The sequence below is a fragment of the Podarcis erhardii genome, assembly GCF_964252035.2.
Source record: "Podarcis erhardii genome assembly, chromosome: 8".
Classification (NCBI taxonomy): Eukaryota; Metazoa; Chordata; class Lepidosauria; order Squamata; family Lacertidae; genus Podarcis; species Podarcis erhardii.
Genome location: NC_138499.1, coordinates 80975716 through 81117621, shown reverse-complemented (window position 1 = coordinate 81117621; position 141906 = coordinate 80975716).

Here is a 141906-nt window from a genome sequence, read left to right as displayed (position 1 = left end):
GCAACCATTTGGCACCATTTTTGAGTCAATTGCCGAAAGTCAGAGTTTTGATGAAATTGTGACCCCGGGGCTTAGGGATTTTTTCAAAAAAATATTTTTCTGCCGGTTAAGTTGTCGAGGGCTGATTTTCTGTCCTGTGATAAAAAGGCTACTGTTTTGACCGCCAAACCTTTCAGGGGAGGATTCGCAACCGTTTGGCACCCTTTTTGAGTGAATTGCCGAAAGTCACATTTTTGATGAAATTGTGACCCCCCGCGGGGCTTAGGGATTTTTTTTAAAAAAGTTTTTTCTGCCGGTTAAGTTGTCGAGGGCTGATTTCTTGTCCTGTGATAAAAAGCCTTCTGTTTTGACCACCAAACCTTTCAGGGGAGCATTTGCAACCATTTGGCACCATTTTTGAGTCAATTGCCGAAAGTCAGAGTTTTGATGAAATTGTGACCCCCGGGGCTTAGGGATTTTTTCAAAAAAATATTTTTCTGCCGGTTAAGTTGTCGAGGGCTGATTTCTTTTCGTGTGATAAAAAGCCTTCTCTTTCGACTGCCAAACCTTTCAGGGGAGCATTTGCAACCGTTTGGCACCATTTCTGAGTCAATTGCCGAAAGTCAGAGTTTTGATGAAATTGTGACCCCGGGGCTTAGGGATTTTTTCAAAAACATATTTTTCTGCCGGTTAAGTTGTCGAGGGCTGATTTTGTCCTGTGATAAAAAGGCTTCTGTTTTGACTGCCAAACCTTTCAGGGGAGCATTAGCAACCGTTTGGCACCATTTTTTAGTCAATTGCCGAAAGTCAGATTTTTGATGAAATTGTGACCCCGGGGCTTAGGGATTTTTTCAAAAAAATATTTTTCTGCCGGTTAAGATATCGAGGGCTGATTTCTTGTCCTGTGATAAAAAGCCTTCTCTTTCGATCGCCAAACCTTTCAGGGGAGCATTTGCAACTGTTTGGAACCATTTTTGAGTGAATTGCCTAAAGTCAGATTTTTTGATGAAATTGTGACCCCGGGGCTTAGGGATTTTTTCAAAAAAATATTTTTCTGCCGGTTAAGTTGTCGAGGGCTGATTTCTTCCCTGTGATAAAAAGCCTTCTCTTTCGACCGCCAAACCTTTCAGGGGAGCATTTAGAACCGTTTGGCACCATTTTTGAATCAATTGCCGAAAGTCAGATTTTTGATGAAATTGTGACCCCAGGGCTTAGGGATTTTTTCAAAAAAAGATTTTTCTGCCGGTTAAGTTGTCGAGGGCTGATTTCTTTTCCTGTGATAAAAAGCCTTCTCTTTCGACTGCCAAACCTTTCAGGGGAGCATTTGCAACCGTTTGGCACCATTTCTGAGTCAATTGCCGAAAGTCAGAGTTTTGATGAAATTGTGACCCCGGGGCTTAGGGATTTTTTCAAAAAAATATTTTTCTGCCAGTTAAGTTGTAGAGGGCTGATTTCTTGTCCTGTGATAAAAAGCCTTATGTTTTGACCACCAAACCTTTCAGGGGAGCATTTGCAACCATTTGGCACCATTTTTGAGTCAATTGCCGAAAGTCAGAGTTTTGATGAAATTGTGACCCCGGGGCTTAGGGATTTTTTCAAAAAAATATTTTTCTGCCGGTTAAGTTGTCGAGGGCTGATTTCTTTTCCTGTGATAAAAAGCCTTCTCTTTCGACTGCCAAACCTTTCAGGGGAGCATTTGCAACCGTTTGGAACCATTTCTGAGTCAATTGCCGAAAGTCAGAGTTTTGATAAAATTGTGACCCCGGGGCTTAGGGATTTTTTCAAAAAAATATTTTTCTGATAAAAAGCCTTCCGTTTTGACCGCCAAACCTTTCAGGGTAGCATTTGCAACCGTTTGGCACCATTTTTGAGTCAATTGCCGAAAGTCAGAGTTTTGATGAAATTGTGACCCCGGAGCTTAGGGAATTTTTCAAAAAAATATTTTTCTGCCGGTTAAGTTGTCGAGGGCTGATTTCTTTTCGTGTGATAAAAAGCCTTCTCTTTCGACTGCCAAACCTTTCAGGGGAGCATTTGCAACCGATTGGCAGCATTTCTGAGTCAATTGCCGAAAGTCAGAGTTTTGATGAAATTGTGACCCCGGGGCTTAGGGATTTTTTCAAAAAGATATTTTTCTGCCGGTTAAGTTGTAGAGGGCTGATTTTCTGTCCTGTGATAAAAAGGCTTATGTTTTGACCACCAAACCTTTCAGGGGAGCATTTGCAACCATTTGGCACCATTTTTGAGTCAATTGCCGAAAGTCAGAGTTTTGATGAAATTGTGACCCCGGGGCTTAGGGATTTTTTCAAAAAAATATTTTTCTGCCGGTTAAGTTGTCGAGGGCTGATTTCTTTTCCTGTGATAAAAAGCCTTCTCTTTCGACTGCCAAACCTTTCAGGGGAGCATTTGCAACCGTTTGGAACCATTTCTGAGTCAATTGCCGAAAGTCAGAGTTTTGATAAAATTGTGACCCCGGGGCTTAGGGATTTTTTCAAAAAAATATTTTTCTGATAAAAAGCCTTCCGTTTTGACCGCCAAACCTTTCAGGGGAGCATTTGCAACCGTTTGGCACCATTTTTGAGTCAATTGCCGAAAGTCAGAGTTTTGATGAAATTGTGACCCCGGGGCTTAGGGATTTTTTCATAAAAATATCTTTTTGCCGGTTAAGTTGTCAAGAGCTGATTTCTTTCCTGTGATAAAAAGCCTTCTCTTTCGACCGCCAAACCTTTCAGGGGTAGGATTCGCAACCATTTAGCACCATTTTTGAGTGAATTGCCGAAAGTCAGATTTTTGATGAAATTGTGACCCCCCGCGGGGCTTAGGGATTTTTTTAAAAAAAATTTTTTCTGCCGGTTAAGTTGTCGAGGGCTGATTTCTTGTCCTGTGATAAAAAGCCTTCTGTTTTGACCACCAAACCTTTCAGGGGAGCATTTGCAACCATTTGGCACCATTTTTGAGTCAATTGCCGAAAGTCAGAGTTTTGATGAAATTGTGACCCCCGGGCTTAGGGATTTTTTCAAAAAAATATTTTTCTGCCGGTTAAGTTGTCGAGGGCTGATTTCTTTTCGTGTGATAAAAAGCCTTCTCTTTCGACTGCCAAACCTTTCAGGGGAGCATTTGCAACCGTTTGGCACCATTTCTGAGTCAATTGCCGAAAGTTAGAGTTTTGATGAAATTGTGACCCCGGGGCTTAGGGATTTTTTCAAAAAAATATTTTTCTGCCGGTTAAGTTGTCGAGGGCTGATTTTCTGTCCTGTGATAAAAAGGCTTCTGTTTTGACTGCCAAACCTTTCAGGGGAGCATTAGAAACCGTTGGGCACCATTTTTGAGTGAATTGCCGAAAGTCAGAGTTTTGATGAAATTGTGACCCCGGGGCTTAGGGATTTTTTCAAAAAAATATTTTTCTGATAAAAAGCCTTCCGTTTTGACCGCCAAACCTTTCAGGGTAGCATTTGCAACCGTTTGGCACCATTTTTGAGTCAATTGCCGAAAGTCAGAGTTTTGATGAAATTGTGACCCCGGAGCTTAGGGATTTTTTCAAAAAAATATTTTTCTGCCGGTTAAGTTGTCGAGGGCTGATTTCTTTTCGTGTGATAAAAAGCCTTCTCTTTCGACTGCCAAACCTTTCAGGGGAGCATTTGCAACCGATTGGCAGCATTTCTGAGTCAATTGCCGAAAGTCAGAGTTTTGATGAAATTGTGACCCCGGGGCTTAGGGATTTTTTCAAAAAGATATTTTTCTGTCGGTTAAGTTGTCGAGGGCTGATTTTCTGTCCTGTGATAAAAAGGCTTCTGTTTTGACTGCCAAACCTTTCAGGGGAGCATTAGCAACCGTTTGGCACCATTTTTGAGTGAATTGCCGAAAGTCAGAGTTTTGATGAAATTGTGACCCCGGGGCTTAGGGATTTTTTCAAAAAAAAAATTTTCTGCCAGTTAAGTTGTCGAGGGCTGATTTCTTGTCCTGTGATGAAAAGCCTTCTGTTTTGACCACCAAACCTTTCAGGGGAGCATTTGCAACCATTTGGCACCATTTTTGAGTCAATTGCCGAAAGTCAGAGTTTTGATGAAATTGTGACCCCGGGGCTTAGGGATTTTTTCAAAAAAATATTTTTCTGCCGGTTAAGTTGTCGAGGGCTGATTTTCTGTCCTGTGATAAAAAGCCTTCTCTTTCGACTGCCAAACCTTTCAGGGGAGCATTTGCAACCGTTTGGCACCCTTTTTGAGTGAATTGCCGAAAGTCAGATTTTTGATGAAATTGTGACCCCCCGCGGGGCTTAGGGATTTTTTTAAAAAAATTTTTTTCTGCCGGTTAAGTTGTCGAGGGCTGATTTCTTGTCCTGTGATAAAAAGCCTTCTGTTTTGACCACCAAACCTTTCAGGGGAGCATTTGCAACCATTTGGCACCATTTTTGAGTCAATTGCCGAAAGTCAGAGTTTTGATGAAATTGTGACCCCCGGGGCTTAGGGATTTTTTCAAAAAAATATTTTTCTGCCGGTTAAGTTGTCGAGGGCTGATTTCTTTTCGTGTGATAAAAAGCCTTCTCTTTCGACTGCCAAACCTTTCAGGGGAGCATTTGCAACCGTTTGGCACCATTTCTGAGTCAATTGCCGAAAGTTAGAGTTTTGATGAAATTGTGACCCCGGGGCTTAGTGATTTTTTCAAAAAAATATTTTTCTGCCGGTTAAGTTGTCGAGGGCTGATTTTCTGTCCTGTGATAAAAAGGCTTCTGTTTTGACTGCCAAACCTTTCAGGGGAGCATTAGAAACCGTTGGGCACCATTTTTGAGTGAATTGCCGAAAGTCAGAGTTTTGATGAAATTGTGACCCCGGGGCTTAGGGATTTTTTCAAAAAAATATTTTTCTGATAAAAAGCCTTCCGTTTTGACCGCCAAACCTTTCAGGGTAGCATTTGCAACCGTTTGGCACCATTTTTGAGTCAATTGCCGAAAGTCAGAGTTTTGATGAAATTGTGACCCCGGAGCTTAGGGAATTTTTCAAAAAAATATTTTTCTACCGGTTAAGTTGTCGAGGGCTGATTTCTTTTCGTGTGATAAAAAGCCTTCTCTTTCGACTGCCAAACCTTTCAGGGGAGCATTTGCAACCGATTGGCAGCATTTCTGAGTCAATTGCCGAAAGTCAGAGTTTTGATGAAATTGTGACCCCGGGGCTTAGGGATTTTTTCAAAAAGATATTTTTCTGTCGGTTAAGTTGTCGAGGGCTGATTTTCTGTCCTGTGATAAAAAGGCTTCTGTTTTGACTGCCAAACCTTTCAGGGGAGCATTAGCAACCGTTTGGCACCATTTTTGAGTGAATTGCCGAAAGTCAGAGTTTTGATGAAATTGTGACCCCGGGGCTTAGGGATTTTTTCAAAAAAAAATTTTTCTGCCAGTTAAGTTGTCGAGGGCTGATTTCTTGTCCTGTGATGAAAAGCCTTCTGTTTTGACCACCAAACCTTTCAGGGGAGCATTTGCAACCATTTGGCACGATTTTTGAGTCAATTGCCGAAAGTCAGAGTTTTGATGAAATTGTGACCCCGGGGCTTAGGGATTTTTTCAAAAAAATATTTTTCTGCCGGTTAAGTTGTCGAGGGCTGATTTTCTGTCCTGTGATAAAAAGGCTACTGTTTTGACCGCCAAACCTTTCAGGGGAGGATTCGCAACCGTTTGGCACCCTTTTTGAGTGAATTGCCGAAAGTCACATTTTTGATGAAATTGTGACCCCCCGCGGGGCTTAGGGATTTTTTTTAAAAAAGTTTTTTCTGCCGGTTAAGTTGTCGAGGGCTGATTTCTTGTCCTGTGATAAAAAGCCTTCTGTTTTGACCACCAAACCTTTCAGGGGAGCATTTGCAACCATTTGGCACCATTTTTGAGTCAATTGCCGAAAGTCAGAGTTTTGATGAAATTGTGACCCCCGGGGCTTAGGGATTTTTTCAAAAAAATATTTTTCTGCCGGTTAAGTTGTCGAGGGCTGATTTTCTGTCCTGTGATAAAAAGGCTACTGTTTTGACCGCCAAACCTTTCAGGGGAGGATTCGCAACCGTTTGGCACCCTTTTTGAGTGAATTGCCGAAAGTCAGATTTTTGATGAAATTGTGACCCCCCGCGGGGCTTAGGGATTTTTTTAAAAAAATTTTTTTCTGCCGGTTAAGTTGTCGAGGGCTGATTTCTTGTCCTGTGATAAAAAGCCTTCTGTTTTGACCACCAAACCTTTCAGGGGAGCATTTGCAACCATTTGGCACCATTTTTGAGTCAACTGCCGAAAGTCAGAGTTTTGATGAAATTGTGACCCCCGGGGCTTAGGGATTTTTTCAAAAAAATATTTTTCTGCCGGTTAAGTTGTCGAGGGCTGATTTCTTTTCGTGTGATAAAAAGCCTTCTCTTTCGACTGCCAAACCTTTCAGGGGAGCATTTGCAACCGTTTGGCACCATTTCTGAGTCAATTGCCGAAAGTCAGAGTTTTGATGAAATTGTGACCCCGGGGCTTAGGGATTTTTTTAAAAAAAATTTTTTCTGCCGGTTAGGTTGTCGAGGGCTGATTTTCTGTCCTGTGATAAAAAGGCTACTGTTTTGACCGCCAAACCTTTCAGGGGAGGATTCGCAACCGTTTGGCACCATTTTTGAGTCAATTGCCGAAAGTCAGATTTTTGATGAAATTGTGACCCCCCGCGGGGCTTGGGGATTTTTTTTAAATTTTTTTTTCTGCCGGTTAAGTTGTCGAGGGCTGATTTCTTGTCCTGTGATAAAAAGCCTTCTGTTTTGACCACCAAACCTTTCAGGTGAGCATTTGCAACCATTTGGCACCATTTTTGAGTCAATTGCCGAAAGTCAGAGTTTTGATGAAATTGTGACCCCCGGGGCTTAGGGATTTTTTCAAAAAAATATTTTTCTGCCGGTTAAGTTGTCGAGGGCTGATTTCTTTTCCTGTGATAAAAAGCCTTCTCTTTCGACTGCCAAACCTTTCAGGGGAGCATTTGCAACCGTTTGGCACCATTTCTGAGTCAATTGCCGAAAGTTAGAGTTTTGATGAAATTGTGACCCCGGGGCTTAGGGATTTTTTCAAAAAAATATTTTTCTGCCGGTTAAGTTGTCGAGGGCTGATTTTCTGTCCTGTGATAAAAAGGCTTCTGTTTTGACTGCCAAACCTTTCAGGGGAGCATTAGAAACCGTTGGGCACCATTTTTGAGTGAATTGCCGAAAGTCAGAGTTTTGATGAAATTGTGACCCCGGGGCTTAGGGATTTTTTCAAAAAAATATTTTTCTGCCGGTTAAGTTGTCGAGGGCTGATTTCTTGTCCTGTGATAAAAAGCCTTCTGTTTTGACCACCAAACCTTTCAGGGGAGCATTTGCAACCATTTGGCACCATTTTTGAGTCAATTGCCGAAAGTCAGAGTTTTGATGAAATTGTGACCCCAGGGCTTAGGGATTTTTTCAAAAAAATATCTTTCTGCCTTAGAAGTTGTCAAGAGCTGATTTCTTTCCTGTGATAAAAAGCCTTCTCTTTCGACCGCCAAACCTTTCAGGGGAGCATTAGAAACCGTTTGGCACCATTTTTGAGTGAATTGCCGAAAGTCAGATTTTTGATGAAATTGTGACCCCGGGGCTTAGGGATTTTTTCAAAAAAATATTTTTCTGCCGGTTAAGTTGTCGAGGGCTGATTTCTTTTCCTGTGATAAAAAGCCTTCTCTTTCGACTGCCAAACCTTTCAGGGGAGCATTTGCAACCGTTTGGCACCATTTCTGAGTCAATTGCCGAAAGTTAGAGTTTTGATGAAATTGTGACCCCGGGGCTTAGGGATTTTTTCAAAAAAATATTTTTCTGCCGGTTAAGTTGTCGAGGGCTGATTTTCTGTCCTGTGATAAAAAGGCTTCTGTTTTGACTGCCAAACCTTTCAGGGGAGCATTAGAAACCGTTGGGCACCATTTTTGAGTGAATTGCCGAAAGTCAGAGTTTTGATGAAATTGTGACCCCGGGGCTTAGGGATTTTTTCAAAAAAATATTTTTCTGCCGGTTAAGTTGTCGAGGGCTGATTTCTTGTCCTGTGATAAAAAGCCTTCTGTTTTGACCACCAAACCTTTCAGGGGAGCATTTGCAACCATTTGGCACCATTTTTGAGTCAATTGCCGAAAGTCAGAGTTTTGATGAAATTGTGACCCCGGGGCTTAGGGATTTTTTCAAAAAAATATCTTTCTGCCTTAGAAGTTGTCAAGAGCTGATTTCTTTCCTGTGATAAAAAGCCTTCTCTTTCGACCGCCAAACCTTTCAGGGGAGCATTAGAAACCGTTTGGCACCATTTTTGAGTGAATTGCCGAAAGTCAGATTTTTGATGAAATTGTGACCCCGGGGCTTAGGGATTTTTTCAAAAAAATATTTTTCTGCCGGTTAAGTTGTCGAGGGCTGATTTCTTGTCCTGTGATAAAAAGCCTTCTGTTTTGACCACCAAACCTTTCAGGGGAGCATTTGCAACCATTTGGCACCATTTTTGAGTCAATTGCCGAAAGTCAGAGTTTTGATGAAATTGTGACCCCCGGGGCTTAGGGATTTTTTCAAAAAAATATTTTTCTGCCGGTTAAGTTGTCGAGGGCTGATTTTCTGTCCTGTGATAAAAAGGCTACTGTTTTGACCGCCAAACCTTTCAGGGGAGGATTCGCAACCGTTTGGCACCCTTTTTGAGTGAATTGCCGAAAGTCAGATTTTTGATGAAATTGTGACCCCCCGCGGGGCTTAGGGATTTTTTTTAAAAAAGTTTTTTCTGCCGGTTAAGTTGTCGAGGGCTGATTTCTTGTCCTGTGATAAAAAGCCTTCTGTTTTGACCACCAAACCTTTCAGGGGAGCATTTGCAACCATTTGGCACCATTTTTGAGTCAATTGCCGAAAGTCAGAGTTTTGATGAAATTGTGACCCCCGGGGCTTAGGGATTTTTTCAAAAAAATATTTTTCTGCCGGTTAAGTTGTCGAGGGCTGATTTTCTGTCCTGTGATAAAAAGGCTACTGTTTTGACCGCTAAACCTTTCAGGGGAGGATTCGCAACCGTTTGGCACCCTTTTTGAGTGAATTGCCGAAAGTCAGATTTTTGATGAAATTGTGACCCCCCGCGGGGCTTAGGGATTTTTTTTAAAAAATTTTTTTCTGCCGGTTAAGTTGTCGAGGGCTGATTTCTTGTCCTGTGATAAAAAGCCTTCTGTTTTGACCACCAAACCTTTCAGGGGAGCATTTGCAACCATTTGGCACCATTTTTGAGTCAACTGCCGAAAGTCAGAGTTTTGATGAAATTGTGACCCCCGGGGCTTAGGGATTTTTTCAAAAAAATATTTTTCTGCCGGTTAAGTTGTCGAGGGCTGATTTCTTTTCGTGTGATAAAAAGCCTTCTCTTTCGACTGCCAAACCTTTCAGGGGAGCATTTGCAACCGTTTGGCACCATTTCTGAGTCAATTGCCGAAAGTCAGAGTTTTGATGAAATTGTGACCCCGGGGCTTAGGGATTTTTTCAAAAAGATATTTTTCTGTCGGTTAAGTTGTCGAGGGCTGATTTTCTGTCCTGTGATAAAAAGGCTTCTGTTTTGACTGCCAAACCTTTCAGGGGAGCATTAGCAACCGTTTGGCACCATTTTTGAGTGAATTGCCGAAAGTCAGAGTTTTGATGAAATTGTGACCCCGGGGCTTAGGGATTTTTTCAAAAAAAAATTTTTCTGCCAGTTAAGTTGTCGAGGGCTGATTTCTTGTCCTGTGATGAAAAGCCTTCTGTTTTGACCACCAAACCTTTCAGGGGAGCATTTGCAACCATTTGGCACGATTTTTGAGTCAATTGCCGAAAGTCAGAGTTTTGATGAAATTGTGACCCCGGGGCTTAGGGATTTTTTCAAAAAAATATTTTTCTGCCGGTTAAGTTGTCGAGGGCTGATTTTCTGTCCTGTGATAAAAAGGCTACTGTTTTGACCGCCAAACCTTTCAGGGGAGGATTCGCAACCGTTTGGCACCCTTTTTGAGTGAATTGCCGAAAGTCACATTTTTGATGAAATTGTGACCCCCCGCGGGGCTTAGGGATTTTTTTTAAAAAAGTTTTTTCTGCCGGTTAAGTTGTCGAGGGCTGATTTCTTGTCCTGTGATAAAAAGCCTTCTGTTTTGACCACCAAACCTTTCAGGGGAGCATTTGCAACCATTTGGCACCATTTTTGAGTCAATTGCCGAAAGTCAGAGTTTTGATGAAATTGTGACCCCCGGGGCTTAGGGATTTTTTCAAAAAAATATTTTTCTGCCGGTTAAGTTGTCGAGGGCTGATTTTCTGTCCTGTGATAAAAAGGCTACTGTTTTGACCGCCAAACCTTTCAGGGGAGGATTCGCAACCGTTTGGCACCCTTTTTGAGTGAATTGCCGAAAGTCAGATTTTTGATGAAATTGTGACCCCCCGCGGGGCTTAGGGATTTTTTTAAAAAAATTTTTTTCTGCCGGTTAAGTTGTCGAGGGCTGATTTCTTGTCCTGTGATAAAAAGCCTTCTGTTTTGACCACCAAACCTTTCAGGGGAGCATTTGCAACCATTTGGCACCATTTTTGAGTCAACTGCCGAAAGTCAGAGTTTTGATGAAATTGTGACCCCCGGGGCTTAGGGATTTTTTCAAAAAAATATTTTTCTGCCGGTTAAGTTGTCGAGGGCTGATTTCTTTTCGTGTGATAAAAAGCCTTCTCTTTCGACTGCCAAACCTTTCAGGGGAGCATTTGCAACCGTTTGGCACCATTTCTGAGTCAATTGCCGAAAGTCAGAGTTTTGATGAAATTGTGACCCCGGGGCTTAGGGATTTTTTTAAAAAAAATTTTTTCTGCCGGTTAGGTTGTCGAGGGCTGATTTTCTGTCCTGTGATAAAAAGGCTACTGTTTTGACCGCCAAACCTTTCAGGGGAGGATTCGCAACCGTTTGGCACCATTTTTGAGTCAATTGCCGAAAGTCAGATTTTTGATGAAATTGTGACCCCCCGCGGGGCTTGGGGATTTTTTTTAAATTTTTTTTTCTGCCGGTTAAGTTGTCGAGGGCTGATTTCTTGTCCTGTGATAAAAAGCCTTCTGTTTTGACCACCAAACCTTTCAGGTGAGCATTTGCAACCATTTGGCACCATTTTTGAGTCAATTGCCGAAAGTCAGAGTTTTGATGAAATTGTGACCCCCGGGGCTTAGGGATTTTTTCAAAAAAATATTTTTCTGCCGGTTAAGTTGTCGAGGGCTGATTTCTTTTCCTGTGATAAAAAGCCTTCTCTTTCGACTGCCAAACCTTTCAGGGGAGCATTTGCAACCGTTTGGCACCATTTCTGAGTCAATTGCCGAAAGTTAGAGTTTTGATGAAATTGTGACCCCGGGGCTTAGGGATTTTTTCAAAAAAATATTTTTCTGCCGGTTAAGTTGTCGAGGGCTGATTTTCTGTCCTGTGATAAAAAGGCTTCTGTTTTGACTGCCAAACCTTTCAGGGGAGCATTAGAAACCGTTGGGCACCATTTTTGAGTGAATTGCCGAAAGTCAGAGTTTTGATGAAATTGTGACCCCGGGGCTTAGGGATTTTTTCAAAAAAATATTTTTCTGCCGGTTAAGTTGTCGAGGGCTGATTTCTTGTCCTGTGATAAAAAGCCTTCTGTTTTGACCACCAAACCTTTCAGGGGAGCATTTGCAACCATTTGGCACCATTTTTGAGTCAATTGCCGAAAGTCAGAGTTTTGATGAAATTGTGACCCCAGGGCTTAGGGATTTTTTCAAAAAAATATCTTTCTGCCTTAGAAGTTGTCAAGAGCTGATTTCTTTCCTGTGATAAAAAGCCTTCTCTTTCGACCGCCAAACCTTTCAGGGGAGCATTAGAAACCGTTTGGCACCATTTTTGAGTGAATTGCCGAAAGTCAGATTTTTGATGAAATTGTGACCCCGGGGCTTAGGGATTTTTTCAAAAAAATATTTTTCTGCCGGTTAAGTTGTCGAGGGCTGATTTCTTTTCCTGTGATAAAAAGCCTTCTCTTTCGACTGCCAAACCTTTCAGGGGAGCATTTGCAACCGTTTGGCACCATTTCTGAGTCAATTGCCGAAAGTTAGAGTTTTGATGAAATTGTGACCCCGGGGCTTAGGGATTTTTTCAAAAAAATATTTTTCTGCCGGTTAAGTTGTCGAGGGCTGATTTTCTGTCCTGTGATAAAAAGGCTTCTGTTTTGACTGCCAAACCTTTCAGGGGAGCATTAGAAACCGTTGGGCACCATTTTTGAGTGAATTGCCGAAAGTCAGAGTTTTGATGAAATTGTGACCCCGGGGCTTAGGGATTTTTTCAAAAAAATATTTTTCTGCCGGTTAAGTTGTCGAGGGCTGATTTCTTGTCCTGTGATAAAAAGCCTTCTGTTTTGACCACCAAACCTTTCAGGGGAGCATTTGCAACCATTTGGCACCATTTTTGAGTCAATTGCCGAAAGTCAGAGTTTTGATGAAATTGTGACCCCGGGGCTTAGGGATTTTTTCAAAAAAATATCTTTCTGCCTTAGAAGTTGTCAAGAGCTGATTTCTTTCCTGTGATAAAAAGCCTTCTCTTTCGACCGCCAAACCTTTCAGGGGAGCATTAGAAACCGTTTGGCACCATTTTTGAGTGAATTGCCGAAAGTCAGATTTTTGATGAAATTGTGACCCCGGGGCTTAGGGATTTTTTCAAAAAAATATTTTTCTGCCGGTTAAGTTGTCGAGGGCTGATTTCTTGTCCTGTGATAAAAAGCCTTCTGTTTTGACCACCAAACCTTTCAGGGGAGCATTTGCAACCATTTGGCACCATTTTTGAGTCAATTGCCGAAAGTCAGAGTTTTGATGAAATTGTGACCCCCGGGGCTTAGGGATTTTTTCAAAAAAATATTTTTCTGCCGGTTAAGTTGTCGAGGGCTGATTTTCTGTCCTGTGATAAAAAGGCTACTGTTTTGACCGCCAAACCTTTCAGGGGAGGATTCGCAACCGTTTGGCACCCTTTTTGAGTGAATTGCCGAAAGTCAGATTTTTGATGAAATTGTGACCCCCCGCGGGGCTTAGGGATTTTTTTTAAAAAAGTTTTTTCTGCCGGTTAAGTTGTCGAGGGCTGATTTCTTGTCCTGTGATAAAAAGCCTTCTGTTTTGACCACCAAACCTTTCAGGGGAGCATTTGCAACCATTTGGCACCATTTTTGAGTCAATTGCCGAAAGTCAGAGTTTTGATGAAATTGTGACCCCCGGGGCTTAGGGATTTTTTCAAAAAAATATTTTTCTGCCGGTTAAGTTGTCGAGGGCTGATTTTCTGTCCTGTGATAAAAAGGCTACTGTTTTGACCGCTAAACCTTTCAGGGGAGGATTCGCAACCGTTTGGCACCCTTTTTGAGTGAATTGCCGAAAGTCAGATTTTTGATGAAATTGTGACCCCCCGCGGGGCTTAGGGATTTTTTTTAAAAAATTTTTTTCTGCCGGTTAAGTTGTCGAGGGCTGATTTCTTGTCCTGTGATAAAAAGCCTTCTGTTTTGACCACCAAACCTTTCAGGGGAGCATTTGCAACCATTTGGCACCATTTTTGAGTCAACTGCCGAAAGTCAGAGTTTTGATGAAATTGTGACCCCCGGGGCTTAGGGATTTTTTCAAAAAAATATTTTTCTGCCGGTTAAGTTGTCGAGGGCTGATTTCTTTTCGTGTGATAAAAAGCCTTCTCTTTCGACTGCCAAACCTTTCAGGGGAGCATTTGCAACCGTTTGGCACCATTTCTGAGTCAATTGCCGAAAGTCAGAGTTTTGATGAAATTGTGACCCCGGGGCTTAGGGATTTTTTTAAAAAAATTTTTTTCTGCCGGTTAGGTTGTCGAGGGCTGATTTTCTGTCCTGTGATAAAAAGGCTACTGTTTTGACCGCCAAACCTTTCAGGGGAGGATTCGCAACTGTTTGGCACCATTTTTGAGTCAATTGCCGAAAGTCAGATTTTTGATGAAATTGTGACCCCCCGCGGGGCTTGGGGATTTTTTTTAAATTTTTTTTTCTGCCGGTTAAGTTGTCGAGGGCTGATTTCTTGTCCTGTGATAAAAAGCCTTCTGTTTTGACCACCAAACCTTTCAGGTGAGCATTTGCAACCATTTGGCACCATTTTTGAGTCAATTGCCGAAAGTCAGAGTTTTGATGAAATTGTGACCCCCGGGGCTTAGGGATTTTTTCAAAAAAATATTTTTCTGCCGGTTAAGTTGTCGAGGGCTGATTTCTTTTCCTGTGATAAAAAGCCTTCTCTTTCGACTGCCAAACCTTTCAGGGGAGCATTTGCAACCGTTTGGCACCATTTCTGAGTCAATTGCCGAAAGTCAGATTTTTTGATGAAATTGTGACCCCGGGGCTTAGGGATTTTTTCAAAAAAATATTTTTCTGCCGGTTAAGTTGTCGAGGGCTGATTTTCTGTCCTGTGATAAAAAGGCTTCTGTTTTGACTGCCAAACCTTTCAGGGGAGCATTAGAAACCGTTGGGCACCATTTTTGAGTGAATTGCCGAAAGTCAGAGTTTTGATGAAATTGTGACCCCGGGGCTTAGGGATTTTTTCAAAAAAATATTTTTCTGCCGGTTAAGTTGTCGAGGGCTGATTTCTTGTCCTGTGATAAAAAGCCTTCTGTTTTGACCACCAAACCTTTCAGGGGAGCATTTGCAACCATTTGGCACCATTTTTGAGTCAATTGTCGAAAGTCAGAGTTTTGATGAAATTGTGACCCCAGGGCTTAGGGATTTTTTCAAAAAAATATCTTTCTGCCTTAGAAGTTGTCAAGAGCTGATTTCTTTCCTGTGATAAAAAGCCTTCTCTTTCGACCGCCAAACCTTTCAGGGGAGCATTAGAAACCGTTTGGCACCATTTTTGAGTGAATTGCCGAAAGTCAGATTTTTGATGAAATTGTGACCCCGGGGCTTAGGGATTTTTTCAAAAAAATATTTTTCTGCCGGTTAAGTTGTCGAGGGCTGATTTCTTTTCCTGTGATAAAAAGCCTTCTCTTTCGACTGCCAAACCTTTCAGGGGAGCATTTGCAACCGTTTGGCACCATTTCTGAGTCAATTGCCGAAAGTTAGAGTTTTGATGAAATTGTGACCCCGGGGCTTAGGGATTTTTTCAAAAAAATATTTTTCTGCCGGTTAAGTTGTCGAGGGCTGATTTTCTGTCCTGTGATAAAAAGGCTTCTGTTTTGACTGCCAAACCTTTCAGGGGAGCATTAGAAACCGTTGGGCACCATTTTTGAGTGAATTGCCGAAAGTCAGAGTTTTGATGAAATTGTGACCCCGGGGCTTAGGGATTTTTTCAAAAAAATATTTTTCTGCCGGTTAAGTTGTCGAGGGCTGATTTCTTGTCCTGTGATAAAAAGCCTTCTGTTTTGACCACCAAACCTTTCAGGGGAGCATTTGCAACCATTTGGCACCATTTTTGAGTCAATTGCCGAAAGTCAGAGTTTTGATGAAATTGTGACCCCGGGGCTTAGGGATTTTTTCAAAAAAATATCTTTCTGCCTTAGAAGTTGTCAAGAGCTGATTTCTTTCCTGTGATAAAAAGCCTTCTCTTTCGACCGCCAAACCTTTCAGGGGAGCATTAGAAACCGTTTGGCACCATTTTTGAGTGAATTGCCGAAAGTCAGATTTTTGATGAAATTGTGACCCCGGGGCTTAGGGATTTTTTCAAAAAAATATTTTTCTGCCGGTTAAGTTGTCGAGGGCTGATTTCTTGTCCTGTGATAAAAAGCCTTCTGTTTTGACCACCAAACCTTTCAGGGGAGCATTTGCAACCATTTGGCACCATTTTTGAGTCAATTGCCGAAAGTCAGAGTTTTGATGAAATTGTGACCCCAGGGCTTAGGGTTTTTTTCAAAAAAATATTTTTCTGCCGGTTAAGTTGTCGAGGGCTGATTTCTTTTCGTGTGATAAAAAGCCTTCTCTTTCGACTGCCAAACCTTTCAGGGGAACATTTGCAACCGTTTGGCAGCATTTCTGAGTCAATTGCCGAAAGTCAGAGTTTTGATGAAATTGTGACCCCGGGGCTTAGGGATTTTTTCAAAAAAATATTTTTCTGCCGGTTAAGTTGTCGAGGGCTGATTTTCTGTCCTGTGATAAAAAGGCTTCTGTTTTGACTGCCAAACCTTTCAGGGGAGCATTAGCAACCGTTTGGCACCATTTTTTAGTCAATTGCCGAAAGTCAGATTTTTGATGAAATTGTGACCCCGGGGCTTAGGGATTTTTTCAAAAAAATATTTTTCTGCCGGTTAAGATATCGAGGGCTGATTTCTTGTCCTGTGATAAAAAGCCTTCTCTTTCGATCGCCAAACCTTTCAGGGGAGCATTTGCAACTGTTTGGAACCATTTTTGAGTGAATTGCCTAAAGTCAGATTTTTTGATGAAATTGTGACCCCGGGGCTTAGGGATTTTTTGAAAAAAATATTTTTCTGCCGGTTAAGTTGTCGAGGGCTGATTTCTTCCCTGTGATAAAAAGCCTTCTCTTTCGACCGCCAAACCTTTCAGGGGAGCATTTAGAACCGTTTGGCACCATTTTTGAATCAATTGCCGAAAGTCAGATTTTTGATGAAATTGTGACCCCAGGGCTTAGGGATTTTTTCAAAAAAAGATTTTTCTGCCGGTTAAGTTGTCGAGGGCTGATTTCTTTTCCTGTGATAAAAAGCCTTCTCTTTCGACTGCCAAACCTTTCAGGGGAGCATTTGCAACCGTTTGGCACCATTTCTGAGTCAATTGCCGAAAGTCAGAGTTTTGATGAAATTGTGACCCCGGGGCTTAGGGATTTTTTCAAAAAAATATTTTTCTGCCAGTTAAGTTGTAGAGGGCTGATTTCTTGTCCTGTGATAAAAAGCCTTATGTTTTGACCACCAAACCTTTCAGGGGAGCATTTGCAACCATTTGGCACCATTTTTGAGTCAATTGCCGAAAGTCAGAGTTTTGATGAAATTGTGACCCCCGGGGCTTAGGGATTTTTTCAAAAAAATATTTTTCTGCCGGTTAAGTTGTCGAGGGCTGATTTTCTGTCCTGTGATAAAAAGGCTTCTGTTTTGACTGCCAAACCTTTCAGGGGAGCATTAGAAACCGTTGGGCACCATTTTTGAGTGAATTGCCGAAAGTCAGAGTTTTGATGAAATTGTGACCCCGGGGCTTAGGGATTTTTTCAAAAAAATATTTTTCTGATAAAAAGCCTTCCGTTTTGACCGCCAAACCTTTCAGGGTAGCATTTGCAACCGTTTGGCACCATTTTTGAGTCAATTGCCGAAAGTCAGAGTTTTGATGAAATTGTGACCCCGGAGCTTAGGGAATTTTTCAAAAAAATATTTTTCTGCCGGTTAAGTTGTCGAGGGCTGATTTCTTTTCGTGTGATAAAAAGCCTTCTCTTTCGACTGCCAAACCTTTCAGGGGAGCATTTGCAACCGATTGGCAGCATTTCTGAGTCAATTGCCGAAAGTCAGAGTTTTGATGAAATTGTGACCCCGGGGCTTAGGGATTTTTTCAAAAAGATATTTTTCTGTCGGTTAAGTTGTCGAGGGCTGATTTTCTGTCCAGTGATAAAAAGGCTTCTGTTTTGACTGCCAAACCTTTCAGGGGAGCATTAGCAACCGTTTGGCACCATTTTTGAGTGAATTGCCGAAAGTCAGAGTTTTGATGAAATTGTGACCCCGGGGCTTAGGGATTTTTTCAAAAAAAAAATTTTCTGCCAGTTAAGTTGTCGAGGGCTGATTTCTTGTCCTGTGATGAAAAGCCTTCTGTTTTGACCACCAAACCTTTCAGGGGAGCATTTGCAACCATTTGGCACCATTTTTGAGTCAATTGCCGAAAGTCAGAGTTTTGATGAAATTGTGACCCCGGGGCTTAGGGATTTTTTCAAAAAAATATTTTTCTGCCGGTTAAGTTGTCGAGGGCTGATTTTCTGTCCTGTGATAAAAAGGCTACTGTTTTGACCGCCAAACCTTTCAGGGGAGGATTCGCAACCGTTTGGCACCCTTTTTGAGTGAATTGCCGAAAGTCAGATTTTTGATGAAATTGTGACCCCCCGCGGGGCTTAGGGATTTTTTTAAAAAAAATTTTTTCTGCCGGTTAAGTTGTCGAGGGCTGATTTCTTGTCCTGTGATAAAAAGCCTTCTGTTTTGACCACCGAACCTTTCAGGGGAGCATTTGCAACCATTTGGCACCATTTTTGAGTCAATTGCCGAAAGTCAGAGTTTTGATGAAATTGTGACCCCCGGGGCTTAGGGATTTTTTCAAAAAAATATTTTTCTGCCGGTTAAGTTGTCGAGGGCTGATTTCTTTTCGTGTGATAAAAAGCCTTCTCTTTCGACTGCCAAACCTTTCAGGGGAGCATTTGCAACCGTTTGGCACCATTTCTGAGTCAATTGCCGAAAGTCAGAGTTTTGATGAAATTGTGACCCCGGGGCTTAGGGATTTTTTCAAAAAAATTTTTTTCTGCCGGTTAGGTTGTCGAGGGCTGATTTTCTGTCCTGTGATAAAAAGGCTACTGTTTTGACCGCCAAACCTTTCAGGGGAGGATTCGCAACCGTTTGGCACCCTTTTTGAGTGAATTGCCGAAAGTCAGATTTTTGATGAAATTGTGACCCCCCGCGGGGCTTAGGGATTTTTTTTAAAAAATTTTTTTCTGCCGGTTAAGTTGTCGAGGGCTGATTTCTTGTCCTGTGATAAAAAGCCTTCTGTTTTGACCACCAAACCTTTCAGGGGAGCATTTGCAACCATTTGGCACCATTTTTGAGTCAACTGCCGAAAGTCAGAGTTTTGATGAAATTGTGACCCCGGGGCTTAGGGATTTTTTCAAAAAAATATTTTTCTGCCGGTTAAGATATCGAGGGCTGATTTCTTGTCCTGTGATAAAAAGCCTTCTCTTTCGATCGCCAAACCTTTCAAGGTTGCATTTGCAACTGTTTGGAACCATTTTTGAGTGAATTGCCTAAAGTCAGATTTTTTGATGAAATTGAGACCCCGGGGCTTAGGGATTTTTTCAAAAAAATATTTTTCTGCCGGTTAAGTTGTCGACGGCTGATATCTTTCCTGTGATAAAAAGCCTTCTCTTTCGACCGCCAAACCTTTCAGGGGAGCATTTAGAACCGTTTGGCACCATTTTTGAATCAATTGCCGAAAGTCAGATTTTTGATGAAATTGAGACCCCAGGGCTTAGGGATTTTTTCAAAAAAAGATTTTTCTGCCGGTTAAGTTGTCGAGGGCTGATTTTCTGTCCTGTGATAAAAAGGCTTCTGTTTTGACTGCCAAACCTTTCAGGGGAGCATTAGCAACCGTTTGGCACCATTTTTGAATCAATTGCCGAAAGTCAGATTTTTGATGAAATTGTGACCCCAGGGCTTAGGGATTTTTTCAAAAAAATATTTTTCTGCCGGTTAAGTTGTCGAGGGCTGATTTCTTTTCGTGTGATAAAAAGCCTTCTCTTTCGACTGCCAAACCTTTCAGGGGAGCATTTGCAACCGTTTGGCACCATTTCTGAGTCAATTGCCGAAAGTCAGAGTTTTGATGAAATTGTGACCCCGGGGCTTAGGGATTTTTTCAAAAAGATATTTTTCTGTCGGTTAAGTTGTCGAGGGCTGATTTCTTGTCCTGTGATGAAAAGCCTTCTGTTTTGACCACCAAACCTTTCAGGGGAGCATTTGCAACCATTTGGCACCATTTTTGAGTCAATTGCCGAAAGTCAGAGTTTTGATGAAATTGTGACCCTGGGGCTTAGGGATTTTTTCAAAAAGATATTTTTCTGCTGGTTAAGTTGTCGAGGGCTGATTTTCTGTCCTGTGATAAAAAGGCTACTGTTTTGACCGCCAAACCTTTCAGGGGAGGATTCACAACCGTTTGGCACCCTTTTTGAGTGAATTGCCGAAAGTCAGATTTTTGATGAAATTGTGACCCCCCGCGGGGCTTAGGGATTTTTTTTTAAAAAAAATTTTCTGCCGGTTAAGTTGTCGAGGGCTGATTTCTTGTCCTGTGATAAAAAGCCTTCTGTTTTGACCACCAAACCTTTCAGGGGAGCATTTGCAACCATTTGGCACCATTTTTGAGTCAATTGCCGAAAGTCAGAGTTTTGATGAAATTGTGACCCCCGGGGCTTAGGGATTTTTTCAAAAAAATATTTTTCTGCCGGTTAAGTTGTCGAGGGCTGATTTCTTTTCGTGTGATAAAAAGCCTTCTCTTTCGACTGCCAAACCTTTCAGGGGAGCATTTGCAACCGTTTGGCACCATTTCTGAGTCAATTGCCGAAAGTTAGAGTTTTGATGAAATTGTGACCCCGGGGCTTAGGGATTTTTTAAAAAAAATATTTTTCTGATAAAAAGCCTTCCGTTTTGACCGCCAAACCTTTCAGGGGAGCATTAGCAACCGTTTGGCACCATTTTTGAGTGAATTGCCGAAAGTCAGAGTTTTGATGAAATTGTGACCCCGGGGCTTAGGGATTTTTTCAAAAAAAAAATTTTCTGCCAGTTAAGTTGTCGAGGGCTGATTTCTTGTCCTGTGATGAAAAGCCTTCTGTTTTGACCACCAAACCTTTCAGGGGAGCATTTGCAACCATTTGGCACCATTTTTGAGTCAATTGCCGAAAGTCAGAGTTTTGATGAAATTGTGACCCCGGGGCTTAGGGATTTTTTCAAAAAAATTTTTTTCTGCCGGTTAGGTTGTCGAGGGCTGATTTTCTGTCCTGTGATAAAAAGGCTACTGTTTTGACCGCCAAACCTTTCAGGGGAGGATTCGCAACCGTTTGGCACCCTTTTTGAGTGAATTGCCGAAAGTCAGATTTTTGATGAAATTGTGACCCCCCGCGGGGCTTAGGGATTTTTTTTAAAAAAAATTTTTCTGCCGGTTAAGTTGTCGAGGGCTGATTTCTTGTCCTGTGATAAAAAGCCTTCTGTTTTGACCACCAAACCTTTCAGGGGAGCATTTGCAACCATTTGGCACCATTTTTGAGTCAACTGCCGAAAGTCAGAGTTTTGATGAAATTGTGACCCCCGGGGCTTAGGGATTTTTTCAAAAAAAATTTTTTCTGCCGGTTAAGTTGTCGAGGGCTGATTTCTTTTCGTGTGATAAAAAGCCTTCTCTTTCGACTGCCAAACCTTTCAGGGGAGCATTTGCAACCGTTTCGCACCATTTCTGAGTCAATTGCCGAAAGTCAGAGTTTTGATGAAATTGTGACCCCGGGGCTTAGGGATTTTTTCAAAAAAATTTTTTTCTGCCGGTTAGGTTGTCGAGGGCTGATTTTCTGTCCTGTGATAAAAAGGCTACTGTTTTGACCGCCAAACCTTTCAGGGGAGGATTCGCAACCGTTTGGCACCATTTTTGAGTCAATTGCCGAAAGTCAGATTTTTGATGAAATTGTGACCCCGGGGCTTAGGGATTTTTTCAAAAAAATATTTTTCTGCCGGTTAAGATATCGAGGGCTGATTTCTTGTCCTGTGATAAAAAGCCTTCTCTTTCGATCGCCAAACCTTTCAAGGTTGCATTTGCAACTGTTTGGAACCATTTTTGAGTGAATTGCCTAAAGTCAGATTTTTTGATGAAATTGAGACCCCGGGGCTTAGGGATTTTTTCAAAAAAATATTTTTCTGCCGGTTAAGTTGTCGACGGCTGATATCTTTCCTGTGATAAAAAGCCTTCTCTTTCGACCGCCAAACCTTTCAGGGGAGCATTTAGAACCGTTTGGCACCATTTTTGAATCAATTGCCGAAAGTCAGATTTTTGATGAAATTGAGACCCCAGGGCTTAGGGATTTTTTCAAAAAAAGATTTTTCTGCCGGTTAAGTTGTCGAGGGCTGATTTTCTGTCCTGTGATAAAAAGGCTTCTGTTTTGACTGCCAAACCTTTCAGGGGAGCATTAGCAACCGTTTGGCACCATTTTTGAATCAATTGCCGAAAGTCAGATTTTTGATGAAATTGTGACCCCAGGGCTTAGGGATTTTTTCAAAAAAATATTTTTCTGCCGGTTAAGTTGTCGAGGGCTGATTTCTTTTCGTGTGATAAAAAGCCTTCTCTTTCGACTGCCAAACCTTTCAGGGGAGCATTTGCAACCGTTTGGCACCATTTCTGAGTCAATTGCCGAAAGTCAGAGTTTTGATGAAATTGTGACCCCGGGGCTTAGGGATTTTTTCAAAAAGATATTTTTCTGTCGGTTAAGTTGTCGAGGGCTGATTTCTTGTCCTGTGATGAAAAGCCTTCTGTTTTGACCACCAAACCTTTCAGGGGAGCATTTGCAACCATTTGGCACCATTTTTGAGTCAATTGCCGAAAGTCAGAGTTTTGATGAAATTGTGACCCTGGGGCTTAGGGATTTTTTCAAAAAGATATTTTTCTGCTGGTTAAGTTGTCGAGGGCTGATTTTCTGTCCTGTGATAAAAAGGCTACTGTTTAGACCGCCAAACCTTTCAGGGGAGGATTCACAACCGTTTGGCACCCTTTTTGAGTGAATTGCCGAAAGTCAGAGTTTTGATGAAATTGTGACCCCGGGGCTTAGGGATTTTTTCAAAAAAATATTTTTCTGCCGGTTAAGTTGTCGAGGGCTGATTTTCTGTCCTGTGATAAAAAGGCTACTGTTTAGACCGCCAAACCTTTCAGGGGAGGATTCACAACCGTTTGGCACCCTTTTTGAGTGAATTGCCGAAAGTCAGATTTTTGATGAAATTGTGACCCCCCGCGGGGCTTAGGGATTATTTTTAAAAAAAATTTTTCTGCCGGTTAAGTTGTCGAGGGCTGATTTCTTGTCCTGTGATAAAAAGCCTTCTGTTTTGACCACCAAACCTTTCAGGGGAGCATTTGCAACCATTTGGCACCATTTTTGAGTCAATTGCCGAAAGTCAGAGTTTTGATGAAATTGTGACCCCCGGGGCTTAGGGATTTTTTCAAAAAAATATTTTTCTGCCGGTTAAGTTGTCGAGGGCTGATTTCTTTTCGTGTGATAAAAAGCCTTCTCTTTCGACTGCCAAACCTTTCAGGGGAGCATTTGCAACCGTTTGGCACCATTTCTGAGTCAATTGCCGAAAGTTAGAGTTTTGATGAAATTGTGACCCCGGGGCTTAGGGATTTTTTTAAAAAAAATATTTTTCTGATAAAAAGCCTTCCGTTTTGACCGCCAAACCTTTCAGGGGAGCATTAGCAACCGTTTGGCACCATTTTTGAGTGAATTGCCGAAAGTCAGATTTTTGATGAAATTGTGACCCCGGGGCTTAGGGATTTTTTCAAAAAAATATTTTTCTGCCGGTTAAGATATCGAGGGCTGATTTCTTGTCCTGTGATAAAAAGCCTTCTCTTTCGATCGCCAAACCTTTCAAGGGAGCATTTGCAACTGTTTGGAACCATTTTTGAGTGAATTGCCTAAAGTCAGATTTTTTGATGAAATTAAGACCCCGGGGCTTAGGGATTTTTTCAAAAAAATATTTTTCTGCCGGTTAAGTTGTCGACGGCTGATATCTTTCCTGTGATAAAAAGCCTTCTCTTTCGACCGCCAAACCTTTCAGGGGAGCATTTAGAACCGTTTGGCACCATTTTTGAATCAATTGCCGAAAGTCAGATTTTTGATGAAATTGAGACCCCAGGGCTTAGGGATTTTTTCAAAAAAAGATTTTTCTGCCGGTTAAGTTGTCGAGGGCTGATTTTCTGTCCTGTGATAAAAAGGCTTCTGTTTTGACTGCCAAACCTTTCAGGGGAGCATTAGCAACCGTTTGGCACCATTTTTGAATCAATTGCCGAAAGTCAGATTTTTGATGAAATTGTGACCCCAGGGCTTAGGGATTTTTTCAAAAAAATATTTTTCTGTCGGTTAAGTTGTCGAGGGCTGATTTTCTGTCCTGTGATAAAAAGGCTTCTGTTTTGACTGCCAAACCTTTCAGGGGAGCATTAGCAACCGTTTGGCACCATTTTTGAGTGAATTGCCGAAAGTCAGAGTTTTGATGAAATTGTGACCCCGGGGCTTAGGGATTTTTTCAAAAAAAAATTTTCTGCCAGTTAAGTTGTCGAGGGCTGATTTCTTGTCCTGTGATAAAAAGCCTTCTGTTTTGACCACCAAACCTTTCAGGGGAGCATTTGCAACCATTTGGAACCATTTTTGAGTGAATTGCCGAAAGTCAGAGATTTGATGAAATTGTGACCCCCGGGCCTTAGGGATTTTTTCAAAAAAATATTTTTCTGCCGGTTAAGATATCGAGGGCTGATTTCTTGTGCTGTGATAAAAAGCCTTCTCTTTCGATCGCCAAACCTTTCAGGGGAGCATTTGCAACTGTTTGGAACCATTTTTGAGTGAATTGCCTAAAGTCAGAATTTTTGATGAAATTGATACCCCGGGGCTTAGGGATTTTTTCAATAAAATATTTTTCTGCCGGTTAAGTTGTCGACGGCTGATATCTTTCCTGTGATAAAAAGCCTTCTCTTTCGACCGCTAAACCTTTCAGGGGAGCATTTAGAACCGTTTGGCACCATTTTTGAATCAATTGCCGAAAGTCAGATTTTTGATGAAATTGTGACCCCGGGGCTTAGGGATTTTTTCAAAAAAATATTTTTCTGCCGGTTAAGTTGTCGAGGGCTGATTTTCTGTCCTGTGATAAAAAGGCTTCTGTTTTGACTCCCAAACCTTTCAGGGGAGCATTTGCAACCGTTTGGCACCATTTTTGAATCAATTGCCGAAAGTCAGATTTTTGATGAAATTGTGACCCCAGGGCTTAGGGATTTTTTCAAAAAAATATTTTTCTGCCGGTTAAGATATCGAGGGCTGATTTCTTGTCCTGTGATAAAAAGCCTTCTCTTTCGATCGCCAAACCTTTCAGGGGAGCATTTGCAACCGTTTGGAACCATTTCTGAGTCAATTGCCGAAAGTCAGAGTTTTGATGAAATTGTGACCCCGGGGCTTAGGGATTTTTTCAAAAAAATATTTTTCTGCCGGTTAAGTTGTCGAGGGCTGATTTCTTGTCCTGTGATAAAAAGCCTTCTGTTTCGACCGCCAAACCTTTCAGGGGAGCATTAGAAACCGTTTGGAAACATTTCTGAGTCAATTGCCGAAAGTCAGAGTTTTGATGAAATTGTGACGCCGGGGCTTAGGGATTTTTTCCAAAAAATATTTTTCTGATAAAAAGCCTTCCGTTTTGACCGCCAAACCTTTCAGGGGAGCATTTGCAACCGTTTGGCACCATTTTTGAGTCAATTGCCGAAAGTCAGATTTTTGATGAAATTGTGAGCCCGGGGCTTAGGGATTTTTTTTAAAAAATATTTTTCTGCCAGTTAAGTTGTAGAGGGCTGATTTCTTGTCCTGTGATAAAAAGCCTTCTGTTTTCACCACCAAACCTTTCAGGGGAGCATTTGCAACCATTTGGCACCATTTTTGAGTCAATTGCCGAAAGTCAGAGTTTTGATGAAATTGTGACCCCGGGGCTTAGGGATTTTTTCAAAAAAATATTTTTCTGCCGGTTAAGTTGTGAAGGGCTGATTTCTTTTCGTGTGATAAAAGCCTTCTCTTTCGACTGCCAAACCTTTCAGGGGAGCATTTGCAACCGCTTGGCACCATTTCTGAGTCAATTGCCGAAAGTCAGAGTTTTGATGAAATTGTGACCCCGGGGCTTAGGGATTTTTTCAAAAAAATATTTTTCTGCCGGTTAAGATATCGAGGGCTGATTTCTTGTCCTGTGATAAAAAGCCTTCTCTTTCGATCGCCAAACCTTTCAAGGGAGCATTTGCAACTGTTTGGAACCATTTTTGAGTGAATTGCCTAAAGTCAGATTTTTTGATGAAATTGAGACCCCGGGGCTTAGGGATTTTTTCAAAAAAATATTTTTCTGCCGGTTAAGTTGTCGACGGCTGATATCTTTCCTGTGATAAAAAGCCTTCTCTTTCGACCGCCAAACCTTTCAGGGGAGCATTTAGAACCGTTTGGCACCATTTTTGAATCAATTGCCGAAAGTCAGATTTTTGATGAAATTGAGACCCCAGGGCTTAGGGATTTTTTCAAAAAAAGATTTTTCTGCCGGTTAAGTTGTCGAGGGCTGATTTTCTGTCCTGTGATAAAAAGGCTTCTGTTTTGACTGCCAAACCTTTCAGGGGAGCATTAGCAACCGTTTGGCACCATTTTTGAATCAATTGCCGAAAGTCAGATTTTTGATGAAATTGTGACCCCAGGGCTTAGGGATTTTTTCAAAAAAAAATTTTCTGCCAGTTAAGTTGTCGAGGGCTGATTTCTTGTCCTGTGATAAAAAGCCTTCTGTTTTGACCACCAAACCTTTCAGGGGAGCATTTGCAACCATTTGGCACCATTTTTGAGTGAATTGCCGAAAGTCAGAGTTTTGATGAAATTGTGACCCCCGGGCCTTAGGGATTTTTTCAAAAAAATATTTTTCTGCCGGTTAAGATATCGAGGGCTGATTTCTTGTCCTGTGATAAAAAGCCTTCTCTTTCGATCGCCAAACCTTTCAGGGGAGCATTTGCAACTGTTTGGCACCATTTTTGAGTGAATTGCCTAAAGTCAGATTTTTTGATGAAATTGATACCCCGGGGCTTAGGGATTTTTTCAAAAAAATATTTTTCTGCCGGTTAAGTTGTCGAGGGCTGATTTCTTGTCCTGTGATAAAAAGCCTTCTGTTTCGACCGCCAAACCTTTCAGGGGAGCATTAGAAACCGTTTGGAAACATTTCTGAGTCAATTGCCGAAAGTCAGAGTTTTGATGAAATTGTGACGCCGGGGCTTAGGGATTTTTTCCAAAAAATATTTTTCTGATAAAAAGCCTTCCGTTTTGACCGCCAAACCTTTCAGGGGAGCATTTGCAACCGTTTGGCACCATTTTTGAGTCAATTGCCGAAAGTCAGATTTTTGATGAAATTGTGAGCCCGGGGCTTAGGGATTTTTTTTAAAAAATATTTTTCTGCCAGTTAAGTTGTAGAGGGCTGATTTCTTGTCCTGTGATAAAAAGCCTTCTGTTTTCACCACCAAACCTTTCAGGGGAGCATTTGCAACCATTTGGCACCATTTTTGAGTCAATTGCCGAAAGTCAGAGTTTTGATGAAATTGTGATCCCGGGGCTTAGGGATTTTTTCAAAAAAATATTTTTCTGCCGGTTAAGTTGTGAAGGGCTGATTTCTTTTCGTGTGATAAAAGCCTTCTCTTTCGACTGCCAAACCTTTCAGGGGAGCATTTGCAACCGCTTGGCACCATTTCTGAGTCAATTGCCGAAAGTCAGAGTTTTGATGAAATTGTGACCCCGGGGCTTAGGGATTTTTTCAAAAAAATATTTTTCTGCCGGTTAAGATATCGAGGGCTGATTTCTTGTCCTGTGATAAAAAGCCTTCTCTTTCGATCGCCAAACCTTTCAAGGGAGCATTTGCAACTGTTTGGAACCATTTTTGAGTGAATTGCCTAAAGTCAGATTTTTTGATGAAATTGAGACCCCGGGGCTTAGGGATTTTTTCAAAAAAATATTTTTCTGCCGGTTAAGTTGTCGATGGCTGATATCTTTCCTGTGATAAAAAGCCTTCTCTTTCGACCGCCAAACCTTTCAGGGGAGCATTTAGAACCGTTTGGCACCATTTTTGAATCAATTGCCGAAAGTCAGATTTTTGATGAAATTGAGACCCCAGGGCTTAGGGATTTTTTCAAAAAAAGATTTTTCTGCCGGTTAAGTTGTCGAGGGCTGATTTTCTGTCGTGTGATAAAAAGGCTTCTGTTTTGACTGCCAAACCTTTCAGGGGAGCATTAGCAACCGTTTGGCACCATTTTTGAATCAATTGCCGAAAGTCAGATTTTTGATGAAATTGTGACCCCAGGGCTTAGGGATTTTTTCAAAAAAATATTTTTCTGCCGGTTAAGTTGTCGAGGGCTGATTTCTTTTCGTGTGATAAAAAGCCTTCTCTTTCGACTGCCAAACCTTTCAGGGGAGCATTTGCAACCGTTTGGTAGCATTTCTGAGTCAATTGCTGAAAGTCAGAGTTTTGATGAAATTGTGACCCCGGGGCTTAGGGATTTTTTCAAAAAAATATTTTTCTGCCGCTTAAGTTGTCGAGGGCTGATTTCTTGTCCTGTGATAAAAAGCCTTCTCTTTCGACCACCAAACCTGTCAGAGGAGCATTTACAACCGTTTGGCACCATTTTTGAGTGAATTGCCAAAAGTCAGAGTTTTGATGAAATTGTGACCCCGGGGCTTAGGGATTTTTTCAAAAAAAATTTTTTCTGCCAGTTAAGTTGTCGAGGGCTGATTTCTTGTCCTGTGATAAAAAGCCTTCTGTTTTGACCACCAAACCTTTCAGGGGAGCATTTGCAACTGTTTGGAACCATTTTTGAGTGAATTGCCTAAAGTCAGATTTTTTGATGAAATTGTGACCCCGGGGCTTAGGGATTTTTTCAATAAAATATTTTTCTGCCGGTTAAGTTGTCGACGGCTGATATCTTTCCTGTGATAAAAAGCCTTCTCTTTCGACCACCAAACCTTTCAGGGGAGCATTTGCAACCATTTGGCACCATTTTTGAGTGAATTGCCGAAAGTCAGAGTTTTGATGAAATTGTGACCCCCGGGGCTTAGGGATTTTTTCAAAAAAATATTTTTCTGCCGGTTAAGTTGTCGAGGGCTGATTTCTTTTCCTGTGATAAAAAGCCTTCTCTTTCGACTGCCAAACCTTTCAGGGGAGCATTTGCAACCGTTTGGAACCATTTATGAGTCAATTGCCGAAAGTCAGATTTTTGATGAAATTGTGACCCCGGGGCTTAGGGATTTTTTCAAAAAAAAAATTTTCTGCCGGTTAAGTTGTCGAGGGCTGATTTCTTGTCCTGTGATGAAAAGTCTTCTGTTTTGACCGCCAAACCTTTCAGGGGAGGATACGCAACCGTTTGGCACCATTTTTGAGTGAATTGCCGAAAGTCAGATTTTTGATGAAATTGTGACCCCGGGGCTTAGGGATTTTTTCAAAAAAATATTTTTCTGCCGGTTAGGTTGTCGAGGGCTGATTTTCTGTCCTGTGATAAAAAGGCTACTGTTTTGACCGCCAAACCTTTCAGGGGAGGATTCGCAACCGTTTGGCACCATTTTTGAGTGAATTGCCGAAAGTCAGAGTTTTGATGAAATTGTGACCCCGGGGCTTAGGGATTTTTTCAAAAAAATATTTTTCTGCCGGTTAAGTTGTCGAGGGCTGATTTTCTGTCCTGTGATAAAAAGGCTTCTGTTTTGACTGCCAAACCTTTCAGGGGAGCATTAGCAACCGTTTGGCACCATTTTTGAATCAATTGCCGAAAGTCAGATTTTTGATGAAATTGTGACCCCAGGGCTTAGGGATTTTTTCAAAAAAATATTTTTCTGCCGGTTAAGTTGTCGAGGGCTGATTTCTTTTCGTGTGATAAAAAGCCTTCTCTTTCGACTGCCAAACCTTTCAGGGGAGCATTTGCAACCGTTTGGCACCATTTCTGAGTCAATTGCCGAAAGTCAGAGTTTTGATGAAATTGTGACCCCGGGGCTTAGGGATTTTTTCAAAAAAATATTTTTCTGCCGGTTAAGTTGTCGAGGGCTGATTTCTTGTCCTGTGATAAAAAGCCTTCTGTTTCGACCGCCAAACCTTTCAGGGGAGCATTTGCAACCGTTTGGAAACATTTCTGAGTCAATTGCCGAAAGTCAGAGTTTTGATGAAATTGTGACGCCGGGGCTTAGGGATTTTTTCCAAAAAATATTTTTCTGATATAAAGCCTTCCGTTTTGACCGCCAAACCTTTCAGGGGAGCATTTGCAACCGTTTGGCACCATTTTTGAGTCAATTGCCGAAAGTCAGAGTTTTGATGAAATTGTGACCCCGGGGCTTAGGGATTTTTTCAAAAAAATATTTTTCTGCCGGTTAAGTTGTGAAGGGCTGATTTCTTTTCGTGTGATAAAAAGCCTTCTCTTTCGACTGCCAAACCTTTCAGGGGAGCATTTGCAACCGTTTGGCACCATTTCTGAGTCAATTGCCGAAAGTCAGAGTTTTGATGAAATTGTGACCCCGGGGCTTAGGGATTTTTTCAAAAAAATATTTTTCTGCCGGTTAAGATATCGAGGGCTGATTTCTTGTCCTGTGATAAAAAGCCTTCTCTTTCGATCGCCAAACCTTTCAAGGGAGCATTTGCAACTGTTTGGAACCATTTTTGAGTGAATTGCCTAAAGTCAGATTTTTCGATGAAATTGAGACCCCGGGGCTTAGGGATTTTTTCAAAAAAATATTTTTCTGCCGGTTAAGTTGTCGAGGGCTGATTTCTTTTCGTGTGATAAAAAGCCTTCTCTTTCGACTGCCAAACCTTTCAGGGGAGCATTTGCAACCGTTTGGTAGCATTTCTGAGTCAATTGCTGAAAGTCAGAGTTTTGATGAAATTGTGACCCCGGGGCTTAGGGATTTTTTCAAAAAAATATTTTTCTGCCGCTTAAGTTGTCGAGGGCTGATTTCTTGTCCTGTGATAAAAAGCCTTCTCTTTCGACCACCAAACCTGTCAGAGGAGCATTTACAACCGTTTGGCACCATTTTTGAGTGAATTGCCAAAAGTCAGAGTTTTGATGAAATTGTGACCCCGGGGCTTAGGGATTTTTTCAAAAAAAAAATTTTCTGCCAGTTAAGTTGTCGAGGGCTGATTTCTTGTCCTGTGATAAAAAGCCTTCTGTTTTGACCACCAAACCTTTCAGGGGAGCATTTGCAACTGTTTGGAACCATTTTTGAGTGAATTGCCTAAAGTCAGATTTTTTGATGAAATTGAGACCCCGGAGCTTAGGGATTTTTTCAATAAAATATTTTTCTGCCGGTTAAGTTGTCGAGGGCTGATATCTTTCCTGTGATAAAAAGCCTTCTCTTTCGACCACCAAACCTTTCAGGGGAGCATTTGCAACCATTTGGCACCATTTTTGAGTGAATTGCCGAAAGTCAGAGTTTTGATGAAATTGTGACCCCCGGGGCTTAGGGATTTTTTCAAAAAAATATTTTTCTGCCGGTTAAGTTGTCGAGGGCTGATTTCTTTTCCTGTGATAAAAAGCCTTCTCTTTCGACTGCCAAACCTTTCAGGGGAGCATTTGCAACCGTTTGGAACCATTTCTGAGTCAATTGCCGAAAGTCAGATTTTTGATGAAATTGTGACCCCGGGGCTTAGGGATTTTTTCAAAAAAAAAATTTTCTGCCGGTTAAGTTGTCGAGGGCTGATTTCTTGTCCTGTGATGAAAAGTCTTCTGTTTTGACCGCCAAACCTTTCAGGGGAGGATACGCAACCGTTTGGCACCATTTTTGAGTGAATTGCCGAAAGTCAGATTTTTGATGAAATTGTGACCCCGGGGCTTAGGGATTTTTTCAAAAAAATATTTTTCTGCCGGTTAAGTTGTCGAGGGCTGATTTCTTTTCCTGTGATAAAAAGCCTTCTCTTTCGACTGCCAAACCTTTCAGGGGAGCATTTGCAACCGTTTGGAACCATTTCTGAGTCAATTTCCGAAAGTCAGAGTTTTGATGAAATTGTGACCCCGGGGCTTAGGGATTTTTTCAAAAAATTTTTTTTCTGCCGGTTAGGTTGTCGAGGGCTGATTTTCTGTCCTGTGATAAAAAGGCTACTGTTTTGACCGCCAAAGCTTTCAGGGGAGGATTCGCAACCGTTTGGCACCATTTTTGAGTGAATTGCCGAAAGTCAGAGTTTTGATGAAATTGTGACCCCGGGGCTTAGGGATTTTTTCAAAAAAATATTTTTCTGCCGGTTAAGTTGTCGAGGGCTGATTTTCTGTCCTGTGATAAAAAGGCTTCTGTTTTGACTGCCAAACCTTTCAGGGGAGCATTAGCAACCGTTTGGCACCATTTTTGAATCAATTGCCGAAAGTCAGATTTTTGATGAAATTGTGACCCCAGGGCTTAGGGATTTTTTCAAAAAAATATTTTTCTGCCGGTTAAGTTGTCGAGGGCTGATTTCTTTTCGTGTGATAAAAAGCCTTCTCTTTCGACTGCCAAACCTTTCAGGGGAGCATTTGCAACCGTTTGGCACCATTTCTGAGTCAATTGCCGAAAGTCAGAGTTTTGATGAAATTGTGACCCCGGGGCTTAGGGATTTTTTCAAAAAAATATTTTTCTGCCGGTTAAGTTGTCGAGGGCTGATTTCTTGTCCTGTGATAAAAAGCCTTCTGTTTCGACCGCCAAACCTTTCAGGGGAGCATTTGCAACCGTTTGGAAACATTTCTGAGTCAATTGCCGAAAGTCAGAGTTTTGATGAAATTGTGACGCCGGGGCTTAGGGATTTTTTCCAAAAAATATTTTTCTGATAAAAAGCCTTCCGTTTTGACCGCCAAACCTTTCAGGGGAGCATTTGCAACCGTTTGGCACCATTTTTGAGTCAATTGCCGAAAGTCAGAGTTTTGATGAAATTGTGACCCCGGGGCTTAGGGATTTTTTCAAAAAAATATTTTTCTGCCGGTTAAGTTGTGAAGGGCTGATTTCTTTTCGTGTGATAAAAAGCCTTCTCTTTCGACTGCCAAACCTTTCAGGGGAGCATTTGCAACCGTTTGGCACCATTTCTGAGTCAATTGCCGAAAGTCAGAGTTTTGATGAAATTGTGACCCCGGGGCTTAGGGATTTTTTCAAAAAAATATTTTTCTGCAGGTTAAGATATCGAGGGCTGATTTCTTGTCCTGTGATAAAAAGCCTTCTCTTTCGATCGCCAAACCTTTCAAGGGAGCATTTGCAACTGTTTGGAACCATTTTTGAGTGAATTGCCTAAAGTCAGATTTTTCGATGAAATTGAGACCCCGGGGCTTAGGGATTTTTTCAAAAAAATATTTTTCTGCCGGTTAAGTTGTCGACGGCTGATATCTTTCCTGTGATAAAAAGCCTTCTCTTTCGACCGCCAAACCTTTCAGGGGAGCATTTAGAACCGTTTGGCACCATTTTTGAATCAATTGCCGAAAGTCAGATTTTTGATGAAATTGTGACCCCAGGGCTTAGGGATTTTTTCAAAAAAATATTTTTCTGCCGGTTAAGTTGTCGAGGGCTGATTTCTTTTCGTGTGATAAAAAGCCTTCTCTTTCGACTGCCAAACCTTTCAGGGGAGCATTTGCAACCGTTTGGTAGCATTTCTGAGTCAATTGCTGAAAGTCAGAGTTTTGATGAAATTGTGACCCCGGGGCTTAGGGATTTTTTCAAAAAAATATTTTTCTGCCGCTTAAGTTGTCGAGGGCTGATTTCTTGTCCTGTGATAAAAAGCCTTCTCTTTCGACCACCAAACCTGTCAGAGGAGCATTTACAACCGTTTGGCACCATTTTTGAGTGAATTGCCAAAAGTCAGAGTTTTGATGAAATTGTGACCCCGGGGCTTAGGGATTTTTTCAAAAAAAATTTTTTCTGCCAGTTAAGTTGTCGAGGGCTGATTTCTTGTCCTGTGATAAAAAGCCTTCTGTTTTGACCACCAAACCTTTCAGGGGAGCATTTGCAACTGTTTGGAACCATTTTTGAGTGAATTGCCTAAAGTCAGATTTTTTGATGAAATTGAGACCCCGGAGCTTAGGGATTTTTTCAATAAAATATTTTTCTGCCGGTTAAGTTGTCGAGGGCTGATATCTTTCCTGTGATAAAAAGCCTTCTCTTTCGACCACCAAACCTTTCAGGGGAGCATTTGCAACCATTTGGCACCATTTTTGAGTGAATTGCCGAAAGTCAGAGTTTTGATGAAATTGTGACCCCCGGGGCTTAGGGATTTTTTCAAAAAAATATTTTTCTGCCGGTTAAGTTGTCGAGGGCTGATTTCTTTTCCTGTGATAAAAAGCCTTCTCTTTCGACTGCCAAACCTTTCAGGGGAGCATTTGCAACCGTTTGGAACCATTTCTGAGTCAATTGCCGAAAGTCAGATTTTTGATGAAATTGTGACCCCGGGGCTTAGGGATTTTTTCAAAAAAAATTTTTTCTGCCGGTTAAGTTGTCGAGGGCTGATTTCTTGTCCTGTGATGAAAAGTCTTCTGTTTTGACCGCCAAACCTTTCAGGGGAGGATACGCAACCGTTTGGCACCATTTTTGAGTGAATTGCCGAAAGTCAGATTTTTGATGAAATTGTGACCCCGGGGCTTAGGGATTTTTTCAAAAAAATATTTTTCTGCCGGTTAAGTTGTCGAGGGCTGATTTCTTTTCCTGTGATAAAAAGCCTTCTCTTTCGACTGCCAAACCTTTCAGGGGAGCATTTGCAACCGTTTGGAACCATTTCTGAGTCAATTTCCGAAAGTCAGAGTTTTGATGAAATTGTGACCCCGGGGCTTAGGGATTTTTTCAAAAAAAATTTTTTCTGCCGGTTAGGTTGTCGAGGGCTGATTTTCTGTCCTGTGATAAAAAGGCTACTGTTTTGACCGCCAAAGCTTTCAGGGGAGGATTCGCAACCGTTTGGCACCATTTTTGAGTGAATTGCCGAAAGTCAGAGTTTTGATGAAATTGTGACCCCGGGGCTTAGGGATTTTTTCAAAAAAATATTTTTCTGCCGGTTAAGTTGTCGAGGGCTGATTTTCTGTCCTGTGATAAAAAGGCTTCTGTTTTGACTGCCAAACCTTTCAGGGGAGCATTAGCAACCGTTTGGCACCATTTTTGAATCAATTGCCGAAAGTCAGATTTTTGATGAAATTGTGACCCCAGGGCTTAGGGATTTTTTCAAAAAAATATTTTTCTGCCGGTTAAGTTGTCGAGGGCTGATTTCTTTTCGTGTGATAAAAAGCCTTCTCTTTCGACTGCCAAACCTTTCAGGGGAGCATTTGCAACCGTTTGGCACCATTTCTGAGTCAATTGCCGAAAGTCAGAGTTTTGATGAAATTGTGACCCCGGGGCTTAGGGATTTTTTCAAAAAAATATTTTTCTGCCGGTTAAGTTGTCGAGGGCTGATTTCTTGTCCTGTGATAAAAAGCCTTCTGTTTCGACCGCCAAACCTTTCAGGGGAGCATTTGCAACCGTTTGGAAACATTTCTGAGTCAATTGCCGAAAGTCAGAGTTTTGATGAAATTGTGACGCCGGGGCTTAGGGATTTTTTCCAAAAAATATTTTTCTGATAAAAAGCCTTCCGTTTTGACCGCCAAACCTTTCAGGGGAGCATTTGCAACCGTTTGGCACCATTTTTGAGTCAATTGCCGAAAGTCAGAGTTTTGATGAAATTGTGACCCCGGGGCTTAGGGATTTTTTCAAAAAAATATTTTTCTGCCGGTTAAGTTGTGAAGGGCTGATTTCTTTTCGTGTGATAAAAAGCCTTCTCTTTCGACTGCCAAACCTTTCAGGGGAGCATTTGCAACCGTTTGGCACCATTTCTGAGTCAATTGCCGAAAGTCAGATTTTTGATGAAATTGAGACCCCAGGGCTTAGGGATTTTTTCAAAAAAAGATTTTTCTGCCGGTTAAGTTGTCGAGGGCTGATTTTCTGTCCTGTGATAAAAAGGCTTCTGTTTTGACTGCCAAACCTTTCAGGGGAGCATTAGCAACCGTTTGGCACCATTTTTGAATCAATTGCCCAAATTTAGATTTTTGATGAAATTGTGACCCCAGGGCTTAGGGATTTTTTTCAAAAAAATATTTTTCTGCCGGTTAAGTTGTCGAGGGCTGATTTCTTTTCGTGTGATAAAAAGCCTTCTCTTTCGACTGCCAAACCTTTCAGGGGAGCATTTGCAACCGTTTGGTAGCATTTCTGAGTCAATTGCTGAAAGTCAGAGTTTTGATGAAATTGTGACCCCGGGGCTTAGGGATTTTTTCAAAAAAATATTTTTCTGCCGCTTAAGTTGTCGAGGGCTGATTTCTTGTCCTGTGATAAAAAGCCTTCTCTTTCGACCACCAAACCTGTCAGAGGAGCATTTACAACCGTTTGGCACCATTTTTGAGTGAATTGCCAAAAGTCAGAGTTTTGATGAAATTGTGACCCCGGGGCTTAGGGATTTTTTCAAAAAAAAAATTTTCTGCCAGTTAAGTTGTCGAGGGCTGATTTCTTGTCCTGTGATAAAAAGCCTTCTGTTTTGACCACCAAACCTTTCAGGGGAGCATTTGCAACTGTTTGGAACCATTTTTGAGTGAATTGCCTAAAGTCAGATTTTTTGATGAAATTGAGACCCCGGAGCTTAGGGATTTTTTCAATAAAATATTTTTCTGCCGGTTAAGTTGTCGACGGCTGATATCTTTCCTGTGATAAAAAGCCTTCTCTTTCGACCACCAAACCTTTCAGGGGAGCATTTGCAACCATTTGGCACCATTTTTGAGTGAATTGCCGAAAGTCAGAGTTTTGATGAAATTGTGACCCCCGGGGCTTAGGGATTTTTTCAAAAAAATATTTTTCTGCCGGTTAAGTTGTCGAGGGCTGATTTCTTTTCCTGTGATAAAAAGCCTTCTCTTTCGACTGCCAAACCTTTCAGGGGAGCATTTGCAACCGTTTGGAACCATTTCTGAGTCAATTGCCGAAAGTCAGATTTTTGATGAAATTGTGACCCCGGGGCTTAGGGATTTTTTCAAAAAAAAATTTTCTGCCGGTTAAGTTGTCGAGGGCTGATTTCTTGTCCTGTGATGAAAAGTCTTCTGTTTTGACCGCCAAACCTTTCAGGGGAGGATACGCAACCGTTTGGCACCATTTTTGAGTGAATTGCCGAAAGTCAGATTTTTGATGAAATTGTGACCCCGGGGCTTAGGGATTTTTTCAAAAAAATATTTTTCTGCCGGTTAAGTTGTCGAGGGCTGATTTCTTTTCCTGTGATAAAAAGCCTTCTCTTTCGACTGCCAAACCTTTCAGGGGAGCATTTGCAACCGTTTGGAACCATTTCTGAGTCAATTTCCGAAAGTCAGAGTTTTGATGAAATTGTGACCCCGGGGCTTAGGGATTTTTTCAAAAAATTTTTTTTCTGCCGGTTAGGTTGTCGAGGGCTGATTTTCTGTCCTGTGATAAAAAGGCTACTGTTTTGACCGCCAAACCTTTCAGGGGAGGATTCGCAACCGTTTGGCACCATTTTTGAGTGAATTGCCGAAAGTCAGAGTTTTGATGAAATTGTGACCCCCGGGGCTTAGGGATTTTTTCAAAAAAATATTTTTCTGCCGGTTAAGTTGTCGAGGGCTGATTTCTTTTCCTGTGATAAAAAGCCTTCTCTTTCGACTGCCAAACCTTTCAGGGGAGCATTTGCAACCGTTTGGCACCATTTCTGAGTCAATTGCCGAAAGTCAGAGTTTTGATGAAATTGTGACCCCGGGGCTTAGGGATTTTTTCAAAAAAATATTTTTCTGCCGGTTAAGTTGTGAAGGGCTGATTTCTTTTCGTGTGATAAAAAGCCTTCTCTTTCGACTGCCAAACCTTTCAGGGGAGCATTTGCAACCGTTTGGCACCATTTCTGAGTCAATTGCCGAAAGTCAGAGTTTTGATGAAATTGTGACCCCGGGGCTTAGGGATTTTTTCAAAAAAATATTTTTCTGCCGGTTAAGATATCGAGGGCTGATTTCTTGTCCTGTGATAAAAAGCCTTCTCTTTCGATCGCCAAACCTTTCAAGGGAGCATTTGCAACTGTTTGGAACCATTTTTGAGTGAATTGCCTAAAGTCAGATTTTTCGATGGAATTGAGACCCCGGGGCTTAGGGATTTTTTCAAAAAAATATTTTTCTGCCGGTTAAGTTGTCGACGGCTGATATCTTTCCTGTGATAAAAAGCCTTCTCTTTCGACCGCCAAACCTTTCAGGGGAGCATTTAGAACCGTTTGGCACCATTTTTGAATCAATTGCCGAAAGTCAGATTTTTGATGAAATTGAGACCCCAGGGCTTAGGGATTTTTTCAAAAAAAGATTTTTCTGCCGGTTAAGTTGTCGAGGGCTGATTTTCTGTCCTGTGATAAAAAGGCTTCTGTTTTGACTGCCAAACCTTTCAGGGGAGCATTAGCAACCGTTTGGCACCATTTTTGAATCAATTGCCCAAATTTAGATTTTTGATGAAATTGTGACCCCAGGGCTTAGGGATTTTTTCAAAAAAATATTTTTCTGCCGGTTAAGTTGTCGAGGGCTGATTTCTTTTCGTGTGATAAAAAGCCTTCTCTTTCGACTGCCAAACCTTTCAGGGGAGCATTTGCAACCGTTTGGTAGCATTTCTGAGTCAATTGCTGAAAGTCAGAGTTTTGATGAAATTGTGACCCCGGGGCTTAGGGATTTTTTCAAAAAAATATTTTTCTGCCGCTTAAGTTGTCGAGGGCTGATTTCTTGTCCTGTGATAAAAAGCCTTCTCTTTCGACCACCAAACCTGTCAGAGGAGCATTTACAACCGTTTGGCACCATTTTTGAGTGAATTGCCAAAAGTCAGAGTTTTGATGAAATTGTGACCCCGGGGCTTAGGGATTTTTTCAAAAAAAAAATTTTCTGCCAGTTAAGTTGTCGAGGGCTGATTTCTTGTCCTGTGATAAAAAGCCTTCTGTTTTGACCACCAAACCTTTCAGGGGAGCATTTGCAACTGTTTGGAACCATTTTTGAGTGAATTGCCTAAAGTCAGATTTTTTGATGAAATTGAGACCCCGGAGCTTAGGGATTTTTTCAATAAAATATTTTTCTGCCGGTTAAGTTGTCGACGGCTGATATCTTTCCTGTGATAAAAAGCCTTCTCTTTCGACCACCAAACCTTTCAGGGGAGCATTTGCAACCATTTGGCACCATTTTTGAGTGAATTGCCGAAAGTCAGAGTTTTGATGAAATTGTGACCCCCGGGGCTTAGGGATTTTTTCAAAAAAATATTTTTCTGCCGGTTAAGTTGTCGAGGGCTGATTTCTTTTCCTGTGATAAAAAGCCTTCTCTTTCGACTGCCAAACCTTTCAGGGGAGCATTTGCAACCGTTTGGAACCATTTCTGAGTCAATTGCCGAAAGTCAGATTTTTGATGAAATTGTGACCCCGGGGCTTAGGGATTTTTTCAAAAAAAAATTTTTCTGCCGGTTAAGTTGTCGAGGGCTGATTTCTTGTCCTGTGATGAAAAGTCTTCTGTTTTGACCGCCAAACCTTTCAGGGGAGGATACGCAACCGTTTGGCACCATTTTTGAGTGAATTGCCGAAAGTCAGATTTTTGATGAAATTGTGACCCCGGGGCTTAGGGATTTTTTCAAAAAAATATTTTTCTGCCGGTTAAGTTGTCGAGGGCTGATTTCTTTTCCTGTGATAAAAAGCCTTCTCTTTCGACTGCCAAACCTTTCAGGGGAGCATTTGCAACCGTTTGGAACCATTTCTGAGTCAATTTCCGAAAGTCAGAGTTTTGATGAAATTGTGACCCCGGGGCTTAGGGATTTTTTCAAAAAATTTTTTTTCTGCCGGTTAGGTTGTCGAGGGCTGATTTTCTGTCCTGTGATAAAAAGGCTACTGTTTTGACCGCCAAACCTTTCAGGGGAGGATTCGCAACCGTTTGGCACCATTTTTGAGTGAATTGCCGAAAGTCAGAGTTTTGATGAAATTGTGACCCCCGGGGCTTAGGGATTTTTTCAAAAAAATATTTTTCTGCCGGTTAAGTTGTCGAGGGCTGATTTCTTTTCCTGTGATAAAAAGCCTTCTCTTTCGACTGCCAAACCTTTCAGGGGAGCATTTGCAACCGTTTGGAACCATTTCTGAGTCAATTGCCGAAAGTCAGATTTTTGATGAAATTGTGACCCCGGGGCTTAGGGATTTTTTCAAAAAAAATTTTTTCTGCCGGTTAAGTTGTCGAGGGCTGATTTCTTGTCCTGTGATGAAAAGTCTTCTGTTTTGACCGCCAAACCTTTCAGGGGAGGATACGCAACCGTTTGGCACCATTTTTGAGTGAATTGCCGAAAGTCAGATTTTTGATGAAATTGTGACCCCGGGGCTTAGGGATTTTTTCAAAAAAATATTTTTCTGCCGGTTAAGTTGTCGAGGGCTGATTTCTTTTCCTGTGATAAAAAGCCTTCTCTTTCGACTGCCAAACCTTTCAGGGGAGCATTTGCAACCGTTTGGAACCATTTCTGAGTCAATTTCCAAAAGTCAGAGTTTTGATGAAATTGTGACCCCGGGGCTTAGGGATTTTTTCAAAAATTTTTTTTTCTGCCGGTTAGGTTGTCGAGGGCTGATTTTCTGTCCTGTGATAAAAAGGCTACTGTTTTGACCGCCAAACCTTTCAGGGGAGGATTCGCAACCGTTTGGCACCATTTTTGAGTGAATTGCCGAAAGTCAGAGTTTTGATGAAATTGTGACCCCGGGGCTTAGGGATTTTTTCAAAAAAATATTTTTCTGCCGGTTAAGTTGTCGAGGGCTGATTTTCTGTCCTGTGATAAAAAGGCTTCTGTTTTGACTGCCAAACCTTTCAGGGGAGCATTAGCAACCGTTTGGCACCATTTTTGAATCAATTGCCGAAAGTCAGATTTTTGATGAAATTGTGACCCCAGGGCTTAGGGATTTTTTCAAAAAAATATTTTTCTGCCGGTTAAGTTGTCGAGGGCTGATTTCTTTTCGTGTGATAAAAAGCCTTCTCTTTCGACTGCCAAACCTTTCAGGGGAGCATTTGCAACCGTTTGGCACCATTTCTGAGTCAATTGCCGAAAGTCAGAGTTTTGATGAAATTGTGACCCCGGGGCTTAGGGATTTTTTCAAAAAAATATTTTTCTGCCGGTTAAGTTGTCAAGGGCTGATTTCTTGTCCTGTGATAAAAAGCCTTCTGTTTCGACCGCCAAACCTTTCAGGGGAGCATTTGCAACCGTTTGGAAACATTTCTGAGTCAATTGCCGAAAGTCAGAGTTTTGATGAAATTGTGACGCCGGGGCTTAGGGATTTTTTCCAAAAAATATTTTTCTGATAAAAAGCCTTCCGTTTTGACCGCCAAACCTTTCAGGGGAGCATTTGCAACCGTTTGGCACCATTTTTGAGTCAATTGCCGAAAGTCAGAGTTTTGATGAAATTGTGACCCCGGGGCTTAGGGATTTTTTCAAAAAAATATTTTTCTGCCGGTTAAGTTGTGAAGGGCTGATTTCTTTTCGTGTGATAAAAAGCCTTCTCTTTCGACTGCCAAACCTTTCAGGGGAGCATTTGCAACCGTTTGGCACCATTTCTGAGTCAATTGCCGAAAGTCAGAGTTTTGATGAAATTGTGACCCCGGGGCTTAGGGATTTTTTCAAAAAAATATTTTTCTGCCGGTTAAGATATCGAGGGCTGATTTCTTGTCCTGTGATAAAAAGCCTTCTCTTTCGATCGCCAAACCTTTCAAGGGAGCATTTGCAACTGTTTGGAACCATTTTTGAGTGAATTGCCAAAAGTCAGATTTTTCGATGAAATTGAGACCCCGGGGCTTAGGGATTTTTTCAAAAAAATATTTTTCTGCCGGTTAAGTTGTCGACGGCTGATATCTTTCCTGTGATAAAAAGCCTTCTCTTTTGACCGCCAAACCTTTCAGGGGAGCATTAGCAACCGTTTGGCACCATTTTTGAATCAATTGCCGAAAGTCAGATTTTTGATGAAATTGTGACCCCAGGGCTTAGGGATTTTTTCAAAAAAATATTTTTCTGCCGGTTAAGTTGTCGAGGGCTGATTTCTTTTCGTGTGATAAAAAGCCTTCTCTTTCGACTGCCAAACCTTTCAGGGGAGCATTTGCAACCGTTTGGTAGCATTTCTGAGTCAATTGCTGAAAGTCAGAGTTTTGATGAAATTGTGACCCCGGGGCTTAGGGATTTTTTTTAAAAAAAATTTTTCTGCCAGTTAAGTTGTCGAGGGCTGATTTCTTGTCCTGTGATAAAAAGCCTTCTGTTTTGACCACCAAACCTTTCAGGGGAGCATTTGCAACTGTTTGGAACCATTTTTGAGTGAATTGCCTAAAGTCAGATTTTTTGATGAAATTGAGACCCCGGAGCTTAGGGATTTTTTCAATAAAATATTTTTCTGCCGGTTAAGTTGTCGACGGCTGATATCTTTCCTGTGATAAAAAGCCTTCTCTTTCGACCACCAAACCTTTCAGGGGAGCATTTGCAACCATTTGGCACCATTTTTGAGTGAATTGCCGAAAGTCAGAGTTTTGATGAAATTGTGACCCCCGGGGCTTAGGGATTTTTTCAAAAAAATATTTTTCTGCCGGTTAAGTTGTCGAGGGCTGATTTCTTTTCGTGTGATAAAAAGCCTTCTCTTTCGACTGCCAAACCTTTCAGGGGAGCATTTGCAACCGTTTGGAACCATTTCTGAGTCAATTGCCGAAAGTCAGATTTTTGATGAAATTGTGACCCCGGGGCTTAGGGATTTTTTCAAAAAAATTTTTTCTGCCGGTTAAGTTGTCGAGGGCTGATTTCTTGTCCTGTGATGAAAAGTCTTCTGTTTTGACCGCCAAACCTTTCAGGGGAGGATACGCAACCGTTTGGCACCATTTTTGAGTGAATTGCCGAAAGTCAGACTTTTGATGAAATTGTGACCCCGGGGCTTAGGGATTTTTTCAAAAAAATATTTTTCTGCCGGTTAAGTTGTCGAGGGCTGATTTCTTTTCCTGTGATAAAAAGCCTTCTCTTTCGACTGCCAAACCTTTCAGGGGAGCATTTGCAAACCGTTTGGAACCATTTCTGAGTCAATTGCCGAAAGTCAGAGTTTTGATGAAATTGTGACCCCGGGGCTTAGGGATTTTTTCAAAAAAATTTTTTTCTGCCGGTTAGGTTGTCGAGGGCTGATTTTCTGTCCTGTGATAAAAAGGCTACTGTTTTGACCGCCAAACCTTTAAGGGGAGGATTCACAACCGTTTGGCACCATTTTTGAGTGAATTTCCGAAAGTCAGAGTTTTGATGAAATTGTGACCCCGGGGCTTAGGGATTTTTTCAAAAAAATATTTTTCTGCCGGTTAAGTTGTCGAGGGCTGATTTTCTGTCCTGTGATAAAAAGGCTTCTGTTTTGACTGCCAAACCTTTCAGGGGAGCATTAGCAACCGTTTGGCACCATTTTTGAATCAATTGCCGAAAGTCAGATTTTTGATGAAATTGTGACCCCAGGGCTTAGGGATTTTTTCAAAAAAATATTTTTCTGCCGGTTAAGTTGTCGAGGGCTGATTTCTTTTCGTGTGATAAAAAGCCTTCTCTTTCGACTGCCAAACCTTTCAGGGGAGCATTTGCAACCGTTTGGCACCATTTCTGAGTCAATTGCCGAAAGTCAGAGTTTTGATGAAATTGTGACCCCGGGGCTTAGGGATTTTTTCAAAAAAATATTTTTCTGCCGGTTAAGTTGTCGAGGGCTGATTTCTTGTCCTGTGATAAAAAGCCTTCTGTTTCGACCGCCAAACCTTTCAGGGGAGCATTTGCAACCGTTTGGAAACATTTCTGAGTCAATTGCCGAAAGTCAGAGTTTTGATGAAATTGTGACGCCGGGGCTTAGGGATTTTTTCCCAAAAATATTTTTCTGATAAAAAGCCTTCCGTTTTGACCGCCAAACCTTTCAGGGGAGCATTTGCAACCGTTTGGCACCATTTTTGAGTCAATTGCCGAAAGTCAGATTTTTGATGAAATTGTGACCCCGGGGCTTAGGGATTTTTTCAAAAAAATATTTTTCTGCCGGTTAAGTTGTGAAGGGCTGATTTCTTTTCGTGTGATAAAAAGCCTTCTCTTTCGACTGCCAAACCTTTCAGGGGAGCATTTGCAACCGTTTGGCACCATTTCTGAGTCAATTGCCGAAAGTCATAGTTTTGATGAAATTGTGACCCCGGGGCTTAGGGATTTTTCCCAAAAAATTTTTTTCTACCAGTTAAGTTGTCGAGGGCTGATTTCTTGTCCTGTGATAAAAAGCCTTCTGTTTTGACCACCAAACCTTTCAGGGGAGCATTTGCAACCATTAGGCACCATTTTTGAGTCAATTGCCGAAAGTCAGAGTTTTGATGAAATTGTGACCCCCGGGGCTTAGGGATTTTTTCAAAAAAATATTTTTCTGCCGGTTAAGATATCGAGGGCTGATTTCTTGTCCTGTGATAAAAAGCCTTCTCTTTCGATCGCCAAACCTTTCAGGGGAGCATTTGCAACTGTTTGGAACCATTTTTGAGTGAATTGCCTAAAGTCAGATTTTTTGATGAAATTGAGACCCCGGGGCTTAGGGATTTTTTCAAAAAAATATTTTTCTGCCGGTTAAGTTGTCGACGGCTGATATCTTTCCTGTGATAAAAAGCCTTCTCTTTCGACCGCCAAACCTTTCAGGGGAGCATTTAGAACCGTTTGGCACCATTTTTGAATCAATTGCCGAAAGTCAGATTTTTGATGAAATTGAGACCCCAGGGCTTAGGGATTTTTTCAAAAAAAGATTTTTCTGCCGGTTAAGTTGTCGAGGGCTGATTTTCTGTCCTGTGATAAAAAGGCTTCTGTTTTGACTGCCAAACCTTTCAGGGGAGCATTAGCAACCGTTTGGCACCATTTTTGAGTGAATTGCCGAAAGTCAGAGTTTTGATGAAATTGTGACCCCGGGGCTTAGGGATTTTTTCAAAAAAATATTTTTCTGCCGGTTAAGTTGTCGAGGGCTGATTTCTTTTCGTGTGATAAAAAGCCTTCTCTTTCGACTGCCAAACCTTTCAGGGGAGCATTTGCAACCGTTTGGTAGCATTTCTGAGTCAATTGCTGAAAGTCAGAGTTTTGATGAAATTGTGACCCCGGGGCTTAGGGATTTTTTCAAAAAAAAATATTTTTCTGCCGCTTAAGTTGTCGAGGGCTGATTTCTTGTCCTGTGATAAAAAGCCTTCTCTTTCGACCACCAAACCTGTCAGAGGAGCATTTACAACCGTTTGGCACCATTTTTGAGTGAATTGCCAAAAGTCAGAGTTTTGATGAAATTGTGACCCCGGGGCTTAGGGATTTTTTCAAAAAAAAATTTTTCTGCGAGTTAAGTTGTCGAGGGTTGATTTCTTGTCCTGTGATAAAAAGCCTTCTGTTTTGACCACCAAACCTTTCAGGGGAGCATTTGCAACCATTTGGCACCATTTTTGAGTGAATTGCCGAAAGTCAGAGTTTTGATGAAATTGTGACCCCCGGGGCTTAGGGATTTTTTCAAAAAAATATTTTTCTGCCGGTTAAGTTGTCGAGGGCTGATTTCTTTTCCTGTGATAAAAAGCCTTCTCTTTCGACTGCCAAACCTTTCAGGGGAGCATTAGCAACCGTTTGGCACCATTTTTGAATCAATTGCCGAAAGTCAGATTTTTGATGAAATTGTGACCCCAGGGCTTAGGGATTTTTTCAAAAAAATATTTTTCTGCCGGTTAAGTTGTCGAGGGCTGATTTCTTTTCGTGTGATAAAAAGCCTTCTCTTTCGACTGCCAAACCTTTCAGGGGAGCATTTGCAACCGTTTGGAACCATTTCTGAGTCAATTGCCGAAAGTCAGAGTTTTGATGAAATTGTGACCCCGGGGCTTAGGGATTTTTTTCAAAAAAATATTTTTCTGATAAAAAGCCTTCCGTTTTGACCGCCAAACCTTTCAGGGGAGTATTTGCAACCGTTTGGCACCATTTTTGAGTCAATTGCCGAAAGTCAGATTTTTGATGAAATTGTGACCCCGGGGCTTAGGGATTTTTTCAAAAAAATATTTTTCTGCCAGTTAAGTTGTAGAGGGCTGATTTCTTGTCCTTTGATAAAAAGCCTTCTGTTTTCACCACCAAACCTTTCAGGGGAGCATTTGCAACCATTTGGCACCATTTTTGAGTCAATTGCCGAAAGTCAGAGTTCTGATGAAATTGTGACCCCGGGGCTTAGGGATTTTTTCCAAAAAATTTTTTTCTGCCGGTTAGGTTGTCGAGGGCTGATTTTCTGTCCTGTGATAAAAAGGCTACTGTTTTGACCGCCAAACCTTTCAGGGGAGGATTCGCAACCGTTTGGCACCATTTTTGAGTGAATTGCCGAAAGTCAGAGTTTTGATGAAATTGTGACCCCGGGGCTTAGGGATTTTTTCAAAAAAATATTTTTCTGCCGGTTAAGTTGTTGAGGGCTGATTTTCTGTCCTGTGATAAAAAGGCTTCTGTTTTGACTGCCAAACCTTTCAGGGGAGCATTAGCAACCGTTTGGCACCATTTTTGAGTGAATTGCCGAAATTCAGATTTTTGATGAAATTGTGACCCCGGGGCTTAGGGATTTTTTCAAAAAAATATTTTTCTGCCGGTTAAGATATCGAGGGCTGATTTCTTGTCCTGTGATAAAAAGCCTTCTCTTTCGATCGCCAAACCTTTCAGGGGAGCATTTGCAACTGTTTGGAACCATTTTTGAGTGAATTGCCTAAAGTCAGATTTTTTGATGAAATTGAGACCCCGGGGCTTAGGGATTTTTTCAATAAAATATTTTTCTGCCGGTTAAGTTGTCGACGGCTGATATCTTTCCTGTGATAAAAAGCCTTTTCTTTCGACCGCCAAACCTTTCAGGGGAGCATTAGCAACCGTTTGGCACCATTTTTGAATCAATTGCCGAAAGTCAGATTTTTGATGAAATTGTGACCCCAGGGCTTAGGGATTTTTTCAAAAAAATATTTTTCTGCCGGTTAAGTTGTCGAGGGCTGATTTCTTTTCGTGTGATAAAAAGCCTTCTGTTTTGACCGCCAAACCTTTCAGGGGAGCATTTGCAACCGTTTGGAACCATTTCTGAGTCAATTGCCGAAAGTCAGAGTTTTGATGAAATTGTGACCCCGGGGCTTAGGGATTTTTTCCCAAAAATATTTTTCTGATAAAAAGCCTTCCGTTTTGACCGCCAAACCTTTCAGGGGAGTATTTGCAACCGTTTGGCACCATTTTTGAGTCAATTGCCGAAAGTCAGATTTTTGATGAAATTGTGACCCCGGGGCTTAGGGATTTTTTCAAAAAAATATTTTTCTGCCAGTTAAGTTGTAGAGGGCTGATTTCTTGTCCTGTGATAAAAAGCCTTCTGTTTTCACCACCAAACCTTTCAGGGGAGCATTTGCAACCATTTGGCACCATTTTTGAGTCAATTGCCGAAAGTCAGAGTTTTGATGAAATTGTGACCCCGGGGCTTAGGGATTTTTTCAAAAAAATATTTTTCTGCCGGTTAAGTTGTCGAGGGCTGATTTCTTTTCGTGTGATAAAAAGCCTTCTCTTTCGACTGCCAAACCTTTCAGGGGAGCATTTGCAACCGTTTGGCACCATTTCTGAGTCAATTACCGAAAGTCAGAGTTTTGATGAAATTGTGACCCCGGGGCTTAGGGATTTTTTCAAAAAAATATTTTTCTGTCGGTTAAGTTGTCGAGGGCTGATTTTCTGTCCTGTGATAAAAAGGCTTCTGTTTTGACTGCCAAACCTTTCAGGGGAGCATTAGCAACCGTTTGGCACCATTTTTGAGTGAATTGCCGAAAGTCAGAGTTTTGATGAAATTGTGACCCCGGGGCTTAGGGATTTTTTCAAAAAAATTTTTTTCTACCAGTTAAGTTGTCGAGGGCTGATTTCTTGTCCTGTGATAAAAAGCCTTCTGTTTTGACCACCAAACCTTTCAGGGGAGCATTTGCAACCATTTGGCACCATTTTTGAGTCAATTGCCGAAAGTCAGAGTTTTGATGAAATTGTGACCCCCGGGGCTTAGGGATTTTTTCAAAAAAATATTTTTCTGCCGGTTAAGTTTTCGAGGACTGATTTCTTTTCCTGTGATAAAAAGCCTTCTCTTTCGACTGCCAAACCTTTCAGGGGAGCATTTGCAACCGTTTGGCACCATTTTTGAGTGAATTGCCGAAAGTCAGATTTTTGATGAAATTGTGACCCCGGGGCTTAGGGATTTTTTCAAAAAAATATTTTTCTGCCGGTTAAGATATTGAGGGCTGATTTCTTGTCCTGTGATAAAAAGCCTTCTCTTTCGATCGCCAAACCTTTCAGGGGAGCATTTGCAACTGTTTGGAACCATTTTTGAGTGAATTGCCTAAAGTCAGATTTTTTGATGAAATTGAGACCCCGGGGCTTAGGGATTTTTTCAATAAAATATTTTTCTGCCGGTTAAGTTGTCGACGGCTGATATCTTTCCTGTGATAAAAAGCCTTCTCTTTCGACCGCCAAACCTTTCAGGGGAGCATTTAGAACCGTTTGGCACCATTTTTGAATCAATTGCCGAAAGTCAGATTTTTGATGAAATTGTGACCCCAGGGCTTAGGGATTTTTTCAAAAAAATATTTTTCTGCCGGTTAAGATATCGAGGGCTGATTTCTTGTCCTGTGATAAAAAGCCTTCTCTTTCGACTGCCAAACCTTTCAGGGGAGCATTTGCAACCGTTTGGCACCATTTTTGAGTGAATTGCCGAAAGTCAGATTTTTGATGAAATTGTGACCCCGGGGCTTAGGGATTTTTTCAAAAAAATATTTTTCTGCCGGTTAAGATATCGAGGGCTGATTTCTTGTCCTGTGATAAAAAGCCTTCTCTTTCGATCGCCAAACCTTTCAGGGGAGCATTTGCAACTGTTTGGAACCATTTTTGAGTGAATTGCCTAAAGTCAGATTTTTTGATGAAATTGAGACCCCGGGGCTTAGGGATTTTTTCAATAAAATATTTTTCTGCCGGTTAAGTTGTCGACGGCTGATATCTTTCCTGTGATAAAAAGCCTTCTCTTTCGACCGCCAAACCTTTCAGGGGAGCATTTAGAACCGTTTGGCACCATTTTTGAATCAATTGCCGAAAGTCAGATTTTTGATGAAATTGTGACCCCAGGGCTTAGGGATTTTTTCAAAAAAATATTTTTCTGCCGGTTAAGTTGTCGAGGGCTGATTTTCTGTCCTGTGATAAAAAGGCTTCTGTTTTGACTGCCAAACCTTTCAGGGGAGCATTAGCAACCGTTTGGCACCATTTTTGAATCAATTGCCGAAAGTCAGAGTTTTGATGAAATTGTGACCCCGGGGCTTAGGGTTTTTTTTCAAAAAAATATTTTTCTGTCGGTTAAGTTGTCGAGGGCTGATTTTCTGTCCTGTGATAAAAAGGCTTCTGTTTTGACTGCCAAACCTTTCAGGGGAGCATTTGCAACCGTTTGGCACCATTTTTGAGTGAATTGCCGAAAGTCAGATTTTTGATGAAATTGTGACCCCGGGGCTTAGGGATTTTTTCAAAAAAATATTTTTCTGCCGGTTAAGATATCGAGGGCTGATTTCTTGTCCTGTGATAAAAAGCCTTCTCTTTCGATCGCCAAACCTTTCAGGGCAGCATTTGCATCTGTTTGGAACCATTTTTGAGTGAATTGCCTAAAGTCAGATTTTTTGAAGAAATTGAGACCCCGGGGCTTAGGGATTTTTTCAAAAAAAAAATTTTCTACCAGTTAAGTTGTCGAGGGCTGATTTCTTGTCCTGTGATAAAAAGCCTTCTGTTTTGACCACCAAACCTTTCAGGGGAGCATTTGCATCCATTTGGCACCATTTTTGAGTCAATTGCCGAAAGTCAGAGTTTTGATGAAATTGTGACCCCCGGGGCTTAGGGATTTTTTCAAAAAAATATTTTTCTGCTGGTTAAGTTTTCGAGGACTGATTTCTTTTCCTGTGATAAAAAGCCTTCTCTTTCGACTGCCAAACCTTTCAGGGGAGCATTTGCAACCGTTTGGAACCATTTCTGAGTCAATTGCCGAAAGTCAGATTTTTGATGAAATTGTGACCCCGGGGCTTAGGGATTTTTTCAAAAAAATATTTTTCTGCCAGTTAAGTTGTCGAGGGTTGATTTCTTGTCCTGTGATAAAAAGCCTTCTGTTTTGACCACCAAACCTTTCAGGGGAGCATTTGCAACCGTTTGGCACCATTTTTGAGTGAATTGCCGAAAGTCAGATTTTTGATGAAATTGTGACCCCGGGGCTTAGCGATTTTTTCAAAAAAATATTTTTCTGCCGGTTAAGATATCGAGGGCTGATTTCTTGTCCTGTGATAAAAAGCCTTCTGTTTTGACCACCAAACCTTTCAGGGGAGCATTTGCAACCGTTTGGAACCATTTTTGAGTGAATTGCCTAAAGTCAGATTTTTTGATGAAATTGAGACCCCGGGGCTTAGGGATTTTTTCAAAAAAATATCTTTCTGCCGGTTAAGTTGTTAAGAGCTGATGTCTTTTCCTGTGATAAAAAGCCTTCTCTTTCGACCGCCAAACCTTTCAGGGGAGCATTTAGAACCGTTTGGCACCATTTTTGAATCAATTGCCGAAAGTCAGATTTTTGATGAAATTGTGACCCCAGGGCTTAGGGATTTTTTCAAAAAAATATTTTTCTGCCGGTTAAGTTGTCGAGGGCTGATTTTCTGTCCTGTGATAAAAAGGCTTCTGTTTTGACTGCCAAACCTTTCAGGGGAGCATTAGCAACCGTTTGGAACCATTTCTGAGTCAATTGCCGAAAGTCAGAGTTTTGATGAAATTGTGACCCCGGGGCTTAGGGATTTTTTCAAAAAAATATCTTTCTGCCGGTTAAGTTGTTAAGAGCTGATGTCTTTTCCTGTGATAAAAAGCCTTCTGTTTCGACCACCAAACCTTTCAAGGGATCATTTGCAACCGTTTGGCACCATTTTTGAGTCAATTGCCTAAAGTCAGATTTTTGATGAAATTGTGACCCCAGGGCTTAGGGGTTTCTTCAAAAAAATATCTTTTTGCCTGTTAAGTTGTTAAGAGCTGATTTCTTTTCCTGTGATAAAAAGCCTTCTGTTTCGACCGCCAAACCTTTCAGGGGATCATTTGCAACCGTTTGGCACCATTTTTGAGTCATTTGCCTAAAGTCAGATTTTTGATGAAATTGTGAACCCAGGGCTTAGGGATTTTTTCAAAAAAAGATTTTTCTGCCGGTTAAGTTGTCGAGGGCTGATTTTCTGTCCTGTGATAAAAAGGCTTCTCTTTTGACTACCAAACCTTTCAGGGGAGCATTAGCAACCTTTTGGCACCATTTTTGAATCAATTGCCGAAAGTCAGAGTTTTGATGAAATTGTGACCCCAGGGCTTAGGGATTTTTTCAAAAAAATATTTTTCTGCCGGTTAAGTTGTCGAGGGCTGATTTCTTTTCGTGTGATAAAAAGCCTTCTCTTTTGACTGCCAAACCTTTCAGGGGAGCATTTGCAACCGTTTGGAACCATTTCTGAGTCAATTGCCGAAAGTCAGAGTTTTGATGAAATTGTGACCCCGGGGCTTAGGGATTTTTTCAAAAAAATATCTTTCTGCCGGTTAAGTTGTTAAGAGCTGATGTCTTTTCCTGTGATAAAAAGCCTTCTGTTTCGACCGCCAAACCTTTCAGGGGAGCATTTGCAACCGTTTGGCACCATTTTTGAGTCAATTGCCTAAAGTCAGATTTTTGATGAAATTGTGACCCCAGGGCTTAGGGGTTTCTTCAAAAAAATATCTTTCTGCCGGTTAAGTTATCGAGGGCTGATTTCTTTCCCGTGATAAAAAGCCTTCTGTTTCGACCGCCAAACCTTTCAGAGGAGCATTTGCAACCGTTTGGCACCATTTTTGAGTCAATTGCCGAAAGTCAGAGTTTTGATGAAATTGTGACCCCGGGGCTTAGGGATTTTTTCAAAAAAAGATTTTTCTGCCGGTTAAGTTGTCGAGGGCTGATTTTCTTTCCCGTGATAAAAAGCCTTCTGTTTCGACCGCCAAACCGTTCAGAGGAGCATTTGGAACCCTTTGGCACCATTTTTGAGTCAATTGCCGAAAGTCAGAGTTTTGATGAAATTGTGACCCCGGGGCTTAGGGATTTTTTCAAAAAAATATCTTTCTGCCGGTTAAGTTGTTAAGAGCTGATGTCTTTTCCTGTGATAAAAAGCCTTCTGTTTCGACCGCCAAACCTTTCAGGGGATCATTTGCAACCGTTTGGCACCATTTTTGAGTCAATTGCCTAAAGTCAGATTTTTGATGAAATTGTGACCCCAGGGCTTAGGGATTTCTTCAAAAAAATATCTTTCTGCCGGTTAAGTTATCGAGGGCTGATTTCTTTCCCGTGACAAAAAACCTTCTGTTTCGACCGCCAAACCTTTCAGGGGAGCATTTGCAACCGTTTGGCACCATTTTTGAGTCAATTGCCGAAAGTCAGAGTTTTGATGAAATTGTGACCCCGGGGCTTAGGGATTTTTTCAAAAAAATATCTTTCTGCCGGTTAAGTTGTTAAGAGCTGATGTCTTTTCCTGTGATAAAAAGCCTTCTGTTTCGACCGCCAAACCTTTCAGAGGAGCATTTGCAACCGTTTGGCACCATTTTTGAGTGAATTGCCTAAAGTCAGATTTTTGATGAAATTGTGACCCCGAGGCTTAGGGATTTTTTCAAAAAAATATTTTTCTGATAAAAAGCCTTTCGTTTTGACCGCCAAACCTTTCAGGGGAGCATTTGCAACCGTTTGGCACCATTTTTGAGTCAATTGCCGAAAGTCAGAGTTTTGATGAAATTGTGACCCCCGGGGCTTAGGGATTTTTTCAAAAAAATATTTTTCTGCCGGTAAAGTTGTCGAGGGCTGATTTCTTTTCCTGTGATAAAAAGCCTTCTCTTTTGACCGCCAAACCTTTCAGGGGACCATTTGCAACTGTTTGGAACCATTTTTGAGTAAATTGCCGAAAGTCAGATTTTTGATGAAATTGTGACCCCGGGGCTTAGGGATTTTTTCAAAAAAATATATTTCTGCCGGTTAAGATATCGAGGGCTGATTTCTTTCCTGTGATAAAAAGGCTTCTGTTTCGATCGCCAAACCTTTCAGGGGAGCATTTGCAACCGTTTGGCACCATTTTTGAGTCAATTGCCGAAAGTCAGAGTTTTGATGAAATTGTGACCCCGGGGCTTAGGGATTTTTTCAAAAAAATATTTTTCTGCCGGTTAAGTTGTCGAGGGCTGATTTCTTGTCCTGTGATAAAAAGTCTTCTCTTTCGATCGCCAAACCTTTCAGGGGAGCATTTGCAACTGTTTGGAACCATTTTTGAGTGAATTGCCTAAAGTCAGATTTTTTGATGAAATTGTGACCCCGGGGCTTAGGGATTTTTTCAAAAAAATATCTTTCTGCCGGTTAAGTTGTTAAGAGCTGATTTCTTTTCCTGTGATAAAAAGCCTTCTGTTTCGACCGCCTAACCTTTCAGGGGATCATTTGCAAACGTTTGGCACCATTTTTGAGTCATTTGCCTAAAGTCAGATTCTTGATGAAATTGTGACCCCGGGGCTTAGGGATTTTTTCAAAAAAAGATTTTTCTGCCGGTTAAGTTGTCGAGGGCTGATTTTCTGTCCTGTGATAAAAAGGCTTCTGTTTTGACTGCCAAACCTTTCAGGGGAGCATTAGCAACCGTTTGGCACCATTTTTGAATCAATTGCCGAAAGTCAGATTTTTGATGAAATTGTGACCCCAGGGCTTAGGGATTTTTTCAAAAAAATATTTTTCTGCCGGTTAAGTTGTCGAGGGCTGATTTCTTTTCGTGTGATAAAAAGCCTTCTCTTTTGACTGCCAAACCTTTCAGGGGAGCATTTGCAACCGTTTGGAACCATTTCTGAGTCAATTGCTGAAAGTCAGAGTTTTGATGAAATTGTGACCCCGGGGCTTAGGGATTTTTTCAAAAAAATATCTTTCTGCCGGTTAAGTTGTTAAGAGCTGATGTCTTTTCCTGTGATAAAAAGCCTTCTGTTTCGACCGCCAAACCTTTCAGGGGATCATTTGCAACCGTTTGGCACCATTTTTGAGTCAATTGCCTAAAGTCAGATTTTTGATGAAATTGTGACCCCCGGGGCTTAGGGATTTTTTCAAAAAAATATTTTTCTGCCGGTAAAGTTGTCGAGGGCTGATTTCTTTTCCTGTGATAAAAAGCCTTCTCTTTTGACCGCCAAACCTTTCATGGGAGCATTTGCAACTGTTTGGAACCATTTTTGAGTAAATTGCCGAAAGTCAGATTTTTGATGAAATTGTGACCCCGGGGCTTAGGGATTTTTTCAAAAAAATATCTTTCTGCCGGTTAAGTTGTTAAGAGCTGATGTCTTTTCCTGTGATAAAAAGCCTTCTGTTTCGACCGCCAAACCTTTCAGAGGAGCATTTGCCACCGTTTGGCACCATTTTTGAGTGAATTGCCTAAAGTCAGATTTTTGATGAAATTGTGACCCCGGGGCTTAGGGATTTTTTCAAAAAAATATTTTTCTGATAAAAAGCCTTCCGTTTTGACCGCCAAACCTTTCAGGGGAGCATTTGCAACCGTTTGGCACCATTTTTGAGTCAATTGCCGAAAGTCAGAGTTTTGATGAAATTGTGACCCCCGGGGCTTAGGGATTTTTTCAAAAAAATATTTTTCTGCCGGTAAAGTTGTCGAGGGCTGATTTCTTTTCCTGTGATAAAAAGCCTTCTCTTTTGACCGCCAAACCTTTCAGGGGACCATTTGCAACTGTTTGGAACCATTTTTGAGTAAATTGCCGAAAGTCAGATTTTTGATGAAATTGTGACCCCGGGGCTTAGGGATTTTTTCAAAAAAATATATTTCTGCCGGTTATGATATCGAGGGCTGATTTCTTTCCTGTGATAAAAAGGCTTCTGTTTCGATCGCCAAACCTTTCAGGGGAGCATTTGCAACCGTTTGGCACCATTTTTGAGTCAATTGCCGAAAGTCAGAGTTTTGATGAAATTGTGACCCCGGGGCTTAGGGATTTTTTCAAAAAAATATTTTTCTGCCGGTTAAGTTGTCGAGGGCTGATTTCTTGTCCTGTGATAAAAAGCCTTCTCTTTCGATCGCCAAACCTTTCAGGGGAGCATTTGCAACTGTTTGGAACCATTTTTGAGTGAATTGCCTAAAGTCAGATTTTTTGATGAAATTGTGACCCCGGGGCTTAGGGATTTTTTCAAAAAAATATCTTTCTGCCGGTTAAGTTGTTAAGAGCTGATTTCTTTTCCTGTGATAAAAAGCCTTCTGTTTCGACCGCCTAACCTTTCAGGGGATCATTTGCAAACGTTTGGCACCATTTTTGAGTCATTTGCCTAAAGTCAGATTCTTGATGAAATTGTGACCCCGGGGCTTAGGGATTTTTTCAAAAAAAGATTTTTCTGCCGGTTAAGTTGTCGAGGGCTGATTTTCTGTCTTGTGATAAAAAGGCTTCTGTTTTGACTGCCAAACCTTTCAGGGGAGCATTAGCAACCGTTTGGCACCATTTTTGAATCAATTGCCGAAAGTCAGATTTTTGATGAAATTGTGACCCCAGGGCTTAGGGATTTTTTCAAAAAAATATTTTTCTGCCGGTTAAGTTGTCGAGGGCTGATTTCTTTTCGTGTGATAAAAAGCCTTCTCTTTTGACTGCCAAACCTTTCAGGGGAGCATTTGCAACCGTTTGGAACCATTTCTGAGTCAATTGCTGAAAGTCAGAGTTTTGATGAAATTGTGACCCCGGGGCTTAGGGATTTTTTCAAAAAAATATCTTTCTGCCGGTTAAGTTGTTAAGAGCTGATGTCTTTTCCTGTGATAAAAAGCCTTCTGTTTCGACCGCCAAACCTTTCAGGGGATCATTTGCAACCGTTTGGCACCATTTTTGAGTCAATTGCCTAAAGTCAGATTTTTGATGAAATTGTGACCCCCCGGGGCTTAGGGATTTTTTCAAAAAAATATTTTTCTGCCGGTAAAGTTGTCGAGGGCTGATTTCTTTTCCTGTGATAAAAAGCCTTCTCTTTTGACCGCCAAACCTTTCAGGGGAGCATTTGCAACTGTTTGGAACCATTTTTGAGTAAATTGCCGAAAGTCAGATTTTTGATGAAATTGTGACCCCGGGGCTTAGGGATTTTTTCAAAAAAATATTTTTCTGCCGGTTAAGATATCGAGGGCTGATTTCTTTCCTGTGATAAAAAGGCTTCTGTTTTGATCGCCAAACCTTTCAGGGGAGCATTTGCAACCGTTTGGCACCATTTTTGAGTCAATTGCCGAAAGTCAGAGTTTTGATGAAATTGTGACCCCGGGGCTTAGGGATTTTTTCAAAAAAATATTTTTCTGCCGGTTAAGTTGTCGAGGGCTGATTTCTTGTCCTGTGATAAAAAGCCTTCTCTTTCGATCGCCAAACCTTTCAGGGGAGCATTTACAACTGTTTGGAACCATTTTTGAGTGAATTGCCTAAAGTCAGATTTTTTGATGAAATTGTGACCCCGGGGCTTAGGGATTTTTTCAAAAAAAATTTTTTCTACCAGTTAAGTTGTCGAGGGCTGATTTCTTGTCCTGTGATAAAAAGCCTTCTGTTTTGACCACCAAACCTTTCAGGGGAGCATTTGCATCCATTTGGCACCATTTTTGAGTCAATTGCCGAAAGTCAGAGTTTTGATGAAATTGTGACCCCAGGGCTTAGGGATTTTTTCAAAAAAATATTTTTCTGCCGGTTAAGTTGTCGAGGGCTGATTTTCTGTCCTGTGATAAAAAGGCTTCTGTTTCGACCGCCAAACCTTTCAGGGGATCATTTGCAACCGTTTGGCACCATTTTTGAGTCAATTGCCTAAAGTCAGATTTTTGATGAAATTGTGACCCCAGGGCTTAGCGGTTTCTTCAAAAAAATATCTTTTTGCCTGTTAAGTTATCGAGGGCTGATTTCTTTCCCGTGATAAAAAGCCTTCTGTTTCGACCGCCAAACCTTTCAGAGGAGCATTTGCAACCGTTTGGCACCATTTTTGAGTGAATTGCCGAAAGTCAGAGTTTTGATGAAATTGTGACCCCGGGGCTTAGGGATTTTTTCAAAAAAATATTTTTCTGATAAAAAGCCTTCCGTTTTGACCGCCAAACCTTTCAGGGGAGCATTTGCAACCGTTTGGCACCATTTTTGAGTCAATTGCCGAAAGTCAGAGTTTTGATGAAATTGTGTCCCCCGGGGCTTAGGGATTTTTTCAAAAAAATATTTTTCTGCCGGTAAAGTTGTCGAGGGCTGATTTCTTTTCCTGTGATAAAAAGCCTTCTCTTTTGACCGCCAAACTTTTCAGGGGAGCATTTGCAACTGTTTGGAACCATTTTTGAGTAAATTGCCGAAAGTCAGATTTTTGATGAAATTGTGACCCCGGGGCTTAGGGATTTTTTCAAAAAAATATTTTTCTGCCGGTTAAGATATCGAGGGCTGATTTCTTTCCTGTGATAAAAAGGCTTCTGTTTCGATCGCCAAACCTTTCAGGGGAGCATTTGCAACTGTTTGGAACCATTTTTGAGTCAATTGCCTAAAGTCAGATTTTTTGATGAAATTGTGACCCCGGGGCTTAGGGATTTTTTCAAAAAAATATCTTTCTGCCAGTTAAGTTGTTAAGAGCTGATTTCTTTTCCTGTGATAAAAAGCCTTCTGTTTCGACCGCCAAACCTTTCAGGGGATCATTTGCAACCGTTTGGCACCATTTTTGAGTCATTTGCCTAAAGTCAGATTTTTGATGAAATTGTGAACCCAGGGCTTAGGGATTTTTTCAAAAAAAGATTTTTCTGCCGGTTAAGTTGTCGAGGGCTGATTTTCTGTCCTGTGATAAAAAGGCTTCTCTTTTGACTACCAAACCTTTCAGGGGAGCATTAGCAACCGTTTGGCACCATTTTTGAATCAATTGCCGAAAGTCAGATTTTTGATGAAATTGTGACCCCAGGGCTTAGGGATTTTTTCAAAAAAATATTTTTCTGCCGGTTAAGTTGTCGAGGGCTGATTTCTTTTCGTGTGATAAAAAGCCTTCTCTTTCGACTGCCAAACCTTTCAGGGGAGCATTTGCAACCGTTTGGAACCATTTCTGAGTCAATTGCCGAAAGTCAGAGTTTTGATGAAATTGTGACCCCGGGGCTTAGGGATTTTTTCAAAAAAAAATCTTTCTGCCGGTTAAGTTGTTAAGAGCTGATGTCTTTTCCTGTGATAAAAAGCCTTCTGTTTCGACCGCCAAACCTTTCAGGGGAGCATTTGCAACCGTTTGGAAACATTTTTGAGTCAATTGCCTAAAGTCAGATTTTTGATGAAATTGTGACCCCAGGGCTTAGGGGTTTCTTCAAAAAAATATCTTTCTGCCGGTTAAGTTATCGAGGGCTGATTTCTTTCCCGTGATAAAAAGCCTTCTGTTTCGACCGCCAAACCTTTCAGAGGAGCATTTGCAACCGTTTGGCACCATTTTTGAGTCAATTGCCGAAAGTCAGAGTTTTGATGAAATTGTGACCCCGGGGCTTAGGGATTTTTTCAAAAAAAGATTTTTCTGCCGGTTAAGTTGTCGAGGGCTGATTTTCTTTCCCGTAATAAAAAGCCTTCTGTTTCGACCGCCAAACCGTTCAGAGGAGCATTTGCAACCGTTTGGCACCATTTTTGAGTCAATTGCCGAAAGTCAGAGTTTTGATGAAATTGTGACCCCGGGGCTTAGGGATTTTTTCAAAAAAATATCTTTCTGCCGGTTAAGTTGTTAAGAGCTGATGTCTTTTCCTGTGATAAAAAGCCTTCTGTTTCGACCGCCAAACCTTTCAGAGGAGCATTTGCAACCGTTTGGCACCATTTTTGAGTGAATTGCCTAAAGTCAGATTTTTGATGAAATTGTGACCCCGGGGCTTAGGGATTTTTTCAAAAAAATATTTTTCTGATAAAAAGCCTTCCGTTTTGACCGCCAAACCTTTCAGGGGAGCATTTGCAACCGTTTGGCACCATTTTTGAGTCAATTGCCGAAAGTCAGAGTTTTGATGAAATTGTGACCCCCGGGGCTTAGGGATTTTTTCAAAAAAATATTTTTCTGCCGGTAAAGTTGTCGAGGGCTGATTTCTTTTCCTGTGATAAAAAGCCTTCTCTTTTGACCGCCAAACCTTTCAGGGGAGCATTTGCAACTGTTTGGAACCATTTTTGAGTAAATTGCCGAAAGTCAGATTTTTGATGAAATTGTGACCCCGGGGCTTAGGGATTTTTTCAAAAAAATATATTTCTGCCGGTTATGATATCGAGGGCTGATTTCTTTCCTGTGATAAAAAGGCTTCTGTTTCGATCGCCAAACCTTTCAGGGGAGCATTTGCAACCGTTTGGCACCATTTTTGAGTCAATTGCCGAAAGTCAGAGTTTTGATGAAATTGTGACCCCGGGGCTTAGGGATTTTTTCAAAAAAATATTTTTCTGCCGGTTAAGTTGTCGAGGGCTGATTTCTTGTCCTGTGATAAAAAGCCTTCTCTTTCGATCGCCAAACCTTTCAGGGGAGCATTTGCAACTGTTTGGAACCATTTTTGAGTGAATTGCCTAAAGTCAGATTTTTTGATGAAATTGTGACCCCGGGGCTTAGGGATTTTTTCAAAAAAATATCTTTCTGCCGGTTAAGTTGTTAAGAGCTGATGTCTTTTCCTGTGATAAAAAGCCTTCTGTTTCGACCGCCAAACCTTTCAGGGGATCATTTGCAACCGTTTGGCACCATTTTTGAGTCAATTGCCTAAAGTCAGATTTTTGATGAAATTGTGACCCCCCGGGGCTTAGGGATTTTTTCAAAAAAATATTTTTCTGCCGGTAAAGTTGTCGAGGGCTGATTTCTTTTCCTGTGATAAAAAGCCTTCTCTTTTGACCGCCAAACCTTTCAGGGGAGCATTTGCAACTGTTTGGAACCATTTTTGAGTAAATTGCCGAAAGTCAGATTTTTGATGAAATTGTGACCCCGGGGCTTAGGGATTTTTTCAAAAAAATATTTTTCTGCCGGTTAAGATATCGAGGGCTGATTTCTTTCCTGTGATAAAAAGGCTTCTGTTTTGATCGCCAAACCTTTCAGGGGAGCATTTGCAACCGTTTGGCACCATTTTTGAGTCAATTGCCGAAAGTCAGAGTTTTGATGAAATTGTGACCCCGGGGCTTAGGGATTTTTTCAAAAAAATATTTTTCTGCCGGTTAAGTTGTCGAGGGCTGATTTCTTGTCCTGTGATAAAAAGCCTTCTCTTTCGATCGCCAAACCTTTCAGGGGAGCATTTACAACTGTTTGGAACCATTTTTGAGTGAATTGCCTAAAGTCAGATTTTTTGATGAAATTGTGACCCCGGGGCTTAGGGATTTTTTCAAAAAAAATTTTTTCTACCAGTTAAGTTGTCGAGGGCTGATTTCTTGTCCTGTGATAAAAAGCCTTCTGTTTTGACCACCAAACCTTTCAGGGGAGCATTTGCATCCATTTGGCACCATTTTTGAGTCAATTGCCGAAAGTCAGAGTTTTGATGAAATTGTGACCCCAGGGCTTAGGGATTTTTTCAAAAAAATATTTTTCTGCCGGTTAAGTTGTCGAGGGCTGATTTTCTGTCCTGTGATAAAAAGGCTTCTGTTTCGACCGCCAAACCTTTCAGGGGATCATTTGCAACCGTTTGGCACCATTTTTGAGTCAATTGCCTAAAGTCAGATTTTTGATGAAATTGTGACCCCAGGGCTTAGCGGTTTCTTCAAAAAAATATCTTTTTGCCTGTTAAGTTATCGAGGGCTGATTTCTTTCCCGTGATAAAAAGCCTTCTGTTTCGACCGCCAAACCTTTCAGAGGAGCATTTGCAACCGTTTGGCACCATTTTTGAGTGAATTGCCGAAAGTCAGAGTTTTGATGAAATTGTGACCCCGGGGCTTAGGGATTTTTTCAAAAAAATATTTTTCTGATAAAAAGCCTTCCGTTTTGACCGCCAAACCTTTCAGGGGAGCATTTGCAACCGTTTGGCACCATTTTTGAGTCAATTGCCGAAAGTCAGAGTTTTGATGAAATTGTGTCCCCCGGGGCTTAGGGATTTTTTCAAAAAAATATTTTTCTGCCGGTAAAGTTGTCGAGGGCTGATTTCTTTTCCTGTGATAAAAAGCCTTCTCTTTTGACCGCCAAACTTTTCAGGGGAGCATTTGCAACTGTTTGGAACCATTTTTGAGTAAATTGCCGAAAGTCAGATTTTTGATGAAATTGTGACCCCGGGGCTTAGGGATTTTTTCAAAAAAATATTTTTCTGCCGGTTAAGATATCGAGGGCTGATTTCTTTCCTGTGATAAAAAGGCTTCTGTTTCGATCGCCAAACCTTTCAGGGGAGCATTTGCAACTGTTTGGAACCATTTTTGAGTCAATTGCCTAAAGTCAGATTTTTTGATGAAATTGTGACCCCGGGGCTTAGGGATTTTTTCAAAAAAATATCTTTCTGCCAGTTAAGTTGTTAAGAGCTGATTTCTTTTCCTGTGATAAAAAGCCTTCTGTTTCGACCGCCAAACCTTTCAGGGGATCATTTGCAACCGTTTGGCACCATTTTTGAGTCATTTGCCTAAAGTCAGATTTTTGATGAAATTGTGAACCCAGGGCTTAGGGATTTTTTCAAAAAAAGATTTTTCTGCCGGTTAAGTTGTCGAGGGCTGATTTTCTGTCCTGTGATAAAAAGGCTTCTCTTTTGACTACCAAACCTTTCAGGGGAGCATTAGCAACCGTTTGGCACCATTTTTGAATCAATTGCCGAAAGTCAGATTTTTGATGAAATTGTGACCCCAGGGCTTAGGGATTTTTTCAAAAAAATATTTTTCTGCCGGTTAAGTTGTCGAGGGCTGATTTCTTTTCGTGTGATAAAAAGCCTTCTCTTTCGACTGCCAAACCTTTCAGGGGAGCATTTGCAACCGTTTGGAACCATTTCTGAGTCAATTGCCGAAAGTCAGAGTTTTGATGAAATTGTGACCCCGGGGCTTAGGGATTTTTTCAAAAAAAAATCTTTCTGCCGGTTAAGTTGTTAAGAGCTGATGTCTTTTCCTGTGATAAAAAGCCTTCTGTTTCGACCGCCAAACCTTTCAGGGGAGCATTTGCAACCGTTTGGAAACATTTTTGAGTCAATTGCCTAAAGTCAGATTTTTGATGAAATTGTGACCCCAGGGCTTAGGGGTTTCTTCAAAAAAATATCTTTCTGCCGGTTAAGTTATCGAGGGCTGATTTCTTTCCCGTGATAAAAAGCCTTCTGTTTCGACCGCCAAACCTTTCAGAGGAGCATTTGCAACCGTTTGGCACCATTTTTGAGTCAATTGCCGAAAGTCAGAGTTTTGATGAAATTGTGACCCCGGGGCTTAGGGATTTTTTCAAAAAAAGATTTTTCTGCCGGTTAAGTTGTCGAGGGCTGATTTTCTTTCCCGTAATAAAAAGCCTTCTGTTTCGACCGCCAAACCGTTCAGAGGAGCATTTGCAACCGTTTGGCACCATTTTTGAGTCAATTGCCGAAAGTCAGAGTTTTGATGAAATTGTGACCCCGGGGCTTAGGGATTTTTTCAAAAAAATATCTTTCTGCCGGTTAAGTTGTTAAGAGCTGATGTCTTTTCCTGTGATAAAAAGCCTTCTGTTTCGACCGCCAAACCTTTCAGAGGAGCATTTGCAACCGTTTGGCACCATTTTTGAGTGAATTGCCTAAAGTCAGATTTTTGATGAAATTGTGACCCCGGGGCTTAGGGATTTTTTCAAAAAAATATTTTTCTGATAAAAAGCCTTCCGTTTTGACCGCCAAACCTTTCAGGGGAGCATTTGCAACCGTTTGGCACCATTTTTGAGTCAATTGCCGAAAGTCAGAGTTTTGATGAAATTGTGACCCCCGGGGCTTAGGGATTTTTTCAAAAAAATATTTTTCTGCCGGTAAAGTTGTCGAGGGCTGATTTCTTTTCCTGTGATAAAAAGCCTTCTCTTTTGACCGCCAAACCTTTCAGGGGAGCATTTGCAACTGTTTGGAACCATTTTTGAGTAAATTGCCGAAAGTCAGATTTTTGATGAAATTGTGACCCCGGGGCTTAGGGATTTTTTCAAAAAAATATATTTCTGCCGGTTATGATATCGAGGGCTGATTTCTTTCCTGTGATAAAAAGGCTTCTGTTTCGATCGCCAAACCTTTCAGGGGAGCATTTGCAACCGTTTGGCACCATTTTTGAGTCAATTGCCGAAAGTCAGAGTTTTGATGAAATTGTGACCCCGGGGCTTAGGGATTTTTTCAAAAAAATATTTTTCTGCCGGTTAAGTTGTCGAGGGCTGATTTCTTGTCCTGTGATAAAAAGCCTTCTCTTTCGATCGCCAAACCTTTCAGGGGAGCATTTGCAACTGTTTGGAACCATTTTTGAGTGAATTGCCTAAAGTCAGATTTTTTGATGAAATTGTGACCCCGGGGCTTAGGGATTTTTTCAAAAAAATATCTTTCTGCCGGTTAAGTTGTTAAGAGCTGATTTCTTTTCCTGTGATAAAAAGCCTTCTGTTTCGACCGCCTAACCTTTCAGGGGATCATTTGCAAACGTTTGGCACCATTTTTGAGTCATTTGCCTAAAGTCAGATTCTTGATGAAATTGTGACCCCGGGGCTTAGGGATTTTTTCAAAAAAAGATTTTTCTGCCGGTTAAGTTGTCGAGGGCTGATTTTCTGTCCTGTGATAAAAAGGCTTCTGTTTTGACTGCCAAACCTTTCAGGGGAGCATTAGCAACCGTTTGGCACCATTTTTGAATCAATTGCCGAAAGTCAGATTTTTGATGAAATTGTGACCCCAGGGCTTAGGGATTTTTTCAAAAAAATATTTTTCTGCCGTTTAAGTTGTCGAGGGCTGATTTCTTTTCGTGTGATAAAAAGCCTTCTCTTTTGACTGCCAAACCTTTCAGGGGAGCATTTGCAACCGTTTGGAACCATTTCTGAGTCAATTGCTGAAAGTCAGAGTTTTGATGAAATTGTGACCCCGGGGCTTAGGGATTTTTTCAAAAAAATATCTTTCTGCCGGTTAAGTTGTTAAGAGCTGATGTCTTTTCCTGTGATAAAAAGCCTTCTGTTTCGACCGCCAAACCTTTCAGGGGATCATTTGCAACCGTTTGGCACCATTTTTGAGTCAATTGCCGAAAGTCAGAGTTTTGATGAAATTGTGACCCCGGGGCTTAGGGATTTTTTCAAAAAAATATTTTTCTGCCGGTAAAGTTGTCGAGGGCTGATTTCTTTTCCTGTGATAAAAAGCCTTCTCTTTTGACCGCCAAACCTTTCAGGGGAGCATTTGCAACTGTTTGGAACCATTTTTGAGTAAATTGCCGAAAGTCAGATTTTTGATGAAATTGTGACCCCGGGGCTTAGGGATTTTTTCAAAAAAATATTTTTCTGCCGGTTAAGATATCGAGGGCTGATTTCTTTCCTGTGATAAAAAGGCTTCTGTTTTGATCGCCAAACCTTTCAGGGGAGCATTTGCAACCGTTTGGCACCATTTTTGAGTCAATTGCCGAAAGTCAGAGTTTTGATGAAATTGTGACCCCGGGGCTTAGGGATTTTTTCAAAAAAATATTTTTCTGCCGGTTAAGTTGTCGAGGGCTGATTTCTTGTCCTGTGATAAAAAGCCTTCTCTTTCGATCGCCAAACCTTTCAGGGGAGCATTTGCAACTGTTTGGAACCATTTTTGAGTGAATTGCCTAAAGTCAGATTTTTTGATGAAATTGTGACCCCGGGGCTTAGGGATTTTTTCAAAAAAATTTTTTTCTACCAGTTAAGTTGTCGAGGGTTGATTTCTTGTCCTGTGATAAAAAGCCTTCTGTTTTGACCACCAAACCTTTCAGGGGAGCATTTGCATCCATTTGGCACCATTTTTGAGTCAATTGCCGAAAGTCAGAGTTTTGATGAAATTGTGACCCCAGGGCTTAGGGATTTTTTCAAAAAAATATTTTTCTGCCCGTTAAGTTGTCGAGGGCTGATTTTCTGTCCTGTGATAAAAAGGCTTCTGTTTTGACTGCCAAACCTTTCAGGGGAGCATTAGCAACCGATTGGCACCATTTTTGAATCAATTGCCGAAAGTCAGATTTTTGATGAAATTGTGACCCCAGGGCTTAGGGATTTTTTCAAAAAAATATCTTTCTGCCGGTTAAGTTGTTAAGAGCTGATGTCTTTTCCTGTGATAAAAAGCCTTCTGTTTCGACCGCCAAACCTTTCAGGGGATCATTTGCAACCGTTTGGCACCATTTTTGAGTCAATTGCCTAAAGTCAGATTTTTGATGAAATTGTGACCCCAGGGCTTAGGGGTTTCTTCAAAAAAATATCTTTTTGCCTGTTAAGTTATCGAGGGCTGATTTCTTTCCCGTGATAAAAAGCCTTCTGTTTCGACCGCCAAACCTTTCAGAGGAGCATTTGCAACCGTTTGGCACCATTTTTGAGTGAATTGCCGAAAGTCAGAGTTTTGATGAAATTGTGACCCCGGGGCTTAGGGATTTTTTCAAAAAAATATTTTTCTGATAAAAAGCCTTCCGTTTTGACCGCCAAACCTTTCAGGGGAGCATTTGCAACCGTTTGGCACCATTTTTGAGTCAATTGCCGAAAGTCAGAGTTTTGATGAAATTGTGTCCCCCGGGGCTTAGGGATTTTTTCAAAAAAATATTTTTCTGCCGGTAAAGTTGTTGAGGGCTGATTTCTTTTCCTGTGATAAAAAGCCTTCTCTTTTGACCGCCAAACCTTTCAGGGGACCATTTGCAACTGTTTGGAACCATTTTTGAGTAAATTGCCGAAAGTCAGATTTTTGATGAAATTGTGACCCCGGGGCTTAGGGATTTTTTCAAAAAAATATATTTCTGCCGGTTAAGATATCGAGGGCTGATTTCTTTCCTGTGATAAAAAGGCTTCTGTTTCGATCGCCAAACCTTTCAGGGGAGCATTTGCAACCGTTTGGCACCATTTTTGAGTGAATTGCCGAAAGTCAGAGTTTTGATGAAATTGTGACCCCGGGGCTTAGGGATTTTTTCAAAAAAATATTTTTCTGCCGGTTAAGTTGTCGAGGGCTGATTTCTTGTCCTGTGATAAAAAGCCTTCTCTTTCGATCGCCAAACCTTTCACGGGAGCATTTGCAACTGTTTGGAACCATTTTTGAGTGAATTGCCTAAAGTCAGATTTTTTGATGAAATTGTGACCCCGGGGCTTAGGGATTTTTTCAAAAAAATATCTTTCTGCCGGTTAAGTTGTTAAGAGCTGATTTCTTTTCCTGTGATAAAAAGCCTTCTGTTTCGACCGCCTAACCTTTCAGGGGATCATTTGCAACCGTTTGGCACCATTTTTGAGTCATTTGCCTAAAGTCAGATTTTTGATGAAATTGTGAACCCAGGGCTTAGGGATTTTTTCAAAAAAAGATTTTTCTGCCGGTTAAGTTGTCGAGGGCTGATTTTCTGTCCTGTGATAAAAAGGCTTCTCTTTTGACTACCAAACCTTTCAGGGGAGCATTAGCAACCGTTTGGCACCATTTTTGAATCTATTGCCGAAAGTCAGATTTTTGATGAAATTGTGACCCCAGGGCTTAGGGATTTTTTCAAAAAAATATTTTTCTGCCGGTTAAGTTGTCGAGGGCTGATTTCTTTTCGTGTGATAAAAAGCCTTCTCTTTCGACTGCCAAACCTTTCAGGGGAGCATTTGCAACCGTTTGGAACCATTTCTGAGTCAATTGCCGAAAGTCAGAGTTTTGATGAAATTGTGACCCCGGGGCTTAGGGATTTTTTCAAAAAAAAATCTTTCTGCCGGTTAAGTTGTTAAGAGCTGATGTCTTTTCCTGTGATAAAAAGCCTTCTGTTTCGACCGCCAAACCTTTCAGGCGAGCATTTGCAACCGTTTGGCACCATTTTTGAGTCAATTGCCTAAAGTCAGATTTTTGATGAAATTGTGACCCCAGGGCTTAGGGGTTTCTTCAAAAAAATATCTTTCTGCCGGTTAAGTTATCGAGGGCTGATTTCTTTCCCGTGATAAAAAGCCTTCTGTTTCGACCGCCAAACCTTTCAGAGGAGCATTTGCAACCGTTTGGCACCATTTTTGAGTCAATTGCCGAAAGTCAGAGTTTTGATGAAATTGTGACCCCGGGGCTTAGGGATTTTTTCAAAAAAAGATTTTTCTGCCGGTTAAGTTGTCGAGGGCTGATTTTCTTTCCCGTGATAAAAAGCCTTCTGTTTCGACCGCCAAACCGTTCAGAGGAGCATTTGCAACCGTTTGGCACCATTTTTGAGTCAATTGCCGAAAGTCAGAGTTTTGATGAAATTGTGACCCCGGGGCTTAGGGATTTTTTCAAAAAAATATCTTTCTGCCGGTTAAGTTGTTAAGAGCTGATGTCTTTTCCTGTGATAAAAAGCCTTCTGTTTCGACCGCCAAACCTTTCAGAGGAGCATTTGCAACCGTTTGGCACCATTTTTGAGTCAATTGCCTAAAGTCAGATTTTTGATGAAATTGTGACCCCAGGGCTTAGGGATTTCTTCAAAAAAATATCTTTCTGCCGGTTAAGTTGTCGAGGGCTGATTTCTTTCCCGTGACAAAAAACCTTCTGTTTCGACCGCCAAACCTTTCAGAGGAGCATTTGCAACCGTTTGGCACCATTTTTGAGTGAATTGCCGAAAGTCAGAGTTTTGATGAAATTGTGACCCCGGGGCTTAGGGATTTTTTCAAAAAAATATTTTTCTGATAAAAAGCCTTCCGTTTTGACCGCCAAACCTTTCAGGGGAGCATTTGCAACCGTTTGGCACCATTTTTGAATCATTTGCCGAAAGTCAGATTTTTGATGAAATTGTGAACCCAGGGCTTAGGAATTTTTTCAAAAAAAGATTTTTCTGCCGGTTAAGTTGTCGAGGGCTTGTTTTCTGTCCTGTGATAAAAAAGCTTCTGTTTTGCCTGCCAAACCTTTGAGGGGAGCATTAGCAGACGTTTGGCACCATTTATGAGTGAATTGCCGAAAGTCAGATTTTTGATGAAATTGTGACCCCCGGGGCTTAGGGATTTTTTCAAAAAAATATTTTTCTGCCGGTTAAGTTGTCGACGGCTGATTTCTTGTCCTGTGATAAAAAGCCTTCTCTTTCGATCGCCAAACCTTTCAGGGGAGCATTTGCAACTGTTTGGAACCATTTTTGAGTGAATTGCCGAAAGTCAGATTTTTGATGAAATTCTGACCCCGGGGCTTAGGGATTTTTTCAAAAAAATATTTTTCTGCCGTTTAAGATATCGAGGGCTGATTTCTTTCCTGTGATAAAAAGCCTTCTGTTTCGATCGCCAAACTTTTCAGGGGAGCATTTGCAACCGTTTGGAACCATTTCTGAGTCAATTGCTGAAAGTCAGAGTTTTGATGAAATTGTGACCCCGGGGCTTAGGGATTTTTTCAAAAAAATATCTTTCTGCCGGTTAAGTTGTTAAGAGCTGATGTCTTTTCCTGTGATAAAAAGCCTTCTGTTTCGACCGCCAAACCTTTCAGGGGATCATTTGCAACCGTTTGGCACCATTTTTGAGTCATTTGCCTAAAGTCAGATTTTTGATGAAATTGTGACCCCGGGGCTTAGGGATTTTTTCAAAAAAAGATTTTTCTGCCGGTTAAGTTGTCGAGGGCTGATTTTCTGTCCTGTGATAAAAAGGCTTCTGTTTTGACTGCCAAACCTTTCAGGGGAGCATTAGCAACCATTTGGCACCATTTTTGAATCAATTGCCGAAAGTCAGATTTTTGATGAAATTGTGACCCCGGGGCTTAGGGATTTTTTCAAAAAAATATTTTTCTGCCGGTTAAGTTGTCGAGGGCTGATTTCTTTTCGTGTGATAAAAAGCCTTCTGTTTCGACCGCCAAACCTTTCAGGGGATCATTTGCAACCGTTTGGCACCATTTTTGAGTCAATTGCCGAAAGTCAGAGTTTTGATGAAATTGTGACCCCGGGGGCTTAGGGATTTTTTCAAAAAAATATTTATCTGATAAAAAGCCTTCCGTTTTGACCGCCAAACCTTTCAGGGGAGCATTTGCAACCGTTTGGCACCATTTTTGAGTCAATTGCCGAAAGTCAGAGTTTTGATGAAATTGTGACCCCCGGGGCTTAGGGATTTTTTCAAAAAAATATTTTTCTGCCGGTAAAGTTGTCGAGGGCTGATTTATTTTCCTGTGATAAAAAGCCTCTTTTGACCGCCAAACCTTTCAGGGGAGCATTTGCAACTGTTTGGAACCATTTTTGAGTAAATTGCCGAAAGTCAGATTTTTGATGAAATTGTGACCCCGGGCTTAGGGATTTTTTCAAAAAAATATTTTTCTGCCGGTTAAGATATCGAGGGCTGATTTCTTTCCTGTGATAAAAAGGCTTCTGTTTCGATCGCCAAACCTTTCAGGGGAGCATTTGCAACCGTTTGGCACCATTTTTGAGTCAATTGCCGAAAGTCAGAGTTTTGATGAAATTGTGACCCCGGGGCTTAGGGATTTTTTCAAAAAAATATTTTTCTGCCGGTTATGTTGTCGAGGGCTGATTTCTTGTCCTGTGATAAAAAGCCTTCTCTTTCGATCGCCAAACCTTTCAGGGGAGCATTTGCAACTGTTTGGAACCATTTTTGAGTGAATTGCCTAAAGTCAGATTTTTTGATGAAATTGTGACCCCGGGGCTTAGGGATTTTTTCAAAAAAATATCTTTCTGCCGGTTAAGTTGTTAAGAGCTGATTTCTTTTCCTGTGATAAAAAGCCTTCTGTTTCGACCGCCAAACATCTCAGGGGATCATTTGCAACTGTTTGGCACCATTTTTGAGTCATTTGCCTAAAGTCAGATTTTTGATGAAATTGTGAACCCAGGGCTTAGGAATTTTTTCAAAAAAAGATTTTTCTGCCGGTTAAGTTGTCGAGGGCTTGTTTTCTGTCCTGTGATAAAAAAGCTTCTGTTTTGCCTGCCAAACCTTTGAGGGGAGCATTAGCAGACGTTTGGCACCATTTATGAGTGAATTGCCGAAAGTCAGATTTTTGATGAAATTGTGACCCCCGGGGCTTCGGGATTTTTTCAAAAAAATATTTTTCTGCCGGTTAAGTTGTCGACGGCTGATTTCTTGTCCTGTGATAAAAAGCCTTCTCTTTCGATCGCCAAACCTTTCAGGGGAGCATTTGCAACTGTTTGGAACCATTTTTGAGTGAATTGCCGAAAGTCAGATTTTTGATGAAATTCTGACCCCGGGGCTTAGGGATTTTTTCAAAAAAATATTTTTCTGCCGTTTAAGATATCGAGGGCTGATTTCTTTCCTGTGATAAAAAGCCTTCTGTTTCGACCGCCAAACCTTTCAGGGGAGCATTTGCAACCGTTTGGCACCATTTTTGAGTCAATTGCCTAAAGTCAGATTTTTGATGAAATTGTGACCCCAGGGCTTAGGGGTTTCTTCAAAAAAATATCTTTCTGCCGGTTAAGTTATCGAGGGCTGATTTCTTTCCCGTGATAAAAAGCCTTCTGTTTCGACCGCCAAACCTTTCAGAGGAGCATTTGCAACCGTTTGGCACCATTTTTGAGTCAATTGCCGAAAGTCAGAGTTTTGATGAAATTGTGACCCCGGGGCTTAGGGATTTTTTCAAAAAAAGATTTTTCTGCCGGTTAAGTTGTTAAGAGCTGATGTCTTTTCCTGTGATAAAAAGCCTTCTGTTTCGACCGCCAAACCTTTCAGAGGAGCATTTGCAACCGTTTGGCACCATTTTTGAGTCAATTGCCTAAAGTCAGATTTTTGATGAAATTGTGACCCCAGGGCTTAGGGATTTCTTCAAAAAAATATCTTTCTGCCGGTTAAGTTGTCGAGGGCTGATTTCTTTCCCGTGACAAAAAACCTTCTGTTTCGACCGCCAAACCTTTCAGAGGAGCATTTGCAACCGTTTGGCACCATTTTTGAGTGAATTGCCGAAAGTCAGAGTTTTGATGAAATTGTGACCCCGGGGCTTAGGGATTTTTTCAAAAAAATATTTTTCTGATAAAAAGCCTTCCGTTTTGACCGCCAAACCTTTCAGGGGAGCATTTGCAACCGTTTGGCACCATTTTTGAATCATTTGCCGAAAGTCAGATTTTTGATGAAATTGTGAACCCAGGGCTTAGGAATTTTTTCAAAAAAAGATTTTTCTGCCGGTTAAGTTGTCGAGGGCTTGTTTTCTGTCCTGTGATAAAAAAGCTTCTGTTTTGCCTGCCAAACCTTTGAGGGGAGCATTAGCAGACGTTTGGCACCATTTATGAGTGAATTGCCGAAAGTCAGATTTTTGATGAAATTGTGACCCCCGGGGCTTAGGGATTTTTTCAAAAAAATATTTTTCTGCCGGTTAAGTTGTCGACGGCTGATTTCTTGTCCTGTGATAAAAAGCCTTCTCTTTCGATCGCCAAACCTTTCAGGGGAGCATTTGCAACTGTTTGGAACCATTTTTGAGTGAATTGCCGAAAGTCAGATTTTTGATGAAATTCTGACCCCGGGGCTTAGGGATTTTTTCAAAAAAATATTTTTCTGCCGTTTAAGATATCGAGGGCTGATTTCTTTCCTGTGATAAAAAGCCTTCTGTTTCGATCGCCAAACTTTTCAGGGGAGCATTTGCAACCGTTTGGAACCATTTCTGAGTCAATTGCTGAAAGTCAGAGTTTTGATGAAATTGTGACCCCGGGGCTTAGGGATTTTTTCAAAAAAATATCTTTCTGCCGGTTAAGTTGTTAAGAGCTGATGTCTTTTCCTGTGATAAAAAGCCTTCTGTTTCGACCGCCAAACCTTTCAGGGGATCATTTGCAACCGTTTGGCACCATTTTTGAGTCATTTGCCTAAAGTCAGATTTTTGATGAAATTGTGACCCCGGGGCTTAGGGATTTTTTCAAAAAAAGATTTTTCTGCCGGTTAAGTTGTCGAGGGCTGATTTTCTGTCCTGTGATAAAAAGGCTTCTGTTTTGACTGCCAAACCTTTCAGGGGAGCATTAGCAACCATTTGGCACCATTTTTGAATCAATTGCCGAAAGTCAGATTTTTGATGAAATTGTGACCCCAGGGCTTAGGGATTTTTTCAAAAAAATATTTTTCTGCCGGTTAAGTTGTCGAGGGCTGATTTCTTTTCGTGTGATAAAAAGCCTTCTGTTTCGACCGCCAAACCTTTCAGGGGATCATTTGCAACCGTTTGGCACCATTTTTGAGTCAATTGCCGAAAGTCAGAGTTTTGATGAAATTGTGACCCCGGGGGCTTAGGGATTTTTTCAAAAAAATATTTTTCTGATAAAAAGCCTTCCGTTTTGACCGCCAAACCTTTCAGGGGAGCATTTGCAACCGTTTGGCACCATTTTTGAGTCAATTGCCGAAAGTCAGAGTTTTGATGAAATTGTGACCCCGGGGGCTTAGGGATTTTTTCAAAAAAATATTTTTCTGATAAAAAGCCTTCCGTTTTGACCGCCAAACCTTTCAGGGGAGCATTTGCAACCGTTTGGCACCATTTTTGAGTCAATTGCCGAAAGTCAGAGTTTTGATGAAATTGTGACCCCCGGGGCTTAGGGATTTTTTCAAAAAAATATTTTTCTGCCGGTAAAGTTGTCGAGGGCTGATTTATTTTCCTGTGATAAAAAGCCTTCTCTTTTGACCGCCAAACCTTTCAGGGGAGCATTTGCAACTGTTTGGAACCATTTTTGAGTAAATTGCCGAAAGTCAGATTTTTGATGAAATTGTGACCCCGGGGCTTAGGGATTTTTTCAAAAAAATATTTTTCTGCCGGTTAAGATATCGAGGGCTGATTTCTTTCCTGTGATAAAAAGGCTTCTGTTTCGATCGCCAAACCTTTCAGGGGAGCATTTGCAACCGTTTGGCACCATTTTTGAGTCAATTGCCGAAAGTCAGAGTTTTGATGAAATTGTGACCCCGGGGCTTAGGGATTTTTTCAAAAAAATATTTTTCTGCCGGTTATGTTGTCGAGGGCTGATTTCTTGTCCTGTGATAAAAAGCCTTCTCTTTCGATCGCCAAACCTTTCAGGGGAGCATTTGCAACTGTTTGGAACCATTTTTGAGTGAATTGCCTAAAGTCAGATTTTTTGATGAAATTGTGACCCCGGGGCTTAGGGATTTTTTCAAAAAAATATCTTTCTGCCGGTTAAGTTGTTAAGAGCTGATTTCTTTTCCTGTGATAAAAAGCCTTCTGTTTCGACCGCCAAACATCTCAGGGGATCATTTGCAACTGTTTGGCACCATTTTTGAGTCATTTGCCTAAAGTCAGATTTTTGATGAAATTGTGAACCCAGGGCTTAGGAATTTTTTCAAAAAAAGATTTTTCTGCCGGTTAAGTTGTCGAGGGCTTGTTTTCTGTCCTGTGATAAAAAAGCTTCTGTTTTGCCTGCCAAACCTTTGAGGGGAGCATTAGCAGACGTTTGGCACCATTTATGAGTGAATTGCCGAAAGTCAGATTTTTGATGAAATTGTGACCCCCGGGGCTTCGGGATTTTTTCAAAAAAATATTTTTCTGCCGGTTAAGTTGTCGACGGCTGATTTCTTGTCCTGTGATAAAAAGCCTTCTCTTTCGATCGCCAAACCTTTCAGGGGAGCATTTGCAACTGTTTGGAACCATTTTTGAGTGAATTGCCGAAAGTCAGATTTTTGATGAAATTCTGACCCCGGGGCTTAGGGATTTTTTCAAAAAAATATTTTTCTGCCGTTTAAGATATCGAGGGCTGATTTCTTTCCTGTGATAAAAAGCCTTCTGTTTCGACCGCCAAACCTTTCAGGGGAGCATTTGCAACCGTTTGGCACCATTTTTGAGTCAATTGCCTAAAGTCAGATTTTTGATGAAATTGTGACCCCAGGGCTTAGGGGTTTCTTCAAAAAAATATCTTTCTGCCGGTTAAGTTATCGAGGGCTGATTTCTTTCCCGTGATAAAAAGCCTTCTGTTTCGACCGCCAAACCTTTCAGAGGAGCATTTGCAACCGTTTGGCACCATTTTTGAGTCAATTGCCGAAAGTCAGAGTTTTGATGAAATTGTGACCCCGGGGCTTAGGGATTTTTTCAAAAAAAGATTTTTCTGCCGGTTAAGTTGTTAAGAGCTGATGTCTTTTCCTGTGATAAAAAGCCTTCTGTTTCGACCGCCAAACCTTTCAGAGGAGCATTTGCAACCGTTTGGCACCATTTTTGAGTCAATTGCCTAAAGTCAGATTTTTGATGAAATTGTGACCCCAGGGCTTAGGGATTTCTTCAAAAAAATATCTTTCTGCCGGTTAAGTTGTCGAGGGCTGATTTCTTTCCCGTGACAAAAAACCTTCTGTTTCGACCGCCAAACCTTTCAGAGGAGCATTTGCAACCGTTTGGCACCATTTTTGAGTGAATTGCCGAAAGTCAGAGTTTTGATGAAATTGTGACCCCGGGGCTTAGGGATTTTTTCAAAAAAATATTTTTCTGATAAAAAGCCTTCCGTTTTGACCGCCAAACCTTTCAGGGGAGCATTTGCAACCGTTTGGCACCATTTTTGAATCATTTGCCGAAAGTCAGATTTTTGATGAAATTGTGAACCCAGGGCTTAGGAATTTTTTCAAAAAAAGATTTTTCTGCCGGTTAAGTTGTCGAGGGCTTGTTTTCTGTCCTGTGATAAAAAAGCTTCTGTTTTGCCTGCCAAACCTTTGAGGGGAGCATTAGCAGACGTTTGGCACCATTTATGAGTGAATTGCCGAAAGTCAGATTTTTGATGAAATTGTGACCCCCGGGGCTTAGGGATTTTTTCAAAAAAATATTTTTCTGCCGGTTAAGTTGTCGACGGCTGATTTCTTGTCCTGTGATAAAAAGCCTTCTCTTTCGATCGCCAAACCTTTCAGGGGAGCATTTGCAACTGTTTGGAACCATTTTTGAGTGAATTGCCGAAAGTCAGATTTTTGATGAAATTCTGACCCCGGGGCTTAGGGATTTTTTCAAAAAAATATTTTTCTGCCGTTTAAGATATCGAGGGCTGATTTCTTTCCTGTGATAAAAAGCCTTCTGTTTCGATCGCCAAACTTTTCAGGGGAGCATTTGCAACCGTTTGGAACCATTTCTGAGTCAATTGCTGAAAGTCAGAGTTTTGATGAAATTGTGACCCCGGGGCTTAGGGATTTTTTCAAAAAAATATCTTTCTGCCGGTTAAGTTGTTAAGAGCTGATGTCTTTTCCTGTGATAAAAAGCCTTCTGTTTCGACCGCCAAACCTTTCAGGGGATCATTTGCAACCGTTTGGCACCATTTTTGAGTCATTTGCCTAAACTCAGATTTTTGATGAAATTGTGACCCCGGGGCTTAGGGATTTTTTCAAAAAAAGATTTTTCTGCCGGTTAAGTTGTCGAGGGCTGATTTTCTGTCCTGTGATAAAAAGGCTTCTGTTTTGACTGCCAAACCTTTCAGGGGAGCATTAGCAACCATTTGGCACCATTTTTGAATCAATTGCCGAAAGTCAGATTTTTGATGAAATTGTGACCCCAGGGCTTAGGGATTTTTTCAAAAAAATATTTTTCTGCCGGTTAAGTTGTCGAGGGCTGATTTCTTTTCGTGTGATAAAAAGCCTTCTGTTTCGACCGCCAAACCTTTCAGGGGATCATTTGCAACCGTTTGGCACCATTTTTGAGTCAATTGCCGAAAGTCAGAGTTTTGATGAAATTGTGACCCCGGGGGCTTAGGGATTTTTTCAAAAAAATATTTTTCTGATAAAAAGCCTTCCGTTTTGACCGCCAAACCTTTCAGGGGAGCATTTGCAACCGTTTGGCACCATTTTTGAGTCAATTGCCGAAAGTCAGAGTTTTGATGAAATTGTGACCCCGGGGGCTTAGGGATTTTTTCAAAAAAATATTTTTCTGATAAAAAGCCTTCCGTTTTGACCGCCAAACCTTTCAGGGGAGCATTTGCAACTGTTTGGCACCATTTTTGAGTCAATTGCCGAAAGTCAGAGTTTTGATGAAATTGTGACCCCCGGGGCTTAGGGATTTTTTCAAAAAAATATTTTTCTGCCGGTAAAGTTGTCGAGGGCTGATTTATTTTCCTGTGATAAAAAGCCTTCTCTTTTGACCGCCAAACCTTTCAGGGGAGCATTTGCAACTGTTTGGAACCATTTTTGAGTAAATTGCCGAAAGTCAGATTTTTGATGAAATTGTGACCCCGGGGCTTAGGGATTTTTTCAAAAAAATATTTTTCTGCCGGTTAAGATATCGAGGGCTGATTTCTTTCCTGTGATAAAAAGGCTTCTGTTTCGATCGCCAAACCTTTCAGGGGAGCATTTGCAACCGTTTGGCACCATTTTTGAGTCAATTGCCGAAAGTCAGAGTTTTGATGAAATTGTGACCCCGGGGCTTAGGGATTTTTTCAAAAAAATATTTTTCTGCCGGTTATGTTGTCGAGGGCTGATTTCTTGTCCTGTGATAAAAAGCCTTCTCTTTCGATCGCCAAACCTTTCAGGGGAGCATTTGCAACTGTTTGGAACCATTTTTGAGTGAATTGCCTAAAGTCAGATTTTTTGATGAAATTGTGACCCCGGGGCTTAGGGATTTTTTCAAAAAAATATCTTTCTGCCGGTTAAGTTGTTAAGAGCTGATTTCTTTTCCTGTGATAAAAAGCCTTCTGTTTCGATCGCCAAACCTTTCAGGGGAGCATTTGCAACTGTTTGGAACCATTTTTGAGTGAATTGCCGAAAGTCAGATTTTTGATGAAATTCTGACCCCGGGGCTTAGGGATTTTTTCAAAAAAATATTTTTCTGCCGTTTAAGATATCGAGGGCTGATTTCTTTCCTGTGATAAAAAGCCTTCTGTTTCGATCGCCAAACTTTTCAGGGGAGCATTTGCAACCGTTTGGAACCATTTCTGAGTCAATTGCTGAAAGTCAGAGTTTTGATGAAATTGTGACCCCGGGGCTTAGGGATTTTTTCAAAAAAATATCTTTCTGCCGGTTAAGTTGTTAAGAGCTGATGTCTTTTCCTGTGATAAAAAGCCTTCTGTTTCGACCGCCAAACCTTTCAGGGGATCATTTGCAACCGTTTGGCACCATTTTTGAGTCATTTGCCTAAACTCAGATTTTTGATGAAATTGTGACCCCGGGGCTTAGGGATTTTTTCAAAAAAAGATTTTTCTGCCGGTTAAGTTGTCGAGGGCTGATTTTCTGTCCTGTGATAAAAAGGCTTCTGTTTTGACTGCCAAACCTTTCAGGGGAGCATTAGCAACCATTTGGCACCATTTTTGAATCAATTGCCGAAAGTCAGATTTTTGATGAAATTGTGACCCCAGGGCTTAGGGATTTTTTCAAAAAAATATTTTTCTGCCGGTTAAGTTGTCGAGGGCTGATTTCTTTTCGTGTGATAAAAAGCCTTCTGTTTCGACCGCCAAACCTTTCAGGGGATCATTTGCAACCGTTTGGCACCATTTTTGAGTCAATTGCCGAAAGTCAGAGTTTTGATGAAATTGTGACCCCGGGGGCTTAGGGATTTTTTCAAAAAAATATTTTTCTGATAAAAAGCCTTCCGTTTTGACCGCCAAACCTTTCAGGGGAGCATTTGCAACCGTTTGGCACCATTTTTGAGTCAATTGCCGAAAGTCAGAGTTTTGATGAAATTGTGACCCCGGGGGCTTAGGGATTTTTTCAAAAAAATATTTTTCTGATAAAAAGCCTTCCGTTTTGACCGCCAAACCTTTCAGGGGAGCATTTGCAACCGTTTGGCACCATTTTTGAGTCAATTGCCGAAAGTCAGAGTTTTGATGAAATTGTGACCCCCGGGGCTTAGGGATTTTTTCAAAAAAATATTTTTCTGCCGGTAAAGTTGTCGAGGGCTGATTTATTTTCCTGTGATAAAAAGCCTTCTCTTTTGACCGCCAAACCTTTCAGGGGAGCATTTGCAACTGTTTGGAACCATTTTTGAGTAAATTGCCGAAAGTCAGATTTTTGATGAAATTGTGACCCCGGGGCTTAGGGATTTTTTCAAAAAAATATTTTTCTGCCGGTTAAGATATCGAGGGCTGATTTCTTTCCTGTGATAAAAAGGCTTCTGTTTCGATCGCCAAACCTTTCAGGGGAGCATTTGCAACCGTTTGGCACCATTTTTGAGTCAATTGCCGAAAGTCAGAGTTTTGATGAAATTGTGACCCCGGGGCTTAGGGATTTTTTCAAAAAAATATTTTTCTGCCGGTTATGTTGTCGAGGGCTGATTTCTTGTCCTGTGATAAAAAGCCTTCTCTTTCGATCGCCAAACCTTTCAGGGGAGCATTTGCAACTGTTTGGAACCATTTTTGAGTGAATTGCCTAAAGTCAGATTTTTTGATGAAATTGTGACCCCGGGGCTTAGGGATTTTTTCAAAAAAATATCTTTCTGCCGGTTAAGTTGTTAAGAGCTGATTTCTTTTCCTGTGATAAAAAGCCTTCTGTTTCGACCGCCAAACATCTCAGGGGATCATTTGCAACTGTTTGGCACCATTTTTGAGTCATTTGCCTAAAGTCAGATTTTTGATGAAATTGTGAACCCAGGGCTTAGGAATTTTTTCAAAAAAAGATTTTTCTGCCGGTTAAGTTGTCGAGGGCTTGTTTTCTGTCCTGTGATAAAAAAGCTTCTGTTTTGCCTGCCAAACCTTTGAGGGGAGCATTAGCAGACGTTTGGCACCATTTATGAGTGAATTGCCGAAAGTCAGATTTTTGATGAAATTGTGACCCCCGGGGCTTCGGGATTTTTTCAAAAAAATATTTTTCTGCCGGTTAAGTTGTCGACGGCTGATTTCTTGTCCTGTGATAAAAAGCCTTCTCTTTCGATCGCCAAACCTTTCAGGGGAGCATTTGCAACTGTTTGGAACCATTTTTGAGTGAATTGCCGAAAGTCAGATTTTTGATGAAATTCTGACCCCGGGGCTTAGGGATTTTTTCAAAAAAATATTTTTCTGCCGTTTAAGATATCGAGGGCTGATTTCTTTCCTGTGATAAAAAGCCTTCTGTTTCGATCGCCAAACCTTTCAGGGGAGCATTTGCAACCGTTTGGCACCATTTTTGAGTCAATTGCCGAAAGTGAGAGTTTTGATGAAATTGTGACCCCGGGGCTTAGGGATTTTTTCAAAAAAATATTTTTCTGCCAGTTAAGTTGTCAAGGGCTGATTTATTGTCCTGTGATAAAAAGCCTTCTCTTTCGACCGCCAAACCTTTCAGGGGAGCATTAGCAACCGTTTGGCACCATTTTTGAGTGAATTGCCGAAAGTCAGAGTTTTGATGAAATTGTGACCCCCGGGGCTTAGGGATTTTTTCAAAAAAATATTTTTCTGATAAAAAGCCTTCCGTTTTGTCCGCCAAACCTTTCAGGGGAGCATTTGCAACCGTTTGGCACCATTTTTGAGTCAATTGCCGAAAGTCAGAGTTTTGATGAAATTGTGACCCCGGGGCTTAGGGATTTTTTCAAAAAAATATTTTTCTGCCGGTTAAGTTGTCGAGGGCTGATTTCTTTTCCTGTGATAAAAAGCCTTCTCTTTCGACTGCCAAGCCTTTCAGGGGAGCATTTGCAACCGTTTGGAACCATTTCTGAGTCAATTGCCGAAAGTCAGAGTTTTGATGAAATTGTGACCCTGGGGCTTAGGGATTTTTTCAAAAAAATATTTTTCTGCCGGTTAGGTTGTCGAGGGCTGATTTTCTGTCGTGTGATAAAAAGGCTACTGTTTTGACCGCCAAACCTTTCAGGGGAGGATTCGCAACCGTTTGGCACCATTTTTGAGTGAATTGCCGAAAGTCAGATTTTTGATGAAATTGTGACCCCGGGGCTTAGGGATTTTTTCAAAAAAATATTTTTCTGCCGGTTAAGTTGTCGAGGGCTGATTTTCTGTCCTGTGATAAAAAGGCTTCTGTTTTGACTGCCAAACCTTTCAGGGGAGCATTAGCAACCGTTTGGCACCATTTTTGAGTGAATTGCCGAAAGTCAGATTTTTGATGAAATTGTGACCACGGGGCTTAGGGATTTCTTCAAAAAAATATTTTTCTGCCGGTTAAGATATCGAGGGCTGATTTCTTGTCCTGTGATAAAAAGCCTTCTCTTTCGATCGCCAAACCTTTCAGGGGAGCATTTGCAACTGTTTGGAACCATTTTTGAGTCAATTGCCTAAAGTCAGATTTTTTGATGAAATTGTGACCCCGGGGCTTAGGGATTTTTTCAAAAAAATATCTTTCTGCCGGTTAAGTTGTTAAGAGCTGATTTCTTTTCCTGTGATAAAAAGCCTTCTGTTTCGACCGCCAAACCTTTCAGGGGATCATTTGCAACCGTTTGGCACCATTTTTGAGTCATTTGCCTAAAGTCAGATTTTTGATGAAATTGTGAACCCAGGGCTTAGGGATTTTTTCAAAAAAAGATTTTTCTGCCGGTTAAGTTGTCGAGGGCTTGTTTTCTGTCCTGTGATAAAAAAGCTTCTGTTTTGACTGCCAAACCTTTGAGGGGAGCATTAGCAGACGTTTGGCACCATTTATGAGTGAATTGCCGAAAGTCAGATTTTTGATGAAATTGTGACCCCGGGGCTTAGGGATTTTTTCAAAAAAATATTTTTCTGCCGGTTAAGTTGTCGAGGGCTGATTTCTTGTCCTGTGATAAAAAGCCTTCTCTTTCGATCGCCAAACCTTTCAGGGGAGCATTTGCAACTGTTTGGAACCATTTTTGAGTGAATTGCCGAAAGTCAGATTTTTGATGAAATTGTGACCCTGGGGCTTAGGGATTTTTTCAAAAAAATATTTTTCTGCCGGTTAAGTTGTCGAGGGCTTGTTTTCTGTCCTGTGATAAAAAAGCTTCTGTTTTGACTGCCAAACCTTTGAGGGGAGCTTTAGCAGACGTTTGGCACCATTTATGAGTGAATTGCCGAAAGTCAGATTTTTGATGAAATTGTGACCCCGGGGCTTAGGGATTTTTTCAAAAAAATATTTTTCTGCCGGTTAAGTTGTCGAGGGCTGATTTCTTGTCCTGTGATAAAAAGCCTTCTCTTTCGATCGCCAAACCTTTCAGGGGAGCATTTGCAACTGTTTGGAACCATTTTTGAGTGAATTGCCGAAAGTCTGATTTTTGATGAAATTGTGACCCTGGGGCTTAGGGATTTTTTCAAAAAAATATTTTTCTGCCGTTTAAGATATCGAGGGCTGATTTCTTTCCTGTGATAAAAAGCCTTCTGTTTCGATGGCCAAACCTTTCAGGGGAGCATTTGCAACCGTTTGGCACCATTTTTGAGTCAATTGCCGAAAGTGAGAGTTTTGATGAAATTGTGACCCCGGGGCTTAGGGATTTTTTCAAAAAAATATTTTTCTGCCGGTTAAGTTGTCAAGGGCTGATTTCTTGTCCTGTGATAAAAAGCCTTCTCTTTCGATCGCCAAACCTTTCAGGGGAGCATTTGCAACTGTTTGGCACCATTTTTGAGTGAATTGCCGAAAGTCAGATTTTTTGATGAAATTGTGACCCCGGGGCTTAGGGATTTTTTCAAAAAATATCTTCCTGTCGGTTAAGTTGTCGAGGGCTGATTTCTTGTCCTGTGATAAAAAGCCTTTTGTTTCGACCGCCAAACCTTTCAGGGGAGCATTTGCAACCGTTTGGCACCATTTTTGAGTGAATTGCCGAAAGTCAGAGTTTTGATGAAATTGTGACCCTGGGGCTTAGGGATTTTTTCAAAAAAATATTTTTCTGCCGGTTAAGTTGTCGAGGGCTTGTTTTCTGTCCTGTGATAAAAAAGCTTCTGTTTTGACTGCCAAACCTTTGAGGGGAGCTTTAGCAGACGTTTGGCACCATTTATGAGTGAATTGCCGAAAGTCAGATTTTTGATGAAATTGTGACCCCGGGGCTTAGGGATTTTTTCAAAAAAATATTTTTCTGCCGGTTAAGTTGTCGAGGGCTGATTTCTTGTCCTGTGATAAAAAGCCTTCTCTTTCGATCGCCAAACCTTTCAGGGGAGCATTTGCAACTGTTTGGAACCATTTTTGAGTGAATTGCCGAAAGTCAGATTTTTGATGAAATTGTGACCCTGGGGCTTAGGGATTTTTTCAAAAAAATATTTTTCTGCCGTTTAAGATATCGAGGGCTGATTTCTTTCCTGTGATAAAAAGCCTTCTGTTTCGATGGCCAAACCTTTCAGGGGAGCATTTGCAACCGTTTGGCACCATTTTTGAGTCAATTGCCGAAAGTGAGAGTTTTGATGAAATTGTGACCCCGGGGCTTAGGGATTTTTTCAAAAAAATATTTTTCTGATAAAAAGCCTTCCGTTTTGACCGCCAAACCTTTCAGTGGAGCATTTGCAACCGTTTGGCACCATTTTTGAGTCAATTGCCGAAAGTCAGAGTTTTGATGAAATTGTGACCCCTGGGCTTAGGGATTTTTTCAAAAGAATATTTTTCTGCCGGTTAAGTTGTCGAGGGCTGATTTTCTGTCCTGTGATAAAAAGGCTTCTGTTTTGACTGCCAAACCTTTCAGGGGAGCATTAGCAACTGTTTGGCACCATTTTTGAGTCAATTGCCGAAAGTCAGATTTTTGATGAAATTGTGACCCCGGGGCTTAGGGATTTTTTCAAAAAAATATTTTTCTGCCGGTAAAGTTGTCGAGGGCTGATTTCTTTTCCTGTGATAAAAAGCCTTCTCTTTCGACCGCCAAACCTTTCAGGGGAGCATTTGCAACTGTTTGGAACCATTTTTGAGTAAATTGCCTAAAGTCAGATTTTTGATGAAATTGTGACCCCGGGGCTTAGGGATTTTTTCAAAAAAATATTTTTCTGCCGGTTAAGATATCGAGGGCTGATTTCTTTCCTGTGCTAAAAAGGCTTCTGTTTTGATCGCCAAACCTTTCAGGGGAGCATTAGCAACCGTTTGGCACCATTTTTGAGTGAATTGCCGAAAGTCAGATTTTTGATGAAATTGTGACCCCGGGGCTTAGGGATTTTTTCAAAAAAATATTTTTCTGCCGGTTAAGTTGTCGAGGGCTGATTTCTTGTCCTGTGATAAAAAGCCTTCTGTTTCGACCGCCAAACCTTTCAGGGGAGCATTAGCAACTGTTTGGCACCATTTTTGAGTGAATTGCCGAAAGTCAGATTTTTTTTTTTAAATATTTTTATTAAATTTTGCATAAGTATATTTCACAAACATACAAAAGACAAAAATAAATAAAACAAACATAAAAAAGAAAAAAGAAAGACATACAATACATACTACATAAACAACACAACTTAACATTAATTTTACAACAACATTGATCGACTTCCCTTTATCTCGATTTCGGATAATGTTATCTTAGTTATCTATCTGCTGTATCTATTCCAAAATGACATTTATAACGTAGTAAGCGTTATCTCATGCCTACTGTGATTTTTTTTTTTTTGATACATATATATTTCTGATTAACATTTTGATGTACCCCTTGTCTCTATTTCCATATATGTTCTAAATTTATCCCATTCATTACTAAATTTTGTACGTTTTTGATTTCTTATTTTTTGTGTCAATTTTGCCAATTCTAAATAATCCAATAATTTAAATTGCCACTCCTTTAATGTTGGGATTTTTGGTGTTTTCCAATACTGTGCTATGAGGGTTCTAGCGGCCGCTGTTGCATATTGGAAAAAGGTCCTATCTTCTTCTTTAATATCCTTGCCAATTATCCCCAGCAGGAAGGCTTCAAGCTTTTTGACAAACGTATATTTAAGAATTTTTTTTAATTCATTATAAATAGATTCCCAAAATTTCTTGAGAATCTCGCACGTCCACCACATGTGGAAGAATTCGCCCTCCTTGTTCTTACATTTCCAGCATAATTTATCACCTGTTCTATAAATTTTATGCAGTTTTATCGGCGTTATGTACCATCTGTACATCATCTTGTACATGTTTTCCTTGAGTGTCGTGCATGCTGAATAATTCATATCTTTACGCCATAAAGCCTCCCATTTATCAAATTCTATGTTATACCCTAGATCTACCGCCCACTTCACCATCACCTCCTTTACTTCCTCGTCCTTGGTGTCCCACTCAAGCAACTGGTTGTACATTTTTGATAGTAATTTTGTTTTACTTTCTATTATTTCAATCTGGAATCTGGATTTTTTCTCACTTATTCCAATTTTTTTGTCTTCCGTCCATATTGAATTTATTTGATGATATTGGATCCAACCAGTCAACTTATTTTTTATTTCTTCATATGGTCTAATCCTCCACCCGGATTCTGTTTTGGTTAGTAGGTCCTCATATGTCCACCGTTCCCCCTCAAGATTTGATTTTTTAATTGTTAAAATATCAATTGGTGATAGCCACCAGGGTGTTTTCTGCTCCAGCAATTTTTTATTCCTTTCCCAGACTTCCAGTAGTGGCCCTCTGAAGATATGGTTAGAAAAACCTTTATGGACCCTTCCCTTGTCTCGCCATAGATAGGCGTGCCAACCAAATCTTAAGTTAAACCCCTCTAGGTCTAACATCTCTTTATTTTTGATGACGATCCAATCTTTTACCCAACAAAGGCATGCGGCCTCGTAATATAGCCTCAGATTTGGAACCGCAAACCCCCCCCTATCTCTTAGATCTGTAAGCAATTTGAATTTAATTCTGGGTCTTTTCCCCCGCCAAATAAATTTGGATAGTAATCTCTGCCATTCTTTAAATATTGCAATTCCCCTAATTATTGGAATGTTCTGGAATAAGAAGAGTAATTTAGGTAATAAACTCATTTTAATCACCGCCATTCTACCTATCCACGAAAGATGTAATCTGTTCCATGTATCTAAGTCCTTCATTATTTCTTTCCATGTTTTCTTATAATTGTTTTCCATCAAATTTATATTTTTCATAGTTATCCAAATTCCAAGGTATTTAACTTTTTTAGCTATTTTAATTCCAGTTTGTATTTCAAGCTCATTTTTGGTGTCTTCTTTCATATTTTTAGTCATTATTTTTGTTTTTTCCTTGTTCAGTTTAAATCCCGATAGTTTTCCAAATTCTTCCAATAATTTTATAGCTTTGCCGATGCTCTCCTTCGGTTCTTCCAATGACAACATGAGATCGTCTGCATATGTTTTCAATTTGTATTCTTGCACGCCGATTTTTATGCCACGGATCTCTCGGGTATTCCTTATCTTATTTGTAATTGTCTCTAAAACCATAATAAACAACAGCGGTGATAGAGGGCACCCCTGTCGGGTACCTTTTGCTATTTCAAACTGTTCTGTCAGGTTATTATTTATTATTAATCTGGCTCTTTGTTGTGTATATATTGCTCTAACTCCTTCTAGGAATGTGCCCTCTATCCCTGTTTTTTCCAAGCATTTTATTAGGAAACCCCAAGAAACATTGTCGAAAGCCTTCTCGGCATCAACGAACAGTAAAGCAGCAGGAATTTCATTATGAACTTCTAGGTATTCAATAATGTCTATTGTGTGTCTGATGTTATCTTTTATTTGTCTATTAGGAAGAAAACCGGCCTGATCACAATGAATAAGGTTAATTAAACATTTTTTAAGTCTATGGGCCATTATGTCTGCAAAAATTTTGTAATCATTATTCAATAGAGAAATCGGTCTGTAATTCTTAATGTTAAGTTTATCTGAATCTGGTTTCGGGATCAGCGTAATGTAGGCTTCTTTCCAGGATGTTGGCATTTTTCCTCCTCTTAATATCTCATTCATAACGTCACATAGCACTGGTGTTATGTATTCCTCTAAGACCTTATAATATTTAGCTGATAACCCATCTGGACCTGGGGCTTTTCCAATTTTCATTCTCTTGATCGCTTCTCGAATTTCCTCTATTTTTATGGGTCTGTTTAAAGCGGTTCTTTCTTCTTCTGTTATTTTTTTAGGGCTATTTTCTTCTAGATATTTTATAATGTTCGTTAAATCTTCTTCTTCTCTTTTGTATAAGTTCTCATAAAATTTAAAAAAGTTCTTTTTTATTACAATAGGATCTTCCAGAACTTGCTCTTCTACTTTTATTTTGTTTATGATACTACTTTTTCTTCTTTTTCTCAGTTGCCACGCCAAAAGTTTTCCAATTTTATTTGCCGATTCGAAAAACTTTTGTTTCATTAACTTTATTCCCCATTCAACCTCTTGGCTTATTAATGTTGAATATTGTGTTTGAAGCATTTTGTATTGTTGCTTGTGGCTGTCATCTTTTGGGTTTTTTATCATATTTTTCTCACATTCTTTTAGTTGAAGGATTAATTCTTCTTTCTTCCTTTCCTTAGCCTTCTTTCTTTGAGAATTTTGTTGTATCAGGAGACCTCTTAACACTGCCTTACTAGCGTCCCATACTGTATCTATTCCAATCTCTTTAGTAATATTTAAGGCAAAATAATCTTTTATAGTGGTTTTTGCTTTTTCGATCACTTCTTCTTTTTCAAATAAGTAATCGTTCATTCTCCATCTGTATAGACCTTGGGTCTTCCATTTTAATTGTAATGTTATTGGGCTGTGATCCGATAAGGTTCTGGGTAAAATTTCACATCTCTCCGTTCTTGTTATTAATTCTCTCGAGATCCATATTTGATCCAGTCTGCTCCAGCTCTGGTGTGGTTCAGAGAAATGAGTAAATTGTTTCGTTGTGGGGTTTTTGTATCTCCATATATCTATTAAGTCCAGAATTTCTTCCAGATCATTGAACGATTTTGGTAATTTCCCTTGGTTTAAATTTTTTTTCCTTGTATTTCTATCTAGTTCTGGTGTCGGTACCGCATTTAAATCTCCAAGTAGGACTAGTTTATTGTTATCTAGATCTAATAGAAGTTGTTCCAATTTTTTAAAAAACTCCATTCTATTTGAGTTTGGGGCGTAAACTGTTACCACATTTATTTTCTCTCCCTGGTAATTAATTTGGATCCCTAGGATTCTTCCTTCCTCATCCTTGCATATTTGTTTGGGTTCTAATTTCTCTTTCGCATAGATTACTACTCCTCTCTTTTTCTTGGAGTCTGAATTGATAAATTCTATTCCCAACCTTTTATTTATTAAAATATGCTTGTGTTTTTTAGCAACATGGGTTTCTTGGCAACAAATGACATCAATGTTTTTTTTCTTTATAATCTTTTCAAATTTATTTCTCTTGGACTTGTCGTTAAAGCCGTTCACATTCCATGAAAAAAATTTAAGAGACATTTCGGGTTATTACTGAGTTCACTTTATCCTTATTTCTGCTTTATAATCTAGTATTATTCTTTCTTTTAGATTCTCTGCTTTCTCCTTCTTCTTCTTCCTCCGACCCTGAGCTCTCCGTCTCCCCCCCCGACCCCCCGTCCCCAACCCCGTGTCCCCCCGCCCCCCCGCAACCAAATCACCTGCTCGCTGTCCTGTCTCCTCTCTACCTAAATCTTTTTCGTATCTTCTCAGGAACTTTTCTGCTTCAAGTGTATCTGTCAACTTGAATTTTTTGTTCTTGTAATAGAAAGAAACCCCTTCTGGAAATTCCCATTTGTATTGGATTGCGTTTCTTTTCAACACTCTTGTCAACTGAGTATATCCTTCCCTTTTGCGGAGAATCCTAACTGGAATTTCTTTGAAAATAATGATTGGGCGGTCTCCAATCACTAACTTTCTTTTAAACCTCGTTCTTAGTATTATATTCTTCATTTCCATAGTATTGAAAATTACTAAGCAATCTCCAGGGTTTTTTTTTTATTTGTTTTGTTGTGATTTCACTCTTATTCTGAACGCATTCTCTATAGTATATGCTACTTGTTCTTCTCCCATCTGTAACCATTTTGCAAGTTCTTTGACTATTCTGTCCCTTATGTTCTCGTTTGCTTCTTCTACTATCCCTCTGAATTTTAAATTAAGATTTTTTTGACGCAGTTCTGTCATAGCTAAGTTGTCCCACAGTTGATCTTGTGTTTTATTTAAATTTTTTATTTCATCCTTTAACCTTTCAGTTTCTTTCTTTTGGTCCCTCAAGTCTTTCTGTGTTCTTTTATTTGATTCTTCAAATATTTTTGATATTTTTGATTTGACTGTCAAGTCTTGTATCCTTTTAGTAAGTTCCCCTACTGCCGAAAGTCAGAGTTTTGATGAAATTGTGACCCCGGGGCTTAGGGATTTTTTCAAAAAGATATTTTTCTGTTGGTTAAGTTGTCGAGGGCTGATTTCTTGTCCTGTGATAAAAAGGCTTCTGTTTTGACTGCCAAACCTTTCAGGGGAGCATTTGCAACCGTTTGGCACCATTTTTGAGTGAATTGCCGAAAGTGAGAGTTTTGATGAAATTGTGACCCCGGGGCTTAGGGATTTTTTCAAAAAAATATTTTTCTGATAAAAAGCCTTCCGTTTTGACCGCCAAACCTTTCAGGGGAGCATTTGCAACTGTTTGGCACCATTTTTCAGTCAATTGCCGAAAGTCAGAGTTTTGATGAAATTGTGACCCCGGGGCTTAGGGATTTTTTCAAAAAAATATTTTTCTGCCGGTAAAGTTGTCGAGGGCTGATTTCTTTTCCTGTGATAAAAAGCCTTCTCTTTCGACCGCCAAACCTTTCAGGGGAGCATTTGCAACCGTTTGGCACCATTTTTGAGTCAATTGCCGAAAGTCAGAGTTTTGATGAAATTGTGACCCCGGAGCTTAGGGATTTTTTCAAAAAAATATTTTTCTGCCGGTTAAGTTGTCGAGGGCTGATTTCTTGTCCTGTGATAAAAAGCCTTCTCTTTCGATCGCCAAACCTTTCAGGGGAGCATTTGCAACTGTTTGGAACCATTTTTGAGTGAATTGCCTAAAGTCAGATTTTTTGATGAAATTGTGACCCCGGGGCTTAGGGATTTTTTCCAAAAAATATTTTCGTGCCGTTTAAGATATCGAGGGCTGATTTCTTTCCTGTGATAAAAAGGCTTCTGTTTCGACCGCCAAACCTTTCAGGGTATCATTTGCAACCGTTTGGCACCATTTTTGAGTCAATTGCCGAAAGTCAGAGTTTTGATGAAATTGTGACCCCCGGGGCTTAGGGATTTTTTCAAAAAAATATTTTTCTGCTGGCAAAGTTGTCGAGGGCTGATTTCTTTTCCTGTGATAAAAAGCCTTCTCTTTCGACCGCCAAACCTTTCAGGGGAGCATTTGCAACTGTTTGGAACCATTTTTGAGTAAATTGCCTAAAGTCAGATTTTTGATGAAATTGTGACCCCGGGGCTTAGGGATTTTTTCAAAAAAATATCTTTCTGCCGGTTAAGTTGTCAAGAGCTGATTTCTTTTCCTGTGATAAAAAGCCTTCTGTTTCGACCGCCAAACCTTTCAGGGTATCATTTGCAACCGTTTGGCACCATTTTTGAGTCAATTGCCGAAAGTCAGAGTTTTGATGAAATTGTGACCCCCGGGGCTTAGGGATTTTTTCAAAAAAATATTTTTCTGCTGGCAAAGTTGTCGAGGGCTGATTTCTTTTCCTGTGATAAAAAGCCTTCTCTTTCGACCGCCAAACCTTTCAGGGGAGCATTTGCAACTGTTTGGAACCATTTTTGAGTAAATTGCCTAAAGTCAGATTTTTGATGAAATTGTGACCCCGGGGCTTAGGGATTTTTTCAAAAAAATATTTTTCTGCCAGTTAAGATATCGAGGGCTGATTTCTTTCCTGTGATAGAAAGCCTTCTTTTTCGATCGCCAAACCTTTCAGGGGAGCATTTGCAACCGTTTGGCACCATTTTTGAGTCAATTGCCGAAAGTCAGAGTTTTGATGAAATTGTGACCCCGGGGCTTAGGGATTTTTTCAAAAAAATATTTTTCTGCCGGTTAAGATATCGAGGGCTGATTTCTTTCCTGTGATAGAAAGCCTTCTTTTTCGATCGCCAAACCTTTCAGGGGAGCATTTGCAACCGTTTGGCACCATTTTTGAGTCAATTGCCGAAAGTCAGAGTTTTGATGAAATTGTGACCCCGGGGCTTAGGGATTTTTTCAAAAAAATATTTTTCTGATAAAAAGCCTTCCGTTTTGACCGCCAAACCTTTCAGGGGAGCATTTGCAACCGTTTGGCACCATTTTTGAGTCAATTGCCGAAAGTCAGAGTTTTGATGAAATTGTGACCCCCGGGGCTTTGGGATTTTTTCAAAAAAATATTTTTCTGCCGGTTAAGTTGTCGAGGGCTGATTTCTTGTCCTGTGATAAAAAGCCTTCTGTTTCGACCGCCAAACCTTTCAGGGGAGCATTTGCAACCATTTGGCACCATTTTTGAGTGAATTGCCGAAAGTCAGAGTTTTGATGAAATTGTGACCCCGGGGCTTTGGGATTTTTTCAAAAAAATATCTTTCTGCCGGTTAAGTTGTTAAGAGCTGATTTCTTTTCCTGTGATAAAAAGCCTTCTGTTTCGACCGCCAAACCTTTCAGGGGATCATTTGCAACCGTTTGGCACCATTTTTGAGTCAATTGCCTAAAGTCAGATTTTTGATGAAATTGTGAACCCAGGGCTTAGGGATTTTTTCAAAAAAATATTTTTCTGCCGGTTAAGTTGTCGAGGGCTGATTTTCTGTCCTGTGATAAAAAGGCTTCTGTTTTGACTGCCAAACCTTTCAGGGGAGCATTAGCAACCGTTTGGCACCATTTTTGAGTGAATTGCCGAAAGTCAGATTTTTGATGAAATTGTGACCCCGGGGCTTAGGGATTTTTTCAAAAAAATATTTTTCTGCCGGTAAAGTTGTCGAGGGCTGATTTCTTTACCTGTGATAAAAAGCCTTCTCTTTCGACCGCCAATCCTTTCAGGGGAGCATTTGCAACTGTTTGGAACCATTTTTGAGTGAATTGCCGAAAGTCAGAGTTTTGATGACATTGTGACCCCGGGGCTTAGGAATTTTTTCAAAAATATATCTTTCTGCTGGTTAAATTGTCAAGGGCTGATTTCTTGTACTGTGATAAAAAGCCTTCTCTTACGATCGCCAAACCTTTAAGGGGAGCATTTGCAACTGTTTGGAACCATTTTTGAGTGAATTGCCTAAAGTCAGATTTTTTGATGAAATTGTGACCCCGGGGCTTAGGGATTTTTTCAAAAAAATATCTTTCTGCCGGTTAAGTTGTTAAGAGCTGATTTCTTTTCCTGTGATAAAAAGCCTTCTGTTTCGACCGCCAAACCTTTCACGGGATCATTTGCAACCGTTTGGCACCATTTTTGAGTCAATTGCCTAAAGTCAGATTTTTGATGAAATTGTGAACCCAGGGCTTAGGGATTTTTTCAAAAAAAGATTTTTCTGTCGGTTAAGTTGTCGAGGGCTGATTTCTTGTCCTGTGATGAAAAGCCTTCTGTTTTGACCGCCAAACCTTTCAGGGGAGGATTCGCAACCGTTTGGCACCATTTTTGAGTGAATTGCCGAAAGTCAGATTTTTGATGAAATTGTGACCCCCGGGGCTTAGGGATTTTTTCAAAAAAATATTTTCCTGCCGGTTAAGTTGTCGAGGGCTGATTTCTTTTCCTGTGATAAAAAGCCTTCTCTTTCGACCACCAAACCTTTCAGGGGAGCATTTGCAACCGTTTGGAACCATTTCTGAGTCAATTGCCGAAAGTCAGAGTTTTGATGAAATTGTGACCCTGGGGCTTAGGGATTTTTTCAAAAAAATATTTTTCTGCCGGTTAAGTTGTCGAGGGCTGATTTTTTGTCCTGTGATAAAAAGCCTTCTGTTTCGACCACCAAACCTTTCAGGGGAGCATTTGCAACCGTTTGGCACCATTTTTGAGTGAATTGCCGAAAGTCAGAGTTTTGATGAAATTGTGACCCCGGGGCTTAGGGATTTTTTCAAAAAAATATTTTTCTGATAAAAAGCCTTCCGTTTTGACCGCCAAACCTTTCAGGGGAGCATTTGCAACCGTTTGGCACCATTTTTGAGTCAATTGCCGAAAGTCAGAGTTTTGATGAAATTGTGACCCCCGGGGCTTAGGGATTTTTTCAAAAAAATATTTTTCTGCCCGTAAAGTTGTCGAGGGCTGATTTCTTGTCCTGTGATAAAAAGCCTTCTGTTTCGACCGCCAAACCTTTCAGGGGAGCATTTGCAACCGTTTGGCACCATTTTTGAGTGAATTGCCGAAAGTCAGATTTTTGATGAAATTGTGACCCCGGGGCTTACGGATTTTTTCAAAAAATTATTTTTTCTGCCGGTTAAGTTGTCGAGGGCTGATTTCTTGTCCTGTGATGAAAAGCCTTCTGTTTTGACCGCCAAACCTTTCAGGGGAGCATTTGCAACCGTTTGGCACCATTTTTGAGTCAATTGCCGAAAGTCAGAGTTTTGATGAAATTGTGACCCCGGGGCTTAGGGATTTTTTCAAAAAAAAAAATTTCTGCCGGTTAAGTTGTCGAGGGCTGATTTCTTGTTCTGTGATAAAAAGCCTTCTGTTTTGACCACAAAACCTTTCAGGGGAGCATTTGCAATCATTTGGCACCATTTCTGAGTCAATTGCCGAAAGTCAGAGTTTTGATGAAATTGTGACCCCGGGGCTTAGGGATTTTTTCAAAAAAATATTTTTCTGCCGGTTAAGTTGTCGAGGGCTGATTTCTTTTCCTGTGATAAAAAGCCTTCTCTTTCGACTGCCAAACCTTTCAGGGGAGCATTTGCAACCGTTTGGAACCATTTCTGAGTCAATTGCCTAAAGTCAGATTTTTGATGAAATTGTGAACCCAGGGCTTAGGGATTTTTTCAAAAAAAGATTTTTCTGCCGGTTAAGTTGTCGAGGGCTGATTTCTTGTCCTGTGATGAAAAGCCTTCTGTTTTGACCGCCAAACCTTTCAGGGGAGGATTCTCAACCGTTTGGAACCATTTTTGAGTGAATTGCCGAAAGTCAGATTTTTGATGAAATTGTGACCCCGGCGCTTAGGGATTTTTTCAAAAAAAATTTTTTCTGCCGGTTAAGTTGTCGAGGACTGATTTCTTGTCCTGTGATGAAAAGCCTTCTGTTTTGACCGCCAAACCTTTCAGGGGAGGATTCGCAACCGTTTGGAACCATTTTTGAGTGAATTGCCGAAAGTCAGATTTTTGATGAAATTGTGACCCCGGCGCTTAGGGATTTTTTGAAAAAAAAATTTTTCTGCCGGTTAAGTTGTCGAGGGCTGATTTCTTGTCCTGTGATAAAAAGCCTTCTGTTTTGACCACCAAACCTTTCAGGGGAGCATTTGCAACCATTTGGCACCATTTTTGAGTCAATTGCCGAAAGTCAGAGTTTTGATGAAATTGTGACCCCCGGGGCTTAGGGATTTTTTCAAAAAATTTTCTTTCTGCCGGTTAAGTTGTCGAGGGCTGATTTCTTTTCCTGTGATAAAAAGCCTTCTCTTTCGACTGCCAAACCTTTCAGGGGAGCATTTGCAACCGTTTGGCACCATTTCTGAGTCAATTGCCGAAAGTCAGAGTTTTGATGAAATTGTGACCCCGGGGCTTAGGGATTTTTTCAAAAAAATATTTTTCTGCCGGTTAAGTTGTCGAGGGCTGATTTTCTGTCCTGTGATAAAAAGGTTTCTGTTTTGACTGCCAAACCTTTCAGGGGAGCATTAGCAACCGTTTGGCACCATTTTTGAGTGAATTGCCGAAAGTCAGATTTTTGATGAAATTGTGACCCCCGGGGCTTAGGGATTTTTTCAAAAAAAAATTTTTCTGCCGGTTAAGTTGTCGAGGGCTGATTTCTTGTCCTGTGATAAAAAGCCTTCTGTTTTGACCACCAAACCTTTCAGGGGAGCATTTGCAACCATTTGGCACCATTTTTGAGTCAATTGCCGAAAGTCAGAGTTTTGATGAAATTGTGACCCCCGGGGCTTAGGGATTTTTTCAAAAATTTTTCTTTCTGCCGGTTAAGTTGTCGAGGGCTGATTTCTTTTCCTGTGATAAAAAGCCTTCTCTTTCGACTGCCAAACCTTTCAGGGGAGCATTTGCAACCGTTTGACACCATTTCTGAGTCAATTGCCGAAAGTCAGAGTTTTGATGAAATTGTGACCCCGGGGCTTAGGGATTTTTTCAAAAAAATATTTTTCTGCCGGTTAAGTTGTCGAGGGCTGATTTTCTGTCCTGTGATAAAAAGGTTTCTGTTTTGACTGCCAAACCTTTCAGGGGAGCATTAGCAACCGTTTGGCACCATTTTTGAGTGAATTGCCGAAAGTCAGATTTTTGATGAAATTGTGACCCCCGGGGCTTAGGGATTTTTTCAAAAAAATATTTTCCTGCCGGTTAAGTTGTCGAGGGCTGATTTCTTTTCCTGTGATAAAAAGCCTTCTCTTTCGACTGCCAAACCTTTCAGGGGAGCATTTGCAACCGTTTGGCACCATTTCTGAGTCAATTGCCGAAAGTCAGAGTTTTGATGAAATTGTGACCCCGGGGCTTAGGGATTTTTTCAAAAAAATATTTTTCTGCCGGTTAAGTTGTCGAGGGCTGATTTTCTGTCCTGTGATAAAAAGGTTTCTGTTTTGACTGCCAAACCTTTCAGGGGAGCATTTGCAACCATTTGGCACCATTTTTGAGTCAATTGCCGAAAGTCAGAGTTTTGATGAAATTGTGACCCCGGGGCTTAGGGATTTTTTCAAAAAAATATTTTTCTGCCGGTTAAGTTGTCGAGGGCTGATTTTCTGTCCTGTGATAAAAAGGTTTCTGTTTTGACTGCCAAACCTTTCAGGGGAGCATTAGCAACCGTTTGGCACCATTTTTGAGTGAATTGCCGAAAGTCAGATTTTTGATGAAATTGTGACCCCCGGGGCTTAGGGATTTTTTCAAAAAAATATTTTCCTGCCGGTTAAGTTGTCGAGGGCTGATTTCTTTTCCTGTGATAAAAAGCCTTCTCTTTCGACTGCCAAACCTTTCAGGGGAGCATTTGCAACCGTTTGGCACCATTTCTGAGTCAATTGCCGAAAGTCAGAGTTTTGATGAAATTGTGTCCCCCGTGGCTTAGGGACTTTTTCAAAAAAATATTTTTCTGCCGGTAAAGTTGTCGAGGGCTGATTTCTTTTCCTGTGATAAAAAGCCTTCTCTTTCGACCGCCAAACCTTTCAGGGGAGCATTTGCAACTGTTTGGAACCATTTTTGAGTCAATTGCCGAAAGTCAGATTTTTGATGAAATTGTGACCCTGGGGCTTAGGGATTTTTTCAAAAAAATATTTTTCTGCCGGTTAAGATATCGAGGGCTGATTTCTTTCCTGTGATAAAAAGGCTTCTGTTTCGATCGCCAAACCTTTCAGGGGAGCATTTGCAACCGTTTGGCACCATTTTTGACTGAATTGCCGAAAGTCAGATTTTTGATGAAATTGTAACCCCCGGGGCTTAGGGATTTTTTCAAAAAAATATTTTTCTGCCGGTTAAGTTGTCGAGGGCTGATTTCTTGTCCTGTGATAAAAAGCCTTCTCTTTCGATCGCCAAACCTTTCAGGGGAGCATTTGCAACTGTTTGGAACCATTTTTGAGTGAATTGCCTAAAGTCAGATTTTTTGATGAAATTGTGACCCCGGGGCTTAGGGATTTTTTCAAAAAAAATCTTTCTGCCGGTTAAGTTGTTAAGAGCTGATTTCTTTTCCTGTGATAAAAAGCCTTCTGTTTCGACCGCCAAACCTTTCAGGGGATCATTTGCAACCGTATGGCACCATTTTTGAGTCAATTGCCTAAAGTCAGATTTTTGATGAAATTGTGACCCCCGGGGCTTAGGGATTTTTTCAAAAAAAGATTTTTCTGCCGGTTAAGTTGTCGAGGGCTTGTTTTCTGTCCTGTGATAAAAAGCCTTCTGTTTTGACCACCAAACCTTTGAGGGGAGCATTAGCAGACGTTTGGCATCATTTATGAGTGAATTGCCGAAAGTCAGATTTTTGATGAAATTGTGACCCCGGGGCTTAGGGATTTTTTCAAAAAAAAAATTTTCTGCCGGTTAAGTTGTCGAGGGCTGATTTCTTGTCCTGTGATAAAAAGCCTTCTGTTTTGACCACAAAACCTTTCAGGGGAGCATTTGCAACCATTTGGCACCATTTCTGAGTCAATTGCTGAAAGTCAGAGTTTTGATGAAATTGTGACCCCCGGGGCTTAGGGATTTTTTCAAAAAAATATTTTTCTGCCGGTTAAGTTGTCGAGGGCTGATTTCTTTTCCTGTGATAAAAAGCCTTCTCTTTCGACTGCCAAACCTTTCAGGGGAGCATTTGCAACCGTTTGGCACCATTTCTGAGTCAATTGCCGAAAGTCAGAGTTTTGATGAAATTGTGACCCCGGGGCTTAGGGATTTTTTCAAAAAAATATTTTTCTGCCGGTTAAGTTGTCGAGGGCTGATTTTCTGTCCTGTGATAAAAAGGTTTCTGTTTTGACTGCCAAACCTTTCAGGGGAGCATTAGCAACCGTTTGGCACCATTTTTGAGTGAATTGCCGAAAGTCAGATTTTTGATGAAATTGTGACCCCCGGGGCTTAGGGATTTTTTCAAAAAAATATTTTTCTGCCGGTTAAGTTGTTGAGGGCTGATTTCTTTTCCTGTGATAAAAAGCCTTCTCTTTCGACCGCCAAACCTTTCAGGGGAGCATTTGCAACCGTTTGGAACCATTTCTGAGTCAATTGCCGAAAGTCAGAGTTTTGATGAAATTGTGACCCCGGGGCTTAGGGATTTTTTCAAAAAAATATTTTTCTGCCGGTTAAGTTGTCGAGGGCTGATTTTCTGTCCTTTGATAAAAAGGCTTCTGTTTTGACTGCCAAACCTTTCAGGGGAGCATTAGCAAACTTTTGGCACCATTTTTGGCTGATTTCTTGTCCTGTGATAAAAAGCCTTCTGTTTCGACCGCCAAACCTTTCAGGGGAGCATTTGCAACCGTTTGGCACCATTTTTGCGTGAATTGCCGAAAGTCAGAGTTTTGATGAAATTGTGACCCCGGGGCTTAGGGATTTTTTCAAAAAAATATTTTTCTGATAAAAAGCCTTCCGTTTTGACCGCCAAACCTTTCAGGGGAGCATTTGCAACCGTTTGGCACCATTTTTGAGTCAATTGCCGAAAGTCAGAGTTTTGATGAAATTGTGTCCCCCGTGGCTTAGGGACTTTTTCAAAAAAATATTTTTCTGCCGGTTAAGTTGTCGAGGGCTGATTTCTTTTCCTGTGATAAAAAGCCTTCTCTTTTGACCGCCAAACCTTTCAGGGGACCATTTGCAACTGTTTGGAACCATTTTTGAGTAAATTGCCGAAAGTCAGATTTTTGATGAAATTGTGACCCCGGGGCTTAGGGATTTTTTCAAAAAAATATATTTCTGCCGGTTAAGATATCGAGGGCTGATTTCTTTCCTGTGATAAAAAGGCTTCTGTTTCGATCGCCAAACCTTTCAGGGGAGCATTTGCAACCGTTTGGCACCATTTTTGAGTCAATTGCCGAAAGTCAGAGTTTTGATGAAATTGTGACCCCGGGGCTTAGGGATTTTTTCAAAAAAATATTTTTCTGCCGGTTAAGTTGTCGAGGGCTGATTTTCTGTCCTGTGATAAAAAGGCTTCTGTTTTGACTGCCAAACCTTTCAGGGGAGCATTAGCAACCGTTTGGCACCATTTTTGAGTGAATTGCCGAAAGTCAGATTTTTGATGAAATTGTGACCCCGGGGCTTAGGGATTTTTCCAAAAAAATATTTTTCTGCCAGTTAAGTTGTCGAGGGCTGATTTCTTGTCCTGTGATAAAAAGCCTTCTGTTTCGACCGCCAAACCTTTCAGGGGAGCATTTGCAACCGTTTGGCACAATTTTTGAGTGAATTGCCGAAAGTCAGAGTTTTGATGAAATTGTGACCCCCGGGGCTTAGGGATTTTTTCAAAAAAATATTTTTCTGCCGGTTAAGTTGTCGAGGGCTGATTTCTTTACCTGTGATAAAAAGCGTTCTGTTTCGACCGCCAAACCTTTCAGGGGAGCATTTGCAACTGTTTGGAACGATTTTTGAGTGAATTGCCTAAAGTCAGATTTTTTGATGAAATTGTGACCCCGGGGCTTAGGGATTTTTTCAAAAAAATATCTTTCTGCCGGTTAAGTTGTTAAGAGCTGATTTCTTTTCCTGTGATAAAAAGCCTTCTGTTTCGACCGCCAAACCTTTCAGGGGATCATTTGCAACCGTTTGGCACCATTTTTGAGTCAATTGCTGAAAGTCAGAGTTTTGATGAAATTGTGACCCCGGGGCTTAGGGATTTTTTCAAAAAAAATTTTTTCTGCCGGTTAAGTTGTCGAGGGCTGATTTCTTGTCCTGTGATAAAAAGCCTTCTCTTTCGACTGCCAAACCTTTCAGGGGAGCATTTGCAACCGTTTGGCACCATTTCTGAGTCAATTGCCGAAAGTCAGAGTTTTGATGAAATTGTGACCCCGGGGCTTAGGGATTTTTTCAAAAAAATATTTTTCTGCCGGTTAAGTTGTCGAGGGCTGATTTTCTGTCCTGTGATAAAAAGGTTTCTGTTTTGACTGCCAAACCTTTCAGGGGAGCATTAGCAACCGTTTGGCACCATTTTTGAGTGAATTGCCGAAAGTCAGATTTTTGATGAAATTTTGACCCCCGGGGCTTAGGGATTTTTTCAAAAAAATATTTTCCTGCCGGTTAAGTTGTCGAGGGCTGATTTCTTTTCCTGTGATAAAAAGCCTTCTCTTTCGACTGCCAAACCTTTCAGGGGAGCATTTGCAACCGTTTGGCACCATTTCTGAGTCAATTGCCGAAAGTCAGAGTTTTGATGAAATTGTGACCCCGGGGCTTAGGGATTTTTTCAAAAAAATATTTTTCTGCCGGTTAAGTTGTCGAGGGCTGATTTTCTGTCCTGTGATAAAAAGGTTTCTGTTTTGACTGCCAAACCTTTCAGGGGAGCATTAGCAACCGTTTGGCACCATTTTTGAGTGAATTGCCGAAAGTCAGATTTTTGATGAAATTGTGACCCCCGGGGCTTAGGGATTTTTTCAAAAAAATATTTTCCTGCCGGTTAAGTTGTTGAGGGCTGATTTCTTTTCCTGTGATAAAAAGCCTTCTCTTTCGACCGCCAAACCTTACAGGGGAGTATTTGCAACCGTTTGGAACCATTTCTGAGTCAATTGCCGAAAGTCAGAGTTTTGATGAAATTGTGACCCCGGGGCTTAGGGATTTTTTCAAAAAAATATTTTTCTGCCGGTTAAGTTGTCGAGGGCTGATTTTCTGTCCTGTGATAAAAAGGCTTCTGTTTTGACTGCCAAACCTTTCAGGGGAGCATTAGCAAACTTTTGGCACCATTTTTGGCTGATTTCTTGTCCTGTGATAAAAAGCCTTCTGTTTCGACCGCCAAACCTTTCAGGGGAGCATTTGCAACCGTTTGGCACCATTTTTGCGTGAATTGCCGAAAGTCAGAGTTTTGATGAAATTGTGACCCCGGGGCTTAGGGATTTTTTCAAAAAAATATTTTTCTGATAAAAAGCCTTCCGTTTTGACCGCCAAACCTTTCAGGGGAGCATTTGCAACCGTTTGGCACCATTTTTGAGTCAATTGCCGAAAGTCAGAGTTTTGATGAAATTGTGTCCCCCGTGGCTTAGGGACTTTTTCAAAAAAATATTTTTCTGCCGGTAAAGTTGTCGAGGGCTGATTTCTTTTCCTGTGATAAAAAGCCTTCTCTTTCGACCGCCAAACCTTTCAGGGGAGCATTTGCAACTGTTTGGAACCATTTTTGAGTCAATTGCCGAAAGTCAGATTTTTGATGAAATTGTGACCCTGGGGCTTAGGGATTTTTTCAAAAAAATATTTTTCTGCCGGTTAAGATATCGAGGGCTGATTTCTTTCCTGTGATAAAAAGGCTTCTGTTTCGATCGCCAAACCTTTCACGGGAGCATTTGCAACCGTTTGGCACCATTTTTGACTGAATTGCCGAAAGTCAGATTTTTGATGAAATTGTTACCCCCGGGGCTTAGGGATTTTTTCAAAAAAATATTTTTCTGCCGGTTAAGTTGTCGAGGGCTGATTTCTTGTCCTGTGATAAAAAGCCTTCTCTTTCGATCGCCAAACCTTTCAGGGGAGCATTTGCAACTGTTTGGAACCATTTTTGAGTGAATTGCCTAAAGTCAGATTTTTTGATGAAATTGTGACCCCGGGGCTTAGGGATTTTTTCAAAAAAATATCTTTCTGCCGGTTAAGTTGTTAAGAGCTGATTTCTTTTCCTGTGATAAAAAGCCTTCTGTTTCGACCGCCAAACCTTTCAGGGGATCATTAGCAACCGTATGGCACCATTTTTGAGTCAATTGCCTAAAGTCAGATTTTTTATGAAATTGTGAACCCAGAGCTTAGGGATTTTTTCAAAAAAAGATTTTTCTGCCGGTTAAGTTGTCGAGGGCTTGTTTTCTGTCCTGTGATAAAAAGCCTTCTGTTTTGACCACCAAACCTTTGAGGGGAGCATTAGCAGACGTTTGGCATCATTTATGAGTGAATTGCCGAAAGTCAGATTTTTGATGAAATTGTGACCCCGGGGCTTAGGGATTTTTTCAAAAAAAATTTTTTCTTCCGGTTAAGTTGTCGAGGGCTGATTTCTTGTACTGTGATAAAAAGCCTTCTCTTACGATCGCCAAACCTTTAAGGGGAGCATTTGCAACTGTTTGGAACCATTTTTGAGTGAATTGCCTAAAGTCAGATTTTTTGATGAAATTGTGACCCCGGGGCTTAGGGATTTTTTCAAAAAAATATCTTTCTGCCGGTTAAGTTGTTAAGAGCTGATTTCTTTTCCTGTGATAAAAAGCCTTCTGTTTCGACCGCCAAACCTTTCACGGGATCATTTGCAACCGTTTGGCACCATTTTTGAGTCAATTGCCTAAAGTCAGATTTTTGATGAAATTGTGAACCCAGGGCTTAGGGATTTTTTCAAAAAAATATTTTTCTGCCAGTTAAGATATCGAGGGCTGATTTCTTTCCTGTGATAAAAAGGCTTCTGTTTCGATCGCCAAACCTTTCAGGGGAGCATTTGCAACCGTTTGGCACCATTTTTGACTGAATTGCCGAAAGTCAGATTTTTGATGAAATTGTTACCCCCGGGGCTTAGGGATTTTTTCAAAAAAATATTTTTCTGCCGGTTAAGTTGTCGAGGGCTGATTTCTTGTCCTGTGATAAAAAGCCTTCTCTTTCGATCGCCAAACCTTTCAGGGGAGCATTTGCAACTGTTTGGAACCATTTTTGAGTGAATTGCCTAAAGTCAGATTTTTTGATGAAATTGTGACCCCGGGGCTTAGGGATTTTTTCAAAAAAATATCTTTCTGCCGGTTAAGTTGTTAAGAGCTGATTTCTTTTCCTGTGATAAAAAGCCTTCTGTTTCGACCGCCAAACCTTTCAGGGGATCATTAGCAACCGTATGGCACCATTTTTGAGTCAATTGCCTAAAGTCAGATTTTTTATGAAATTGTGAACCCAGAGCTTAGGGATTTTTTCAAAAAAAGATTTTTCTGCCGGTTAAGTTGTCGAGGGCTTGTTTTCTGTCCTGTGATAAAAAGCCTTCTGTTTTGACCACCAAACCTTTGAGGGGAGCATTAGCAGACGTTTGGCATCATTTATGAGTGAATTGCCGAAAGTCAGATTTTTGATGAAATTGTGACCCCGGGGCTTAGGGATTTTTTCAAAAAAATTTTTTTCTTCCGGTTAAGTTGTCGAGGGCTGATTTCTTGTCCTGTGATAAAAAGCCTTCTGTTTTGACTGCCAAACCTTTCAGGGGAGCATTTGCAACCATTTGGCACCATTTCTGAGTCAATTGCTGAAAGTCAGAGTTTTGATGAAATTGTGACCCCGGGGCTTAGGGATTTTTTCAAAAAAATATTTTTCTGCCGGTTAAGTTGTCGAGGGCTGATTTCTTTTCCTGTGATAAAAAGCCTTCTCTTTCGACTGCCAAACCTTTCAGGGGAGCATTTGCAACCGTTTGGAACCATTTCTGAGTCAATTGCCGAAAGTCAGAGTTTTGATGAAATTGTGACCCCGGGGCTTAGGGATTTTTTCAAAAAAATATTTTTCTGCCGGTTAAGTTGTCGAGGGCTGATTTTCTGTCCTGTGATAAAAAGGCTTCTGTTTTGACTGCCAAACCTTTCAGGGGAGCATTAGCAACCGTTTGGCACCATTTTTGAGTGAATTGCCGAAAGTCAGATTTTTGATGAAATTGTGACCCCGGGGCTTAGGGATTTTTCCAAAAAAATATTTTTCTGCCAGTTAAGTTGTCGAGGGCTGATTTCTTGTCCTGTGATAAAAAGCCTTCTGTTTCGACCGCCAAACCTTTCAGGGGAGCATTTGCAACCGTTTGGCACAATTTTTGAGTGAATTGCCGAAAGTCAGAGTTTTGATGAAATTGTGACCCCCGGGGCTTAGGGATTTTTTCAAAAAAATATTTTTCTGCCGGTTAAGTTGTCGAGGGCTGATTTCTTTACCTGTGATAAAAAGCGTTCTGTTTCGACCGCCAAACCTTTCAGGGGAGCATTTGCAACTGTTTGGAACGATTTTTGAGTGAATTGCCTAAAGTCAGATTTTTTGATGAAATTGTGACCCCGGGGCTTAGGGATTTTTTCAAAAAAATATCTTTCTGCCGGTTAAGTTGTTAAGAGCTGATTTCTTTTCCTGTGATAAAAAGCCTTCTGTTTCGACCGCCAAACCTTTCAGGGGATCATTTGCAACCGTTTGGCACCATTTTTGAGTCAATTGCTGAAAGTCAGAGTTTTGATGAAATTGTGACCCCGGGGCTTAGGGATTTTTTCAAAAAAAATTTTTTCTGCCGGTTAAGTTGTCGAGGGCTGATTTCTTGTCCTGTGATAAAAAGCCTTCTCTTTCGACTGCCAAACCTTTCAGGGGAGCATTTGCAACCGTTTGGCACCATTTCTGAGTCAATTGCCGAAAGTCAGAGTTTTGATGAAATTGTGACCCCGGGGCTTAGGGATTTTTTCAAAAAAATATTTTTCTGCCGGTTAAGTTGTCGAGGGCTGATTTTCTGTCCTGTGATAAAAAGGTTTCTGTTTTGACTGCCAAACCTTTCAGGGGAGCATTAGCAACCGTTTGGCACCATTTTTGAGTGAATTGCCGAAAGTCAGATTTTTGATGAAATTTTGACCCCCGGGGCTTAGGGATTTTTTCAAAAAAATATTTTCCTGCCGGTTAAGTTGTCGAGGGCTGATTTCTTTTCCTGTGATAAAAAGCCTTCTCTTTCGACTGCCAAACCTTTCAGGGGAGCATTTGCAACCGTTTGGCACCATTTCTGAGTCAATTGCCGAAAGTCAGAGTTTTGATGAAATTGTGACCCCGGGGCTTAGGGATTTTTTCAAAAAAATATTTTTCTGCCGGTTAAGTTGTCGAGGGCTGATTTTCTCTCCTGTGATAAAAAGGTTTCTGTTTTGACTGCCAAACCTTTCAGGGGAGCATTAGCAACCGTTTGGCACCATTTTTGAGTGAATTGCCGAAAGTCAGATTTTTGATGAAATTGTGACCCCCGGGGCTTAGGGATTTTTTCAAAAAAATATTTTCCTGCCGGTTAAGTTGTTGAGGGCTGATTTCTTTTCCTGTGATAAAAAGCCTTCTCTTTCGACCGCCAAACCTTACAGGGGAGTATTTGCAACCGTTTGGAACCATTTCTGAGTCAATTGCCGAAAGTCAGAGTTTTGATGAAATTGTGACCCCGGGGCTTAGGGATTTTTTCAAAAAAATATTTTTCTGCCGGTTAAGTTGTCGAGGGCTGATTTTCTGTCCTGTGATAAAAAGGCTTCTGTTTTGACTGCCAAACCTTTCAGGGGAGCATTAGCAAACTTTTGACACCATTTTTGGCTGATTTCTTGTCCTGTGATAAAAAGCCTTCTGTTTCGACCGCCAAACCTTTCAGGGGAGCATTTGCAACCGTTTGGCACCATTTTTGCGTGAATTGCCGAAAGTCAGAGTTTTGATGAAATTGTGACCCCGGGGCTTAGGGATTTTTTCAAAAAAATATTTTTCTGATAAAAAGCCTTCCGTTTTGACCGCCAAACCTTTCAGGGGAGCATTTGCAACCGTTTGGCACCATTTTTGAGTCAATTGCCGAAAGTCAGAGTTTTGATGAAATTGTGTCCCCCGTGGCTTAGGGACTTTTTCAAAAAAATATTTTTCTGCCGGTAAAGTTGTCGAGGGCTGATTTCTTTTCCTGTGATAAAAAGCCTTCTCTTTCGACCGCCAAACCTTTCAGGGGAGCATTTGCAACTGTTTGGAACCATTTTTGAGTCAATTGCCGAAAGTCAGATTTTTGATGAAATTGTGACCCTGGGGCTTAGGGATTTTTTCAAAAAAATATTTTTCTGCCGGTTAAGATATCGAGGGCTGATTTCTTTCCTGTGATAAAAAGGCTTCTGTTTCGATCGCCAAACCTTTCAGGGGAGCATTTGCAACCGTTTGGCACCATTTTTGACTGAATTGCCTAAAGTCAGATTTTTTGATGAAATTGTGACCCCGGAGCTTAGGGATTTTTTCAAAAAAATATCTTTCTGCCGGTTAAGTTGTTAAGAGCTGATTTCTTTTCCTGTGATAAAAAGCCTTCTGTTTCGACCGCCAAACCTTTCAGGGGATCATTAGCAACCGTATGGCACCATTTTTGAGTCAATTGCCTAAAGTCAGATTTTTTATGAAATTGTGAACCCAGAGCTTAGGGATTTTTTCAAAAAAAGATTTTTCTGCCGGTTAAGTTGTCGAGGGCTTGTTTTCTGTCCTGTGATAAAAAGCCTTCTGTTTTGACCACCAAACCTTTGAGGGGAGCATTAGCAGACGTTTGGCATCATTTATGAGTGAATTGCCGAAAGTCAGATTTTTGATGAAATTGTGACCCCGGGGCTTAGGGATTTTTTCAAAAAAATTTTTTTCTTCCGGTTAAGTTGTCGAGGGCTGATTTCTTGTCCTGTGATAAAAAGCCTTCTGTTTTGACCACAAAACCTTTCAGGGGAGCATTTGCAACCATTTGGCACCATTTCTGAGTCAATTGCTGAAAGTCAGAGTTTTGATGAAATTGTGACCCCGGGGCTTAGGGATTTTTTCAAAAAAATATTTTTCTGCCGGTTAAGTTGTCGAGGGCTGATTTCTTTTCCTGTGATAAAAAGCCTTCTCTTTCGACTGCCAAACCTTTCAGGGGAGCATTTGCAACCGTTTGGAACCATTTCTGAGTCAATTGCCGAAAGTCAGAGTTTTGATGAAATTGTGACCCCGGGGCTTAGGGATTTTTTCAAAAAAATATTTTTCTGCCGGTTAAGTTGTCGAGGGCTGATTTTCTGTCCTGTGATAAAAAGGCTTCTGTTTTGACTGCCAAAACTTTCAGGGGAGCATTAGCAACCGTTTGGCACCATTTTTGAGTGAATTGCCGAAAGTCAGATTTTTGATGAAATTGTGACCCCGGGGCTTAGGGATTTTTCCAAAAAAATATTTTTCTGCCAGTTAAGTTGTCGAGGGCTGATTTCTTGTCCTGTGATAAAAAGCCTTCTGTTTCGACCGCCAAACCTTTCAGGGGAGCATTTGCAACCGTTTGGCACAATTTTTGAGTGAATTGCCGAAAGTCAGAGTTTTGATGAAATTGTGACCCCCGGGGCTTAGGGATTTTTTCAAAAAAATATTTTTCTGCCGGTTAAGTTGTCGAGGGCTGATTTCTTTACCTGTGATAAAAAGCGTTCTGTTTCGACCGCCAAACCTTTCAGGGGAGCATTTGCAACTGTTTGGAACGATTTTTGAGTGAATTGCCTAAAGTCAGATTTTTTGATGAAATTGTGACCCCGGGGCTTAGGGATTTTTTCAAAAAAATATCTTTCTGCCGGTTAAGTTGTTAAGAGCTGATTTCTTTTCCTGTGATAAAAAGCCTTCTGTTTCGACCGCCAAACCTTTCAGGGGATCATTTGCAACCGTTTGGCACCATTTTTGAGTCAATTGCCTAAAGTCAGAGTTTTGATGAAATTGTGACCCCGGGGCTTAGGGATTTTTTCAAAAAATTTTTTTTCTGCCGGTTAAGTTGTCGAGGGCTGATTTCTTGTCCTGTGATAAAAAGCCTTCTCTTTCGACTGCCAAACCTTTCAGGGGAGCATTTGCAACCGTTTGGCACCATTTCTGAGTCAATTGCCGAAAGTCAGAGTTTTGATGAAATTGTGACCCCGGGGCTTAGGGATTTTTTCAAAAAAATATTTTTCTGCCGGTTAAGTTGTCGAGGGCTGATTTTCTGTCCTGTGATAAAAAGGTTTCTGTTTTGACTGCCAAACCTTTCAGGGGAGCATTAGCAACCGTTTGGCACCATTTTTGAGTGAATTGCCGAAAGTCAGATTTTTGATGAAATTTTGACCCCCGGGGCTTAGGGATTTTTTCAAAAAAATATTTTCCTGCCGGTTAAGTTGTCGAGGGCTGATTTCTTTTCCTGTGATAAAAAGCCTTCTCTTTCGACTGCCAAACCTTTCAGGGGAGCATTTGCAACCGTTTGGCACCATTTCTGAGTCAATTGCCGAAAGTCAGAGTTTTGATGAAATTGTGACCCCGGGGCTTAGGGATTTTTTCAAAAAAATATTTTTCTGCCGGTTAAGTTGTCGAGGGCTGATTTTCTGTCCTGTGATAAAAAGGTTTCTGTTTTGACTGCCAAACCTTTCAGGGGAGCATTAGCAACCGTTTGGCACCATTTTTGAGTGAATTGCCGAAAGTCAGATTTTTGATGAAATTGTGACCCCCGGGGCTTAGGGATTTTTTCAAAAAAATATTTTCCTGCCGGTTAAGTTGTTGAGGGCTGATTTCTTTTCCTGTGATAAAAAGCCTTCTCTTTCGACCGCCAAACCTTACAGGGGAGTATTTGCAACCGTTTGGAACCATTTCTGAGTCAATTGCCGAAAGTCAGAGTTTTGATGAAATTGTGACCCCGGGGCTTAGGGATTTTTTCAAAAACATATTTTTCTGCCGGTTAAGTTGTCGAGGGCTGATTTTCTGTCCTGTGATAAAAAGGCTTCTGTTTTGACTGCCAAACCTTTCAGGGGAGCATTAGCAAACTTTTGGCACCATTTTTGGCTGATTTCTTGTCCTGTGATAAAAAGCCTTCTGTTTCTTCCGCCAAACCTTTCAGGGGAGCATTTGCAACCGTTTGGCACCATTTTTGAGTGAATTGCCGAAAGTCAGAGTTTTGATGAAATTGTGACCCCGGGGCTTAGGGATTTTTTCAAAAAAATATTTTTCTGATAAAAAGCCTTCCGTTTTGACCGCCAAACCTTTCAGGGGAGCATTTGCAACCGTTTGGCACCATTTTTGAGTCAATTGCCGAAAGTCAGAGTTTTGATGAAATTGTGTCCCCCGTGGCTTAGGGACTTTTTCAAAAAAATATTTTTCTGCCGGTAAAGTTGTCGAGGGCTGATTTCTTTTCCTGTGATAAAAAGGCTTCTGTTTCGATCGCCAAACCATTCAGGGGAGCATTTGCAACCGTTTGGCACCATTTTTGACTGAATTGCCGAAAGTCAGATTTTTGATGAAATTGTGACCCCGGGGCTTAGGGATTTTTTCAAAAAAATATTTTTCTGCCGGTTAAGTTGTCGAGGGCTGATTTCTTGTCCTGTGATAAAAAGCCTTCTCTTTCGATCGCCAAACCTTTCAGGGGAGCATTTGTAACTGTTTGGAACCATTTTTGAGTGAATTGCCTAAAGTCAGATTGTTTGATGAAATTGTGACCCCGGGGCTTAGGGATTTTTTCAAGAAAATATCTTTCTGCCGGTTAAGTTGTTAAGAGCTGATTTCTTTTCCTGTGATAAAAAGCCTTCTGTTTCGACCGCCAAACCTTTCAGGGGATCATTTGCAACCGTATGGCACCATTTTTGAGTCAATTGCCTAAAGTCAGATTTTTTATGAAATTGTGAACCCAGAGCTTAGGGATTTTTTCAAAAAAAGATTTTTCTGCCGGTTAAGTTGTCGAGGGCTTGTTTTCTGTCCTGTGATAAAAAGCCTTCTGTTTTGACCACCAAACCTTTGAGGGGAGCATTAGCAGACGTTTGGCATCATTTATGAGTGAATTGCCGAAAGTCAGATTTTTGATGAAATTGTGACCCCAGGGCTTAGGGATTTTTTCAAAAAAATATCTTTCTGCCGGTTAAGTTGTCGAGGGCTGATTTTCTGTCCTGTGATAAAAAGGTTTCTGTTTTGACTGCCAAACCTTTCAGGGGAGCATTAGCAACCGTTTGGCACCATTTTTGAGTGAATTGCCGGAAGTCAGATTTTTGATGAAATTGTGATCCCCGGGGCTTAGGGATTTTTTCAAAAAAATATTTTTCTGCCGGTTAAGTTGTCGAGGGCTGATTTCTTGTCCTGTGATAAAAAGCCTTCTGTTTCGACCGCCAAACCTTTCAGGGGAGCATTTGCAACCGTTTGGCACCATTTTTGAGTGAATTGCCGAAAGTCAGAGTTTTGATGAAATTGTGACCCCGGGGCTTAGGGATTTTTTCAAAAAAATATTTTTCTGATTAAAAAGCCTTCCGTTTTGACCGCCAAACCTTTCAGGGGAGCATTTGCAACCGTTTGGCACCATTTTTGAGTCAATTGCCGAAAGTCAGAGTTTTGATGAAATTGTGTCCCCCGTGGCTTAGGGACTTTTTCAAAAAAATATTTTTCTGCCGGTAAAGTTGTCGAGGGCTGATTTCTTTTCCTGTGATAAAAAGCCTTCTCTTTCGACCGCCAAACCTTTCAGGGGAGCATTTGCAACTGTTTGGAACCATTTTTGAGTCAATTGCCGAAAGTCAGATTTTTGATGAAATTGTGACCCCGGGGCTTAGGGATTTTTTCAAAAAAATATTTTTCTGCCGGTTAAGATATCGAGGGCTGATTTCTTTCCTGTGGTAAAAAGGCTTCTGTTTCGATCGCCAAACCTTTCAGGGGAGCATTTGCAACCGTTTGGCACCATTTTTGAGTGAATTGCCGAAAGTCAGATTTTTGATGAAATTGTGACCCCGGGGCTTAGGGATTTTTTCAAAAAAATATTTTTCTGCCGGTTAAGTTGTCGAGGGCTGATTTCTTGTCCTGTGATAAAAAGCCTTCTCTTTCGATCGCCAAACCTTTCAGGGGAGCATTTGCAACTGTTTGGAACCATTTTTGAGTGAATTGCCTAAAGTCAGATTTTTTGATGAAATTGTGACCCCGGGGCTTAGGGATTTTTTCAAAAAAATATCTTTCTGCCGGTTAAGTTGTTAAGAGCTGATTTCTTTTCCTGTGATAAAAAGCCTTCTGTTTCGACCGCCAAACCTTTCAGGGGATCATTTGCAACCGTATGGCACCATTTTTGAGTCAATTGCCTAAAGTCAGATTTTTTATGAAATTGTTAACCCAGAGCTTAGGGATTTTTTTAAAAAAAGATTTTTCTGCCGGTTAAGTTGACGAGGGCTTGTTTTCTGTCCTGTGATAAAAAGCCTTCTGTTTTGACCACCAAACCTTTGAGGGGAGCATTAGCAGACGTTTGGCATCATTTATGAGTGAATTGCCGAAAGTCAGAGTTTTGATGAAATTGTGTCCCCCGTGGCTTAGGGACTTTTTCAAAAAAATATTTTTCTGCCGGTAAAGTTGTCGAGGGCTGATTTCTTTTCCTGTGATAAAAAGCCTTCTCTTTCGACCGCCAAACCTTTCAGGGGAGCATTTGCAACTGTTTGGAACCATTTTTGAGTCAATTGCCGAAAGTCAGATTTTTGATGAAATTGTGACCCCGGGGCTTAGGGATTTTTTCAAAAAAATATTTTTCTGCCGGTTAAGATATCGAGGGCTGATTTCTTTCCTGTGGTAAAAAGGCTTCTGTTTCGATCACCAAACCTTTCAGGGGAGCATTTGCAACCGTTTGGCACCATTTTTGAGTGAATTGCCGAAAGTCAGATTTTTGATGAAATTGTGACCCCGGGGCTTAGGGATTTTTTCAAAAAAATATTTTTCTGCCGGTTAAGTTGTCGAGGGCTGATTTCTTGTCCTGTGATAAAAAGCCTTCTCTTTCGATCGCCAAACCTTTCAGGGGAGCATTTGCAACTGTTTGGAACCATTTTTGAGTGAATTGCCTAAAGTCAGATTTTTTGATGAAATTGTGACCCCGGGGCTTAGGGATTTTTTCAAAAAAATATCTTTCTGCCGGTTAAGTTGTTAAGAGCTGATTTCTTTTCCTGTGATAAAAAGCCTTCTGTTTCGACCGCCAAACCTTTCAGGGGATCATTTGCAACCGTATGGCACCATTTTTGAGTCAATTGCCTAAAGTCAGATTTTTTATGAAATTGTGAACCCAGAGCTTAGGGTTTTTTTCAAAAAAAGATTTTTCTGCCGGTTAAGTTGACGAGGGCTTGTTTTCTGTCCTGTGATAAAAAGCCTTCTGTTTTGACCACCAAACCTTTGAGGGGAGCATTAGCAGACGTTTGGCATCATTTATGAGTGAATTGCCGAAAGTCAGATTTTTGATGAAATTGTGACCCCAGGGCTTAGGGATTTTTTCAAAAAAATATCTTTCTGCCGGTTAAGTTGTCGAGGGCTGATTTTCTGTCCTGTGATAAAAAGGTTTCTGTTTTGACTGCCAAACCTTTCAGGGGAGCATTAGCAACCGTTTGGCACCATTTTTGAGTGAATTGCCGGAAGTCAGATTTTTGATGAAATTGTGATCCCCGGGGCTTAGGGATTTTTTCAAAAAAATATTTTTCTGCCGGTTAAGTTGTCGAGGGCTGATTTCTTGTCCTGTGATAAAAAGCCTTCTGTTTCGACCGCCAAACCTTTCAGGGGAGCATTTGCAACCGTTTGGCACCATTTTTGAGTGAATTGCCGAAAGTCAGAGTTTTGATGAAATTGTGACCCCGGGGCTTAGGGATTTTTTCAAAAAAATATTTTTCTGATAAAAAGCCTTCCGTTTTGACCGCCAAACCTTTCAGGGGAGCATTTGCAACCGTTTGGCACCATTTTTGAGTCAATTGCCGAAAGTCAGAGTTTTGATGAAATTGTGTCCCCCGTGGCTTAGGGACTTTTTCAAAAAAATATTTTTCTGCCGGTAAAGTTGTCGAGGGCTGATTTCTTTTCCTGTGATAAAAAGCCTTCTCTTTCGACCGCCAAACCTTTCAGGGGAGCATTTGCAACTGTTTGGAACCATTTTTGAGTCAATTGCCGAAAGTCAGATTTTTGATGAAATTGTGACCCCGGGGCTTAGGGATTTTTTCAAAAAAATATTTTTCTGCCGGTTAAGATATCGAGGGCTGATTTCTTTCCTGTGGTAAAAAGGCTTCTGTTTCGATCGCCAAACCTTTCAGGGGAGCATTTGCAACCGTTTGGCACCATTTTTGAGTGAATTGCCGAAAGTCAGATTTTTGATGAAATTGTGACCCCGGGGCTTAGGGATTTTTTCAAAAAAATATTTTTCTGCCGGTTAAGTTGTCGAGGGCTGATTTCTTGTCCTGTGATAAAAAGCCTTCTCTTTCGATCGCCAAACCTTTCAGGGGAGCATTTGCAACTGTTTGGAACCATTTTTGAGTGAATTGCCTAAAGTCAGATTTTTTATGAAATTGTGAACCCAGAGCTTAGGGATTTTTTTAAAAAAAGATTTTTCTGCCGGTTAAGTTGACGAGGGCTTGTTTTCTGTCCTGTGATAAAAAGCCTTCTGTTTTGACCACCAAACCTTTGAGGGGAGCATTAGCAGACGTTTGGCATCATTTATGAGTGAATTGCCGAAAGTCAGATTTTTGATGAAATTGTGACCCCAGGGCTTAGGGATTTCTTCAAAAAAATATTTTTCTGCCGGTTAAGTTATCGAGGGCTGATTTCTTTCCCGTGATAAAAAGCCTTCTGTTTCGACCGCCAAACCTTTCAGGGGAGCATTTGCAACTGTTTGGCACCATTTTTGAGTGAATTGCCGAAAGTCAGATTTTTGATGAAATTGTGACCCCGGGGCTTAGGGATTTTTTCAAAAAAACATTTTTCTGCCGGCTAAGTTGTCGAGGGCTGATTTCTTTTCCTGTGATAAAAAGCCTTCTCTTTCGACCGCCAAACCTTTCAGGGGAGCATTTGCAACCATTTGGCACCATTTTTCAGTCAATTGCCGAAAGTCAGATTTTAGATGAAATTGTGACCCCGGGGCTTAGGGATTTTTTCAAAAAAATATTTTTCTGCCGGTTAAGATATCGAGGGCTCATTTCTTTTCCTGTGATAAAAAGCCTTCTCTTTCGACCGCCAATCCTTTCAGGGGAGCATTTGCAACTGTTTGGAACCATTTCTGAGTCAATTGCCGAAAGTCAGAGTTTTGATGAAATTGTGACCCCGGAGCTTAGGGATTTTTTCAAAAAAATATTTTTCTGCCGGTTAAGTTGTCGAGGGCTGATTTCTTGTCCTGTGATAAAAAGTCTTCTGTTTTGACCACAAAACCTTTCAGGGGAGCATTTGCAACCATTTGGCACCATTTCTGAGTCAATTGCCGAAAGTCAGAGTTTTGATGAAATTGTGACCCCCGGGGCTTAGGGATTTTTTCAAAAAAATATTTTTCTGCCGGTTAAGTTGTCGAGGGCTGATTTCTTTTCCTGTGATAAAAAGCCTTCTCTTTCGACTGCCAAACCTTTCAGGGGAGCATTTGCAACCGTTTGGAACCATTTCTGAGTCAATTGCCGAAAGTCAGAGTTTTGATGAAATTGTGAACCCAGGGTTTAGGGATTTTTTCAAAAAAATATTTTTCTGCCGGTTAAGTTGTCGAGGGCTGATTTCTTGTCCTGTGATAAAAAGCCTTCTGTTTCGACCGCCAAACCTTTAAGCGGTAGCATTTGCAACCGTTTGGCACCATTTTTGAGTCAATTGCCGAAAGTCAGAGTTTTGATGAAATTGTGACCCCCGGGACTTAGGGATTTTTTCAAAAAAATATTTTTCTGCCGGTAAAGTTGTCGAGGGCTGATTTCTTTTCCTGTGATAAAAAGCCTTCTCTTTCGATTGCCAAACCTTTCAGGGGAGCATTTGCAACCGTTTGGCACCATTTTTGAGTCAATTGCCGAAAGTCAGAGTTTTGATGAAATTGTGACCCCGGGGCTTAGGGATTTTTTCAAAAAAATATTTTTCTGCTGGTTTAGTTGTCGAGGGCTGAATTCTTGTCCTGTGATAAAAAAGCTTCTGTTTTGAGTGCCAAACCTTTGAGGGGAGCATTAGCAGACGTTTGGCACCATTTATGAGTGAATTGCCGAAAGTCAGAGTTTTGATGAAATTGTGACCCCGGGGCTTAGGGATTTTTTCAAAAAAATATTTTTCTGCCGGTTAAGATATCGAGGGCTGATTTCTTGTCCTGTGAGAAAAAGCCTTCTCTTTCGATCGCCAAACCTTTCAGGGGAGCATTTGCAACTGTTTGGAACCATTTTTGAGTGAATTGCCTAAAGTCAGATTTTTTGATGAAATTGTGACCCCGGGGCTTAGGGATTTTTTCAAAAAAATATCTTTCTGCCGGTTAAGTTGGTAAGAGCTGATTTCTTTTCCTGTGATAAAAAGCCTTCTGTTTCGACCGCCAAACCTTTCAGGGGAGCATTTACAACCGTTTGGCACAATTTTTGAGTGAATTGCCGAAAGTCAGAGTTTTGATGAAATTGTGACCCCGGGGCTTAGGGATTTTTTCAAAAAAAAAATTTTCTGCCAGTTAAGTTGTCGAGGGCTGATTTCTTGTCCTGTGATAAAAAGTCTTCTGTTTTGACCACAAAACCTTTCAGGGGAGCATTTGCAACCGTTTGGCACCATTTTTGAGTCAATTGCCGAAAGTCAGAGTTTTGATGAAATTGTGACCCCGGGGCTTAGGGATTTTTTCAAAAAAATATTTTTCTGCTGGTTTAGTTGTCGAGGGCTGAATTCTTGTCCTGTGATAAAAAAGCTTCTGTTTTGAGTGCCAAACCTTTGAGGGGAGCATTAGCAGACGTTTGGCACCATTTATGAGTGAATTGCCGAAAGTCAGAGTTTTGATGAAATTGTGACCCCGGGGCTTAGGGATTTTTTCAAAAAAATATTTTTCTGCCGGTTAAGATATCGAGGGCTGATTTCTTGTCCTGTGAGAAAAAGCCTTCTCTTTCGATCGCCAAACCTTTCAGGGGAGCATTTGCAACTGTTTGGAACCATTTTTGAGTGAATTGCCTAAAGTCAGATTTTTTGATGAAATTGTGACCCCGGGGCTTAGGGATTTTTTCAAAAAAATATCTTTCTGCCGGTTAAGTTGGTAAGAGCTGATTTCTTTTCCTGTGATAAAAAGCCTTCTGTTTCGACCGCCAAACCTTTCAGGGGAGCATTTACAACCGTTTGGCACAATTTTTGAGTGAATTGCCGAAAGTCAGAGTTTTGATGAAATTGTGACCCCGGGGCTTAGGGATTTTTTCAAAAAAAAAATTTTCTGCCAGTTAAGTTGTCGAGGGCTGATTTCTTGTCCTGTGATAAAAAGTCTTCTGTTTTGACCACAAAACCTTTCAGGGGAGCATTTGCAACCATTTGGCACCATTTCTGAGTCAATTGCCGAAAGTCAGAGTTTTGATGAAATTGTGACCCCGGGGCTTAGGGATTTTTTCAAAAAAATATTTTTCTGCCGGTTAAGTTGTCGAGGGCTGATTTCTTTTCCTGTGATAAAAAGCCTTCTCTTTCGACTGCCAAACCTTTCAGGGGAGCATTTGCAACCGTTTGGAACCATTTCTGAGTCAATTGCCGAAAGTCAGAGTTTTGATGAAATTGTGACCCCGGGGCTTAGGGATTTTTTCAAAAAAATATTTTTCTGCCGGTTAAATTGTCGAGGGCTGATTTTCTGTCCTGTGATAAAAAGGCTTCTGTTTTGAATGCCAAACCTTTCAGGGGAGCATTAGCAACCGTTTGGCACCATTTTTGAGTGAATTGCCGAAAGTCAGATTTTTGATGAAATTGTGACCCCGGGGTTTAGGGATTTTTCCCAAAAAATATTTTTCTGCCAGTTAAGTTGTCGAGGGCTGATTTCTTGTCCTGTGATAAAAAGCCTTCTGTTTCGATCGCCAAACCTTTCAGGGGAGCATTTGCAACCGTTTGGCACAATTTTTGAGTGAATTGCCGAAAGTCAGAGTTTTGATGAAATTGTGACCCCCGGGGCTTAGGGATTTTTTCAAAAAAATATTTTTCTGCCGGTAAAGTTGTCGAGGGCTGATTTCTTTACCTGTGATAAAAAGCCTTCTCTTACGATCGCCAAACCTTTCAGGGGAGCATTTGCAACTGTTTGGAACCATTTTTGAGTGAATAGCCTAAAGTCAGATTTTTTGATGAAATTGTGACCCCGGGGCTTAGGGATTTTTTCAAAAAAATATCTTTCTGCCGGTTAAGTTGGTAAGAGCTGATTTCTTTTCCTGTGATAAAAAGCCTTCTGTTTCGACCGCCAAACCTTTCAGGGGATCATTTGCAACCATTTGGCACCATTTTTGAGTCAATTGCCTAAAGTCAGATTTTTGATGAAATTGTGAACCCAGGGCTTAGGGATTTTTTCAAAAAAAGATTTTTCTGCCGGTTAATTTGTCGAGGGCTGATTTCTTGTCCTGTGATAAAAAGCCTTCTGTTTCGACCGCCAAACCTTTCAGGGGAGCATTTGCAACCGTTTGGCACCATTTTTGAGTCAATTGCCGAAAGTCAGAGTTTTGATGAAATTGTGACCCCCGGGGCTTAGGGATTTTTTCAAAAAAATATTTTTCTGCCGGTTAAGTTGTCGAGGGCTGATTTCTTTACCTGTGATAAAAAGCCTTCTCTTTCGACCGCCAAACCTTTCAGGGGAGCATTTGCAACCGTTTGGAACCATTTTTGAGTGAATTTTCAAAAGTCAGATTTTTGATGAAATTGTGACCCCGGGTGTTTAGGGATTTTTTCAAAAAAATATTTTTCTACCGGTTAAGATATCGAGGGCTGATTTCTTGTCCTGTGATAAAAAGCCTTCTCTTTCGATCGCCAAACCTTTCAGGGGAGCATTTGCAACTGTTTGGAACCATTTTTGAGTGAATTGCCTAAAGTCAGATTTTTTGATGAAATTGTGACCCCGGGGCTTAGGGATTTTTTCAAAAAAATATCTTTCTGCCGGTTAAGTTGTTAAGAGCTGATTTCTTTTCCTGTGATAAAAAGCCTTCTGTTTCGACCGCCAAACCTTTCAGGGGATCATTTGCAACCGTATGGCACCATTTTTGAGTCAATTGCCTAAAGTCAGATTTTTTATGAAATTGTGAACCCAGAGCTTAGGGATTTTTTTTAAAAAAGATTTTTCTGCCGGTTAAGTTGACGAGGGCTTGTTTTCTGTCCTGTGATAAAAAGCCTTCTGTTTTGACCACCAAACCTTTGAGGGGAGCATTAGCAGACGTTTGGCATCATTTATGAGTGAATTGCCGAAAGTCAGATTTTTGATGAAATTGTGACCCCAGGGCTTAGGGATTTCTTCAAAAAAATATTTTTCTGCCGGTTAAGTTATCGAGGGCTGATTTCTTTCCCGTGATAAAAAGCCTTCTGTTTCGACCGCCAAACCTTTCAGGGGAGCATTTGCAACTGTTTGGCACCATTTTTGAGTGAATTGCCGAAAGTCAGATTTTTGATGAAATTGTGACCCCCGGGGCTTAGGGATTTTTTCAAAAAAACATTTTTCTGCCGGCTAAGTTGTCGAGGGCTGATTTCTTTTCCTGTGATAAAAAGCCTTCTCTTTCGACCGCCAAACCTTTCAGGGGAGCATTTGCAACCATTTGGCACCATTTTTCAGTCAATTGCCGAAAGTCAGATTTTAGATGAAATTGTGACCCCGGGGCTTAGGGATTTTTTCAAAAAAATATTTTTCTGCCGGTTAAGATATCGAGGGCTCATTTCTTTTCCTGTGATAAAAAGCCTTCTCTTTCGACCGCCAATCCTTTCAGGGGAGCATTTGCAACTGTTTGGAACCATTTCTGAGTCAATTGCCGAAAGTCAGAGTTTTGATGAAATTGTGACCCCGGAGCTTAGGGATTTTTTCAAAAAAATATTTTTCTGCCGGTTAAGTTGTCGAGGGCTGATTTCTTGTCCTGTGATAAAAAGTCTTCTGTTTTGACCACAAAACCTTTCAGGGGAGCATTTGCAACCATTTGGCACCATTTCTGAGTCAATTGCCGAAAGTCAGAGTTTTGATGAAATTGTGACCCCCGGGGCTTAGGGATTTTTTCAAAAAAATATTTTTCTGCCGGTAAAGTTGTCGAGGGCTGATTTCTTTACCTGTGATAAAAAGCCTTCTCTTACGATCGCCAAACCTTTCAGGGGAGCATTTGCAACTGTTTGGAACCATTTTTGAGTGAATAGCCTAAAGTCAGATTTTTTGATGAAATTGTGACCCCGGGGCTTAGGGATTTTTTCAAAAAAATATCTTTCTGCCGGTTAAGTTGTTAAGAGCTGATTTCTTTTCCTGTGATAAAAAGCCATCTGTTTCGACCGCCAAACCTTTCAGGGGATCATTTGCAACCATTTGGCACCATTTTTGAGTCAATTGCCTAAAGTCAGATTTTTGATGAAATTGTGAACCCAGGGCTTAGGGATTTTTTCAAAAAAAGATTTTTCTGCCGGTTAATTTGTCGAGGGCTGATTTCTTGTCCTGTGATAAAAAGCCTTCTGTTTCGACCGCCAAACCTTTCAGGGGAGCATTTGCAACCGTTTGGCACCATTTTTGAGTCAATTGCCGAAAGTCAGAGTTTTGATGAAATTGTGACCCCCGGGGCTTAGGGATTTTTTCAAAAAAATATTTTTCTGCCGGTTAAGTTGTCGAGGGCTGATTTCTTTACCTGTGATAAAAAGCCTTCTCTTTCGACCGCCAAACCTTTCAGGGGAGCATTTGCAACCGTTTGGAACCATTTTTGAGTGAATTTTCGAAAGTCAGATTTTTGATGAAATTGTGACCCCGGGGCTTAGGGATTTTTTCAAAAAAATATTTTTCTACCGGTTAAGACATCGAGGGCTGATTTCTTGTCCTGTGATAAAAAGCCTTCTCTTTCGATCGCCAAACCTTTCAGGGGAGCATTTGCAACTGTTTGGAACCATTTTTGAGTGAATTGCCTAAAGTCAGATTTTTTGATGAAATTGTGACCCCGGGGCTTAGGGATTTTTTCAAAAAAATATCTTTCTGCCGGTTAAGTTGTTAAGAGCTGATTTCTTTTCCTGTGATAAAAAGCCTTCTGTTTCGACCGCCAAACCTTTCAGGGGATCATTTGCAACCGTATGGCACCATTTTTGAGTCAATTGCCTAAAGTCAGATTTTTTATGAAATTGTGAACCCAGAGCTTAGGGATTTTTTTAAAAAAAGATTTTTCTGCCGGTTAAGTTGACGAGGGCTTGTTTTCTGTCCTGTGATAAAAAGCCTTCTGTTTTGACCACCAAACCTTTGAGGGGAGCATTAGCAGACGTTTGGCATCATTTATGAGTGAATTGCCGAAAGTCAGATTTTTGATGAAATTGTGACCCCAGGGCTTAGGGATTTCTTCAAAAAAATATTTTTCTGCCGGTTAAGTTATCGAGGGCTGATTTCTTTCCCGTGATAAAAAGCCTTCTGTTTCGACCGCCAAACCTTTCAGGGGAGCATTTGCAAACATTTGGCACCATTTCTGAGTCAATTGCCGAAAGTCAGAGTTTTGATGAAATTGTGACCCCCGGGGCTTAGGGATTTTTTCAAAAAAATATTTTTCTGCCGGTTAAGTTGTCGAGGGCTGATTTCTTTTCCTGTGATAAAAAGCCTTCTCTTTCGACTGCCAAACCTTTCAGGGGAGCATTTGCAACCGTTTGGAACCATTTCTGAGTCAATTGCCGAAAGTCAGAGTTTTGATGAAATTGTGAACCCAGGGCTTAGGGATTTTTTCAAAAAAATATTTTTCTGCCGGTTAAGTTGTCGAGGGCTGATTTCTTGTCCTGTGATAAAAAGCCTTCTGTTTCGACCGCCAAACCTTTAAGCGGTAGAATTTGCAACCGTTTGGCACCATTTTTGAGTCAATTGCCGAAAGTCAGAGTTTTGATGAAATTGTGACCCCCGGGACTTAGGGATTTTTTCAAAAAAATATTTTTCTGCCGGTAAAGTTGTCGAGGGCTGATTTCTTTTCCTGTGATAAAAAGCCTTCTCTTTCGATTGCCAAACCTTTCAGGGGAGCATTTGCAACCGTTTGGCACCATTTTTGAGTCAATTGCCGAAAGTCAGAGTTTTGATGAAATTGTGACCCCGGGGCTTAGGGATTTTTTCAAAAAAATATTTTTCTGCTGGTTTAGTTGTCGAGGGCTGAATTCTTGTCCTGTGATAAAAAAGCTTCTGTTTTGAGTGCCAAACCTTTGAGGGGAGCATTAGCAGACGTTTGGCACCATTTATGAGTGAATTGCCGAAAGTCAGAGTTTTGATGAAATTGTGACCCCGGGGCTTAGGGATTTTTTCAAAAAAATATTTTTCTGCCGGTTAAGATATCGAGGGCTGATTTCTTGTCCTGTGAGAAAAAGCCTTCTCTTTCGATCGCCAAACCTTTCAGGGGAGCATTTGCAACTGTTTGGAACCATTTTTGAGTGAATTGCCTAAAGTCAGATTTTTTGATGAAATTGTGACCCCGGGGCTTAGGGATTTTTTCAAAAAAATATCTTTCTGCCGGTTAAGTTGGTAAGAGCTGATTTCTTTTCCTGTGATAAAAAGCCTTCTGTTTCGACCGCCAAACCTTTCAGGGGAGCATTTACAACCGTTTGGCACAATTTTTGAGTGAATTGCCGAAAGTCAGAGTTTTGATGAAATTGTGACCCCGGGGCTTAGGGATTTTTTCAAAAAAAAAATTTTCTGCCAGTTAAGTTGTCGAGGGCTGATTTCTTGTCCTGTGATAAAAAGTCTTCTGTTTTGACCACAAAACCTTTCAGGGGAGCATTTGCAACCATTTGGCACCATTTCTGAGTCAATTGCCGAAAGTCAGAGTTTTGATGAAATTGTGACCCCGGGGCTTAGGGATTTTTTCAAAAAAATATTTTTCTGCCGGTTAAGTTGTCGAGGGCTGATTTCTTTTCCTGTGATAAAAAGCCTTCTCTTTCGACTGCCAAACCTTTCAGGGGAGCATTTGCAACCGTTTGGAACCATTTCTGAGTCAATTGCCGAAAGTCAGAGTTTTGATGAAATTGTGACCCCGGGGCTTAGGGATTTTTTCAAAAAAATATTTTTCTGCCGGTTAAATTGTCGAGGGCTGATTTTCTGTCCTGTGATAAAAAGGCTTCTGTTTTGACTGCCAAACCTTTCAGGGGAGCATTAGCAACCGTTTGGCACCATTTTTGAGTGAATTGCCGAAAGTCAGATTTTTGATGAAATTGTGACCCCGGGGTTTAGGGATTTTTCCCAAAAAATATTTTTCTGCCAGTTAAGTTGTCGAGGGCTGATTTCTTGTCCTGTGATAAAAAGCCTTCTGTTTCGATCGCCAAACCTTTCAGGGGAGCATTTGCAACCGTTTGGCACAATTTTTGAGTGAATTGCCGAAAGTCAGAGTTTTGATGAAATTGTGACCCCCGGGGCTTAGGGATTTTTTCAAAAAAATATTTTTCTGCCGGTAAAGTTGTCGAGGGCTGATTTCTTTACCTGTGATAAAAAGCCTTCTCTTACGATCGCCAAACCTTTCAGGGGAGCATTTGCAACTGTTTGGAACCATTTTTGAGTGAATAGCCTAAAGTCAGATTTTTTGATGAAATTGTGACCCCGGGGCTTAGGGATTTTTTCAAAAAAATATCTTTCTGCCGGTTAAGTTGTTAAGAGCTGATTTCTTTTCCTGTGATAAAAAGCCTTCTGTTTCGACCGCCAAACCTTTCAGGGGATCATTTGCAACCATTTGGCACCATTTTTGAGTCAATTGCCTAAAGTCAGATTTTTGATGAAATTGTGAACCCAGGGCTTAGGGATTTTTTCAAAAAAAGATTTTTCTGCCGGTTAATTTGTCGAGGGCTGATTTCTTGTCCTGTGATAAAAAGCCTTCTGTTTCGACCGCCAAACCTTTCAGGGGAGCATTTGCAACCGTTTGGCACCATTTTTGAGTCAATTGCCGAAAGTCAGAGTTTTGATGAAATTGTGACCCCCGGGGCTTAGGGATTTTTTCAAAAAAATATTTTTCTGCCGGTTAAGTTGTCGAGGGCTGATTTCTTTACCTGTGATAAAAAGCCTTCTCTTTCGACCGCCAAACCTTTCAGGGGAGCATTTGCAACCGTTTGGAACCATTTTTGAGTGAATTTTCGAAAGTCAGATTTTTGATGAAATTGTGACCCCGGGGCTTAGGGATTTTTTCAAAAAAATATTTTTCTACCGGTTAAGATATCGAGGGCTGATTTCTTGTCCTGTGATAAAAAGCCTTCTCTTTCGATCGCCAAACCTTTCAGGGGAGCATTTGCAACCGTTTGGCACCATTTTTGAGTGAATTGCCGAAAGTTAGAGTTTTGATGAAATTGTGACCCCCGGGGCTTAAGGATTTTTTCAAAAAAATATTTTTCTTCCGGTTAAGTTGTCGAGGGCTGATTTCTTTTCCTGTGATAAAAAGCCTTCTCTTTCGACTGCCAAACCTTTCAGGGGAGCATTTGCAACTGTTTGGAACCATTTTTGAGTCAATTGCCGAAAGTCAGATTTTTGATGAAATTGTGACCCCGGGGCTTAGGGATTTTTTCAAAAAAATATTTTTCTGCCGGTTAAGTTGTCGAGGGCTGATTTCTTGTCCTGTGATAAAAAGTTGTGTTTCGACCGCCAAACCTTTCAGGGGAGCATTTGCAACCGTTTGGCACCATTTTTGAGTGAATTGCCGAAAGTCAGAGTTTTGATGAAATTGTGACCCCGGGGCTTAGGGATTTTTTCAAAAAAATATTTTTCTGATAAAAAGCCTTCCGTTTTGACCGCCAAACCTTTCAGGGGAGCATTTGCAACCGTTTGGCACCATTTTTGAGTCAATTGCCGAAAGTCAGAGTATTGATGAAATTGTGACCCCGGGGCTTAGGGATTTTTTCAAAAAAATATTTTTCTGCCGGTTAAGATATCGAGGGCTGATTTCTTGTCCTGTGATAAAAAGCCTTCTCTTACGATCGCCAAACCTTTCAGGGGAGCATTTGCAACTGTTTGGAACCATTTTTGAGTGAATTGCCTAAAGTCAGATTTTTTGATGAAATTGTGACCCCGGGGCTTAGGGATTTTTTCAAAAAAATATCTTTCTGCCGGTTAAGTTGTCAAGAGCTGATTTCTTTCCTGTGATAAAAAGCCTTCTCTTTCGACCGCCAAACCTTTCAGGGAAGGATTTGCAACCGTTTGGCACCATTTTTGAGTCAATTGCCGAAAGTCAGAGTATTGATGGAATTGAGACCCCGGGGCTTAGGGATTTTTTCAAAAAAACATTTTTCTGCCGGTTAAGTTGTCGAGGGCTGATTTCTTTCCTGTGATAAAAAGTTGTGTTTCGACGCCAAACCTTTCAGGGGAGCATTTGCAACCGTTTGGCACCATTTTTGAGTCAATTGCCGAAAGTCAGAGTATTGATGGAATTGAGACCCCGGGGCTTAGGGATTTTTTCAAAAAAACATTTTTCTGCCGGTTAAGTTGTCGAGGGCTGATTTCTTTCCTGTGATAAAAAGCCTTCTCTTTCGACCGCCAAACCTTTCAGGGTAGCATTTAGAACCGTTTTGCACCATTTTTGAATCAATTGCCGAAAGTCAGATTTTTGATGAAATTGTGACCCCAGGGCTTAGGGATTTTTTCAAAAAAAGATTTTTCTGCCGGTTAAGTTGTCGAGGGCTGATTTCTTGTCCTGTGATAAAAAGCATTCTGTTTTGACCACCAAACCTTTCAGGGGAGCATTTGCAACCATTTGGCACCATTTTTGAGTGAATTGCCTAAAGTCAGATTTTTTGTTGAAATTGTGACCCCGGGGCTTAGGGATTTTTTCAAAAAAATATCTTTCTGCCGGTTAAGTTGTCGAGGGCTGATTTCTTGTCCTGTGATAAAAAGTTGTGTTTCGACGCCAAACCTTTCAGGGGAGCATTTGCAACCGTTTGGCACCATTTTTGAGTGAATTGCCGAAAGTCAGAGTTTTGATGAAATTGTGACCCCGGGGCTTAGGGATTTTTTCAAAAAAATATTTTTCTGATAAAAAGCCTTCCGTTTTGACCGCCAAACCTTTCAGGGGAGCATTTGTAACCGTTTGGCACCATTTTTGAGTCAATTGCCGAAAGTCAGAGTATTGATGAAATTGTGACGCCGGGGCTTAGGGATTTTTTCAAAAATATCTTTTTCTGCCGGTTAAGTTGTCGAGGGCTGATTTCTTGTCCTGTGATAAAAAGCCTTCTCTTTCGACCGCCAAACCTTTCAGGGGAGCATTTGCAACCGTTTGGCACCATTTTTGAGTGAATTGCCGAAAGTCAGATTTTTGATGAAATTGTGACCCCGGGGCTTAGGGATTTTTTCAAAAAAATATCTTTCTGCCGGTTAAGTTGTCAAGAGCTGATTTCTTTTCCTGTGATAAAAAGCCTTCTGTTTCGACCGCCAAACCTTTCAGGGGATCATTTGCAACCATTTGGCACCATTTTTGAGTCAATTGCCTAAAGTCAGATTTTTGATGAAATTGTGAACCCAGGGCTTAGGGATTTTTTCAAAAAAACATTTTTCTGCCGGTTAATTTGTCGAGGGCTGATTTCTTGTCCTGTGATAAAAAGCCTTCTGTTTCGACCGCCAAACCTTTCAGGGGAGCATTTGCAACCGTTTGGCACCATTTTTGAGTGAATTGCCGAAAGTCAGAGTTTTGATGAAATTGTGACCCCCGGGGCTTAGGGATTTTTTCAAAAAAATATTTTTCTGCCGGTTAAGTTGTCGAGGGCTGATTTCTTTACCTGTGATAAAAAGCCTTCTCTTTCGACCGCCAAACCTTTCAGGGGAGCATTTGCAACCGTTTGGAACCATTTTTGAGTGAATTTTCGAAAGTCAGATTTTTGATGAAATTGTGACCCCGGGGCTTAGGGATTTTTTCAAAAAAATATTTTTCTACCGGTTAAGATATCGAGGGCTGATTTCTTGTCCTGTGATAAAAAGCCTTCTCTTTCGATCGCCAAACCTTTCAGGGGAGCATTTGCAACCGTTTGGCACCATTTTTGAGTGAATTGCCGAAAGTCAGAGTTTTGATGAAATTGTGACCCCCGGGGCTTAAGGATTTTTTCAAAAAAATATTTTTCTTCCGGTTAAGTTGTCGAGGGCTGATTTCTTTTCCTGTGATAAAAAGCCTTCTCTTTCGACTGCCAAACCTTTCAGGGGAGCATTTGCAACCGTTTGGAACCATTTTTGAGTCAATTGCCGAAAGTCAGATTTTTGATGAAATTGTGACCCCGGGGCTTAGGGATTTTTTCAAAAAAATATTTTTCTGCCGGTTAAGTTGTCGAGGGCTGATTTCTTGTCCTGTGATAAAAAGTTGTGTTTCGACCGCCAAACCTTTCAGGGGAGCATTTGCAACCGTTTGGCACCATTTTTGAGTGAATTGCCGAAAGTCAGAGTTTTGATGAAATTGTGACCCCGGGGCTTAGGGATTTTTTCAAAAAAATATTTTTCTGATAAAAAGCCTTCCGTTTTGACCGCCAAACCTTTCAGGGGAGCATTTGCAACCGTTTGGCACCATTTTTGAGTCAATTGCCGAAAGTCAGAGTATTGATGAAATTGTGACCCCGGGGCTTAGGGATTTTTTCAAAAAAATATTTTTCTGCCGGTTAAGATATCGAGGGCTGATTTCTTGTCCTGTGATAAAAAGCCTTCTCTTACGATCGCCAAACCTTTCAGGGGAGCATTTGCAACTGTTTGGAACCATTTTTGAGTGAATTGCCTAAAGTCAGATTTTTTGATGAAATTGTGACCCCGGGGCTTAGGGATTTTTTCAAAAAAATATCTTTCTGCCGGTTAAGTTGTCAAGAGCTGATTTCTTTCCTGTGATAAAAAGCCTTCTCTTTCGACCGCCAAACCTTTCAGGGAAGGATTTGCAACCGTTTGGCACCATTTTTGAGTCAATTGCCGAAAGTCAGAGTATTGATGGAATTGAGACCCCGGGGCTTAGGGATTTTTTCAAAAAAACATTTTTCTGCCGGTTAAGTTGTCGAGGGCTGATTTCTTTCCTGTGATAAAAAGTTGTGTTTCGACGCCAAACCTTTCAGGGGAGCATTTGCAACCGTTTGGCACCATTTTTGAGTCAATTGCCGAAAGTCAGAGTATTGATGGAATTGAGACCCCGGGGCTTAGGGATTTTTTCAAAAAAACATTTTTCTGCCGGTTAAGTTGTCGAGGGCTGATTTCTTTCCTGTGATAAAAAGCCTTCTCTTTCGACCGCCAAACCTTTCAGGGTAGCATTTAGAACCGTTTGGCACCATTTTTGAATCAATTGCCGAAAGTCAGATTTTTGATGAAATTGTGACCCCAGGGCTTAGGGATTTTTTCAAAAAAAGATTTTTCTGCCGGTTAAGTTGTCGAGGGCTGATTTCTTGTCCTGTGATAAAAAGCATTCTGTTTTGACCACCAAACCTTTCAGGGGAGCATTTGCAACCGTTTGGCACCATTTTTGAGTCAATTGCCGAAAGTCAGATTTTTGATTAAATTGTGACCCCAGGGCTTAGGGATTTTTTCAAAAAAATATTTTTCTGCCGGTTAAGTTGTCGAGGGCTGATTTCTTGTCCTGTGATAAAAAGTTGTGTTTCGACGCCAAACCTTTCAGGGGAGCATTTGCAACCGTTTGGCACCATTTTTGAGTGAATTGCCGAAAGTCAGAGTTTTGATGAAATTGTGACCCCGGGGCTTAGGGATTTTTTCAAAAAAATATTTTTCTGATAAAAAGCCTTCCGTTTTGACCGCCAAACCTTTCAGGGGAGCATTTGCAACCGTTTGGCACTATTTTTGAGTCAATTGCCGAAAGTCAGAGTATTGATGAAATTGTGACGCCGGGGCTTAGGGATTTTTTCAAAAATATCTTTTTCTGCCGGTTAAGTTGTTGAGGGCTGATTTCTTTTCCTGTGATAAAAAGCCTTCTCTTTCGACCGCCAAACCTTTCAGGGGAGCATTTGCAACCGTTTGGCACCATTTTTGAGTGAATTGCCGAAAGTCAGATTTTTGATGAAATTGTGACCCCGGGGCTTAGGGATTTTTTCAAAAAAATATCTTTCTGCCGGTTAAGTTGTCAAGAGCTGATTTCTTTTCCTGTGATAAAAAGCCTTCTGTTTCGACCGCCAAACCTTTCAGGGGATCATTTTCACCCGTTTGGCACCATTTTTGAGTCAATTGCCTAAAGTCAGATTTTTGATGAAATTGTGACCCCAGGGCTTAGGGATTTCTTCAAAAAAATATTTTTCTGCCGGTTAAGTTATCGAGGGCTGATTTCTTTCCCGTGATAAAAAGCCTTCTGTTTCGACCGCCAAACCTTTCAGGGGAGCATTTGCAAGCGCTTGGCACCATTTTTGAGTGTATTGCCGAAAGTCAGATTTTAGATGAAATTGTGACCCCGGGGCTTAGGGATTTTTTCAAAAAAATATTTTTCTGCCAGTTAAGTTGTCGAGGGCTGATTTCTTGTCCTGTGATAAAAAGCCTTCTCTTTCGACCGCCAAACCTTTCAGGGGAGCATTTACAACCATTTGGCACCATTTTTGAGTGAATTGCCGAAAGTCAGCGTTTTGATGAAATTGTGACCCCGGGGCTTAGGGATTTTTTCAAAAAATTATTTTTCTGCCAGTTAAGTTGTCGAGGGCTGATTTCTTGTCCTGTGATAAAAAGCCTTCTGTTTCGACCGCCAAACCTTTCAGGGGAGCATTTGCAACTGTTTGGAACCATTTTTGAGTGAATTGCCGAAAGTCAGATTTTTGATGAAATTGTGACCCCGGGGCTTAGGGATTTTTTCAAAAAAATATTTTTCTGCCGGTTAAGATATCGAGGGCTGATTTCTTGTCCTGTGATAAAAAGCCTTCTCTTTCGATCGCCAAACCTTTCAGGGGAGCATTTGCAACTGTTTGGCACCATTTTTGAGTGAATTGCCTAAAGTCAGATTTTTTGTTGAAATTGTGACCCCGGGTCTTAGGGATTTTTTCAAAAAAACATTTTTCTGCCGGTTAAGTTGTCGAGGGCTGATTTCTTGTCCTGTGATAAAAAGCCTTCTGTTTCGACCGCCAAACCTTTCAGGGGAGCATTTGCAACCGTTTGGCACCATTTTTGAGTCAATTGCCGAAAGTCAGAGTTTTGATGAAATTGTGACCCCCGGGGCTTAGGGATTTTTTCAAAAAAATATTTTTCTGCCGGTTAAGTTGTCGAGGGCTGATTTCTTGTCCTGTGATAAAAGGCCTTCTGTTTCGATCGCCAAACCTTTCAGGGGAGCATTTGCAACCGTTTGGCACCATTTTTGAGTCAATTGCCGAAAGTCAGAGTTTTGATGAAATTGTGAACCCAGGGCTTAGGGATTTTTTCAAAAATATATTTTTCTGCCGGTTAAGTTGTCGAGGGCTGATTTCTTGTCCTGTGATAAAAAGCCTTCTGTTTCGACCGCCAAACCTTTCAGGGGAGCATTTGCAACCGTTTGGCACCATTTTTGAGTCAATTGCCGAAAGTCAGAGTTTTGATGAAATTGTGACCCCCGGGGCTTAGGGATTTTTTCAAAAAAATATTTTTCTGCCGGTTAAGTTGTCGAGGGCTGATTTCTTGTCCTGTGATAAAAGGCCTACTGTTTCGATCGCCAAACCTTTCAGGGGAGCATTTGCAACCGTTTGGCACCATTTTTGAGTCAATTGCCGAAAGTCAGAGTTTTGATGAAATTGTGAACCCAGGGCTTAGGGATTTTTTCAAAAATATATTTTTCTGCCGGTTAAGTTGTCGAGGGCTGATTTCTTGTCCTGTGATAAAAGGCCTTCTCTTTCGACCGCCAAACCCTTCAGGGGAGCATTTGCAACTGTTTGGAATCATTTTTGAGTGAATTGCCGAAAGTCAGCTTGTTTGATGAAATTGTGACCCCGGGGCTTAGGGATTTTTTCAAAAAATTATTTTTCTGCCGGTTAAGTTGTCGAGGGCTGATTTCTTGTCCTGTGATAAAAAGCATTCTGTTTTGACCACCAAACCTTTCAGGGGAGCATTTGCAACCGTTTGGCACCATTTTTGAGTCAATTGCCGAAAGTCAGATTTTTGATTAAATTGTGACCCCAGGGCTTAGGGATTTTTTCAAAAAAATATTTTTCTGCCGGTTAAGTTGTCGAGGGCTGATTTCTTGTCCTGTGATAAAAAGTTGTGTTTCGACGCCAAACCTTTCAGGGGAGCATTTGCAACCGTTTGGCACCATTTTTGAGTGAATTGCCGAAAGTCAGAGTTTTGATGAAATTGTGACCCCGGGGCTTAGGGATTTTTTCAAAAAAATATTTTTCTGATAAAAAGCCTTCCGTTTTGACCGCCAAACCTTTCAGGGGAGCATTTGCATCCGTTTGGCACCATTTTTGAGTCAATTGCCGAAAGTCAGAGTATTGATGAAATTGTGACGCCGGGGCTTAGGGATTTTTTCAAAAATATCTTTTTCTGCCGGTTAAGTTGTCGAGGGCTGATTTCTTGTCCTGTGATAAAAAGCCTTCTCTTTCGACCGCCAAACCTTTCAGGGGAGCATTTGCAACCGTTTGGCACCATTTTTGAGTGAATTGCCGAAAGTCAGATTTTTGATGAAATTGTGACCCCGGGGCTTAGGGATTTTTTCAAAAAAATATCTTTCTGCCGGTTAAGTTGTCAAGAGCTGATTTCTTTTCCTGTGATAAAAAGCCTTCTGTTTCGACCGCCGAACCTTTCAGGGGATCATTTTCAACCGTTTGGCACCATTTTTGAGTCAATTGCCTAAAGTCAGATTTTTGATGAAATTGTGACCCCAGGGCTTAGGGATTTCTTCAAAAAAATATTTTTCTGCCGGTTAAGTTATCGAGGGCTGATTTCTTTCCCGTGATAAAAAGCCTTCTGTTTCGACCGCCAAACCTTTCAGGGGAGCATTTGCAACCGCTTGGCACCATTTTTGAGTGTATTGCCGAAAGTCAGATTTTAGATGAAATTGTGACCCCGGGGCTTAGGGATTTTTTCAAAAAAATATTTTTCTGCCAGTTAAGTTGTCGAGGGCTGATTTCTTGTCCTGTGATAAAAAGCCTTCTCTTTCGACCGCCAAACCTTTCAGGGGAGCATTTGCAACCATTTGGCACCATTTTTGAGTGAATTGCCGAAAGTCAGCGTTTTGATGAAATTGTGACCCCGGGGCTTAGGGATTTTTTCAAAAAATTATTTTTCTGCCAGTTAAGTTGTCGAGGGCTGATTTCTTGTCCTGTGATAAAAAGCCTTCTGTTTCGACCGCCAAACCTTTCAGGGGAGCATTTGCAACTGTTTGGAACCATTTTTGAGTGAATTGCCGAAAGTCAGATTTTTGATGAAATTGTGACCCCGGGGCTTAGGGATTTTTTCAAAAAAATATTTTTCTGCCGGTTAAGATATCGAGGGCTGATTTCTTGTCCTGTGATAAAAAGCCTTCTCTTTCGATCGCCAAACCTTTCAGGGGAGCATTTGCAACTGTTTGGCACCATTTTTGAGTGAATTGCCTAAAGTCAGATTTTTTGTTGAAATTGTGACCCCGGGTCTTAGGGATTTTTTCAAAAAAACATTTTTCTGCCGGTTAAGTTGTCGAGGGCTGATTTCTTGTCCTGTGATAAAAAGCCTTCTGTTTCGACCGCCAAACCTTTCAGGGGAGCATTTGCAACCGTTTGGCACCATTTTTGAGTCAATTGCCGAAAGTCAGAGTTTTGATGAAATTGTGACCCCCGGGGCTTAGGGATTTTTTCAAAAAAATATTTTTCTGCCGGTTAAGTTGTCGAGGGCTGATTTCTTGTCCTGTGATAAAAGGCCTTCTGTTTCGATCGCCAAACCTTTCAGGGGAGCATTTGCAACCGTTTGGCACCATTTTTGAGTCAATTGCCGAAAGTCAGAGTTTTGATGAAATTGTGAACCCAGGGCTTAGGGATTTTTTCAAAAATATATTTTTCTGCCGGTTAAGTTGTCGAGGGCTGATTTCTTGTCCTGTGATAAAAAGCCTTCTGTTTCGACCGCCAAACCTTTCAGGGGAGCATTTGCAACCGTTTGGCACCATTTTTGAGTCAATTGCCGAAAGTCAGAGTTTTGATGAAATTGTGACCCCCGGGGCTTAGGGATTTTTTCAAAAAAATATTTTTCTGCCGGTTAAGTTGTCGAGGGCTGATTTCTTGTCCTGTGATAAAAGGCCTTCTGTTTCGATCGCCAAACCTTTCAGGGGAGCATTTGCAACCGTTTGGCACCATTTTTGAGTGAATTGCCGAAAGTCAGAGTTTTGATGAAATTGTGACCCCGGGGCTTAGGGATTTTTTCAAAAAAATATTTTTCTGCCGGTTAAGATATCGAGGGTGATTTCTTGTCCTGTGATAAAAAGCCTTCTCTTTCGATCGCCAAACCTTTCAGGGGAGCATTTGCAACTGTTTGGCACCATTTTTGAGTGAATTGCCTAAAGTCAGATTTTTTGTTGAAATTGTGACCCCGGGTCTTAGGGATTTTTTCAAAAAAACATTTTTCTGCCGGTTAAGTTGTCGAGGGCTGATTTCTTGTCCTGTGATAAAAAGCCTTCTGTTTCGACCGCCAAACCTTTCAGGGGAGCATTTGCAACCGTTTGGCACCATTTTTGAGTCAATTGCCGAAAGTCAGAGTTTTGATGAAATTGTGACCCCCGGGGCTTAGGGATTTTTTCAAAAAAATATTTTTCTGCCGGTTAAGTTGTCGAGGGCTGATTTCTTGTCCTGTGATAAAAGGCCTTCTGTTTCGATCGCCAAACCTTTCAGGGGAGCATTTGCAACCGTTTGGCACCATTTTTGAGTCAATTGCCTAAAGTCAGATTTTTGATTAAATTGTGACCCCAGGGCTTAGGGATTTTTTCAAAAAAATATTTTTCTGCCGGTTAAGTTGTCGAGGGCTGATTTCTTGTCCTGTGATAAAAAGTTGTGTTTCGATCGCCAAACCTTTCAGGGGAGCATTTGCAACCGTTTGGCACCATTTTTGAGTGAATTGCCGAAAGTCAGAGTTTTGATGAAATTGTGACCCCGGGGCTTAGGGATTTTTTCAAAAAAATATTTTTCTGCCGGTTAAGATGTCGAGGGCTGATTTCTTGTCCTGTGATAAAAAGCCTTCTCTTTCGATCGCCAAACCTTTCAGGGGAGCATTTGCAACTGTTTGGAACCATTTTTGAGTGAATTGCCGAAAGTCAGATTTTTTGATGAAATTGTGACCCCGGGGCTTAGGGATTTTTTCAAAAAAACATTTTTCTGCCGGTTAAGTTGTCGAGGGCTGATTTCTTTCCTGTGATAAAAAGCCTTCTCTTTCGACCGCCAAACCTTTCAGGGTAGCATTTAGAACCGTTTGGCACCATTTTTGAATCAATTGCCGAAAGTCAGATTTTTGATGAAATTGTGACGCCAGGGCTTAGGGATTTTTTCAAAAAAAGATTTTTCTGCCGGTTAAGTTGTCGAGGGCTGATTTCTTGTCCTGTGATAAAAAGCCTTCTGTTTCGACCGCCAAACCTTTCAGGGGAGCATTTGCAACCGTTTGGCACCATTTTTGAGTCAATTGCCGAAAGTCAGAGTTTTGATGAAATTGTGACCCCCGGGGCTTAGGGATTTTTTCAAAAAAATATTTTTCTGCCGGTTAAGTTGTCGAGGGCTGATTTCTTGTCCTGTGATAAAAGGCCTTCTGTTTCGATCGCCAAACCTTTCAGGGGAGCATTTGCAACTGTTTGGAACCATTTTTGAGTGAATTGCCGAAAGTCAGATTGTTTGATGAAATTGTGACCCCGGGGCTTAGGGATTTTTTCAAAAAATTATTTTTCTGCCGGTTAAGTTGTCGAGGGCTGATTTCTTGTCCTGTGATGAAAAGCCTTCTGTTTTGACCGCCAAACCTTTCAGGGGAGGATTCGCAACCGTTTGGCACCAGTTTTGAGCCAATTGCCGAAAGTCAGAGTTTTGATGAAATTGTGACCCCCGGGGCTTAAGGATTTTTTCAAAAAAATATTTTTCTGCCGGTTAAGTTGTCGAGGGCTGATTTCTTTTCCTGTGATAAAAAGCCTTCTCTTTCGACTGCCAAACCTTTCAGGGGAGCATTTGCAACCGTTTGGAACCATTTTTGAGTCAATTGCCGAAAGTCAGATTTTTGATGAAATTGTGACCCCGGGGCTTAGGGATTTTTTCAAAACAATATTTTTCTGCCGGTTAAGATATCGAGGGCTGATTTCTTGTCCTGTGATAAAAAGCCTTCTCTTTCGATCGCCAAACCTTTCAGGGGAGGATTCGCAACCGTTTGGCACCATTTTTGAGTGAATTGCCGAAAGTCAGATTTTTGATGAAATTGTGACCCCGGGGCTTAGGGATTTTTTCAAAAAAACATTTTTCTGCCGGTTAAGTTGTCGAGGGCTGCTTTCTTTCCTGTGATAAAAAGCCTTCTCTTTCGACCGCCAAACCTTTCAGGGTAGCATTTAGAACCGTTTGGCACCATTTTTGAATCAATTTCCGAAAGTCAGATTTTTGATGAAATTGTGACCCCAGGGCTTAGGGATTTTTTCAAAAAAAGATTTTTCTGCCGGTTAAGTTGTCGAGGGCTGATTTCTTGTCCTGTGATAAAAAGCCTTCTGTTTTGACCACCAAACATTTCAGGGGAGCATTTGCAACCATTTGGCACCATTTTTGAGTGAATTGCCTAAAGTCAGATTTTTTGTTGAAATTGTGACCCCGGGGCTTATGGATTTTTTCAAAAAAATATCTTTCTGCCGGTTAAGTTGTCAAGAGCTGATTTCTTTTCCTGTGATAAAAAGCCTTCTGTTTCGACCGCCAAACCTTTCAGGGGATCATTTTCAACCGTTTGGCACCATTTTTGAGTCAATTGCCTAAAGTCAGAGTTTTGATGAAATTGTGACCCCCGGGGCTTAGGGATTTTTTCAAAAAAATATTTTTCTGCCGGTTAAGTTGTCGAGGGCTGATTTCTTGTCCTGTGATAAAAGGCCTTCTGTTTCGATCGCCAAACCTTTCAGGGGAGCATTTGCAACTGTTTGGAACCATTTTTGAGTGAATTGCCGAAAGTCAGATTGTATGATGAAATTGTGACCCCGGGGCTTAGGGATTTTTTCAAAAAATTATTTTTCTGCCGGTTAAGTTGTCGAGGGCTGATTTCTTGTCCTGTGATGAAAAGCCTTCTGTTTTGACCGCCAAACCTTTCAGGGGAGGATTCGCAACCGTTTGGCACCAGTTTTGAGCAAATTGCCGAAAGTCAGAGTTTTGATGAAATTGTGACCCCCGGGGCTTAAGGATTTTTTCAAAAAAATATTTTTCTGTCGGTTAAGTTGTCGAGGGCTGATTTCTTTTCCTGTGATAAAAAGCCTTCTCTTTCGACTTCCAAATCTTTCAGGGGAGCATTTGCAACCGTTTGGAACCATTTTTGAGTCAATTGCCGAAAGTCAGATTTTTGATGAAATTGTGACCCCGGGGCTTAGGGATTTTTTCAAAAAAATATTTTTCTGCCGGTTAAGTTGTCGAGGGCTGATTTCTTGTCCTGTGATAAAAAGTTGTGTTTCGACCGCCAAACCTTTCAGGGGAGCATTTGCAACCGTTTGGCACCATTTTTGAGTGAAGTGCCGAAAGTCAGAGTTTTGATGAAATTGTGACCCCGGGGCTTAGGGATTTTTTCAAAAAAATATTTTTCTGATAAAAAGCCTTCCGTTTTGACCGCCAAACCTTTCAGGGGAGCATTTGCAACCGTTTGGCACCATTTTTGAGTCAATTGCCGATAGTCAGAGTATTGATGAAATTGTGACCCCAGGGCTTAGGGATTTTTTCAAAAAAATATTTTTCTGCCGGTTAAGTTGTCGAGGGCTGATTTCTTGTCCTGTGATAAAAAGCCTTCTGTTTTGACCACCAAACATTTCAGGGGAGCATTTGCAACCATTTGGCACCATTTTTGAGTGAATTGCCTAAAGTCAGATTTTTTGTTGAAATTGTGACCCCGGGGCTTAGGGATTTTTTCAAAAAAATATCTTTCTGCCGGTTAAGTTGTCAAGAGCTGATTTCTTTTCCTGTGATAAAAAGCCTTCTGTTTCGACCGCCAAACCTTTCAGGGGAGCATTTGCAACCGTTTGGAACCATTTTTGAGTCAATTGCCGAAAGTCAGATTTTTGATGAAATTGTGACCCTGGGGCTTAGGGATTTTTTCAAAAAAATTTTTTTCTTCCGGTTAAGTTGTCGAGGGCTGATTTCTTGTCCTGTGATGAAAAGCCTTCTGTTTTGACCGCCAAACCTTTCAGGGGAGGATTCGCAACCGTTTGGCACCAGTTTTGAGCAAATTGCCGAAAGTCAGAGTTTTGATGAAATTGTGACCCCCGGGGCTTAAGGATTTTTTCAAAAAAATATTTTTCTGTCGGTTAAGTTGTCGAGGGCTGATTTCTTTTCCTGTGATAAAAAGCCTTCTCTTTCGACTTCCAAATCTTTCAGGGGAGCATTTGCAACCGTTTGGAACCATTTTTGAGTCAATTGCCGAAAGTCAGATTTTTGATGAAATTGTGACCCCGGGGCTTAGGGATTTTTTCAAAAAAATATTTTTCTGCCGGTTAAGTTGTCGAGGGCTGATTTCTTGTCCTGTGATAAAAAGTTGTGTTTCGACCGCCAAACCTTTCAGGGGAGCATTTGCAACCGTTTGGCACCATTTTTGAGTGAAGTGCCGAAAGTCAGAGTTTTGATGAAATTGTGACCCCGGGGCTTAGGGATTTTTTCAAAAAAATATTTTTCTGATAAAGAGCCTTCCGTTTTGACCGCCAAACCTTTCAGGGGAGCATTTGCAACCGTTTGGCACCATTTTTGAGTCAATTGCCGATAGTCAGAGTATTGATGAAATTGTGACCCCAGGGCTTAGGGATTTTTTCAAAAAAATATTTTTCTGCCGGTTAAGTTGTCGAGGGCTGATTTCTTGTCCTGTGATAAAAAGCCTTCTGTTTTGACCACCAAACATTTCAGGGGAGCATTTGCAACCATTTGGCACCATTTTTGAGTGAATTGCCTAAAGTCAGATTTTTTGTTGAAATTGTGACCCCGGGGCTTAGGGATTTTTTCAAAAAAATATCTTTCTGCCGGTTAAGTTGTCAAGAGCTGATTTCTTTTCCTGTGATAAAAAGCCTTCTGTTTCGACCGCCAAACCTTTCAGGGGAGCATTTGCAACCGTTTGGAACCATTTTTGAGTCAATTGCCGAAAGTCAGATTTTTGATGAAATTGTGACCCCGGGGCTTAGGGATTTTTTCAAAAAAAATTTTTTCTTCCGGTTAAGTTGTCGAGGGCTGATTTCTTGTCCTGTGATGAAAAGCCTTCTGTTTTGACCGCCAAACCTTTCAGGGGAGGATTCGCAACCGTTTGGCACCAGTTTTGAGCAAATTGCCGAAAGTCAGAGTTTTGATGAAATTGTGACCCCCGGGGCTTAAGGATTTTTTCAAAAAAATATTTTTCTGTCGGTTAAGTTGTCGAGGGCTGATTTCTTTTCCTGTGATAAAAAGCCTTCTCTTTCGACTTCCAAATCTTTCAGGGGAGCATTTGCAACCGTTTGGAACCATTTTTGAGTCAATTGCCGAAAGTCAGATTTTTGATGAAATTGTGACCCCGGGGCTTAGGGATTTTTTCAAAAAAATATTTTTCTGCCGGTTAAGTTGTCGAGGGCTGATTTCTTGTCCTGTGATAAAAAGTTGTGTTTCGACCGCCAAACCTTTCAGGGGAGCATTTGCAACCGTTTGGCACCATTTTTGAGTGAAGTGCCGAAAGTCAGAGTTTTGATGAAATTGTGACCCCGGGGCTTAGGGATTTTTTCAAAAAAATATTTTTCTGATAAAAAGCCTTCCGTTTTGACCGCCAAACCTTTCAGGGGAGCATTTGCAACCGTTTGGCACCATTTTTGAGTCAATTGCCGATAGTCAGAGTATTGATGAAATTGTGACCCCAGGGCTTAGGGATTTTTTCAAAAAAATATTTTTCTGCCGGTTAAGTTGTCGAGGGCTGATTTCTTGTCCTGTGATAAAAAGCCTTCTGTTTTGACCACCAAACATTTCAGGGGAGCATTTGCAACCATTTGGCACCATTTTTGAGTGAATTGCCTAAAGTCAGATTTTTTGTTGAAATTGTGACCCCGGGGCTTAGGGATTTTTTCAAAAAAATATCTTTCTGCCGGTTAAGTTGTCAAGAGCTGATTTCTTTTCCTGTGATAAAAAGCCTTCTGTTTCGACCGCCAAACCTTTCAGGGGATCATTTTCAACCGTTTGGCACCATTTTTGAGTCAATTGCCTAAAGTCAGAGTTTTGATGAAATTGTGACCCCCGGGGCTTAGGGATTTTTTCAAAAAAATATTTTTCTGCCGGTTAAGTTGTCGAGGGCTGATTTCTTGTCCTGTGATAAAAGGCCTTCTGTTTCGATCGCCAAACCTTTCAGGGGAGCATTTGCAACTGTTTGGAACCATTTTTGAGTGAATTGCCGAAAGTCAGATTGTTTGATGAAATTGTGACCCCGGGGCTTAGGGATTTTTTCAAAAAATTATTTTTCTGCCGGTTAAGTTGTCGAGGGCTGATTTCTTGTCCTGTGATGAAAAGCCTTCTGTTTTGACCGCCAAACCTTTCAGGGGAGGATTCGCAACCGTTTGGCACCAGTTTTGAGCCAATTGCCGAAAGTCAGAGTTTTGATGAAATTGTGACCCCCGGGGCTTAAGGATTTTTTCAAAAAAATGTTTTTCTGCCGGTTAAGTTGTCGAGGGCTGATTTCTTTTCCTGTGATAAAAAGCCTTCTCTTTCGACTGCCAAACCTTTCAGGGGAGCATTTGCAACCGTTTGGAACCATTTTTGAGTCAATTGCCGAAAGTCAGATTTTTGATGAAATTGTGACCCCGGGGCTTAGGGATTTTTTCAAAAAAATATTTTTCTGCCGGTTAAGTTGTCGAGGGCTGATTTCTTGTCCTGTGATAAAAAGTTGTGTTTCGACCGCCAAACCTTTCAGGGGAGCATTTGCAACCGTTTGGCACCATTTTTGAGTGAATTGCCGAAAGTCAGAGTTTTGATGAAATTGTGACCCCGGGGCTTAGGGATTTTTTCAAAAAAATATTTTTCTGATAAAAAGCCTTCCGTTTTGACCGCCAAACCTTTCAGGGGAGCATTTGCAAACGTTTGGCACCATTTTTGAATCAATTGCCGAAAGTCAGATTTTTGATGAAATTGTGACCCCAGGGCTTAGGGATTTTTTCAAAAAAAGATTTTTCTGCCGGTTAAGTTGTCGAGGGCTGATTTCTTGTCCTGTGATAAAAAGCCTTCTGTTTTGACCACCAAACCTTTCAGGGGAGCATTTGCAACCATTTGGCACCATTTTTGAGTGAATTGCCTAAAGTCAGATTTTTTGTTGAAATTGTGACCCCGGGGCTTAGGGATTTTTTCAAAAAAATATCTTTCTGCCGGTTAAGTTGTCAAGAGCTGATTTCTTTTCCTGTGATAAAAAGCCTTCTGTTTCGACCGCCAAACCTTTCAGGGGATCATTTTCAACCGTTTGGCACCATTTTTGAGTCAATTGCCTAAAGTCAGAGTTTTGATGAAATTGTGACCCCCGGGGCTTAGGGATTTTTTCAAAAAAATATTTTTCTGCCGGTTAAGTTGTCGAGGGCTGATTTCTTGTCCTGTGATAAAAGGCCTTCTGTTTCGATCGCCAAACCTTTCAGGGGAGCATTTGCAACTGTTTGGAACCATTTTTGAGTGAATTGCCGAAAGTCAGATTGTTTGATGAAATTGTGACCCCGGGGCTTAGGGATTTTTTCAAAAAATTATTTTTCTGCCGGTTAAGTTGTCGAGGGCTGATTTCTTGTCCTGTGATGAAAAGCCTTCTGTTTTGACCGCCAAACCTTTCAGGGGAGGATTCGCAACCGTTTGGCACCAGTTTTGAGCCAATTGCCGAAAGTCAGAGTTTTGATGAAATTGTGACCCCCGGGGCTTAAGGATTTTTTCAAAAAAATGTTTTTCTGCCGGTTAAGTTGTCGAGGGCTGATTTCTTTTCCTGTGATAAAAAGCCTTCTCTTTCGACTGCCAAACCTTTCAGGGGAGCATTTGCAACCGTTTGGAACCATTAGTGAGTCAATTGCCGAAAGTCAGATTTTTGATGAAATTGTGACCCCGGGGCTTAGGGATTTTTTCAAAAAGATATTTTTCTGCCGGTTAAGTTGTCGAGGGCTGATTTCTTGTCCTGTGATAAAAAGTTGTGTTTCGACCGCCAAACCTTTCAGGGGAGCATTTGCAACCGTTTGGCACCATTTTTGAGTGAATTGCCGAAAGTCAGAGTTTTGATGAAATTGTGACCCCGGGGCTTAGGGATTTTTTCAAAAAAATATTTTTCTGATAAAAAGCCTTCCGTTTTGACCGCCAAACCTTTCAGGGGAGCATTTGCAAACGTTTGGCACCATTTTTGAATCAATTGCCGAAAGTCAGATTTTTGATGAAATTGTGACCCCAGGGCTTAGGGATTTTTTCAAAAAAAGATTTTTCTGCCGGTTAAGTTGTCGAGGGCTGATTTCTTGTCCTGTGATAAAAAGCCTTCTGTTTTGACCACCAAACCTTTCAGGGGAGCATTTGCAACCATTTGGCACCATTTTTGAGTGAATTGCCTAAAGTCAGATTTTTTGTTGAAATTGTGACCCCGGGGCTTAGGGATTTTTTCAAAAAAATATCTTTCTGCCGGTTAAGTTGTCAAGAGCTGATTTCTTTTCCTGTGATAAAAAGATTTCTGTTTCGACCGCCAAACCTTTCAGGGGATCATTTTCAACCGTTTGGCACAATTTTTGAGTCAATTGCCTAAAGTCAGATTTTTGATTAAATTGTGACCCCAGGGCTTAGGGATTTTTTCAAAAAAATATTTTTCTGCCGGTTAAGTTGTCGAGGGCTGATTTCTTTCCTGTGATAAAAAGCCTTCTCTTTCGATCGCCAAACCTTTCAGGGGAGCATTTGCCACTGTTTGGAACCATTTTTGAGTGAATTGCCTAAAGTCAGATTTTTTGATGAAATTGTGACCCCGGGGCTTAGGGATTTTTTCAAAAAAATATTTTTCTGCCGGTTAAGTTGTCGAGGGCTGATTTCTTTACCTGTGATAAAAAGCCTTCTCTTTCGACCGCCAAACCTTTTAGGGGAGCATTTGCAACCGTTTGGCACCATTTTTGAGTGAATTGCCGAAAGTCAGATTTTAGATGAAATTGTGACCCTGGGGCTTAGGGATTTTTTCAAAAAAATATTTTTCTGCCGGTTACGTTGTCGAGGGCTGATTTCTTGTCCTGTGATAAAAAGTTGTGTTTCGACCGCCAAACCTTTCAGGGGAGCATTTGCAACTGTTTGGCACCATTTTTGAGTGAAGTGCCGAAAGTCAGAGTTTTGATGAAATTGTGACCCCGGGGCTTAGGGATTTTTTCAAAAAAAGATTTTTCTGATAAAAAGCCTTCCGTTTTGACCGCCAAACCTTTCAGGGGAGCATTTGCAACCGTTTGGCACCATTTTTGAGTCAATTGCCGATAGTCAGAGTATTGATGAAATTGTGACCCCAGGGCTTAGGGATTTTTTCAAAAAAATATTTTTCTGCCGGTTAAGTTGTCGAGGGCTGATTTCTTGTCCTGTGATAAAAAGCCTTCTGTTTTGACCACCAAACATTTCAGGGGAGCATTTGCAACCATTTGGCACCATTTTTGAGTGAATTGCCTAAAGTCAGATTTTTTGTTGAAATTGTGACCCCGGGGCTTAGGGATTTTTTCAAAAAAATATCTTTCTGCCGGTTAAGTTGTCAAGAGCTGATTTCTTTTCCTGTGATAAAAAGCCTTCTGTTTCGACCGCCAAACCTTTCAGGGGATCATTTTCAACCGTTTGGCACCATTTTTGAGTCAATTGCCTAAAGTCAGAGTTTTGATGAAATTGTGACCCCCGGGGCTTAGGGATTTTTTCAAAAAAATATTTTTCTGCCGGTTAAGTTGTCGAGGGCTGATTTCTTGTCCTGTGATAAAAGGCCTTCTGTTTCGATCGCCAAACCTTTCAGGGGAGCATTTGCAACTGTTTGGAACCATTTTTGAGTGAATTGCCGAAAGTCAGATTGTTTGATGAAATTGTGACCCCGGGGCTTAGGGATTTTTTCAAAAAATTATTTTTCTGCCGGTTAAGTTGTCGAGGGCTGATTTCTTGTCCTGTGATGAAAAGCCTTCTGTTTTGACCGCCAAACCTTTCAGGGGAGGATTCGCAACCGTTTGGCACCAGTTTTGAGCCAATTGCCGAAAGTCAGAGTTTTGATGAAATTGTGACCCCCTGGGGTCACAATTTCATCAAAAATCTGACTTTCGGCAATTGATTCAAAAATGGTGCCAAACGGTTCTAAATGCTACCCTGAAAGGTTTGGCGGTCGAAAGAGAAGGCTTTTTATCACAGGAAAGAAATCAGCCCTCGACAACTTAACCGGCAGAAAAATGCTTTTTTTGAAAAAATCCCTAAGCCCCGGGGTCACAATTTCAACAAAAAATCTGACTTTAGGCAATTCACTCAAAAATGGTGCCAAATGGTTGCAAATGCTCCCCTGAAAGGTTTGGTGGTCAAAACAGAAGGCTTTTTATCACAGGACAAGAAATCAGCCCTCGACAACTTAACCGGCAGAAAAATCTTTTTTTGAAAAAAACTGTTTGGAACCATTTTTGAGTGAATTGCCGAAAGTCAGATTGTTTGATGAAATTGTGACCCCGGGGCTTAGGGATTTTTTCAAAAAAATATTTTTCTGCCGGTTAAGTTGTCGAGGGCTGATTTCTTGTCCTGTGATAAAAAGTTGTGTTTCGACCGCCAAACCTTTCAGGGGAGCATTTGCCACTGTTTGGAACCATTTTTGAGTGAATTGCCTAAAGTCAGATTTTTGATGAAATTGTGACCCCGGGGCTTAGGGATTTTTTCAAAAAAATATTTTTCTGCCGGTTAAGATATCGAGGGCTGATTTCTTGTCCTGTGATAAAAAGCCTTCTCTTTCGATCGCCAAACCTTTCAGGGGAGCATTTGCCACTGTTTGGAACCATTTTTGAGTGAATTGCCTAAAGTCAGATTTTTGATGAAATTGTGACCCCGGGGCTTAGGGATTTTTTCAAAAAAAGATTTTTCTGCCGGTTAAGTTGTCGAGGGCTGATTTCTTTACCTGTGATAAAAAGCCTTCTCTTTCGACCGCCAAACCTTTCAGGGGAGCATTTGCAACTGTTTGGCACCATTTTTGAGTGAATTGCCGAAAGTCAGAGTGTTGATGAAATTGTGACCCCGGGGCTTAGGGATTTTTTCAAAAAATTATTTTTCTGCCGGTTAAGTTGTCGAGGGCTGATTTCTTGTCCTGTGATAAAAAGCCTTCTGTTTCGACCGCCAAACCTTTCAGGGGAGCATTTGCAACCGTTTGGCACCATTTTTGAGTCAATTGCCGAAAGTCAGAGTTTTGATGAAATTGTGACCCCCGGGGCTTAGGGATTTTTTCAAAAAAATATTTTTCTGCCGGTTAAGTTGTCGAGGGCTGATTTCTTGTCCTGTGATAAAAGGCCTTCTGTTTCGATCGCCAAACCTTTCAGGGGAGCATTTGCAACTGTTTGGAACCATTTTTGAGTGAATTGCCGAAAGTCAGATTGTTTGATGAAATTGTGACCCCGGGGCTTAGGGATTTTTTCAAAAAAATATTTTTCTGCCGGTTAAGTTGTCGAGGGCTGATTTCTTGTCCTGTGATAAAAAGTTGTGTTTCGACCGCCAAACCTTTCAGGGGAGCATTTGCCACTGTTTGGAACCATTTTTGAGTGAATTGCCTAAAGTCAGATTTTTGATGAAATTGTGACCCCGGGGCTTAGGGATTTTTTCAAAAAAATATTTTTCTGATAAAAAGCCTTCCGTTTTGACCGCCAAACCTTTCAGGGGAGCATTTGCAACCGTTTGGCACCATTTTTGAATCAATTGCCGAAAGTCAGATTTTTGATGAAATTGTGACCCCAGGGCTTAGGGATTTTTTCAAAAAAAGATTTTTCTGCCGGTTAAGTTGTCGAGGGCTGATTTCTTGTCCTGTGATAAAAAGCCTTCTGTTTTGACCACCAAACCTTTCAGGGGAGCATTTGCAACCATTTGGCACCATTTTTGAGTGAATTGCCTAAAGTCAGATTTTTTGTTGAAATTGTGACCCCGGGGCTTAGGGATTTTTTCAAAAAAATATCTTTCTGCCGGTTAAGTTGTCAAGAGCTGATTTCTTTTCCTGTGATAAAAAGATTTCTGTTTCGACCGCCAAACCTTTCAGGGGATCATTTTCAACCGTTTGGCACAATTTTTGAGTCAATTGCCTAAAGTCAGATTTTTGATTAAATTGTGACCCCAGGGCTTAGGGATTTTTTCAAAAAAATATTTTTCTGCCGGTTAAGTTGTCGAGGGCTGATTTCTTTCCTGTGATAAAAAGCCTTCTCTTTCGATCGCCAAACCTTTCAGGGGAGCATTTGCCACTGTTTGGAACCATTTTTGAGTGAATTGCCTAAAGTCAGATTTTTGATGAAATTGTGACCCCGGGGCTTAGGGATTTTTTCAAAAAAATATTTTTCTGCCGGTTAAGATATCGAGGGCTGATTTCTTGTCCTGTGATAAAAAGCCTTCTCTTTCGATCGCCAAACCTTTCAGGGGAGCATTTGCCACTGTTTGGAACCATTTTTGAGTGAATTGCCTAAAGTCAGATTTTTTGATGAAATTGTGACCCCGGGGCTTAGGGA